The following is a 144,179-nucleotide window of genomic DNA, read 5'->3' as shown; positions in this document are numbered from 1 at the left end:
CAGTCTCAGGACCCATCTTGTTCAGTTGCCGCAAACCAAAAGTTCACTGAAAGTTCTTGAGTATTTTGAGTGAATTGGGAATGCTTTGTCATTTGATTCTTAAATTCCAGAAATGTGGAGGTTTCTTATGATTTAAAGCTTTAATGTAAAAGAACAATCACTAAGTTTCACCTGGTTGTTTTGCTTTCAAACCCACTCCAACACTAAAACTTAAAGCAAAACTTGGGTCTGTGATGAACAGGCATTGAAAACAAAGAAAATTTTCTGCAAATCCCTTGTGAAGTGAAATGGCCACATTTCCTACAGAGCTGGCTATAAACTATTGTTCACAGCCAGGTTAACTCATGCTGAAATGCATTAAATGCCACCACATTATCAGGTAATAAGAGCCCATTAACCAAGCACTCATTATTAATTCATTTTGTATTTCTTGTAGTAACACTGATCACCATGCATGTATTTAGTACAATCGTGCCAGCTGTTGGCAAATATAATATTCCATTATTTATTTTCCACATTTTTATGTTGAGGAACCCAGTTTTCTCCATAACCTTTTGAATTCATGAACCCCCATTCTCTGAATATTTTCGCCAATGGTTCCTCTTTGTCCCCAAACTCTCTATTACCTTCCATCCTTGAACATCCCATTCAAGCTGAGTATCCTGCCATGGCAAACATCTCACGCGGACAAATTCTAAATCTATGTAAACTACACAGAAGAGAGTGTTGATAACTCTTGATTTTCAACCCATACTCTCCAAATTAATAAAAAATGGGAAAATTTTTCAATGACAGTTTGAAAACTCAAAAAACATTGATGAGCTCTCATAACTAACAGCCTGGTTCTTCCACACTGACTCAGAATTATTTCAATGGAATTGCTCATGGAATAAGGCACTGCTCCCTCTGAGCCAGGGTGGTAGACCATAATCTGCTTGAGAACTAACCTATGTATCTATTTACCTATCTCATGGTACCTATCACCGCAGTATGTAAGCACCTCTTATGTAAAAAGATCAGCAATAGCGAAGTCCCTAGTGGACTTCTCTATCACAAAGCTCTAAGACTCAGAGTAGGGTTCGGGGCAGGAGCTTTGTGGGAGTGGTTGATATTACAAATGTAATTCTTATGGTTTAAAAAAAAAGCTTCATCAAAGAGGAAGGTTTTGCAATGTTTTCTAAAGATTATCACTCCTTGGACACCAAGGCAGGCAGGTGGCATTTCCACCATTGTCTTCCCCAGGTGTTCTAATAGGCTGGTATGATCCAGGTACCACATGATGGCAACAGAGATGGGGGGTGCATAGTCATACCCAAGGACTTGCCTGGAATGCCCAGGCAGGCATGTTCCTGAGATCACCATCTTCACAGTATTTCACCAAAGGGGGCCACGTGCATTCTCTGCCAAAAGCTAAGAACTCGCTGGTTGTCATGGTTATTGTGTGATGTATGCATGGAAAGTATTTTAAGAGTTATATAACCCATAGAATATTGTGTTCCAAAGCTGCTGCAGGTGAAATTGGTCACCTGCCGGGGGGAGAGGGGATGATTCTCAGAGTTAACTCAGTCGAACATGAGAAAAAAAAATATTGGAAATCCTGTCTAAAGGCCCCTCTCCCAGCCTTGTGGGAGGGACCACTGGACCCGGGAACCAGCTGAAGACAAGGGACAACTAATGAACAACAAGGTTGGAGTGAAGGTCACAGGTTCAAAACTAGGGATCCAGAGCGGGACACAGAGCAGAGAACCCCAGAGAGCACCCACTGCTCCTCAAAACTGTCTAGGGAGCCAGCAGACGACACCCAGAGGAACTCTGCCCGGATGTGAGAGACCATGGAGGAGCAGAAATAGGCCCCACAGTCACAGAGCACCTCCTCGTCTAACATCCTCCTCCTGGTGTTGAAGATGGCCACTTTGGCCAGGAGGAGGTCTCATGACTTGGTGGTGCAATGGACAGGGTGTGCAAATATAAATAGGTGTGGGGGAAAATGCAGCCAGAACCTCAGCAGGAGGTTCAGGAGGAGCTGGAATAGGGGCTACAAGCTGGTACATTTGAGATAAGCGTGCGCCAGGTTCTCCCTCACACCGCAAAAGGGGCAGGCATCGGGGATGAGGGTGAACTGTGCCAGGTACACACCCGTGCTCACGGCTCCACAAAGGAGCTGCCAGCTGATATCCCTGGCAGGCCATGGGACCAGGAAACATGAGAACAACTGACAACCCAGCCAACATTTACAGTCTAGACAAGGTGCAAGCTTGGGTCTTCTCAAAGCACAACAGTGCCCAAGAAGATGACCTTGAATATGGGGGAAACCAGCAGGGACTACCTGATGTTAACAAAATGCCATGGTTATGAAAAAGAGACAAAAGGGCTGGAATTGTATAATAGGAAAAAAATGGTTTCATTGACAGAGGCAACACTGCCAGCCTGTCTCATGAAAAGTGGATCCCAGCTCTCTGGATAGGACAAGCACTGTACCGCCTGACCATTGGCTGAGAAATACCTTATTAGCCAGAAAAGGAATTTGTTAATAAGGATAGTATCTAAACTGCATTTTAATCCTTATCTTTGTCTTAAGTATTGTCAAACTTCCATGTGATTTGACTATAGACCCAACAAAGTGCCAGATGCTAAGGGGAGTGTTTAACTGAGGTAAAGCTAGTGAACTGGGAGACACTGCTTCCATGGAGGCAGCGAATCTGTGTGCATTGTGAGTGTCCAGGAGTCAACAGACTGGACGCTTGAGTGTAACAAAGTGCGTGTACAAGTAGATTAGAGAGACCTGGTGCCCTGAGGCCAGCCTGGAATTTTGGGGACTAACTGCTCTCTAGATTTAGCCCCAGGTTCTCTCTGCTCTGCTCTCTGGGAGCCTAAGGCCTGGAACATGCATACCGCCAGCCTGCAGAGGGGAAGAGCACAGCTTGCAGAACCCAGAGTGGGGCACTTGTGTTGCCAGCAGCTGGCAGTTTGGGGCAAGTTTCCCTTAGTAGGCACAGACCACACTCCCTTGTGCTATAAGCAGGTGGCAGCAATTCACCCTATGCCCCTGGGGTAGCCCCAAATGTGTCACACTGGGCAGGTTTAAATCCAGCAAGTGCTCCACAGGACCATGAGCAAAGTTCACTGATTCAGCACATCCCTAGCCACCCTCCCTGCACACCTTGCAGAATAGTACCAGTAACTCTGTTGGTCTTTATGCCCCCCACACCTCACCACAGCAGCGGGGAGGTTGCTGACAACTTGCGCAATGGCAGCCCATCCCAGCCGACTTTATACCACAGGGGGCTCTCTCCCTTCTGCTGGTGCAGATCCTGAACAAATTTGGCTCATGGTGACCCTATGGCAATTCTTTCACAATGTGAGTGCACGTAGGGCTTTTTCCAATGGCATGCTTCGCATTCTTTGCAAACTCTTGTCACTGAAGAAAGAGTGGGCTACATTTTCTGCAGTAGTGACTTAACATCATGACCAGCCCCTTTACTTGTCATCAAACAAGCAGATGTACAGAGCAGTGATGCTACTTAGTTCAATGTACCCGACACATCCAGACTCCAACGCGTCATAGAAGTAGTATGAGGAGGCTGATCCTGCCATCTTTGAATTTGATGGCAAAACATGCATTGAATTCAGTATGAACAAGAGTGGGACTGAGATCTCTCTTTTGTAGGAGCGATGAGGAGTAGGGACACACAGTTAACATACTGGCTTTTCTAAAGAATCTAGGGTTCATCATGCTGCACAGGACATACTTTAGGTAAGAGATCAGGTGGGAATATATTATAATGCTGGGTATTTTTCCCCACTGTGTTTGGGGAAAACTGATCTTATTTTTAATCTACCTAAAAGACTAGCTCTAGGAATTTTGCTCTGAAATAACCTCCCCCGAGTCAGTGGGGTGACTACACAACACATCTGAGAGTGAGATGGATGTTATAATGGTAGAGACTTGTCAATGCCACAGTTGTCATGCCAATCCAAACCTCGCTGATAATGCGTGAAATGAAGCTCCAGCCTCTTGATTACACTCTGCATGTTGCCTTCATGCAAGGCCAGCTACTTTGCTCTCTTATCTCCACTGCTGTTTTAATTTCCATAGCTTTGATTTCATAGCAGAATCTGACTTGCAGTGAAGACCTAAAGGAGACATTTTCTCATATTTTTGTAGCTACAACAATTTATATGATTTTTTTCATTACAAGATTGTAGTTCTATTCTGTTGTAACCTATTTTGACTTTAGTGCTGACCACCCTCAGACAACGCATGGGAACACTCAGAGTCCCACCTCAGAGGCTATGTTTACACTATGAGCTAAGTATCAGGGGGGAGCCATGTTAGTCTGTATCCAAAAAAAAAAAAACACAACAAGGAGTCTGGTGCACCTTAAAGACTAACAGATTTATTTGAGCATAAGCTTTCATGGGTAAAAAACCCACTTCCTCAGATGCATGGAGTGAAAATTACAGATGCAGGCATTCTATACTGACACATGATGAGAAGGGAGTTACCTCACAAGTGGAGAACCAGTGTTAACAGGGCCAATTCAATCAGGGTGGATATAGTCCACTCCCAATAACTGATGAGGAGGTTTCAATTCCAGGAGAGGCAAAGCTGCTTTTGAAGTGAGCCAGCCACTCCCAGTCCCTATTCAAGCCCAAATTAATGGTGTTAAATTTGCAAATGAATTTTAGTTCTGCAGTTTCTCTTTGAAGTCTGTTTCTGAAGTTTTTTTGTTCAAGTATAGCTACTTTTAAATCGGTTATAGAATGTCCAGGGCGACTGAAGTGTTCTCCTACTGGCTTTTGTATGTTACCATTCCTGATGTCCAATTTGTGTCCATTTATTCTTTTATGAAGGGACTGTCCAGTTTTGCCAATGTACATGGCAGAGGGGCATTGCTGGCACATGATGGCATATATCACATTAGTAGATGTGCAGGTGAATGAGCCCCTGATGGTGTGGCTGATGTGGTTGGGTCCTCTGATGGTGTCGCTAGAGTAGATATCGGGACAGAGTAGGCCACAAGGTTTGCTACAGTGATTGCTTCCTGGATTAGCATTTCTGTGGTGTGGTATGTAGTTGCTGGTGAGTATTTGCTTCAGGTTGGGGGGCTGTCTGTAAGCGAGGACTGGCCTGCCTCTCAAGGTCTGTGAGAGTGAGGGATTGTTTTCCAGGATAGGTTGTAGATCATTGATGATGTGCTGGAGAGGTTTTAGCTGGGGGCTGAAGGTGATGGTCAGTGGTGTTCTGTTATTTTCCTTGTTGGGCCTGTCCTTTAGTAGGTGACTTCTGGGTATCTGTGTCACTCTGTTTCCTCACTTCCCCGGGTGGGTAGTGTAGTGTAGTTTTAAGAATGCTTGATAAAGATCTTATAGGTGAAAAAACTTCAGAAACAGACTTTGAAGAGAAACTGCAGAACTAAAATTCATGTAAGGGCTAGGAAAAGTGGCAGAAGAGAGAATGAAGGACAGAGAGGGGACAGGGAGGGTGTTTATTCAAAATTGTGTAATATCTTTGGGGCTGGGAACATCTTTTTGTTCTGTGTATGTACAGCATCTAGCACAATGGGACCCTGGTTCATGACCAGCATTCCCACAAGACAGACAGACAGACAGACCAATAAGCATGAGGCTTTAGCATGGGGAGAGTGGAGGTGTCAGGAAAAGGTTAGAACAGTGTCCAGAGTTCAAGTTAGGATGTTGAAGAGTCCAATGATGTCACAATGCTGTGAGGGGAGTGAAGATCTCAGTTACTACCTCCATTGCTATGGTGAGTTCACAACCATGGGGGAATGGGGCTTTTAAAGGGAAATAATTCTCCTTCCCGTTTGTAATTTCTTCCTTCCAAACATAATCACTTCAGAATTTCAGGGTGGGAAGCTTATCCACCTATCTTTTAATAAGAACACTCTGCACCTGAACAATGTGCTGAGTGCAATCCCAATCACTCTAAAGGAGAGGAGGTTTCATAGGAGCCAGCCACACTGCATTTTCAAGCTAAAAAAAGAAAAGAAAAGAAAAGGAAAGGAAAAAAAAGGGAGGGGGGGGGGGAGAAAGAGACTCACTACTTTTAAAAGTCAGGTTTGTGCCACCTCCGCTTTCTCAGCAATTTACAGTGAAGACATGATCTAAATTCCATTAGTCTGAATGGGGACTTTTACTGAAAGAAAAATTGATGCTGTAGCAGTAGTGAAAGTATAACAAAAGGGAGGATATTTTACAGCAATCACTAAGCTGCAATATTTCTCCTGCTGAAGGCATAACTGCTGCAGTAAAGGACAGGACAGCCATGCGTGTCTGTGTGTGCAGAGGGCCAGTCAGTTTCTAGATTAGGATAATTGTGCGCCAAAGTACTGACAGTATAAATAGAGAAGAAGAGACTAAGTAGACTGGGTATTACATGAAGTATGAGCAACATTCATTCCTGGCATGGCCCTACTGACATCGGTGGGATTACACCAGGAATGATTCTGGCCCTTGGTCCTCTCTAAGCTATTTCCACTCTTTTTCAATTGTTCAGCTACTGCTCCATTTTTCCCTTGCTAAATCATATACATATAGACACCAATACATGTGCCCCACAGAGTGAGGGACTTGTGTTGTCTCCATTCGTTTAACCCTCAGCTCTATTTAACCCTCAGCTGCTGCAAAGAGACTCAGTCAATGTCCCACATTTTACAGGCTCAGGAGAAGATCCCTGTTCCATATGACACCTTGCATAGTTGCTAAAACCTACCCCAATTTTCACAGGTGGCCCACTCAATTGGCACATGTGGCAATCTGCCCTTTTGGATTAATGTCAGTATCTGCCAGTATCCCAGTAGGAGAAGATCAGTGAGGTTGCAAATAACTGCTAACTAGGCCGTTAGGCCTGAATTGCTCCTAAACAAACTCAACCCATTGGGAGAAGACAAGGCTCATCAGACTGAATAGTCCCTACCCTACTGGGGACTTGAAAGACAGAAGTAGACCCCAATACCAGGCAAGCAACCCCCAAGCAACAACAGCAGGATAATTGAAAAACATGGGTTATAACTTGGGGTAGAAATGCCCCCAGCCACACGTTTCATTGACTGAGGTGGGAATGACCTATACTTAAGTGAGACTTTTTTTAAACCATAATAATAATAAAATAATAATACAGCTAGCCCCTATCCCTTCCCTGTTGCTACAGACCAGTAAACAGTGCCTCACCAGCCCTTATCTTCAGTGACTTGTACAGTCCCGTTGAGGAGATGGCAGCTGAAGGGAAGGACACACCAAGAAGAGGAGTATTTCTACACATCCTGCCTATGGAGCAGGGTTGTTTCTGCACCACTGGTATCCAGACAACATGGTTTTAGAATTTGCTTTCATTCATGGGTCTATTAAGGTATAGGCCCGTGCTTAGGCCCTAGCTCCTGGAGTTATAGGATTACATCAGAATCTCAGCTTTCATTCTCCAAAAAAAATGAAGACCTGAAGAAGAGCTGTGGATCTTAAAAGCTTCTCTCTCACACAACAGAAGTTGGTCCAATATATGATATTACCTCACTCACTCTGTCTCTCTCATTTTTAAAAAAAAAAAGTAAGGTATCAGCTCTCCTGGTAGCTAAGGAAAGCTTGAAAATGTAACCCAAGAATAACTAACACAGTAATGTCTTCCTGAGTCCGCAGAGAGCCTGAGTCAACAGTTCTGAGAAATGTGTAAAATGTCCCATTCCTCTCCATTAACACCAAGACCCATTGCTTTGGGAGCCTTACCAACCACCCTACCTCATCCGAGGACTCATGTGGTTGGAAGACAAGATAGCAGAGGGCCCGGCTTCTCACCCAAGCAGATACACCCCAACCACTGAAGTACTTGGGCACTCCCTTTCTACCTCTCCTACTTCCCCCAGGAGGTAAGGATTTCCCTTGCTGACACTCCTGCAGGGAGCATCATGCTGCTGCTTCTGCCTTTTTTGGAGGGTAGGGAAGACCCCCCCCCGCCAGTGCCACCCTAAGATGGGGGCAGGTCCTAGTGCAAGGGTGGGGTCACAGAGCACTTCAGTGTGGTGTTTCTAAGGTCCCAGACCGGCTTAACTCAGCCCTGGTCATGCCCCAGAAGGGTCACACCTCCAGTAAAAAAGAGAAGGGAATTTCCTTTCCTGGCAGCCTCAGGAAAGTAGGATGGGATGGTAAGCAATGATGATAAACAATCCATATCACTACTGTACTGCTTTAAAAATAGCATCAGTCATTAAACCTACCTTGTCAGAGGAAGAGCTGCTAGATATGTCTCTGTTTCTCCTTTGTCTGCTGATAAAGCATCCCCAGTCTCTTCTATCATTGTGCCTGAACATCAAAACAGAAGGGGAAAAAAGTTAATAAGAGCAAGACCTAAAAGGAAATAAATCCCACAAAGGGAGGAAAAGAATAAATGAGTAGGGTTCTACTGCTAGGTGGTAATTACACCTTAAAGTCCTTACAGCAAAGAGATAATGCTGCTCCGTGACTTCTGCAAATCTCTTGCTCTTCTAGGCAGTGCATTGCCACCTAGCAGCAGTTTGGGTGAGCAGCATGGTTTTGACTTTAAAAACCCAAAATCTCTTGAAGTACAGAGTGGATTGCTGTAGTAATATGCAAGGGTAGGAAACACAACAGTATGGACTTTATGCAAATACAATACAAGGCCCTGAAGCATTTGAGAAGCATGTCATTTGGAAAAGGTGTGATGGAGTTCACTCACCACTAGAGTGCCTCCTTCTGGGTAGGCATGGTGTAGCAGCTCTCACCCCATCTGGCATCCTCTGCCAACCATCACCCTGGTGGTCTCTCTTCCCATAACTCGGCCCTCCATGCAGCTCATGATTTAAGTCCAGCCTTTCTAGGTTACCAGAAAAGCGCAACAAAGTCCAAGATCTTTTATCAGATCTTTTGCCCCTAGTCTGGACCTCATAGTCCTCACACCCTTTTGTCAGCCATCTTTCTCCCTGCCCCCCTGGGGCTTCATACCACCTCCCCTAGTGACTGGAAGGGGAACTCGCACCTTCCCACTACACCAGGTTCCAGCCCAGGGATAACCAGCAGCCAAGGTCTGCTCCTTCGACTATTTGTTATGGGTTCCCTCAGCTTCTTCCTACCATGATCTCTTCTCAGGCCTTCTCCCCAGTAACCTCTCTAGGCTCACCCTTCTCTCAGGGCCAGGATATTCAGGGCACTCCCTTGGAATCCCCAACAAAGTCCCAAACTAAAATATAAGTTTAAACACCCTGCTACCCTTTTCAGGCTTTTTCCACACTCTGATCCCAAAGAGCTACAGCAAAGTTCCTGTTTCTTTTCCTACAGCCCGCAGGTTCCTGTCTTCATGCTGACTCCCAGCTCTTCCTCAGCTGGGATTCACCAACAATTGGAACTGGCCCACCCAATTGGTATGGCCAGGTACCTTAATTGAACTCTCTAGCTCTAATTACCCTTTTAATGCTAGTGTGGGGATACATACCACATCACACAGAGTAACATTCAGTTTACAATGGTTTTGGCTTAGCAAAGGAGACCCACATAGAAATAAATTAGGGGCCAGGTCTTGGAAACCTTTATTCACATGGGTACTCCTTAACTGTGTGAGCAGTCTGGCTGCAGTCAGGATTTGTAGGATGCTGCCCATTTGGCTGGTGAGATCTGCCTTGGTGCAGCTGCGCAGGTCAACTGGAGTGCCAGCTCCTCAGTCACAACTTGTTTTCATCTGGGCACCCAAAAGCTGAGACTCACAAAATTAGCGAGCCTTCTGAATAGCTGACTACTCTGAGATAAGGGGAGATTCAGTACCATTATGCAGGGTCCTTGTTTTAAACAAGAGCTCAGTTAGGAAGCAGAGCCACAGCTGTTCTCAATCCTGTGAGGAGAACAATGAATTCTAGGGGGTTAAAACAAATCTTTGCTTTTTAGGCCTTTCATTTAAGGAAATCTGAGATCTTTTTGCTGCACCCAGCAACCAAGGGTTGTAAACACGGGTGTCCAATGCATCCAGCTGCAGGGGTCAGGGCCAGAAAGTGGGCTAGCTGTTCTGAGAGATGAATGTGAGGCACTAGATAATGAGGAAAAAGAAAAGGAGGACTTGTGGCACCTTAGAGACTAACCAATTTATTTGAGCATGAACTTTCGTGAGCTACACGATGAAGTGAGCTGTAGCTCACGAAAGCTCATGCTCAAATAAATTGGTTAGTCTCTAAGGTGCCACAAGTACTCTTTTTCTTTTTGCGAATACAGACTAACACGGCTGTTACTCTGAAACCTAGATAATGAGGAAATTCATTTCTCATCAGGGATGGATCTAATGGGCAGCATATAGGCCTGCTGCTAATGGAAACGAAGGTTTGGTAGCACTTCTGGAGCTCTGGCTCCTTGATCTGAGTAACAGAGCCAGCTGATGAGCAGCTGCTAGCAACAGACCTGGCTATTGTTACTCCTTCCCCACTCCCCTTCCTCCCACTAAGTCTTTGCCAAACCTTTTCCCATCAGCTTATCAAGCCGTCACTCCATTTCTCCAGGGCCTGATCTGGCTCCCATCAGTCCCTGCATAAGGAAGGATGAATTCCCAAGTTTTTTTAGGCTGGCACAGCTGTGGATAACATGGAGGAAGAAGCTGGAACACACCTAGGATGGTTGTCCAGATAAATGAAGATGGAGGTTTGGTATAAAATCCACAAAATGAAATCCTGACAATGTCAATACCAAAAAAACTCAATACCAGAACAGCTCGGGAATCAGAGTTATAATTAGGGCTTCTGATTTTAGGTTTTAACTGATAAAATACTCCAATACAAAAATAATTAAACTGATATTTATTCAATAAACATTGAAAAAACTGGAAATGATTGTTTCTATCTAGGGCTCGTCCACATGGAGTAGTAATTTCTAAAGCACACTAATGTGTTGTGTGTTAATTGGTCCATGTAGTCCCTTCTGGTGCGCACTAAAGGTTCCCTAGAGCACTTTAGCGTAGTGCTGTTTGAAACCATAGTACATTAAAGTGCACTAGAGAATAATACAAAAAATTACTCATTACGGTATATACCTTACTCATGACAGAGTGTACCAAAAAAAAGCCCTGAAAATCCCTGATTTTTGGCCATCTGCATGTGCAACTCATCTCAGAAATTGCTAAAAGAAACATAATTAATAACCCTGACAAACAGAAGCCTTAATTTTATAACATATGAGACTTTGCAGAGAGGCCCAGAGGTGACTAGCAGAGATTTCATACCAGAATGAGACCATGGGAAGAGTTTAGAATGAAAGAAATATCATTGTTTCAAAATTATAAATAAGAAATGGTTTAAACATGAATAAGCCCTTTTTTAAAAGGTAGCATATAAAGATCTTTGAGAATAATTTTACTAATAGAAAAGAATAGCACTGTGGGATAAATCCTGAGTGTAGTACTCAGGAATATAGAATACCATCAATACTAAGCTGCAGGCCTTAGCAGTGTGGCCAAGTGGTCTAAGCTCTGGATTTGGTCTCAGGAGAGATGGGTTCTAGCTCTACCTCTGTCCCTGGCCTGCTGGGTGACTTTACCTCTCTGTACCTCTTTCCCGATTTGTAAAAGAGAAAAAAGTGATACCTCCTTAGCAGGATGCTTGGAGATCGATGGATGAGAGCTAGGTATTTTTATTATTATTGATAATAATAAAATAAATGAGTTTAAAATTAAAGGAGCATGCTACATGCTTCAGTTTTTATCCAGGGTGAGCTCTATAAAGGGACTTAGGAATTGCAATGCTGAACATCATGGCGCCTAACTTTTAGGTACCTAGAAAATCATAGGAACTACGCTGCAATCCACAAAGTGAGTTAGGAGCCCAGGCTCCCTATACAATTTAGATAGGTGCCTTAGAATGCCAGTCACAAACGCCAGCATGCTAGACTCGGAGCCACCTAAACTAGCTAATGGGAGATTCCAATGACAAGAGTGTGTCCTAAGACCTGCCCCACCCTCAGAGATAGATGCCTAAATCCAGGCTGCAAGGAGTCACCTAGTGCTGCTGAATGATCCACAAATGGGAACTAGTCACCTGCAGTGAGGGAGATCTAGAATGTGGGAGGGGAGATCGCCTCCTGCTCAGCAGTGTGCTCTAACCACTGGGCTAGAGGATATTCTGCTCTGGGGAGTCTCTCAATCTCTCCTGTTGAAGCTGTTCTACTGTGGCTAAATAATGAACAACTGATTGGAGCAGGGATACTGATCCTAGGCTATCCCAGCTCTGTGCCCTAACCATTGGGCTGCAAAAAGAAAAGGAGTACTTGTGGCACCTTAGAGACTAACAAATTTATTTGAGCATAAGCTTTCGTGGGCTAAAACCCACTTCATCAGATGCATGCAGTGGAAAATACAGTAGGAAGACATACATATACACACACAGAACATGAAACAATGGGTGTTACCATACACACTATAATGAGAGTGATCAGTTAAGGTGAGCTATTACCAGCAGGAGAGAAAAAAAAACCTGCCTCTTTGAAACCTGTCATTGGGCTAAAGTCATTCACTTACTAATGTTCTCTCTCTGGCCCAGTGACTATTTAAGTATTTATCCACAGTGGAACAGTCTTTGGGCCAGAGGCAGTGGTAGCCCATTGGGGCCCCAAACAGGAATATCTTTGGGGCCCTCCCCACACAACACACAATAAAAAGCTAATAGGGGGTGCCTTGAGCTGCTTGGGGCCCTAAGCAATTGCTTAGTCTGCTTATGCCTAGTGCCAGTTCTGGGGCCAGAGAAGAGAGAGTGAAAGTGAGAATGACCTGAGTGATAAGTACTTGGTAGACAGATAGAAAACAATATTCAGCTGTACATCCAAACATGAAAATAGAGAAGCCCTGTTCGCAGCCTTTACCCACTCCAATTGTATGAATTTCTGTTCAATAAAAAAACACATTCTAGATATTCACATGGAATGAAATTCATCCCTGTGCAGAGAGCCAACACAAGGCACATCCACCACCTAAGACCTTACCTTTTTGTTTCCTTGTGTTCCCACTGTAGTAGAAAGAGACCCTCAGACAAAAGTTCTTATATAAGAGGCCTGGTGTGAGGCCTGAGGTCTTCTGTGCCAGCTACCTGCACACAGCGGGGGCAGCACACAGAGAAAACACACATCTGACAGCATCCACGATATGTCATTTCTGATGTTACTTGTTATTTCTTGTCTTAGACTGTAAACTCTTTGCGGCAGGAACTGTCTCTTTTTCATATGCTTTTACAGTGCCGTGCCTAGCCCATCTGGACCCGGGTCTTTAAGGAGTACCACAATGCAATAATAAATAATAAACTGGAACATAAAATGTGGCTAGACCTTGCACTGACCCTCTGTACGGAGCAAATGTTACCACTAATTCTTGTAGAATGATTGGTGTATCCATCTATAAGCTGCCTTAAGCATATCATTTCTTATTATTTCTATATTGCTGGTGTTGGAATAATTAAAATACTGTGTTATTTATTACTGAATTTTATTATATCTCTTTAGCTAAAAACAAAAAGCTCTTCCTGCAAAAGTGGTCAGTAGAACAGAACTAGGCTCCCGTGTGAGTACGTTCAGTAGAGTATAAGAGATCTGCAATGTTCTGTAAGTAATTTGATACTTCATAGCTACCAGCGCCAGCCTGAGAGCAATTGCTGTCCCAAGTGAGACTAGATTACATTGCCACACATGCAGCTAGGGACAAGAGAGGATTTTACTTCAATTCAAACGATGCCAATAAAAGCACATACCCCCATGGTGCACTGGTAGCAGACATACTAGTAACATGACTGATGTGTTAGCTTAGGAAGCCAAAAAATGGGAATTCTGCCTCTGGGTGCTGAAATACCAACTCATTTTAAAAATGGCAATAGTTTTTTTACATTTTAAAGGAAACTAAAGCAAGTCCTTTTTTTCCAGTGAGACAAATGAAAGTAGACCACATCCGCACTTCTGAGTGCCCCGTGAGACCCTTGACTATCCCTGATAGCAATGGTGAATTCACTAAGAAAAATTTAACATGCGCTTCAAACTGCTTGTTGCACTTCCATGCAAAAGACTTGAGGTTTATTTTGGGGCAGTGTGGGGGCGAGTAGAGATCAGGGATGGCAAAGTTCACAGGCACTATAAGTGCAATAAGATGCTTTCATTCTCTGTGAGGAATGTACAAATTATGATGCTCCTATTTCCTTCCCACCTCTCAACCAATCCTTGGAGCCGAAACAGGCTGTCCCAAATGAAGGAAATAAACACATGGGAAGTGTGAAGCTCTTTCAAAAGAGGACGAAATCACCACTCCCAAGAAACGTAACTCTGCCGTGGGCTTTGTTTCTTGGTTTTTTTAAAAACTCCACAAACATAAGAAAGGGGGAAGTATAAAATGGTTGATTTTTTTTTATTAATTATTTTTTAATAAGTGATGGAAAATGTGCCTGCTTGAAACCACGGAGCGTTCGGACAAGCCCCTGAACCTCTCTATAGGCCCGTCAAGCGAAACCCCACAGTTTCAGATGGGAGGTGAATCGTGCAGCGATGTAACATGCAGTTACAGTGGTTCTTCTCCTTCTCTGTTCACCTTCCGAGGCCCCTTTACTCTGACAGGGGAGAGGAAGAAGGGGATCCCCTTGGTGGGAAGGACAATGAGTAGTGAAGCACAGTGATGCTCTTTAAGGCATGATGAAAGATTTAGATTAAAGAGAGTAAAAAGAAAGAGATCTCAATGAGGGTTAGGCATTTCCCACTGCTGTTGTAGCACATTGTGTAGTTACTTGATTCAAAAGCAACAGGTTATTTTGTGATACCTGTTTCCCTTATTCTCTTCCCCCAGATGGGAAAAAAAACTGAGCTGTATAAGGATGTAATGTCTCACATATACTATAAAAAGCTAATTCCTCATAATACTTGAGTCTTTAAATATAACCCTTAGCCCTTTACAAACATTAATTAAGCTTTCCAATGCTTCTGTGTGATATTATTGTACACATTCTATAGGCATCTAATTCAGACAAGGGGAACAAGTGACTTGTCTACAGCTAATCAAAATAAATGGCAGCTCCAGGTAAAGAACCCAGGAGGCCTGATTCTCAGTCCTTAGCTCTGAATGATACATAATATCCTCTCACAAAAGAGCCCATCGATTCAAATACAGAATGTCTATCATTTGAATTAAAGGAGAATCTCCATTATCATTGAGCAGTAGGGCTCGCTGTGCACTTTGTTATATTGGAGGAATCTTGCATTATGTTCCTGCAGTGACAGGTGTCTCACAGAGGGAGGAAAATTGAACCAATAGCCTCCCTGATGCCAGTAAATACTGTGACTTTCTCACAGTAAATAGGCTTTGACTAAAGTGGGGGAATGCAGTGAATCACAGAAAAGAACCTTATATGAATCAAGAGCAATGAACTTGAACCACAGAAAAGTGTAAATGTAACTCTGAGGTACAAACATAGTTTCTTTCCTCAAAGAACACTATAAAATTCAGTCTATAAAACCTGACCGTTCTAGTTAATTAGTACTCTGTGCAGTAGATTATGTGATATGTGATAGTTTGATTTTTGTGTTATGAACTATGGCCTAATAAGTCCAACCAATTAATTTGCACAGGATTTCATGATTCTTTTTCTTATGCTCTCACAGTAAATCACTGGTTGGATTCTTTTTTGGGTTTTTTTTTAATACAGAGCCATGATTGCTTTTTGTCACATTTCCAAATCTTCAGTCCTGTGTCTTAGAACATCAGGCAGTGGAACATTTCCAAAACTGCTAATGTACATAATGGCCTGATCAGACCCCAACTATTGCCTTCCAGAGGAAATGATTCATTTATTAAGGTTGTAATTACAGGCAATGAAACAGCTGGTTATGGGCTCTTTCCCCAGGCCTCAACTACTTTCTAACATCTGTTCATGTGAGCAAGAGCAGGCCACTGACTCATTACGGAGAGACTATTAGCTTCCACATATATAGTATTGCAACCACAGCTTTATTATAAGATCTGCTTTCACTCTGACCCCCTTTAAAACTCCAATACAAAAATACACATATTCAAGGTTGGGATTAACTTTTAGTCATACATGGTGAAATTCATCTGTGTACAAAAGGCTAGCACAAGGCCTAGGGGCCAGATATTTAAAGGCATTTATTTAGGTGCCTTGTGGGATTTTCAAAAGTGCGTATACAGGTTCAGTGCCTAACTCTCATTGGAATCAACGCATGTTAGGCATCTATCCTTCTTCGGCCCTTTTGACAAACCCACTAGGCACCCAAATACTTTGGAAATCTGGCCCAAAGCACCACTTACATCTCACTTAAGGTCCCAAGGAAAAGGAGCAAGTCATTCTTTTAGATGATGACAATTAAAAATTATTTCTGGTTGAACTTGGTGAAAAGTATCTATCTTTTCCTTTCCCTATGGCGGGAAAATGGAATCAAATCATACTTCATCATTCACCATGGCAATCGCTTCCATAATTATCTGGCCCCAAGATCCCCCCTAAAAAAAGTGAAAATCTTAATTAGAATTTTTTAAAACCGTGCAAGTGCAGCATTTGCTGTAGCCGATGGAGAACCAAAAAAAGCCAGCCAGCCAAAATGTGTGATGCCGACTATTTACATATATTCACTGACATAGTAGCTCCCCACGTCCCTAAGGGAGACTGAGGAAAGGGGAGCATGGTGCAACAGAGGGATAGGAGGAGAATCTCCCCTCAAGCCTCCCAAACCGTACAGCAGAGGGTGGCAGCCCACGCATATCTCCAACGTTTCATAAGGGAGGGGAGTAACTAACTTTAACTCTGATCCAAAGCACAAACCCATCTCTGTTCAGTAAAGTACTTAACCAGGTGCTTAACTTCAAGTGTGTGCTTAAGTGCCTCTGAATTGAAGGCGACTAAAGCACATGCTTAAACATGTACAGAAGTGCATTCCTGAATTGGGTCCCAAGTACATATTTTGCACAGAAGTTGTAGGCATATTAGTTGTCTATAAGATGAAAGAGTTTACATTTTGGGGAGGTGATCAAATCTGGAATAAAGCAAAAATTCAACTACACTAAATTTTTGTGCAAGATTTCACACATAAAAACAGTGATTGTCTCATGGTTCACTTACTCAGTGTCATCATTCAAGTATGTCCACAAACCAGAGATCTTGTTTTAATGTTTAAATTCACCAAATGATCTTGTGCTAGGGAATAAACAACAATTAAAAGGGGATAAAAGTACCCTTCTGTAAAAACATTACATCCTTTTCAGTACCTCTGATGTTCACTGCCCTGACTTCTGGGCTCCAGCCAGGGAAGAGTTTGAGATCATCAGATACCCGAGATAAGATACTCTAGAAAAAAATATTAGTGGCTCCTCCTACAAGGAGTGACATGAATGTGTTTGCATTGCAAAGAGGGGGAAATGTAGAAAAATCCACACTGGACTGTGATATCTGTGTAGCTGCTATGTAATAATCTGTAATAATTGTATGGGTCAGTGAGGGAAGTCACTGTATATTTGAATTTCCTGTATGACTGTAGCCACCTAACTTATGCTGGGGGCTGTGGGAAGAATAAACAGAGAAGCAACATCATAACTTCCTAGATAAGAATACACACTTGAAAGACAATGGGCCAAGCTGCTAGCTTCAAGGATCCTGTCTCTTCTGTGGCCAAAGAGTTGCAAACCTTCTTTTCCCCAAACCAGGGTTACCAGATCAAAGGGCTATAAACAGTTAAAAAGTGACTTGATTCTTGTGAAGGGGGAGCTGTCTAGGGAGATAGGCTGACACAGGCAGGCTCTGTGGAGGAGTCAGAAGGAACTGGGCTTTGCCAGGTGGAGGACAGACAGAGACATGGCACAACTCTTGCCAATTAATTGTGAAGGACACACTTTCTAAGTAGAATTAAGCCTGACTCATGGATCTTGTGATAGCACTCTCAAAGGTTAGTAGTGTTTTTTCAGATGCAGCTGAGAGTTCTATTCTGAGATCATGAGGCAGGCGTAATAATTTTACTTAGAAACCACTGTCAGCCCCAGCAGCTGAGCACAGGCAGCCAGATATGTGACCTGAGAGCACCTTAAAGGCTCAGAAACTGGAAGGGAAATAAAGCAAACCCACATTTCATTAAAAAAAAATCCCTCATGATTTTTAAGCCAATCTCATGACTTTCGGGGGTCTGACCCATGATTTTCCAGTGGCAAGGGTTGGCAACATTGAGATATGTTATGGGCCTGACTGTTCTCTGCATTCCTTCTGAGGTTGCCTCTCTTTGAGGTTCACTGGCAGGAAATAGTCTCAGGACAGCATGGATCAGTTATGTCTGGCCTTGGCAAAGCGGTACCAAGGGGTCAGGCTACTTACGCCTCACACACGGGCTCTAATCATTCAAAGTGCTTTATCAATATGAATCCTAATAATTCCCCTGGGAGGTGGATAAACATCATTTAGATAAAGAAACTAAGAGGTGAAGTGATTTTCCAAAGGTCACACAGCAAATAATCGGTAGAGCTAGGAACAGAAACTAGGAGTTCCGGACTCGCGTCCCATACTCATTCCTTCCTACCTCCCTGCCATGGGCTGCCTCTGTGTAATTAATTACAAATCTGTAATTGAATTACAAGATGTGATGGGAATAGACTTCACTAATCTGATTTCCCATGCTTTAATAAGGTACATTATTTAATAAAGAATAGGTAAACAAGAGTTTGGGCTTTTTTTTTTTTTTTAAATTGTACAGCCTCAGTCTAGTCTTTCCATGTGGCTGTTCTCATACGAAGGCTACCCCCAAAGTTGATGAAAGAAGATGCTGTGCTGTGCTAATACAGGGCCAGATTCTGCTACCTTTGCTCATAGAGAATAATATCTTAGTCTGGGAGTAGTTCCACAGAAATCAATGGGACTACATGTAGAGAAAGGTACTGTAGAACAACAGCAAGGATAGTAGAATTTTGTCTGCAAAGAAAAGAAATCACACCATCTGCCCTCCAGGTCATGTTAATAAAAACATGTAATATTCAGTACAATACCCAGCTTCTCTTAAGCATAAATATTCATCCACATCTAAAACAAAATTCTTATTCTGTTCATTCAAGGTAATTTGGAATTTGTATTGCTTCATTTATTGTATTGTTGCTCTGTGCTATGTCCTGCAATTAGCTGATATCCCACAGCCACAAAAGCTCTTTGGAAACATGACAATGTCTAACCTTTCAAAATGCATCTAATGCACATACCAGAAAAACAATCCCTGGAATTAATGAAGCTGTAATAGGTGCAATGAAAGGAATGAATTGAATTATGATAACATTGTTAGCAATAATTGAACCAATGTTAGAAAAATGAAAAGTCAGCCTGTGTTTTAATAGCGTGGAGATTTGAGGTGATTGTTTTAGAACTCTTCTTTCAGGGTTTTTGCTTTGTTGTACTGCGGCAAATTGTAAAGCAGTACATAGGATTCATGGGACTCTGCATTTCCTGATGTATCTTTGTCTTCCAGGAAAAACTAGTGGGGAGGATGAAAGAAGCAAGCAGGGAGGATGAGGTCATTAGAAACTTGCACTGTGGGTGATTGCAACAGGCTCAAATAAAGGACTTCAAGTTTTTGGGTCTCTTTCCTTTAATCATGATAAGCACTTTTAAAAGATGACCCTTTTAACAATGATAGCAGTGAGCTGCATTTCCAGAAGAGACCAACACAGAAAATGACCAATGTATATTAGTTAGCTCTTGCGCATGCATTCTGAGTACAAATCAAGATGGAGGTGGCATTCTACCACCACATTGAATGTAGTCATTGGATTCACTAAACCCCACCCTCAACAAGTCAAACTTTTGGCATCTGTACTGTCCTGGGACTAGGACAGTGAGTTGTCAAATCTGTAATACTCATTTTCTTTCTGTTAGAATTTTTATATTGACCGGAGAGGGAATGTCATTCTTGACTACATCCACAAAAGTGAAGATAATACTGGATAAATTATAGAGGCGTGTTGGTGCATTTGCAAAGGACAATGTGAGTAACTAATCCCATCCATATGGTATCCTACCTCTCAGAATGTACTAAATGCAAATGCATGCTGCTTTCATTATTTCATAGAATCATAGAATATCAGGGTTGGAAGGGACCCCAGAAGGTCATCTAGTCCAACCCCCTGCTCGAAGTAGGACCAATTCCCAGTTAAATCATCCCAGCCAGGGCTTTGTCAAGCCTGACCTTAAAAACCTCTAAGGAAGGAGATTCTACCACCTCCCTAGGTAACGCATTCCAGTGTTTCACCACCCTCTTAGTGAAAAAGTTTTTCCTAATATCCAATCTAAACCTCCCCCACTGCAACTTGAGACCATTACTCCTCGTTCTGTCATCTGCTACCATTGAGAACAGTCTAGAGCCATCCTCTTTGGAACCCCCTTCCAGGTAGTTGAAAGCAGCTATCAAATCCCCCCTCATTCTTCTCTTCTGCAGGCTAAACAATCCCAGCTCCCTCAGCCTCTCCTCATAAGTCATGTGTTCTAGACCCCTAATCATTTTTGTTGCCCTTCGCTGGACTCTCTCCAATTTATCCACATCCTTCTTGAAGTGTGGGGCCCAAAACTGGACACAGTACTCCAGATGAGGCCTCACCAATGTCGAATAGAGGGGAACTATCACGTCCCTCGATCTGCTCGCTATGCCCCTACTTATACATCCCAAAATGCCATTGGCCTTCTTGGCAACAAGGGCACACTGCTGACTCATATCCAGCTTCTCGTCCACTGTCACCCCTAGGTCCTTTTCTGCAGAACTGCTGCCTAGCCATTCGGTCCCTAGTCTGTAGCTGTGCATTGGGTTCTTCCGTCCTAAGTGCAGGATCCTGCACTTATCCTTATTGAACCTCATCAGATTTCTTTTGGCCCAATCCTCCAATTGGTCTAGGTCCTTCTGTATCCTATCCCTCCCCTCCAGCGTATCTACCACTCCTCCCAGTTTAGTATCATCTGCAAATTTGCTGAGAGTGCAATCCACACCATCCTCCAGATCATTTCCCTTCTGCAGTATTAATATTAGACTATAAGCTAAATTATACCACTTGCCATAATACTGGCTTCTTTAGAACACCACATGAGAGATTAATAGGCAGTATTATGATAGCCTAATTGTCTTTGTCTGTACTTGATAGTTACGTCCTCATTCCAGTTGATAATACAGGATCATCTCTTAATGGAGAACAAGGGATGCTTTCACATACCTGTGTATTTTTTTCTACATTTATCTTCAGTTGTTTTAAGCAGGCATGCTAGGTTTAAAGTCCCACAAATTGCTACGAGAGGATTTTTAATCTTCTAATGGAGCTACATATCAAACACTTAACAGCCTAGGAGAAGGAGTTCACATCCCAGCATACATACGTCAGGATGCTCATCTTACTGTATAGACTACCATCATGCATTCATGTCCATAAGAAAGTGGTGTTTCCCATGATGTTGTCTGGGATAATCCCTTCACACAAGAACAAAGTTTCTTCAGAATCACTGGATGCCCATGCATTCAGCTGATTTACATCACAAGAAGAAAATGACACAAACTTGTGTCTTTCTAAAATAAATAAAAACCCTTGTCTTCCACACATCTTCTGAAAATTAGATACTATATGAATCATCATGTTCTGTACCTCATTTACTAAAGACATTACTGGACTGAGAAAATATCTGCAGTTTAATTCCACATTTTTCCTAATATAAGGCCCATATTGTTAGGATTTTGTATTTTACCTAAGGTTCTACAGCCCCAAATATGGCCACAACTGCAAATTAGGGAGATCAAATAAACAGCCCTTTGCAGGTCAGTTTGCCAATTACTATACTTTGCTTTCTGTCTGATGGACAAGGAGGTTGGTGTCAGTCTTCAGATCTTTGATTTAGTTTATTTCAGGTGCCAGAGATGTCCCATTTTAAAACATCTATTTAAACTACAGAGTCCCCTGGGGATAAATGATAACGCACTTAAAATTTAATCAAAGCTAAGGAAAAATTGCCATTTGATACAGCAGCAAGGAACATCTATGACAATGGGCCCTTCATAGAGTTTTAATCCCTGCATGCCTATGGCTGCAACCCTCCACTGTTGCTTCAGTTCATTCTATGATGTTAGCATGGAGTTATTTCAAACCTCAACAATTACACGTTCCTTTTTGCAAACACTGGGAAAGTATATTGATTTTCTTGGCATACACTATAATTTTCATTGCTGCTAGAACTGGAGAAATTTTGAAGGAACCATATTCCATCAGAATATCTAATTTCACCAAAATTGAAACACTTCACAAAATTGGAGATTAGCTGGGATTTTGTTTTGGAAGAAAAATGGAAAAAAGTTCTGACAATATTGAAAACATCCCATTTTGTCATTTTCAGAATGAAACATTTCATTTTGAAATGACTTTTTCTATCAAAGTCCTTTTATTCTGTGTTATAATATAATACAAAATATAAAAAGTCAAAATCAAAATGATTTTTTTCTTATTTTGCCAAGACTAAACATTTCAATCACTTTCAAAACAATTGTTTTTCCAGAATTTTTCTTCATGGAGATTTTCTAAATTTTTGGTTTTCATTCCTAGTCATAACAAAGCCAAATTTCAAAAACTCAAAATCCTTTGCGAAATGGAGCTTCTGCCCTCCACACAGCCCTAAATGCTACCAAAGATTTGTGAGTACCTGGTTATGTGAGCACAAATATCCAGGCAAAGTGTAAAGAGAAACACAGCAGTAATAATGTTCACAACAGATTGGTCATTGTAAATATGTGAAAACTAGAAGTTCTGTGCAATGGAACTGAAACTTCTATAAAAGTGATCTTTTAATGACATTTTGATTAGTGCCAAGAATACTAAAGTATATGCATTTAAAGAGCACTATGACCGAAGTGTTTATTTCATTGGTGAAATATACACCACCCCCTACGGATATGCTGAACAATAATGAAATACAGAGGCCATGTACAATACTCTTTTATTATACTGTGCAGTACACCATTATGCTGAATATTGTCACCTGTTTTCCAGGACAGCTGGTATGCCAGGAGCTGGTCAGAGGGACAATAAAGTGTAGGTAAGAGAGTGCAAAAAGAACAATCTGAAACTATTTTACTGTATCCCCAGAGCCAGGGGAAAAGATAATCCCAAGGCAAGTCCAGGAGGATGGTTTTATGGTACTCAGGAAATCAGGATTCAGTTTCTGGCTCTGTCATAGACTTCCTGTGGGACTTTGGGCAAGTCACTTACGGCCTAATCCAAAACTCACTGAAGTCAATGGAAAGACTCCCTTTGACTTCAGTGGATTTTGGATTGGAATCATAATCTTTGTGATTCAGTTCCCCATCTGTAAAATGGTAAGCATAATATTACATGTCTTCTTTGGACTATAATCTGTATCAGAGAAGTGCTTTATTACCTTCTAAAGTACAAAATGAGAAATAAGGACTGCACAAGACTGATTCCTAAACAAAGTATATCAAAATAATTCTATTTCACAGTGCTCTTCCAAACAGCTTGGAAGAGTCTCCTAATCTTGTAAAATGAGCACAGTTCTGAATTGCTGGATGCTAGGCACTGCAGTGACACTAGCTGTATAACTTCTCTCAAGAATTCATGTCTGATATATAAAAACTATAAAAGTATGAATCAATTCCATCCATCTCCCTAATAAAAGAGACTGAACAATCCTTCTTTCCGGGCCTTGGTGCTTACGTAAGACTGCTCATTGTCCACATCCAGCATTGTTCTACAACCAGAAGCATTTCAAATTGAAGTAATACAATCTCCACCAAAAGGCTGGCTGTCATCCGTAAGAAATGTCTACTTTCCTCAGATGGGCTGCATGCTTTTTCTAGGACTCCTCTAAGTAATAAATAGAAGAGTGGTGTGTTTTAGGAATGAATACAAGTTACAACATTTGGATTTTCATACTCATGAAATGCGGCAGATCTGGATTCAGAGAAGCTTACCTTTTGTTTTATCATATTGAGTCCTTCCATCATGTGGCCAAGGAAGGTAAGTCTCTTTCTTCCTCTCTAACATGGTCAAAAGAGGCCCAGGAATTCATTTTCTTTCACTTACTTCCATCATATGAAATCATAGAATATCAGGGTTGGAAGAGACCTCAGGAGGTCATCTAGTCCAACCCCCTGCTCAAAAGCAGGACCAATCCCCAACTAAATCATCCCAGCCAGGGTTTTGTCAAGCCTGACCTTAAAAACATCTAAGGAAGGAGATTCCACCACCTCCCTAGGTAACCCATTCCAGTGCTTCACCACCCTCCTAGTGAAAAAGTTTTTCCTAATAGCCAACCTAAACCTCCCCCACTGCAACTTGAGACCATTACTCCTTGTTCTGTCATCTGCTACAACTGAGAACAGTCTAGATCCATCCTCTTTGGAACCCCCTTTCACATAGTTGAAAGCAGCTATCAAATCCCCCCTCATTCTTCTCTTCTGCAGACTAAATAATCCCAGTTCCCTCAGCCTCTCCTCATAAGTCATGTGCTCCAGACCCCTAATCATTTTTGATGCCCTCCACTGGACTCTTTCCAATTTTTCCACATCCTTCTTGTAGTGTGGGACCCAAAACTGGACACAGTACTACAGATGAGACCTCATCAATGCCGAACAGAGGGGAATGATCACGTCCCTCAATCTGCTGGCAGTGCTCCTACTTATACAGCCAAAAATGTCATTGGCCTTCTTGGCAACAAGAGCACACTGTTGACTCATATCCAGCTTCTCGTCCACTGTAACCCCTAGGTCCTTTTCTGCAGAACTGCTGCCTAGCCATTTGGTCCCCAGTCTGTAGCAGTGCATGGGATTCTTCTGTCCTAAGTGCAGGACTCTGCACTTGTCCTTGTTGAACCTCATCAGATTTCTTTTGGCCCAACCCTCTAATTTGTCTAGGTCCCTCTGTATCCTATCCCTACCCTCCAGCATATCTACCACTCCTCCCAGATGAGTGACATCTGCAAACTTGCTGAGGGTGCAATCCACGCCATCCTCCAGATCATTAATGAAGATATTAAACAAAACCAGCCCCAGACCAACCCTTGGGGCACTCCGCTTGATACCTGCTGCCAACTAGACATGGAGCCATTGATCACTACCCATTGAGCCCAATGATTTAGCCAGATTTCTATCCACCTTATTGTCCATTCATTCTCTTTGCTCCCATCCTTCATGATCTGACATAAACCCAGCAACTCAATCTCCACTCTTATTGGGTCTTTTTAACTAGGGAGTACAGTGATTGGCAGAACCATTAAATGTGTTTGAAGATCTTAACTCCCCGCACCCTCGAAGAGGATTTTCCACCAGAAAATGCTCCCAGATAGTACTGGAAAGGGGTCACACAGACATTCATGAAAACATTGCCAAAATCCAGAATGATGCTCTCAAAGAATCAAAGATGTTGCTTGAGCCCCACATACTTCAAATTTTGTAACATTCAAGCTTCAGGCCTGCACACATTCCCAGTATCTTTTAAACAGCACATTCAGTCAGAGAATTTGTGGCCAACAGTGTCTTGTGTCCTTCTGTGTCCCACTCACAGTGGGCTTCAAATATATTTCTTTACCTTGGGTATTTATAAAGCAACGGGCACCATAATGGTTTGACTAGGATTTAGGGGTAGGCGGTGCATGCATGTGTTCATGTGTACTTAGCTGTGAAAAGCCTACTGAGTGAGTTACACCATATGCCACACTACACACTTGTGTGCTTTTAATTTTAAATGGGTTCAGGTTATCAGATATGAGGCTGAAAATCACAAACAGCTGGTAGCCTACAAATGATAGCCTACCAGCTATTATTGTTGGGTGGTGGGAGGTTAAATATACAGTAAAAACATTTTACATCACTGACAATTCTAGACTCTCAGTTTCTTATAACAATATAAACAATTTCATGTGCCATTTTAAGCCTTCTGTATTTGCTCCATCCTATGTCCGCCAGGTGCTGTAATCTGTTACACATTTAGGTTTTGCTTTTTGGAAGTTTTCTGCTCTTAAACAGGAACTGTACTCACTCTGAGTAAGAGGGAAGGTACACATTCTCCTCTTCAGAAGTATATTTACCTCTGTGTTAAAATTGTAGAGAGGATAACTCTTAAATAAGATCTAGGTTTTCTGGTGCCAAGCTGCTTTAAAAAAAGCCTAGAAAAGAAGAGCAAAGGCTGCTATAGATCTTATCCATGGATTGCAGAATCCATCACAAAGAGACTGCGCTCACAACCAATTTTCAAATTCAAATCTAAAGGTGGTGGTGGGCCATTCTTTGGGAATATGATCCCCGTGAGGAATCTGAGATGAAATTCCCATCATCCAGGAATGAAAGAGGCTGAGAGAGCTGCAGAGGCAATGTGCTCCATTACTGTGGTTAGGATGCACCTTGAATCTCTCTCCGGAGACATTCTTTGGGTATGTCTACACTGCAAAAAAAAAAAAAAAAAAAAAAAGGAGAGAAGTGTTATTGGCATAATCCCAAACATTAGCTGAGTTATAGCGAGAGCTCTAAACCAAAAGGTTCCTATGCATATAAGCCATACAGAGGATCCCTGGCTAAAAGTACACTTGTGCTCTATCAATTTTATAAGCCAGTAATAATACCAATATTAATTATCCAACTGGCTGAATGGATCTTCCCTTTACATCTTTTGGATGACTGTCTGTCAAGGACAAAGAGAACTGTTTTTACCAAGTTCTTGCCGCTGTCTGGGAAGGATACAAAAAAGATCCATTAATTCATATATTATTTTATATGACTTTTTTCCCTCTTGCAATTACTAAAACAGAGAGATACTATGATTAGCTACTTGGGTGTTGCCTAGCATGACTAATACTTGGGACAAAATGCACCTCCAGTGCTTTCTTAGATGTACAGATACGCCCTTTGAAGTGCTGACATTAGCACTTGAGAGAACGCTATTACCCTCCTGCACCACAGTGGCAACAAGAGAAAAAACAACAAAAAAGAAGGTTTTGTTTTCTTGCCAGCAGTCCCCTATGTTCTTGCTAAAGTTCCTTGGAAGGTGAGATTCATTCATTTGTCAGTTTCATCAGTGTCATTATTGTTAATTATTATTATTACCGGCTTTTAAAAATGAAATATAACACTACATTTTGCAAACTCCCTAGTCTGTCTTTCATTAACACTCTTGACCACAAAGGTTACAGTGAACCTTTATTCATTATAGCAGGTTCTGGTAGTGACCACTGTAATTAAAGTTGCTAAACACTTTCCATTTTAACCTCACCCCCAACCCTCACTGTTTTTCACAAACTCTTAACTCTCCAAAACATTGACTCTTGGGAATGAAATTTTCCATGCTGGGCCTCTGCATGAAGGTTAATATTTCTGGAAAAATTGAGCATAATCCATTCAGCCATTTTGAGTTATGGAAGAGTGAAAAAAAACCCCTCTTTTCTGTTTTTTTTTTTAAATGAATCCTTACGTACTTATAATTATCCACAACCTTAAAGCAGCCTTAGCCAACCTTAAGGGCTTAGATCAGTTTCAACGATAAAACAGACACACATACAAAACAAAAAAAGGAAGAGTCTTGGAGGAGAGGTGACTAGAATGTGGGACAATTTATGCAGCCTAATCTTGCACTGAGAACTGCAGGGGCAGACTCCTGTATCTGTGAACAGCCCACTGAAGTGGGGGTCTGTGCAGGGTCCACCCAAACATATGCACTTGTAAGAACAAGGCCTTAGCCAATTATGCTAAATAATACTAGGTGCCGTTTGGTTGAATGGTGCCTCTTTTAGAACTATTTTTTTCTTTTTTCCTTTCTAGGAAATTAAGTGCAAAACTATGCATAAAGCAATTTTAAGGTTGTAGAATTAAACACTTAAAAGTCAGAAAATATGAAGATCATCTTTGAATGCACAGCCTTAACTTGGCCTCTCTGTGTGAATGTATTTAGATTACAGTAATCTGACATTTGGAATTACTGTTATGAACAGTGGCCACTAACACTTCACAACAGTATCTTGCTAAATTTGTTTTAACCCTAACCTACAGGCAGAACACTGCAATCCCTAGCACCATACTAAAGTATTGGTTCAGTGCCAGTTCACAGAGGAGAGTTCTATTTACTGAATCACCGCACACTTCCTAAAACATCTCCATATGTTATATTGTTTAACAAAAGATGGGGGTGTTGAGCACAGGAGAGATGAAAATGAGAAGGAAAGAAAAGCTAGACCGAATCATAAATCAATATCCCTAGTTACTTGTGGATCAGTATTTACAGTTTATCAAATGACAAAAACAAATACTCAGTATGTTATAAATAAAGTGAATATCAAAAGGATAACAAATGAATATTTTAGTTTTCTTTACATTTCTAGTTAAATTTATGTCTGATTCTGCAAGGTGCTAAGGACTCTTGTGAAGTATGAGCAACTTCAAATGTCAATGGGAGCTGTGGGTCTCTGGTATCTCACAGAATTGGGCCTACTGTAAGTTGTGACTCAGAGACAGACACAATCACTCTTTTTAACAAGAAGGCATCATAAGTGAAAATGACTACTTGCACCGTCTCTCTTAAGAACATAAGAAAGGCCATACTGGGTCAGACCAATTATCCATCTAGCCCAGTATCCTATCTTCTGAGAATGGCCAATGCTAGATACTTCGGAGAGAATGAACAGAACATGGCAATTATTGAGTGATACAGCCCCTGTCATCTGGGAACTGGAGAGCCCCTGTCATCTGGGAACTGGAGACTTAGGGACATTTCTTAGGGACTTCCTGCTGGCTTTCCAATTTTACAGAGATTTCATGTTACCACCACAGATTAACCCCAGATTGCAGACCAAACACATTTAACTAATTTCCCTCATATGTTTGGTCTTTGAACATGTGAAGGAGGATCACAATAATAAGGATCTATACAGTGTTATAAAGTAAACATCTCTCCACAGCCTCCAGGGGGCAGAATGGAAAACTTCACTCCACAACCATTCCCCTCCTCCCAGTCCTGACATGTTCTGGTTTTAGGAAACATGAACTAAACAGAGATGCCTTGAATCATGCCTCCAAGCTGGCAGAGGTAGCAGATTCCACCATCATGGATCCTCCACTAAGAATACTTTAGGGACTGACAGTAGCTGTATCTCAAGCTCTTCTCAGCTACCACAGTAGGCCAGGGGAAAGACAACCTTTTTAGGTAGCTGGTTCCCAGATAACTTGAGGAGAGGAGGAAGGGCCAAGCTGCTGTTGCAAAGTGGGAGTCCTGACGCCATTGCAGCTGCCTCTCTGTGGCCAGGCCAGCCTGTCCAACCCCAGGCCAGAGTATCAACTGCTGGTAGTAGGAAGGAGCTTGGAATCCTGCCACGGCCCACTCGGCCACTATCACTCAGGAGTCACCTACCCCCACCAGCTACAGGAGACCTGTAGTAAGTGTGGGGTCTGGGGGCAGGAGAGGGATTGAATAGAAATAGTGGGTGTTTTGCTGAGGGAAAAAGCATAGAATGGACAGATTTTTGAGGAGACTATTTTGTCCAAAAAATAGAATGTCATCCACTGACTGAGGCACTGTACGACTGAGGGAGGCCCTTGCTAAAATTTCAGCAGTACACTCTGTTCATACTATCTTTACACATTTCTAATGTTCCCAGCACTGTGGTGTTCAGACACAATATGCCTAATTAGGGATAACATTATTTCTGTCATAACAGCAGGCCAGTTGCTCACTCATCCCTCATCATAACCATTTTCCCTTGCGGGATTAAATTTAGAAAAGATAAACAACTTCAACTACGGCCAGAAGTGAATGGGGAAAGCGGGTGTGTACTAACATGAATGACAAGATAATGTCCACAGTGATCATATACTGTATGGAACCAGATCTATGCCCATAAAGCACTAGATACAGGTACTGTGATCCTGAACAGTGAACCTACAAGAAATGCAGAGCAATAAAGGGGTTAACAAAATAGCATTTTCCCTTTAAATACACTCAGCTCTTATCAGAGAGCAATCTTCATAAGCCAGGACTTTGGGTGCTGTAAAAGGTGGTTGTGAGAGTGTGAGTAATTACAATGAATTTCCATAAGGCTGGAAGCCTTGTATCAGAGCATTAACATGACTGAAACGTGCATATCATTTTTGGACTAGCTTCAAAGAAAATGTACGATTCAAAAGCAAAACACAGTTTGTTTTATTGTAAAATGGATGCTGGGCTTTACAGACTGAGAATTTTCAAAGAAAATAGTTTTTATGTTTTGAAAATTAATGTATTAATCTGCTTTTAAGGTTATTATAAAATAAATACTTCATGATCAAACACGTGTTTTTGATATATGGCTTAATTAAATCACAATGATTTGTAATAGAAAGATGCCAAAGAATATGAAATGAGCTCTATTTTACTTAGAAAGGTCATTCTTTTTTCTCCTGATTAAAACTCCTAATAAAATTACAGCAGCTATGGTTTTCATCAAGGAAGTAGTTAAACAACTAATCTTTATATAAATATATTCCATGCCAGTTCAATAAATTAGAAAAAACAAGAATAACCTAGTTAAAATGCAATTCAGAGGAAACACTGGGCGGATGGCTATTTACATGAGAAAGCACAGAATAAATGAGCCTCATAAATTATTCACAGCTAACCAATAGAATTTAGGGGATCAGATCTCTTCAGAAATTAAGTGAGAGCTACTGCAGAGAGACTCCATTTTTTTTCCACCACAGCTGACAGGAGAATCTACTTTGAACAGCCTAATGAATTTCAGTCCCACATCTGCTTACAAGCAAAACCAAGATCACCTTGAAAAGGAATCTGTGACAAATCACTCTGTCATTTGTTCCAGTAGTTGCTGTCCTGATACATTCCCTGCCTTCTGAGGCATAAAATACAAAGGATTCAGTGTGAGATCAAGCAGCAAAGGAAATACATGCTTTTATGATTTTTTTTTGTCTGTTCTGTGCATTGTTTTCCCTTTTTCGCACCCGAGTTAATTAAATCTTTCACTGTAAAAGCCAGATTCCATTTCTGTCAAGGGCCTCTTTTTTAAAAAATGGTTTAGTAAACTACAAAGTTGCCTTGCACATACCACAGATTTCATTCTCATCTCTCCAGCAGTTCTTTTTCTCCAAATGGGGAAAGAGAGGAAATGACACTCTCTCATTCCTGCTTTTTGCGCCCAAACAAAGGCAATTATGTAATTTTCATGTTTCACATGTAATGTCAAGACCTTATTAAGTTTAATTTAGATTAATAAAATTGCAGCCAAGGAGAGGAAAGCAACTCTCATCATAAAGGGAAACATCTCAGGAGCTACCTTCTTTTCCTCCCCCAACTTTACCACATCTTGTCCTATGCCGGTTGTTTCGAGCTGAGAAATAAGTTAAAGGGGAGGAATTAGGCCCTCTTCTATGGCTGGATTCCACAAGGCACAGAGCTCTTCAGTGCTGATCCAGCAAAGCATTTAAGCACATACTTAACTTTAAGCACAAACTACCCACATGCTTAAAGTTCAACATGTGCTTGAATGCTCAGAGATGCTGACTTTTTGGTTTTCCCGGAGGTGCTCGACCCGTGCACTGCCCTGGTCCCGCCCGCACTCCACCCCTTCCCCCAAGGCCTCACGCTGCCCCACCTCTTCCCACCCCCATTCCACCTCTTCCCTCCTCCACGCCGCCCCACCTCTTCCCGCCCCATTCTACCCCTCCCCCAAGCACGCCCCACCCTCACTCCTCCCCTTCACCCCCAATGCCTCCTGCATGCCACTGAACAGTTGATCACTGGCAGACAGATCCTTTAGCCCTGTGTACAAACTTTTTTTATTTCTCTCACCATCATAGCCATGTCTTCCATTCATTCCTGCCCCAGACCCTGTTTCTTACTTCTTCTTTATGAACGGAGAGTGGGCAGAGGAAAGGAGTTTCTGATTCTCCAGCATTTTCATACCAGGATTTTTTCATTCTGCACCCATCACCTTGGGCAACAAATTTACAGCTGTAAAAGAAATCCATAAAGTTTGAGGATATAAGGCCTGATTTTATTTGCATGCACAATTCTGGCAACTGCACATACAAATCAGGTATTTGTATGCATACATGGGTCATGATGAATTCAGTTGGTTATTTACATTTACCTGAGTGAAAAATTACAATAATTATGCATATAAATATGGCATGGAGTTCTGTGTGCAGTTTTAAAAATCAGCTCTTTGTGACCATGTTCCCTCCTCACCCTAATTTCAGAAGGTTTTTTAATATGGCTCAGCATCTGAAGTATGTCTTCATTTTAAGTTATCTCCTAGCTCTTCTGACTTCATAAAGTAAATCAATACAAGCTGTCATTTTGTTTCTGCAGAGTCTGAAATAATTATCTAGGAGCAGGTCAGAAATAAAGGAAGATACAAAGTGAGGGGTCAAATTAGCCACTGTTTTTGTTAAATAATAAAGTGAGCTAAATCAGCCAAAACTAAGCAAGGTAGGATGTCCTTGCTAAAAATGACTTAGACCATTGTGTGCTAGGTAATCTACACCACAGCAGAAACCAAAGGCACCACTCCACTGGGACCAGCATCCACTGGTGAAGTCCTACCCTGGGATGGGTTACCCTGGCAAAGATGCAGCCTGGTATATTGGGCCTTCATGCAGTCATGTCCCTCTATTTGATGCACCTTACAGATGCCAGTAGCTTGAATCCCTCAATGTGTGCACATGGCATAAATAGATCACTTTACCACATGAGGTTCTTTGGGAATTCCAGGTTTGATTGAACATAACATCAAGTGAACCGTAACAAAACTGGGTGGTTTTGTAAGGTGCCTGGCAAGTTTCACTATCCCCACCCTACCCACAAGCAGCTCCTGGCACACACCCTTTCCCTGTTGATGTTTTCTGGGTGGTGAGGCAGTGACCTGTATCCCCAATTCCCCCTACAGACTTGTCTGGTGTCAGCCATTACTTTGTATCTGACACCTGTGAGTATAGGTGTCAAGGGGGAGGGTTTGGAGACTTATAGCAGGTAGAATTTTAGCTCCCCGCCCCAAGCAGGCACCCTTGGGTGCAGTCCCACAGTCATACCTTCGTGAACAAGTTTATTGTCCTGTGGGTGTCTTCAGAGTGGGCCCTAAGGAGATAGTCATCCAAGTATGGGTAGATCATGATCCCCAGGGTGCATAAGTGTGCCGCTACTAAGGAGAGGACCTTGGAGAATACTGTGTGGGCTAACGAGAGGCCAAAAGGAAGTACTCTGTACCGGTAGTAGTCCTGACCTAGGGTAAACAGGAGGAATTGTCTGTGGGCTGGTACAATCAATATGTGGAAAATAGGCATCCTGAAAGTCAAGGGCTGAGAACCAATCTCCCTGTTCCATGGATGGAATAATCGCTGCTAATGTGACCATCTTGAATTTTTGAGGCTTCTCATATTTGTTCAGTGCTCTGAGGTCCAGTATGGGTCTCCAACCTCCCTTTTTCTTGGGGATCAGGAAATATCAGGAATAAAACCCCTTTGCCTCAGAGATATGCACGCATAGATGTGTCTATGGCTCCTAGAGATAGGAGATGATCTATTTCCTGTCGTAATAGTATCTCATGAGAGGGGTCCCTGAAGAGGGATGGGGAGGGAGGGTGTGGAAGTGGATAGAATACCCATGAGAGATAATTTCCAAAATCCATCTGTCAGATGTTATGTGTTCCCAATTCTGATGAAACAGAGCCAGACAATATCCAAAGGGATGTGAAAGGTTGGAAAGCTGCATCTGGTGTCATGGGGAGCAGTTTCTTGAGGCCTCAACCAAGGAGTCAAAATTGGAGTTTTGAGGTGGAAGGTTGTGATGTGGAAGACTGAGGGTGTGATGATTTACACCTTTGAATTTTAGACTTTTTCCATTGTGGCTCATAATAGCACTGTAATGGGTACTGGGCTGGACATGACTTTTGGGAACGCTGAGGAGTAAATTTACTTTTTTGCCTAGCCCTGGTGACCGAAGTGTGGCTCTGAAGTCTTATGGAGCTTGGCATCGGTCTTATCTGCAAAGAGTTTGAAGGGGAGATCCTTGACAGTCATCTGAACCTCCTTTGGTAGTCGCGAAAGATACAGCCATGTCACTCACCACATCATGACTACTGTGGATATTGAACAGGCTGCAGTATCCATGGCAGCTAGTGCAGTTTGGAGTTCTGTTTTTGCCACAACTGCCCCTCCTGTATGATGGCCTGAAGTTGATCTCTGTATCATCAATAAAGTTGTTAAGCTTGGCATAATTTGTGCAATCGTATTTGGCTGTTAGTGCTTGGTCATTTGCAATAAGAAATTGCAAAGTCGGGGAAGAGTAGATCTTTCTCCCAAACAAGTCCAGTCTCTCCCAATCCCTATAGTAAGGGGTGGATTTTGAATAGTGCTGGTGGCCACAGGAGTTCATTTTATCCACCACAATGGAATTAGATGGAGAGTGGGAGAAGAAGAACCCTGAGTCTTTGGTGGGGGCATAATGCATTTTGTTGGCCTGCACATCTGTGCGGCCGATGCTGTTGTTTGCCATATGAATCTTACTGGGTCCAAAAGCACCTCATTAATTGGGTGGGCGATCCTTGAGGAGGAAGTATGTAGAATGTCCAGCAGTTTATGATGGGTGTCCCTCAACTCAAGAGGGATTTGTAATAAATCTGCCATCCTCTTTGTAAGGTTCTGAAAGAGCTTAAATTGGCTGCCATAGATGGAGGAGGGGGCATTACGGCCTCATCTGAAGAGAAGGAAGAAAAATGAGTTGGTGTTGTGGTCTCCTCTTTTGGCTCAATCTCCTGCTGTTCGGAGATTTCCTCAGTAGGCTCTGAGGCTCTAGATCAGCAGTTCTTAACCCACAGCTCATGGGCCACATGCAGGCTGTGGGGCTGGGTTAGCAGCTGCTTGGCCACCCAGCGCCTTGAGGTCCAGGCTGCCTGGCCAGGCAGGGCACGGTGCAGCACAGCGAGGTCGGGGTCCAGAGTGGCAGGTTCCAGGCTGCCACCCTGCCAGCCCCATGTGGCAGAGTCCAGTGGGGTCTGGGGCTGCCTGCATGGCGGGGTCTTGGGCTGCCATTCTGGCCAGCCCCACATGGTGGGGTCCAGGGCTGCTGACCGGTCGGCCCCACAGGAAAAAATCAGTCCAAGTTAATAAGCTCTCGCTTCCTGTCTTTCTGACATATGACTGGCACCAAGACATAAAAAAAGCAAACCCAAAATGCTGGTCTTTTGACTACGTTTACTCTGTTACCGCTATTACAGCCACCAAATTAATCCCACTTGTGAATTCACAGCTGTTCTCTTGAAGTGGTTGGTGTAACCATTGCAAAACACTTGCTTTTGGTACAACAACAGAGAAAAATGACACAAGCAAATATATTTCAGTTATTGCATTTCTGTCTGCACCCATCCCAACATCCAGGCTCTTTGGAAAGTTAAATGGACCAATGGACCTTCCTATCTTACTAGTACTATGAGAAAGGAAGGAAGAACAGTAACAGAAATACAACAAAAATACTATGTCTGCAACTTCAATTTTTCTCACCAGAAAATAAAACTTTATAATCTTTAGAATTAACAAAAAAGGTGATTTAGAATAAAAATATAATATCAAATTTTAAAAACAGGAACATTACACACTCAATTCTGACTCAGTAAAGTAAGGCTCTCCAAAACCATTTGTTATCAGTAAACATTATGAACACAATTCTCTTCTCCTTGCATATGTAGTAATTTGGGGCATTCAAGAGATTTATCATTCACATGAGCTTGGGAATCTAGAGAGATTTCCTTTCAATACAGATGCCAAGTCAAAGAAGAACAAATTTATAAACATTTGTCAGATGGCTGTGGTCTGTTAAGTCCCCTATGTGCTTTTGGTAATGAAACAAAACCAAGCCTGGTGCCAGTGATTTTTTTTTTAGTCATTCTATAACCTTCACAAAGTGTAAAAACACATCTGTGATGAAACAGCACATACATCCAGCATAACATTAGTACAGTCGATGTGCTGAGTGTGTATATTACCTCTTCAAAAGCTGTTCATTCTAGTTTAACACCAGCCATCTACTTCTATCCTTCTGGTTTGCTGCATTCTAGCATGAACTAAGGACCTGATCCAAAGCCCCTGGATGGGAATTTTGTCATTGACTTCAATGAGCTTTGATCAGGCCTCCTATGAGGTTCCCAACACCATTTACAAGGTGTTGAGTTCCCTCAACCCCCCGACTTATTCTTTTCCCAACACCTAGCAAAGTTGTGCCCCTGGAGTTCATCATAACACAAAATATTACAAACTAGCTCAAACCATTTTTGAAGAAAAAGATATTAAAGATATTAAAGATAAAGTGATGGTTAATCTTGCCAAGGTGGCCTTGCAGTGGTCTTCATGCTCTTACTCCTGTGGGAGCTCTTCCCCTTTTGGTGAATGAATAACCCCTTAGAACTCTGCTGCTGCAGTTTGGATGATCAGTTGCTGGATGCTTCTGCCATCGCAGACACATGGTTGGGCAAAGGTCTCTCACTGTGTGGAGGAGGCAGGGGTGTTGAATCTGGCACTGGGTTATCTTTTGAAATCTTATCCAAGCCGCTTGCAGCTCCTCCTCCTGCACTCTCCCCCACTTCAGACTTTGTAAAATGAGGAATGGATTCTGTTTTCTTCTTTTTTCGTTCCTTTCTAAAGCTCTGAAGGTTTTCAAAGGCTAGAGCCAGTTCAGTTTGTGAAGTTTCCATTTCACTGGCTGCTTTATCCCGTTGTTCCCCACAGTCTTTGAGTGAATTCTCCAAAGAGAAGAAGAACTCTTTTCCAAACCTTGACAGGGCCTCATCACCTTAAGAGATAACAGGGCAGTGAGTTAAATTACAACAGACATTTCACATCAACAGGAATAATCAGGGAGATTTATAAGTGCCAGTACTCGCATTAAACTATAAAAGCATAAATCAGTAGTAGTTTTGACATGGCTTGGAATGTGTCAGTAAAGCTATAAATTTCTTGTCCTGTGGATCACCTGGTTCTTTGCAACATGTGGTTCATCTTTTATCTAGAAAAGCTAAGACTGACAATACAGTGTGTTAGAGAAAGGATTTCCTCCTCTACCAGAAATCAACAGTGCCTGTGTGTAGTAGTCACTAGCCCTCTGCCAAAGACACCTGAATGCTACTCCCAAATTGATCAGACAAGTTGCTTTCAAATTATGTTAGCCACGCCCTTTCTCCTTCTCAGCAGCTGTCTAAAATTCAGATCTTGTATTCCCATTAGACTGTCAGCCCATACCTTGACATTTCAACTAGAAAAACACAAGCCGAGAGTAGCCACAATGGAAGTCATCACTGATTACATAAGTTCTTGTTAATCCATAGTAGATGAAAAATGGTATAAAACAAGGTCAGGGTTATGGAATTTGTTCCCTTTATATATCCAAGTCAAGGTGCCAAAGAGAAGTAGCACTTTTCCCTTTTATGGGTTTGTCTTTTTATTGTTATATAAATAAGAAACAAGGGAAAAAACATTGTTATGCAGTAGAACTGTGCAGAACTTTTTCCTTTCCTCCTGGATTTGGTACCATGACTATGGGTTAGACACTGCAGAGTTCAAAGCTTCTAACTGATACAACAATATATGATAGCCCTGACTTTCTTTTTTAATAAGGTTATGATTGGAAGGGTACAAAAAAGAAAATATTTAGGAATCTACTCATTTTTTACCCCTATGCATAGAGTTGAAATTCTGCAAGATCTATAATTGTTTACTTCCTAGATCCTAGACAGAAACAATCCATCCCCTTCCATGTGTGGAGAAGACAAAGGAGGGAGATTATACTCGAATTAAGATCCACTTATGATCTCATCCTGCATCACCCTGTCCTATCAGGATGTGACATTTTGGGGAAGTTCTCTTCAGGTGATTTCATTGACAATGGCCTCACACCTCAGCTGAATTAAGGCAATAAAAATCTAAAAGCCAGTGTAGCTTCTCTGAGATAATACATAAACCTGATGTAGGAGCATAAAGGCTCCTATACCATCCCCTTCCTTGCAGCCAGTGTAAGATGCATAACTGGGGCTTTCCCTCACCCTGGTGATACATGACTGAGGTGTGGTCTAGAAGAATGAACAGAAGACTGGAATCTAGAGACTCAAGCCTTGCTGTGTGATGTGGGGGAGAGACCTCAATATCGATGCAAATATAATATTAATCAAATAGTTATATCTTATTTTTAAATTATTAACAACTTGTTTGCATCATTATTTAATCTTAAAAATATATCTGCAAGAATGTTCTAGCCAGAATATTTTGAAATATAAAATGTTTAATTTGTTATGTTACAAAATCTGCTTCTATATAATTCCTGATGTTATTGCTATGTAAATGGTAAAATGCTTTATGTACCACCTGGAATCTAATGACCTTGCTAAACTAGTGTAGGAAGCCATTTAAGTTCAGACTATTTATATTAATGGGAAACTAATTACGTACTGGCAGTACACAAACAAACCCTAACCAATTCTGGAAGATGAGTATCATCTCTCCGAAGTCATCAACTTTAAATTATTTAAGATAAAGACTTTGTAAGAGTTATTTAATTTTAAAAGACTATTTTGCAAACTTTCATATAAAGAACAGGAGTGTTTGGACTTTTTAAAAAGAGAATCTTTTTATATAACTCTAATAAAACTGACAGATTATTTCAAACTGGACTGAATAAAAAAGAGTTAAAACAAACTTTAAAAGTTGTCTGGATCATTCCTGCCACAAGAAAAACAAAGGCAATTAAAGAAATGTTGCATATTCATTAAACAGAACATTTAGGCATATTTAGGAACTGAAAGTGTCACCTAAGCCAACCCTAAAGACATAAAGCCAATGAAAGGGTGACAGTAACCAGTTTAGAATCTAAACAAGCCTGGAAGAGGTGTGCTTTCCTCAGGAAATCTAATAATCTCAGGAAAACAGGAAGGAGAAGGGTAAAAAAAAAACTTGTAAAGTGAGCTCCTCACACATACACACCCTATGCAATCCTGCTCAAACACACCATTCCACAAGCAAAGTACCATAAACAAATTAACAAAAACAGAGAAGACTCAAGATGAAAGCAACCCAAGGAAAACCACCCTAAGGCCTTGGCTACACTTGCGAGTTGGAACGCATTAAATCAGCCCCAGGTGCCCTAACTCCTGAGGTATCCACACTGGCAAGGCATGTAGAGTGCCCAGACTCCACAGATGGAGCGCCCTGGTAATCCATCTCCACGAGAAGCATAAAGCTTGCTGTGCCCCAGCTGGAGTGCCGCGGTGCCAGGGTAGATGCCGTGGTCTGTTAGTGCGCTCTGATCGGCCTCCAGAAGTGTCCCACAATGCCTGTTCTAGCCACTCTAGTCATCACTTTGAACTCTACTGCCCTGCCCTCAGGTGACCAACTGTCAGACCTGCCCTTTAAATTCTTTGGGAATTTTAAAATTCCCCTTCCTGTTTGCTCAGCCAGGTGTGGAGTGCTCTCAGCGAATCTTTCCAGGTGACCATGCCTTCATGCACCAGGCGATCCCCAGTATGGAGCTGGGGATCAGTGTTTCGGGGGAGGAAGCTGTCCAGTCCCAGCTGTGCTCCAGGAATTACGATATCTATGGGCAGATATCAAGGGCCATGATAGAAAGGGGCCATGACCGAGACGCAGTGGAGGGTCAAAGTGAAGGAGCTACAGAATGCCTACCACAAAGCGCGGAAGGCAAACTGCCTCTCCAGTGCTGCGCCCACGACCTACCATTTTTACAAAGAGCAGGATGGGATACTTGGGGGAGACCCCACCTCCACTCCAAAGAGCACCATGGACACTTCAGAGGCCATAGCAGCCCAGAGTTTAACAAGGCAGGAGGAGGAAAGCAGGAGTGAGGGTGCTGAGGAGCAGGGAGGCCCAGAGCTAGAGGATGGCCCAGCATCCCTAGATGCATGCAGCCAGGAGCTGTTTTCAAGCCAGGAGGAAGGTAGCCAGTCACAGCGGATGGTGCTTGTGGAAAAACAAACAGTAGCAGAGGTGCCTGGTAAGCGATTTTTATGTTGGAAAGGTAGTTGTTCGGTGTGGGCTGTTGGGGCGAGGAGGGTTGCAGAAAGAAGATTCAGGGCTGCATGCATGCCGAGATGTGGACTAGGGCATTGATATGCTCTCTCACATCACGATAATCGGCCTCAGTGATCTCATCGAAGGTTTCATGCAGAAGCTGGGCAATCCGCTTGCGCAGGTTCTTTGGCAGAGCTACTGTGCTCTTTGTCCCAGTAAGGCTAACATGTCCATGCCACTGTGCAGTGAGGCACAGGGGGACCATTGCTGCACACAGGCAAGCGGCATAAGGGCCAGGGTGGAAGCCGCATTGTAGTAGAAGACCTTCCCTTGCTTCCCAGATCACCCTCAGCAGCAAGATATCTTCCAGGATGAAGTCATCCTGTGGAAAACGTGGGGACAGTGTTCAGCTGTTGTCTCTCCCCAAGGAACAGAATCCCAGAGGACAGTATGGCCCTGAAACAATCAGTCCCCCTTGCCCCTGTGCTTATTCACCATTTCGGGGCTCTTGTGGGTTATGTGCACTCGCTTTGCGATGGGCACTTTCTGCTATTGTGTGCACTGTGTTTGTTTTTAAGTTTGGCTGAATCATTGCTTTGTCTGGTGTTAACCATGCTGCCTCTGTTAAGTGTTGCATTTTGGCTTTTCAGATGCAACCTTGAGATCCCAGCTGTCCTTGTTATCAATGGCCAAAAGGCTGCAAAGAATCAGGAAGCGTCTGCGAAGAAGCAAGGAGGACCTTCTGCATGAAGTCATGCAGCAGTACCCTACTGAAAATCCAAAAGTACAGGAGTGGCGGGAGACCGAAAGGAGGCTCCACCAGCAGAATGAGGATCACCGGCACCAAAACACAGAGCAGCTCCTAAGCTTTATGAAGCACCAACCGGACTCGATGTGGGTGCTCATAGCACTCCAGATGGAGCGGATCCACAGCCGCCCCCCCACCACAGCCCTTGTCCCACAACTCTTTCTCTTGTGCCCCCATGACACCGCCAACCCACTTTCCCCAACATCAAGTTTCTTATCACCACCAGCTGCCTCCAAAAACCTATAGCTTCACCACCCAGCCCTGGAAACTATGACCCTTACCCACTGCACTCAACCCCCATCACCATGCATTTTAGCCAGCCTGAAGTGCAGCACTCATTGCACAGCACTCCAGACAGAAAGGCTGAATATGATAACAGGGCATACACAAATCTATGATTGTCACATTCCCACCCTGCCCCCTTCCCTCCTCCCACACAGTACAGCTGTGACATGTCATGTGTGTTTCCCAAGCAGTTGGGTTTCTTTTCAATATATGAATTTTTTGGCTTTGAAAACATTCTTTATTGCATTAAATAAAAGATACCATAGCCCAGCAAAGCAACAGGTGCTGCAATTCAGTGCATCATACATAGCAAACACAGATGCCTACTAGCATTGTAACCGATGCACTTCACTCCCATGCAGGGCACCAAACATTCCAGTCACCTTTCAGCATCGAATTACTCCCTCAAGGCATCCCTAATCCTTACAGCCCCGTGCTGAGCCCCTCTAATAGCCCTAGTCTCTGGCTGTTCAAATTTAGCCTCCAGGTGTTGAACTCCATGGTCCATGTCTGAGTGAAACTTTCACCCTTCCCTTCCCAAATGTTATGGAGGGTACCTCACACAGCTATAACCGTGGGGATGTTGTCATTGGCAAGGTCCAGTTTCCCATACAGACAACACCAGCGGCCCTTTAAACAGCCAAAGCACACTCAACAGACATTCTGCACCGACTCAGCCTGTTGTTGAACCGCTCCTTGCTGCTGTCAAGGCTCCCTGTGTATGGTTTCATGAGCCATGGCATTAAAGGGTAAGTGGGGTCTCCAAGGATCACAATAGGCATTTTGACTTCCCCTATGGTGATCTTCTGCTCTGGGAAGAAAGTCCCGGCTTGCAGCTTCCTGAACAGGCCTGTGTTCTGAAAGATGCATGCATCATGCACCTTTCTGGACCAGTCTGCATTAATGTCCATGAAATGCCCACAGTGATCCACAAGCACCTGGAGAACCATTGAGAAATACCCTTTCTGATTTATGTATTCGGAGGCTAGGTGATCTGGTGCCAGAATTGGAATATGCGTCCCATCTATTGCCCCTCTGCAGGTAGGGAAACCCATTTGTGCAAAGCCAGCCACAATGTCAAGCATGTTGCCCAGAGTTATGGTTCTTCTGAGCAGGATGCGATTAATCGCCCTGCAAACTTGCATCAATATGATTCCAACGGTCGACTTCCCACTCCGAACTGGGTAGCGACCAATCAGTAGCAGTCTGGAGTAGCCAGCATCCAGATTGCAATAACCACCTACTTCTTCACCGGTAGTGCAGCTCTCAATCTCGTGTCTTTGTGTCGCAGGGTGGGGGCAAGCTCAGCACACAGTCCCATGAAAGTGGCTTTCCTCATCCGAAAGTTCTGCAGCCACTGCTTGTCATCCCAGACTTGCATGACGATGTGATCCCACCACTCAGTGCTTGTTTCCCGAGCTCAAAAGTGGCGTTCCACTGTGGTGAGCATGTCTGTGAATGCCACAAGCAATCTCATGTTGTGTGCATTATGCGAGTCAACATCATCGTCGGACTCCTCACTGTCACTCTGTAGTTTAAGGAGTAACTCAACTGCAATTTGTGACGTTCTGGCGAGACCCATCAGCATATTCCTCACTAGTTTGGGATCCATTCCCACAGACCGAAAGGGAAGACAGAGCACGCAGTACAAAAACCGTTGAAAGATGGCATCAAATGTGGATGGAAGCACAGGGATTGCTGGGATGCATCACGGGGCATTGGGACAGGACCCAGGATGCCCCGTGCCCCCCCACCCGCCCCTTCCCACAAGCCACAGCTCCAGAATGGGAAGAGATGCTCTGCGGGATAGCTACCCATAATGCACCGCTCCCAATGCCGTTGCAAGTGCCGCAAACGTGGCCACGCCACTGAGCTTGCAGCTGACAGTGTGAACACACGGCAGCGCTTTCCCTGCTGCAGTCTCCGAGGGCTGGTTTAACTCACAGCGCTCTACATCTGTAAGTGTAGCTATGCCCTAAGACTTCAACATGGATTGGTGAGAGGAAATTAAAAAAGTGCTAAGGGATTAGATTTGCAACTCTTGTAATGATTTTCCTGGAATATTAAAATGCTGTTGTAACTTAAAAGACTAACAGTTTCTCCTGAAACACCAAATGATTGGACTACATATTTGGAGAGGAGACAGGGACTAAACATTGGTAAACAGTGAAACAGTGGAATGTAAAATTCTTCACATTCATAACTGGTGTTTCTTAAAACAGCTCCTCAAATGGCTTTTTCTAAGTAAATAATTTAAATATGTTCTTCAATGTCATAGGATTTAGTTAAGATTGCTTACTTTGCCAACTATAAACTGGCTGATTAGTTATTAATAACCAACAGGTTCCCCTCCCTGGAACAAAATTATTTTGCCCATTGTGACACTATACCCCATATTCTTCATAGAATTATTGTTATAATATAATTATAGTATAACGATGATATGTTTTGTGCAAGATAAGGCATGTGAGATATCATTGGAAAGGTTATGATTTGCTGAATATGATTATTTCATTTGTATGCATGTATCATTTTTGTATCTAAAGTTAGGAATATTGACTATACATCTATGTATAGATACATACATCTGGCTCTGTGGATGAGGGGAAAGCAGTGAACGTGTTATTTCTGGACTTTAGCAAAGCTTTTGATATGGTCTCCCACAGTAATTTTGCCAGCGAGTTAAAGAAGTATGGGCTGGATGAATGGACTACAAGGTGGATAGAAAGCTAGCTAGATCATCAGGCAAAATGGGTAGTGATCAATGGCTCCATGTCTAGTTGGCAGCCGGTATCAAGCGGAGTGCCCCAAAGGTCAGTCCTGTGGCCAGTTTTGTTCAATATCTTCATTAATGATCTGGAGGATGGCATGGATTGCACCCTCAGCAAGTTTGCGGATGACACTAAACTGGGAGGAGTGGTAGATAAGCTGGAGGGTAGGGATAGGATACAGATGGACCTAGACAAATTAGAGGATTGGGCCCAAAGAAATCTGACAAGTGCAGAGTCCTGCACTTAAGACGGAAGAATCCCATACACTGCTACAGACTAGGGATCAAGTGGCTAGGCAGCAGTTCTGCAGAAAAGGAGTTGGTAGCCAGGAATCAGAGCCCAGGGTCACAGCAGGAGTCAGCACCCAGGCTCAGAACTGGAGTCAAAGGCCCGACGCCAGAGCCAAGGGTCAGAGATGAAGTCAGTGGTCAGGAATCAGAGCCGAGGGTTAGAACTGGATTATCTGGAGTGAGACAAAGCAGGGGCAAGGCTCGGTCCAAGGCAGGAGCAAGGAGGGAGCAAGGCTGGGAACAAGCAAGAGCAGGAGCTATTTCAGCCATAGGCAAATGTTTTGAGCAGCCACTGAACTGTTGTTGGGTTTAGGAGCTGATCTCCTGACTCTTCCAACCAATCAGGTAGCGTAGCCAACCAGTTAGACCAGTGGTTCTCAACCACGGGTATGTGTACCCCATGGGGTACACAGAGGTCTTGCAGGTGGTACATCGACTCATCTAGTTATTTGCCAAGTTTTACAACAGGCTACATAAAAAGCACAAGCAAAATCAGTACAAACTAAAATTTCATACAATGACTTATTTATACTGCGCTATATACTATACATTGAAATGTAAGTACAGTATTTATATTCCTACTGATTTATCTTATAATTATACTGTAAAGATGAGAAAGTAAGCACCTTTTCAGTAATAGTGTGCTGTGACACTTTTGTATTTTTATGTCTGATTTTGTAAGCAAGTAATTTTTAAGTGAGATGAAACTTGGGGGGTACGCAAGACAAATCAGGCTCCTGAAAGGGGTACAGCAGTCTGGAAAGATTGAGAGCCACTAAGTTAGACTACTACAGGCCAGCTGCGCTCATTAGGTTGCCCAGCTACTGGCTCTGCTGCAGGCCCTTCTTCCAGACTGGCTCAGTTGCTTGCCCTGATTCCTGACAGCTACTATGCTGGTGTGCAGAGAGTACTGCTAACCTATCATGCTGACCAACAGTTCCTTGTAACAAGCACCTCCCTTGATCTGTCTGTATCCATCTTTTGTCTTATGCTTGGATTGTAAACTCTTTTGGGTGGGGGACTGTCTCTTTGTTCTATTTATACAGCACCGAGCACAAGGAGGTCCTAGTGCATGAGTGGAGTTCCTAGGCACCGTGGAAGGCATAAAGATAAGAACAACTACCACCACCAATGTGGCTCAATATTATTCGGTAAAGCCAATCTCTAACAGTGAGAGGATAGTTCAGTTTCTTTGCCCATTGAGCCCTTGGCTTCTGGACTAAACTAGTCAACAAGGTACCAGATCTGATGAAGTGAGCTGTAGCTCACGAAAGCTTATGCTCTAATAAATTGGTTAGTCTCTAAGGTGCCACAAGTACTCCTTTTCTTTTTGCAGATCACTAGAGTTGATCACCAGATCAACTTCATGTGTGCCACCAGAAGTACATCAATTCACTGTTTCTAAGTAGGTCTACAAATGTTCAAGTTTATTAGAATATCAGGATTACATGAAAATTGGAGTACAATTGCTTTAGAAACATATGCAAGCCTCATTGTATTTATTTATTATGAATGCAACTACTGCTTATTTAGAGCTGTCTGATGCAGGGAACACATTTCACCTGTGATAGCACTGGCTAAGGGCAGAAACAGTGTGAGTAGGCACTCCCAAAGTTTACCCAGCACAGCAATCCTGAATATTAATATAGTCATCAAACCTCTCCTGAACAGATTGCCAGTACTGTATTGTAACAGTCACCTTAAAATCTTCACAGTTGCATTTCCTACTATAGCTAATACTGAAAATAAAGTATAGAGAAATTTAAGTAATGCCAAAACTGAGGCAACTGTATTGATCTATTGATAGCCAATCAGCAAGTTTTTAAGGTAATTATTGTAAATCATATGGGAGATTCTCGACACGAACAAACAAAAATGTGTTTTTACTGATGATTTAAACAGATTTGAGCCCAGGTATTCAAAGATTAAAGTTCAGAGTGATATTCCACTGAATCATCTTGCCCTTGAATAAAATGTATTGGCACTTAACTATTATGTTCTACACTGTAAAGTGCGTATATGAAAGTAATTAACAATAAAATATGTTTTTTAAAAACATCCTCAAAGTCATATATGATAGTTTAGTTAAATGATAAAAAGAAAAGGCTGCATTTTGCTCATGAAGGAAATAGATTGTTCTGTGCTACTAAAAAGTGTCAAGACACAGACGATTTTACACTCATTGTTTCATCATGACATCTGAAAATGTTGCCCATCCTGGTATCCAGCATCTGTAGGAAGGTTCCAGTGAAGCACTACTCTCATGAGCTGCTGGTGGCAGATGAAAGAGTAAAAAGTGTTTCTCAGAGCAGCAGTCAGGAGGGTTTTATAAAACCCCGCAGGACCAGCCTGCTCTGCTCCCTTTATGTCAGTGGGATAACTCCCACTGATTTCAAAGGGAGCCAAATTGGACCAACACTGAGCACTTTGGAAAATCCCACCAATAGTGTGCAATAATCAACAGTAGTATCCAATGGCTAAGATAGTAAAGGGTCAAAAACAGAACCAAAAGTAGTCTAAATATGAACCCTGAATTTGTGAACATTTGCTATTTACATGTAATATGCCCTGAAAGTCACAAAATTTACTCAACTGCTAGAAGGGGGCCTCATCCTCTCTGATTGAACTAACCTCGTTATCCCTAGCCTGATTCTTGCTTGCATATTTATACCTGCCTCTGGAAATTTCCACTACATGCATTCGACGAAGTAGGTATTCACCCACGAAAGCTTATGCTCCAATACATCTGTCAGTCTATAAGATGCCACAGGACTCTTTGTCGCTTTTACAAAATTTACTATTTCTCTCCCATAAATTAAAAGAAACGTGAACTTCTGTCCAAGTATTACTGTTTTAACTACTTTTTATTGCCATCAAAACTGTAACTTGTACCTTTAAGAAACATATCTAAAAAACTAGGAAATATTTAAATTTTTGCTGTCATTTGTTCTAGAAGTTCAAAGCTTAATGCTCTGTATAGTAACGGCAACCTGAAATTGTCCTTGTAGTAAATAATGGAATGTGTTCTGTCACTGAGAGAAGATTTGTTTATTACTAGTAATAAACGAATCCAAACTTCAAGGGCAATATTTGGATCTCAGTTACACTAGTGTAAATCTAGAGTAACTCTCCTGAAGTCAATGGACTGGAAGGATTTAATGTAAATGCCATTGGAATCTGGCCCCAGGTGTTTAATTATTTTAACAATAGGATTCCATTTTTCAGATTTTATTAATTCAAATTGCAGTCTCTTAAAGCAGCTGAGATTTTTTAAGGAGATTAATGCACTAATCTCCCAATGATGGGGCTCAATGCCAAATTCCAAGTATAATATATTTGGTGGTCTTAACCTACAGCCTGATCCTGCATACACTTATGCACATGAGTGATTTAACCCATGTGATAAGTCCATGGAACAACTCCTGTAGATTAATCACTCACACCCATGCATAAGTATTTGCACAATCAGGCACACAGTCCTTAGCTGATATTTACCCACAATGCAAACAGAGTTAGCAGTCTTAGCATAGACGAGGACCTCAAATGGCATGTCAGGAGTACTGTAAGTCAGAATTGAGGTACTATGGCTGAACCATGTGGAGGAAAGCTTGAATATTACAAGTACTTGCATTATACTGTCATAGATTTTAAGGTCAGAAGGGACCATTATGATAATTGAGTGTGACCTCTAGCCAATGATGAGCTGCCAAAATCTTGACAACGGGTTCCCTCCTCACCCCACGAGGGGGTCGTTGCCCACCCACACCCCCGGGACTCCTGCCCCATCCAACCCCCCCACGTTCCTTGACGCCCCCCCCCAGGAACCCTGCCCCATCCACCCCCCTCCCTGTCCCCTGATTACCCCCAGAACCGGGCAGGAGGGTCTCGTGGGCCACCGTAGTGGGTGCCCACCCACCCCTAAGAGCCAGAGGCACCTGCCGGGGTGTGAGGTGGAGAGTCCCGGTGGTGCTTACCTGGGGCAGCTCCCAGCAGGTCCCTCTGGCTTCTAGAAGGGAAGCAGGGGGGGAGCAGCTAGGAGGGGAGTGGCCACTCCCCCCACTGATCACATCAAAAGTGGCACCTTAGGCGCCGACTCCCTGGGTGCTCCGGGGCTGGAGTACCCATGGGGAAAATTGGTGAGTGCAGAGCACCCACTGGCAGCTCCCCACCCCGCGCCTGGCCCCAGCTCACCTCCGCTCCGCCTCCTCCCCTGAATGCACCGCCCCGCTCTGCTTCTCCGCCCCCCCGGCTTCCTGCGAATCAGCTGTCTGGCAGGAAGTCGGGGAGGACTGCGAAGCAGGCCACGGCTTCACACTCAGGCCGAGGGTGATGGAGGTGAGCTGGGGCAGGGAGCGGTTCCCCTGCGCGTGTTCCCCCCCCGGGTTACGTGCTGCAGCGCGGGCAGCCCTCCTTGTGCCCCACCCCCACCCCACAAGCTCACTTCCACCTCCCTGGGCCTGAGCGGGAAGCTGCCGCTTTCTTCTCAGCCTGCCCCAGCTTCCCGCACCAGCAGCTGATTCGCAGGACGCTGGGGGCGGGGGGCGGAGAAGCAGAGCGGGGCGGCGCATTCAGGGGAGGAGGCGGAGGCAGAGCGGAGGTGAGGTGAGCTGGGGCCGGGGGTGGGGCGGGGAGCTGCCGGTGGGTGCTCTGCACCCACCAAATTTTCCCCTTGGGTGGGTGCTCCAGGGTTGGAGCACTCGTGGAGTCGGTGCCTAAGGTGCCACTTTTGGCCAGTTAAATTTAGAAGCCCTTTTAGAACCGGTTGTCCCTCGCGGAACAACCGGTTCTAAAAGGGCTTCTAAATTTAACAACCAGTTCTAGCAAACCGGTGCGAACCAGCTCCAGCTCACCACTGCCTCTAGCGTAACACAGGCCAAAGAACTGCACGCAATAATTCCTACATCAAGTCCATAACTTCTGTTGGAGTTAAAGCATCTCTTTTAGAAAGCTATCCAGTCTTGATTTAATGATGGCAAGTGATGGAGAATCTATTACATCCCTAAATACTTGGGCCTTCATCCAGTGTTATCAGTCTCTTAATTTCATGGTCATTGAAATGCACTACAAATATACACACAATGAAAAAGAAAACATTCAATCCTTCAGAGTTTTAGTACAATATTAATAAAGCTATAACCAATAGGGAAAACTAAACAGTAAAGCAATGGAGAGCTAAATACTGCTCACATTTGCACCACTGTAAATCTGGAATAACTCCACTGAAATTACTGCAGCTACTCTGGATTTTATCTAGTGTAACTGAGATCAGAATATACTATGATTTTAGTCTGTAAGAAAGCACAGATGAATTACTTTCCTTCCAAGACCTGTGACTTGTTTTTACAGACTCAGGAATACTGAAAACAGCTATTTTTTTTCATTTCTTGCTGTCTTAAATTGAACAAATAAAAATTATTACCTTTGTGCTGCTGATTCTTTGATGGAGTCAAAGTGTCAACTGCATCTTGGATCTGTTTGGCATTGTTTTTAAAAGCAGTGAGAAAGTCCCTTAAAGCAACCTCTGAAGCTTCCGCTTTAAGGTTTATGTAAGAAGAAAGAACATCCGTAAAGAAAGTGGGGTGGGGGAGAGACAGACAGAGGGACAGACATGTTATCTAGTGTACTCTGGAGAGCAAGCCCAGTTCTGACAGCTGAAATACAACAACAGTACAGGGGGGGAAAATGTTCAGCACTTCCTACAAGGAAGTCCAGACATATAGTACACTTATGTGTCTATGTATTGTGATACAGCAGGCCAGAAGGCAGCAGGAGAGTGATATAGGAGAGATATATGGATATGTAAGCCATAGGATGAGGTGAAGCCTTATTCCCTGTAGAGGGAAGAAAGGTTTCTATAGATTAATTAAAAGCACCTGAAGCCAATTAGAGCATCTGAAGCCAGTCACCTGATAAAAACCCCCTGCTTCAATCAGCTAGGGGAAGGACTTGAAGTGGAGAAGAGTTTGAAGAAGTGCCGTGGCTGGCTAGAAGACCAAGACCCTAGGTAAAGAGACACTGGCTTGTGCAGAGAGAGGGCAGGAAGCCCACAAGCTGAAGAGCAGGAGAGGGAAGTAGTACGGGGAAGGAAGCACTAGTTCAAGTGGTTTGCCACTATCCCTAGGGTCCCTGGGCTGGGACCCGGAGTAGAGGGCGGGCCTGGGTCTCTCCCTCTCCACTACCCTTCTCTGGGTTACTCGTGGGACAGTAGATACCCTAGTTCAGGGGCAGAAAACTGTGCCCTGACCCCCACGCCCAGAAGAGGAAGCGCAGGACCCATCATAATTGTGCCAGCAATTTGCCACAGTATGTACATATGAACACAGAATGACTGCAAAATGATGAAAAAGTTTATCCCATAAGCATGGTGAGTATCACTTAGGATTGAAAATTCCACCTTGATTCATTAGCACAAACTATGCCAATTTACATGGGATGAGGTGCTGAATTTTTGCATAAAAGTTGCTGAATTTTTTTTTTAAAGAGACACCTTTAGAGAGTGAATAGTATTTGCAGTATTGTATTTTTATTTTTTTATTATCTAAAGTAGAAATCAGTTTGTCGATGCTCCATTTTAAATTTGTCTCTTTACATTTCATATTGAGTTAGTAATGTCATTACCTACAACACTCTATTACTCTCTAAGTACCTTTACCAGATGTGAAGAAGAGCTCTGTGTGGCTCGAAAGCGTGTCTCTTTCACCAACAGTAGTTGGTCCAATAAAATATATTACCTCCTCCACCTTGTCTCTCTAAATTATTTACTACCTTTTTTTTTTAAGATCACATTTGTAACTAGTATAAAATGACCATATGTTTGTGGACTTTTCTGTGCTAAAATTGAAAGGAAAAAGAAAATAGAACAGACTTGTATATTTGCCTTCCTTTGTTGTGATATGGGTTGTAATGATTTTTTATTAATTTAAATGTCTTCATCATTGCATGAGATTTTAGTTTGTTTTGTACTCTTCTTGAAAATGTAATAAAGAAAATATGAAAAAACCCACACTAGAGTTCATACTGCATATTAAGGATGAATTTTTACACATTTATTTCCCAATATATTTTTTTAATAAAAAGTAATAAACACATTTTTATTTTCCTTATGGATGCCATATAATACTGTTATACCATATATTATGTATTTTATGTAAGGAATTTTGAATTTTTGAGTCTACAAATGTGCATAGAAAATCCAGTATACAGATGAAGGGATTATTTATAATACAGGGAAGAAAAACCAGTGCTAGGTGGGATTGGTGCTGATTGTAAATTACAGCTTTGCAGATCTTTTATTTAATGTTTATCGATATTTTCCAACTGGTTTTAGTTTGTGCTGCTGGAAATATCACAAAAATACACACTAACCTTGTAGTGGTGAACATAGAACTGACACAACGTTCTCTTGAAAAGTGTGGTAGGCTTGCTTTATCCCCTCAAAAACAGCTTCAGTGTACTTAACTTGGAGGTTGTATAGGCTTTTATGGAAATTGAGTTCAGCTTGCAGCGCATGTATCTAGAAGACAAAATACATATAAAACATAATGATGGTTAGCTACAATAATTACCATTATTCACATCCTATGCGGAGGTCACATTCAAAATTTTCTTCTGTTTTGAGAGACATTGCCAGTCCCAGAACAATTCCCCATTTTAAGCATAGGCAATCTCTCTCAGAATGGCAGAATCTTTTAAAGTGTGAATAGACTGGGAATTGGAATTTCCAGCCTGTGGGAAATTTCACATTTCTGACTTGTTTGGTTGTTTGTTCTGATTTGGAAGAAGCTGGAAATTCAGATTTTTTCCAGGGAACAGACATTTTTGAAAAGTTCAATTTCAGAATAACCAAAACAGATTTTTTTTAAACTTCTGCACTAGCAAACTAAGCAGCCCAGAGAGCATATTTGAAGCTTAAATACACCATTAATATAGTGAATTACAAGCAGTGTAGTTCAGCACAGAAATCTTTTAGGACCTGATCCAGTGTGCCATTGAAGTCAACAGGGAATCTTTCCATTGATTTAAATGGGCTATGGCTCAGGCCCTTTAAAGAATTATTATAAATGTAACTCTAGCACAGGGGAAGGTAAACTACAGCCTGGGGGCTGCATCCGGCCCTACAGACATTTTAATCCAGCCCTCAAGCTCCAACCGGGGAGCAGGGTCCAGGGCATGCCCTGCTCTGGCACTCCAACTGAGGAGCAGGGTCAGGGGCTTGCCCCACTCCACGCAGCTCCGGGAAGCAGCAACTTGTCCCCCCTCCAGCTCCTACACATAGGGGCAGCCAGGGGGCTCCACATGCTGCCCCCGCCCCAAGCGCCACCCCCGCAGCTCCCATTGGCCAGGAACCACGGCCAATGGGAGCTGCAGGGAGCTGCTTGAGGTAAGCACCACCCAGAGCCTGCACCCCTGCCACCTTTCTGCACCCCAATTCCCTGCCCCAGCCCTGATTCCCCTCCTCCCTCAAACCCCTCGGTCCCAGCCCAGAGGACCCTCCTGTACCCACAACCCCAGAGCCCGTACCTCCAGCTGGAGTCCTCACCTCCTCCCGCACCCCAACCCCCAATTTTGTGAGCATTCGTGGTCCACCATACAATTTCCATACCCAGATGTGGCCCTTGGGCCAAAAAGTTTGCCCACCCCTGCTCTAGCAAAATCTCTGTGAGCATTGAGAAACAGATGGTTTCTAGTGACCAAATATTTTTTTTCTTTCAACACCATAATTTTTTTAAGTGTTGTGAGGGAAAAAAAAATATGTTAACACAAAGCTTATATAAAACACTACAAATATTTTCCATTATTTCAATGTGTTAAAAATAATAAAATCCATAAAATACGGATGGGTCTTTGTTTCTGCATATCAGTATTGCTGTGGATGAATCCATATTTCCATTCTCAGAAACTGTTTTCTAAGCCCAGCTGGAGAGTTCCCCCTGAAGTGAGCAGAAAATTGGATGTGGAAATATTCCAATCTCCACTTGGTATTTCAGAGGGAGAAGTTATAGCTGAAAGCCACAGTAAGGAATCAGATTCTCATAAAGAAAAGGTGGTTTGGCATTATTAATTACTATTGTCATGACTTATTTATTAAGCACCAAGATGTACATGGTGCTGTACAAATCAGTCCCTTCCCCCAAAGATCTGATGATCCAAAAAAGAGAAACAGAGAAGATTAAGAAGGATGGAAAATTCAGAGGCAGGAATGGCGCTTTTTTTAAAAAAAAATACTGTTAATTAATTTGGATTAGTGCTGTAAATGCATGCAGTAACAGTTAACAATCAGGAAAAAGGGTGGCAATATTACCACAGGGGAAAAAATGAGCTCTCTTTCATTGCTAACTCAGTGAGTCTGGATAGCCCACAGGGATTGAAACAAAAACCGATGGCCTCTAGAAAACACAATACTTTGCCTACATCTCTGTTCATTTGAAGCGTGTAGAAAAGAACAAACCTCCAAATTAGTCGAGTCTTAGGCTTTTCCAGACCTTAGATCAAACATTCAAAGACTAGTAAGCTGTACTGGAAGAAAAACGCAGAGCAGAATTACAAGAAACCCAAGGAAGTTGTCATCTACATAATGTAACAACCGTCATATCCAAATGTTAGTCAGGTAACAGAGTAGTGCCTATAAATGCAATGAGTAATATCCTGTACCCACTGAAGTCAATAGTAAAACTCCCATTGACTTCAATGAAGCTTTTATATTTCTAGTAACTGAAATGACAGTCTGCAAGATGCTTCCTCAACACAATGGCCTTTCTGTGGGCTCTTCTTCATGAATGATATGGCTGTCTGAACAGTTATGAAGACTTACATTAACTTTATTTTTGATGAAGAGGCAAAAACCTATAACTAGTAATGTCCTAATTGGTCCCTTTGGCAGTCCTGATAATATGAAACTCTCATTAATGAGAGTAACCCTCTTATCCATCCTGATAGCATTAGACCTCTGTGGATTAGAGAATCCAACAAAACAAAAACCCAAAACTGAACTATATTCCAGGCTAGGAGAACCTGAAGTCCATCTTTCAAAATGTACCATATGAACTGATATTGCCAGTGAGCCTGGGTAGAGATGAGGAGACAGGAAAAACTACATACACTTAGTTGTCAAATGCTTCTCATCACACCTAATTAAAATATGAACAGACAGCTCTTGCGGAGCACTTTGCACTGAGCAATGGTAAAGTAGAGAAGGACCTGATATAGCATACCTTTCCCAACAGGATTACCTGAGTGAGAGAGAGAGAGATAAATTTAGCCTTTGCCCCCATTCTTTGGTTCTGACATTCTTACAGTGACTACAGTTCTATGCCATATGGAGACCAGGCCTATCATGACAACATGATCAGTGGATGATGCTTAAAAGAAAGTGACGCTTAAAGGAGTAAGACCTATGAACAATTGGACTCTCATTCTCAGACTCCAAATAAAGGTCTAAAATCACTTTGCTGTGGTGATGCTCAAGAAAGGACTGAGTGCTTTCAGGGAACCTTGTTTTGAAAACTGGACCGTTGTTGATGTTCCTTGATTTTTTCATTGTTTTCATGGTCTTTGAAACAGACAAGATTGTATGAACAAAGGAAATTATTGGAAGAACCTAGTAAAGATCTTCTATGGACAACCTACATTCCCCATGACCTGATTGTAGACTGAATTTGGATGCGGGACAGTGTCATTCATTCATTCATTCATTCATCTTAGCACTGTATACAATGAGAATGTGCATAATTTCTTTTTTTAAGTAATTTTTATTTTATTTTCTATGTTATGGGCCTAACCAGTTAATACAGCCTTCATACTCTCGGGTTTGGCATTCCTTGAGGTGTAATAAGTTATTCTCATTGGTCAATAGTCTAGAGCCTGACATTTTCTTTGCTCATTTCCACCCCTGGAAGAAAGTGAAAACTTCATCCAACAACTAGATCTCATCTCCTGCTCTGCTCCAGTCTTCCAGCCTGACTTCTACCAAGATGATAGGTCTTTATCCACCAGAGCAAACTCCTATCTCAAAAGACAGCAACCACAGCCACCATCAACCGCTTAACTGTAAAGAAGCACTCTTTCCTTTTCCTTCTCCTTCACCTGTCTTTCTCTAGTGTTTGTCTGTGTTACTCTGTCTGATTTAGGGAAACTAAATTTTCTGAAAAAAACTTTTGGCTTTGTTATAACCCAATTAATATTGTCCATCATAAAGAGCTGAATTTGATTTTGTGACTTGCAATTTGCTTTGCTTTATGAAATTAAAATCAGAATATTTTGTACACCGTGTTTTAATACTGAGATAAACCTCAGACCATCCAAAAGAATGTTATCTTCTTTGCACTAGCTATGAAGTGCTTTAAATAACACCCATCTAATCAATGAACCATGAATATTTAGTGTCAGAGAAGCTGCACACAATGTTTTATTCCTTTTTGATTGGTTGGGTTGAGCTTTTTAATAAACACCTGCACTGTGGTTTTGATCAGCCTTTTACTAGTGAGAGACTAGAACAGCTGTGCTGAGAAAGCAGAGCACACAACTGTTTTCGCCTTATCATTATTTGACTTACAGTTTTTGTGGCTATTGCATTCCGCATTTCTATTACAATATTCTGCCAATAAAATTCTTCATTAAAGCACCTGGAGGAACTCCCTCACTCCCACTCCCCTCCACTTAAATATAGGAAGTTTACATAAAGTAACCCCAACCAATATTTCCATTAAATTTGAAAAAGTAGTTGATTTTAGGAGCACATTGTGAGTGTGTAAGCACTGCCCATTACCTTACCTACGTCATCTTCCCACCTCCAAACAGTTTGCTGCTTCCCTTTTCCCCATTAGCAGGACATAAGAATGGCCATACTGGGTCAGAACAAAGGTCCATCAGGCCCACTATCCTGTCTTCTGATAGCCGCCAATGCCCCAGAGGGAATGAACAGAACACGTAATCATCAAATGATCCATCCCGTCACCCATTCCCAGCTTTTGGCAAACAGAGGCTAGGGACACCATACCTGCCCATCCTGGCTAATAGCCACTGATGGACCTATCCACCATGAATGTATCTAGTTCTTTTTTTAACCCTACTATAGTCTTGGCCTTCACAACATCCTCTGGCAAAGAGTTCCACAGGTTGACTGTGCATTGCATGAAGAAATACTTCCTTTTGTTTTAAACCTGTTGCCTATTAACTATCTGCTTCCCCAAGCTAGATCTTTAGGAGGTAATGTATAAGATGGGAATGGTGTGAAAATATCCTTGATGTTAGGTTCAAGAGTGACCTAAAGATGCTGCATACCTATCCCAAATTAACTCCAGTTTAGAACACTGATGTTGAGGAAGGAATCTTTGTGACATGGTAAGTAGCATTACAAAGCCCTGAGAAGACCATATTTTATTTGTTCTGCAAGTTCCATTTTACTGAAAAGTTTTATCCATTTTTGTTTTTTTAAGACTGGCCTGGTCTGAAAGGTTGAATAAACTGTTATTATGGATGCCAGCTTGGTTACTGAAATTACAACTAAAACTGCAAGAGGAGAGATGTGGGGACATAATCTAAATTTACTTGTATTCAGTTAATATGTAAATGTCCTCTTGTTTCTTCATCTTTAGCTTATTGTCAACATTTAAATTTGGTTGGCCCTACCTCTGCATGGAAAACTGCGTTAGTGGAAGATCTGAATGACGTGCACTTTGAAAACTTATGTTGATTACTAAGGAGCTATATCTTGAAAGAAAACATTTGTCTTTAATCAAGAAAAAATATTTATCTTTTGGAACAACTTCAGTTTCCAGCCCTGAAGAATCCCGATTCTACACTTCAGGGAGGCCAGATTGAGAGACTGTTGCATACAAGAGAGATCTAGTAAACCTGCCAAACATCTGGCAAAGAGACCCAGAGGAATACTAGGCCAGATCAAGAAATGTCCTGCTAGTGAGCTGATGAGACAGAGATAACTTAAACAACTGATTGAGAGACAAAGCTGTAAGAAGACAAGACCATAACCAGAGACCAACTACTTAGGAATAGGGAGACGCCAGCTCCACTTGGAACAACAGCATCCACAAATCTATTTCCAAAACATACCTGAATGTATTATGGGAGAAAATGGCTCCTTTATTAAAATCCTTTGCAAAAGGATGTTGGTGTTTTCTAATGAAGGATTTACAAATGAATTACTGGGCATATTCTTAATAATCCTTGTTAAGACAATTTCATGGGTTATTTTAATTTGCCAAAGAAAAATCCCTGCAAACATGATAGAGCCAATAGAAATTTTCCAAATTTTGATTTTTCTGATAAAAAACAGATGAAAAATCCATCCTGTTATTTTGACATACTACAGAGCCAGCCAGAATTTTTCAAAATTCAAAATTCTGACAAAAAGAGACTTTTTTGCATAAACGTTCTTCTTTTCTGACCACCGCTAAAATCTGATGTACAAAATGAAAACTTTGTCTCACTGTTTTATAAAGTATGTTTTGTAACGTCTACACATACTAAGCTGAATACTTATTACTACTACGACGACTACTGATTTCTTGTGTTTATATTGAACAGAACATAAAAGGGCCCTTGTTTGTACTCATTGTGTCTTAGCTAAAAAACATTGGTTCAGGCACTTTTTTTTTTAAGAGTAAAATAGCAACTGATGCTGAAATGGGAATGTGCATTTGAAATTTCAGATGTTTTTCTGATTAACCTTTCCGCCTTTCTTTCTTTTGCATAGTAACCAATACATATGATCCCTCTGTAACATTTTTGTTACCATATGTGCCTGATTTATGATTAATGGGCTTCCCTCTGTTCTATGCTGTACAGGAGAGAAAAGGAGAAGAACAAGGGATGGAAAGGCCTCTGAAGCCATGGAAGGCAGGGTAGCAAAACTAATTAGAGATACTTCCCTCTTCCCCAGGACTCAGTATAAGCTCCTCCTTAAGATCATTAAACAGATGCTGAATCCACAGACTAGGGTGGACTTAAACCTGCTATGTTCAGTGTTCTGTGCTCAATAGTAACTAATTTCCAAACAGAAATTTATTCATTTGTTAGTACAGCATTAAATCACTTTTGTTGCTTTCCCCCACCTTAGAGAGGGAGCTAATCTGCAGACATAAGGAGATGAGGGATGGGTGGGGTGAGGGTAGACAGTGATATCCCAGCTCCTAAAAGATTGCTGCCATGAAGAAAAAGGTCTGGCACTGTCACGGAGGAACCAGTCTTCTTTATACATTTATCTACACAGCTAAAGGGTCATTTTCTCTGTCTCTTCTATAATGCCAAAAACCCCTCTCCATGATGAGGAAAATGTGTCAGTTCTCTCATAGGGTTGCCACCCTTCCAAGTTTTCCCAGGAAGATGCCTTTTTGAGGTAGTTGTCCTGGGAAATCCATAAGGGTGCTCAGTAGATACTGCCAACTCTCCAGTTTTGTGGGCTGAGGTTCATCTGGGATATCCCTTTGGGGGGGCGGGGGGAGGGCAGGGAGGGGAAGGTACCTCACAGGTGGAAACCCTACTCAAATGCCACTGAGACTCCAGATTTTATTTTCCAACCTCAGGTTTCTGGCGAGTGAACAAACCTAAGTGATTCCCTGTGGGGTTACCTAGAGAATAAGTTAATAAAACCCAAGAGCCACATTATTGAACTTTTAGGAGGTATAGCAGAAATTTTATATCTTATATTCACCACAGAGAATTCTTCCAACCCAAGACAGTGACCCCACTTGACCTCCTCTGGGATGCTCCTCTGCACCATGTCATCAGAGTAGGACTCAACCCCTGCCTGCAACCTTTCCCTAATACCGCACCAGTGCCCAGCATTTCCCCCATGCACCTTCTTAGGCCTTCCCAGCCTCCTACAATGCCCACTCCATACATTATCTCCTCCTGCCTTTCCCAGAGCCCTTCCTCTTACTTCCATTCCAAGACTGGAAAGCATGACTCTGTGCCACAGAGTTTCCTCCCAGTTTCCTACCCTGTCTTTGCCTCTCCCCCTTTATGCACATACAACTCTGCCCAGAGTGCCTCTATGCTGTGGAACGAAATATGGCGAGTCAGGACTGAGGCATTTCTCAGCGTGGTCCAAAATCAGGCAAAACAGTAAAGAATGGCTTTCATCTACCTGAAAACCAAACACTTCTTTACTAACAAAGCCTCTGTACCTCTTATAAGCAGTATAGCAACTGGCTTTTTCTGGGAAGGCAAGATGTTCAATTTCCCAGTTCTTCCTGGGCCCTTCCTGATCCTATTTTTCCCCGAGATTATGAGGGGAGAGAGAGAGAGCTCTTTTGCTGCCTCCTCTTTATATCTCTGTTCTAATGAAATACATTGTTAGCGCCATCCCTGACTACCTTAAAGTCTAAACTATGTACATCCCCATCAGAAGCTCTGACTAACCCACTCTCTCTCACAAAACATGACAACAAATTAAGCTGCACTCCTCCCTTGTAAAGTCAACAGCCCAAATGTGAAATTTTGGAGTGTGTAGTCTAAAACATTTTGGAAGTTAGAGGAGCCAAAAATATTTAGAGGGTTTTTTTATAGACAATCACAGAGATTTTTTTTAAAATAACATTAAGACTTTAAGAAGTTACATCTTGATTTTTTCCAAATGTCAGATAAATTCTGCTGTGGGATGCAATGTGACATGGGAAGTTTCAGGGGGGGCTTATTTGTTTTGGGGGAAGATGACTGGGAGAGTGGGCTGCTTAATAATTAGGCCTACAACAAAAAGCTGGCTTCGTCCTTTGCTCTGGAGTGGCTACCACTCTCTAACTCTAAAACTGCTTTCCCAAGAGTGTAGTATTAAGTGAATATACATGAACCACCCAAAGGTATTTTATATGCAATAAATTTTCAGTTTGAGAGACACTGTTCAAAACATCAAACCCAAGTGTTTCTGGAGAGTTGTACATCTGGATTGTTATTTTTTTCTACTGTTTCTTGTTAGTAATAGAGCATTCTGTTACATAATTCAATGTCAAAATATTGAATATTTTAGTATTATTTACATAGCATCATAAATAATAAAGGCAATAATGGAGGTTGTGGAATCTCCATCATTGGAGATTCTTAAGGGCAGGTTAGACAAACACCTGTAAGGAATGGTCTAGATAATTAATTCTGTCTCAGGTGCAGGGGTGCTGCCAAGGACCCGGAGTGCCGCCAGGTGAGTAAAAAGGGATTCTCAAGAGGAGCCTCCCCAGCCGGGAGCTCAGGCGGGCCGGATAGGATGGTCCTGCAGGCCAGATGTGGCCCGCAGGCTGCAGTTTGCCCAGCCCTTAACAACCAGTTCTAAACCGGCTTCTGAATTTAACAACCGGTTCACATGAACCGGTGCGAACCAGCTCCAGATCACCACTGATTATACCACATCCCCATATAACACCAGTCCAAGGACAAGGATTTAAAGGATTTGATCAGGTGTTTTGGCATTCAGAAATATCGATCAGATGCACTCATGAGAAAGTGTATGTAGTTTTCTTCTTACAGTAAAATCATTCTTGTAACAAATGATTTCAGCAAAACACATTTTGCAATGACTGGTTTAAGAACAACGAATATGAAATAATTTTTTAAAATGTTTTGAATTACATATTTAGACCTCCGGTCAGGACAGCATGCCCATTTAGGAAAGGTGCCTAATTTTAAGCACATGCAAATGTTAAGCATGTTGAACTGGAACCTAAATCAATACAACTGACTGTTCTGAAGCCAAGAAAAGGTGGGTGAGGTAATGTCTTTTATTGGACTAACTTCTGTGGGTCAGAGAGACAAGCTTTAGAAAGCAACAGAAGTTGGTTGAATAACAGATACCATCTCACCCACCGTGTCTCTCTAATATCCTGGGGCCAGATACACAGATACAACATTGCATACAACAATGTGCTGAGGCTGTACAGTTTCATGAGAAATTTAGTTTAAAAAATTCTCTTAATGGAGACCAAAGGATTGGAATTGGCTACAGTTAGCAACCAAAAGAAAGATGTTTTTCTCCCAAGTTAAAAATGTAAATGGCATTGAAGCAATACCAAATTCAGACTTTAGCCCCTGTTGAATCTCAGACTCAGGACCGGCTCGAAGCATCAGCAAAGCAAGCACATGCTTGGGGCGGCACAATTTCAGGGGCAGCATTCCAGCCATCGATTTTTTTTTTTTTTTTTTTGTCTTGGGCAGTTGCGCTCTCGGAGCTTGGGGTGGCAAATATACTAGAGCCGACACTGCTCAGACTTCTAATCCTTTCATGGGAGTGCTTCTCTGAACTACCTAATTTCTTTACGTATCTATTTTATTATAGCCCCTTCATGATTATCCACTTACTGAGGTCCAAGGAAAACATGAAATTAACATACAAACTGATTCCATTGCTTTTCTTGCAGACTAACTGACCAATATCTATTGCTGTGATTATATTCTTGGCCAATCTATAGACTCCACCGCAAGGCCCCAATTCCACAAACACTTAAGTGCTAATTTTAAGCATGTAAGTAGTCCCAATGAGCACACATGTTAAGTGTTTGCAGGATCAGGGCCTGAGTTTATTACAGTTCTGTCCTCCAGACCTTGACTTGCTCCTTTCGGACTAATTGTTTTGTTTATACTTAGCAGATCACACAGTAGTATTCTGAGTTTTACTGCTACTAAACACATCATAAACTGACCATCAGTTTCTCAATTCTTTTTCACCACCTTCTTCATCTGAGGCTGATACCATATTTAGGGGAGTCGTAACAAATTTACAGTATTAGGAACAGCAGACAAAGCATGGTAATAGCAGACAAGAGTGAATGGTAAGTGTCAGTGTTGGACAAGGAGATACTTCAAAGACTTGAGAAGAATTCTCTGGGAATCAATAATGGATAGTTCTGGAGATGCCACTGTATTGGCAAGGGCACAGCTGGCTCCCAGCAAGGTCACTAGGCAACCCCGCAAGCACAGCTGGGTCCAGTGAGCCCCCTCAAACCGTTGTGCTTCCTGATTGGGCACGAGAGTCAGTAGTCTGCTACTTGAGTCTTGCAGCTGCTCAGTGTGTACCATGCCTGCAGCTGTGCTTACCCTGCTCTCACTTCTGCTGCCTTGCTCAAGTCCTACTCCTCCTCCTGCCCCAGCCTCCCTATCCATTCTGATTTCTGACTCCTAGCTTTGGCTACATCCGTGACTCTGACTCCAGCTTATTCTTCAGTTTAGACTTCAACTTCTGACTCCAGTTCTGAACTTGACTTGGCCCCTTGCCTCTGGCTTTACCCTTGGTGCCTGATCCCTGGATCTTGACTTGTTGTTACCCAAACTGCCACCACAACCACCAGGCGAGGTCCTGCTCCACTCACTAGATAGGCTGCCCAGGCCCCAGCAGCTTACATGTATGCTCCAAAATATTAAGAAACAAGAAGAGCTTCAACATTGTGCTACTCGGTTATATGATCCATGACATAAATAATGTACGGAAAGAGCACCACTAGGGTGGATTATCAGAGATAAGTCATTCATGCTATCTAGATACTGACCCATCCATAATGGTATAAATATAATAAGTACTAATACTAATTATATAAGAAAGCTTCTGCTATTAAAGATGAATATATTGATATAATTTTCATTATATTCCCTGGTAGGTTTCAAAATAACTTGATTGCTCTCACAAAAGAGCTACTGGGGAAAAAAAGACTAGATTTAAAGTTTAAAGCTAGGGAAACTGGAAAACATTTATGCGTTTGCATCTTCCTCCTAAATCAAAACATTATGCAATTTTCTATACTTTGCTATAATACTGTGCCACAGTAAATGTCTTTTGTTGTAATTTTGAAGTTATAAATAAATTCTTTGGTTTTTTCAACCAATTCCTATTGTGCAGCAATTCTTTGAAATCTACAAGCATTAAACATCAGAGATAAGTTAAGGCGCACATTGTCTTTTTCTATACTGTTTCTGCATCCATGTACGTAGAAGAATTAAACCTTTTAATAACAACCTTTTTAATCACACAGCAATCATGAATAAGATTACAAGCAATTCAGATTAAATGAATGCATACATAAAAGCTTAAAGATCAAGTTTCTCAGGCTGTTTTTAACTGCTATGGTGTAAATACAAGTATTATAACCCTCCTCAAATATCGTTTTACACATTTCCTGTTCAATCTGTGCTCAAACATAGATAACTTGTTTCTTTAATATTAAGTAGAACGGGAACTTACTAGCCGTAAAATCTGATTATTGTAGCCTATAGTGTGGAACTTCCACAGATCATACACATAAAAGTCCAGACAGAAGCAGGGCTGTTTCTTCCTATGAGTTTATACAGGACCTACAATAATGGGCTCTGATTATGACTTGGAACCTCTAAACTCTACTATATTATTATGAGAAAATAATATTGAAGACTAATAGTGCTTACTGTTTAAACACTGCCTCATCAAACTCATGCTTCAGTTTTTGAATCCAGACCAAAACAGACTGTATATTATTCCAATCATAATATTAACAAGTCACAAGTTTAATTACTTAAAGCACTCTTAATGCTTCTCACAGAACCGCCATGAAATCTAATTAATTAGACAGGATCTACTTTGATAAATCCATAAATTGACTGTGTAAATAACAGAGTGTCTCATTAATACCAGCTCTCAACAGATGTGAGGTTAAAAAGCTTTGGCAGACCAGGAAGACTGACATTCTGATGGTCTTAATTCTGAACTTGCTAATGTCTCATATTGTTAATTTCAGCTTTGCAAACATTAGACAATATGAAAAAAATGGAAACAATTTTAGTTATCTTTTCCCTCTTGTTACAGAGAGTTGGAGTCAATCTTTTTCAAATATTTGAATTTACTGTTTGTTGATATATTTTAATGTTAAACAGACTCAGTGCAATGATCCTGAATGGATCCTTTTTATGCATATCCAACAATACCTATAAATCTACAAGAGGCTAAAAAATAAACATGCTCCACACGTGGTAACATTTATTTATGGGAGAGCATTTTACTTCCCTTGATCAATGCAAAATAAAGCTTGGTATTAAAAATACTTGGTTCTATAGCTATTTATAATTTTGAAATACTTTTCTTTATCAGACAAGCTGTAAAAATGTTTTGAAAAAGTATATTGACAATTCAATGTAAAATAATTGACATTATACTGAAACATTATCTAGTATATATAAAAATACAGAAAGTACAAATGGGCCACATGTGGAAAAACAAAACTAAGAATCAGATTTTGGCTGGCCTAGAGCTAGGAGCCTTTTCTGAAATGTTGCACCCCTGTCCCAGTGCCTGTATTCTCTCTGCTTTACCACCACCCACTGCTACACCACCAGCCAGTGGAACAAAGTCAACACAACAGGAGCTTCAGTGGAGTCAAAAGCAATTTAAAAAAAACTACACATGCAGAAAAAAAATTAAAACTTCAGTAAACCCAGCAATATTCCCTCACCTGTTGTATTGCCATTAGTCTGGAATAATTAGAAGCTTTCACCAGGGCTTCTGCAGCCCTTTTGGCCCGTTGCTGAGGGGCACCCTTGGGAAATGCAGGCAATATTGCAAGCACATTCTCCACCGTGAATTCTTGGCTCAAGGAGTACTCCAGTTTTACCTGTAAAACATTTGCAAATTCCAATTATACAAACCACCACTTTAATTAACAGTGTTTTTAGAATTCATTAAAGTTTCAACAAAACATGTGGAAAGAGAGTACATGCTGCAGGACTAAATAATTCAGTAACATGCAAGGCACCTCCTGTACACACGGAATGAGTTTTAACCGCTGAGCTCCTTATACTATCTGCAGGAGACACCACTAATCCAAACATCCCTATTTAAACATTTCAGAGTGTAACACACTTTTAAAACATGGACGGCAATAACCTTTCAATATAAAAGACAAATAAAACAGAAAGCAACTGCTCATTGGTTTGAAACCAGTCTGTCTGCATCTGATATATCAGCACAAGGTTGAAGGTTAAAAGCCTCTTTTGTTGTTGTCTTGTGGTACTGTTAATATATGATTTACAAGATTATACACAATTTGGTGTTAACACATAAATGTACATTTCTCTGCTACAGCAGAAGGGAACTTAAGCCTAATTCTGCTAGTGATTCATGACAGAAATAGCATTTGTAAGCAAATACTGTTGGACTAAAACTTAGCCCACAAACGCTCTACTAGGTTACAGACTAACTTACATCTCTTACAGTGACAGTTAATGGGATACTTGGCTGACAGGGAATATGCGTGAGCAGACCTGGAAGCCTTATTCTGCTTAGTGCAGAATGAGGAATAATCTATGAAGTGCATTCAAGCAGTGGGCACTTACTACACCTGTACAAAAGGCACTCTCCCTGTCCCAGCACTAATCTCCAGGTACTAACCAGTGTGTTTGGGGGGGAAGGAAAGCTATGGCTTGCCTATGTCCCCAACCCATTTCCTTAGTACAGCAAGCAGGGCTTCATCTCCCCTATCTGCCCTTGCACTCACAGCTGCATTATTATTATGATCTGTTCTAAAATACCTCCAGTCTCCAGACACTATTTGCCATTGCAGCGCACCCTTGCAGTGGTAACCATAATTTGGCCCTAAGCATTTTGTGGGATGTGTGAAATTTGTGGTATTTATAATAATTTGTATCAATCTATAACCATGTGTAGGTTTACTTTTACACAGAACTATAGGTAAATTATGCAGTGATGAAGACACATATCACCACATGATAGTGTTTGTTTTTAGTCCCTTTTCTAATCCTTCCTTTATTTATATAATTTTTAAAATGAAGCTCTACAGCAACTTGTGGAAGAGTACAAAAAGCTTCTTTTTTAATTTTTTAACCAAGGTTCACAAATCTTCAGAATATTTCACCACAGTAATTTTCAATGATCATATGGTTGGTTACTTCTTTGTAAAGAGATAATCAAAAACCGTCAGCATGTTAATACTCCAATGGAACTTGTGCTAAATTGCATGCCCTTTTTTTTGCAGACATTCCCACCACTCCATTCCTAGTTATGTATGTGTCTGTGCTCCATGGAGCATTATTTGGTCTAATTAAATATGGTTAAAAGAGCACTTAAAGAATTTCAGAAAACAGACCCAAAAACAAACAAATGATGTTCAGAAGTGGAAAGCACTACCTAATCTAGACAAATTGTTCTTTCAGCATCATCATTATCCTGATGTAACAGACCCACACACAATTATAAAGTCCAAACAGTCTACTATAAGAAAAAAATGGTTGTTTGGAACTAAATTTATTTTTTAAAAAGAGCACAAAATATGCACCAGGACCCCACTGTGCTAGGCACTTTACAAACACAGAACGAAAAGATAGCCCCTTCCCCAAAGAGCTTCCAGTCAGTATTACAAATGTGACCCATATGCCCACATTGTCACACACTCACTCTTACTAGCTGAAACATCACTCATAGCAGGGTTGCAGCCAGTGAACAAGGTTCCCCCTTCTCACTTCCTTCTCCCAGCTACCAAACGCTACTCATGGGCATTACCCCCAAAGATTCACTTTTCCCTCTGTTGGCTCCCTCATCCCCCACTCTGCATCTCAATGCAGCACACTGGAACAGGAAGCAATAGATGACCAGCAGAGCTGCTTCCTGCTCCTAAGCAGCAGCATTCCATCCTTGGAGGCACCTATGGCATGAGGAAGATAGGGCTACAGGGAATGCAATAAAGTTCAGGGAGAGAAAGGATGGAGGCAAAGTGAGAAGAGGGAGACTGGTCCATTGCAGGAAATAGGCCAACAAATAAAGTGGCAGAGAAAGGGCCAAGGCTGGGATCTACATACGGGGCTTAGGCATTGCAACACCTAACTTTTAGGCACCAAGAAAATCACTGGAACTACACTGGAATCCACAAAATCTGAGTTAGGCACCTAGGCTCTCATACAATGAATGGGGAGAGAGAGGTGCCTAGGAGTGAAATCCACAAAAGCCAGCCTGCCAGGGGTGGGAGTAGCTGCCTAAACTAGCCAATGGGAAATGCCAACAACAGGGGTGTGACCTAAGCCTCACTCCTCTCATGGAATGAGGTGCTTAAGTCTGGCTGCAGGGAGTCACTTGTGACCCATAGCTGGAAATCCCTCTCCTGGAGCTTAGGTGCCTAAGCAGTTTCTTGTGGGAATTAGTTAAGTGCCTGCTTCACTCCACACAACAGCTGGAGAAGGAAGTGGCAGCACTCACCTTATAAATTTTTATAAGGTGGTTAGAGTACTCAACTGGGATGTGGGAGACCCAGGATCCATTCCCCCCTGCCTGACAGGGAGAAAAGATGTAAACACGAGGTCTCCTACCTCTCAGGAGAGCGCTATGGGATATTCTGATGTGGGGGTTCTCCCTCAATCTCTTCCGTGGAATCTGATTTACTTTAATTATTTATCCAAAGAATCACTTTAGCTGGGGGACTGGACCCTGGGACTCTCACCTCCTAGGTGGGTGCTCTAGCCACCAGGTTACAGAGTCATTTTCACTGTTCTCTCTCAGGCACAATGACTAAGGAAGGCTATGTCTACACAATGACTTATGTCGGCAAAACTTACGTCACTCAGGAGTCTGAATATTCCATCCCCCTGAGCGACATAAGTTACGCTGTCATCAGCACTAGTGTGCACAGCGCTATGTTGGCAGGAGAGCTTCTCCCACCAACATAGCTACCACCACTCATTGGTTGTGGATTAATCATGTTGACTGGAGAGCTCTCTCCTGTCAGCACAAAGGGGCTACATGAGAGATCTTACAGTGGTGCAGGTGCATCGGTACAGCTGTGGCACCATAAACTCTCTAGTGTAGACATAGCCTAAGTACTTATCCAAACTGGAATAGCTTCAACAGGAGAGACTGAAGGAGACTCCCCTCTCCCTCCCCCCCTCCCCCCCCACCCCCCTAACAGACTACGCCATAGCTCAATGAGAAGTGGGAGACCTCTGTTCAAATCCCTTCTCCCAATCAGGCAGAGGCAGGAAATGAATCTGGGTCTCCTACATCTCTAGCCATTGAGCTAAAAGAAGTTATAAGGTCATCTCCTCCTCTAGCCAGATTTTAATGGGACACAATCCAGTAGACAACCTCTGAGCTCACCTTCCAGTTCAGACCCCACAAAGAAGACAGGCATTCACCTGCTTATCTTCGCCTGGCCTCTGGATTATGCTGAGGCTTAGGCAAGAGATAGGCATCCTGACACTTGCAGTGCATGTGCCCAGAGACAGAAACATAGGCATCTACGGGGACTTTCCCAGCACAAATTTAGGCACTGAGTGAGATTAGGCCACAGCTGAGCTGGGGATTTGTGGATCACAGTGGCACCTAAAACTGTGATTTAGGCACCTAAATCTGATCCCAAGTGCAAGACAGCACAGACAATGATGACCAAATAAAAAGAGATGTGGAGAGACAGGGACCATAAGAAGGAAAGAGAGGAATTAAATGGAGGAGGATGTTATTGTAGTTAACACACCGGATTGGGTGTCAGGACTTTCAAATCCTCTTCACAGCTGAGTCACTATATGACCATAGGAAGTCATGCGAGTTTTTGGTGCCTTACCCATTTGCAAAACATGAATAACAACACTAGCCCCTAGGTGACAGCACTTTATGGTCTTAGGGTAGAAGCATTATAATTTATTTATTACTGTTAGATGGGGGAAGGAAGGCTGACTTGTAAAAAGAGTTTCATTCAAACACTTTCATCCCCCAAAATGTCACTTGAGGAGGGACAATATGTGACGGCTATGCTGGGTGTGAACCTGAGCAGTAGGAATACAGCAATATCTTTTTCTATTTTGCCTTCAGTGGAGTAAACAATGCTACTTAGAAGATTAATTAGGCTGAGATATTGTAGGCAATTAATTAATCAAACAGTCCTAACTGCACGTAATGAACAAATTCTGGAGTGGAGGTGTGAATATGGGTTCTCTCTCAAAATGAAAGATTTCTTAGGAAAATGTATGAAAAGCCTCAACAGAAACATAAAACCAGTTTTTCTAGTTTACCTTGATCATTCATCAATAGCCCCGTATCTATTGCAGATGAACAACTTTTCCAAGATTTAAGCCTGATATTACCATAGTATTCTAATTATTTTTTCCCTGCTACAGAAATAGCACCCGAGGATTTTTTCTCTCTCCACTTCCATGAACACTTGTTCCAATTTCCTCAACACCCAGAAGAAAATTAGATTTTAATTACTTTGTCCCTCAAATATATAGTATTAACATCTGAAGCTCTAATGGTATAAGACAAATTAACAAATGTTAAATTCTTCATGGAGGATCACACTGTAAAAGGTATATATATATATATATATATAACTTTATTCGGGGATTTTTCTAGAGAAGTTATTCCAATTTAGTTTTAGAACAAATACAATATTTATAAAGTGTTTTCTTTTCTGAATAACTATACTGCTTAACAATCATCTTATTTCTGAGGTACCTACCATCATAGAAGTTCTGTGCATCTTCAACAAGAAACACTGAAACAGACAATGTAAAAGACATAGGTAGTCTGCTTTGTTTAAGAGTTCTGAAATAAAGTTTTTTAAACCTGATTTATAAAAGGTTGGTTCCATGGTCATTTTAAAGGTGAAGAAGAAGGCTACTCCAGTGATCCAGTACTACAGAAGCAAACATATCAAGCCTTCTGGCTCTAAGGTTTCATTCTCTGAGATTGTAGAGAATGAGTTGGTACTTTACATACAAAAAACTACATTACCAGAACATTATGGTTGCAAATTCAAGTACTCAAAAGTTAGAAAATGCAAGAATTATGTTTGCCTGTGCAACCTTAATTCAGTTATCTTGTGCATATGCATTATGATACAGTCTTTAATTACATGATCACATATTATTTTTTCCATTTAGCACTTACCATTTTATATGTTCAGCACAGAGCTCAATTTGACTTCAGTTGCAGCTATGCAGTGCTCAGCACTTCTGCAAATCCAATCCCAGAGTTTCAAGATGGGCATCCAGAAAATGGGGACCACACAATTAGTGACCAACTGTGAACATACTGGTTTAAGTGACTTGCTCAGCATTAAATAGTAGCTTTTCTCCAGGGCAGTATTCAGCTGTCTTATTAAGACCATCCCTTGTTTCTCTGCAGTCCACTAGCTCCTCATTTCCCTGCATTCTGGTCAGATAGCTATCCCTTCTTTGCTGCTTGGGTCATTGGCAGGGGGAGCACTGAGAGCACAGGAAAGATTTTCTGCTCTCAGTTCCTTTGCCTGGCACCATAGCAGCTTGTGGCAGCATGGAGGAGCAACTGCAGGGAATCTCCTACAGATGGAATCTTTGTGGAATTTAGCTGCCAAACTCTAACAAGTTTCTACCAAGCAGGTGCTAATTGAGATTTTCAAATGCTCATAACTTAGACAAATTTGGGTTGAGATTTTCACATGGACAGCCAAAGATACATCCTTGACACCAGAGCAAACATCCCCCTCCCCCCCCCATCCCTCCACCCCCATCACCTTTCTCCCACTCAGCCAAATGTAAAGCTCCTGCTGTTTGGTAAAGTTATAAGAAATTGAAAACAGGGTCTTTTTATGGAAAGTGTCATGCAAGCTTAACTATAGGCATCACTACTACCTATGTTTCCTGTAATGTATTTACATTGGAAGCCAAAACCCAGTAAACTTTCTGGGACTCTACCTTATTTCCTAATTGAGTTTCAATGAGAGGTAGTTCTATTTCTAAAATGGCTTACATAATGCCTAAAAATTATTATTACACAGAATTTATGCAAAATAACTGCTCCATACCACTTAAACAAAAACAGTAATATTTAGCATTGATTAAGATTAATAACCCTGAAATAGATATTACACACTGGGGAAGATATAGGCACTTAATAATTTCACAGTCACAGGAACTTTACTGTTTAGTATTGGAGCATTTTTCTTTCTTAAAGGAGATTAGTTTATTCCATGAACAGTGCACACCAAGTAAATATCCATTGTTCAATAGTAAAAACAGCTAATTACCCCAGAGCAGTACTGGCATGCTAGTATTGTACTGTACAGTGGGATTTGATAATAAAATTTTCACAGCCCAAAGTATAAAACAGAAAAAGAAAAAAATTTCAAAGTCCTAACAGAACAGTTTATGATTAAACAGTATTCAGACTTAGGGGTTTTTGTATTTAGAGTCTGAGGTTGTCATTTGTAAATTGGGAAACTATTACTCTATCTTGAAATTATTTTATACTATATTGAAATTGATAATTAGATGCACTTTCTCTTCATCTTGTAATCATTCTATTGTCAGCTGGTAATACTCCTGCCACACAAAACTACTAAGTATCTGAAATTGTGCTGAATCCTTTTCAATATTAAGTGTGGTATAGTGTACGAGACTATATTTTAAATATGACGTCAAGGCATTAGAAATAATGTAATTAACTGTTAGGTTCCTTATACAGTGCAAGACTCTTTCTGAAATCATATGGAAAATAACACAGAGATTGCAGTAAGCTGAAAGGAAATAATTCCATCAAAAGGGCTCTGATGTCATGACCCACAAAGGCCAAAACTTCTTGAAGTAATTAGTATCATGTAAATCACTGAAGCCATTGTATTTTTTAATTATATGGGTGAAAACATTAATCTGTTATAACATTTGTTCATGATATAATTGCAATATTTTATGAGTGATTAAAACGATTAACATAGTAGTTATATGAATAAAAGCAAAGCAAAAGCAAATCTATGCTGTAAACTCTTTGGTTCAGGGCCCATAGCATCTTGTGTGTTTGTATGGTGTCTAGCATAATGGGATGCTGATTCTCATAGGGGCTTCGGGGAGTTGATTTAAAGAATTATAAAGAATAATCAGTTCTCAACCAGTATTTAACAGATGCTTGAACTACAATTCCCAGGATACACCTTACGAATCAATAAAGCCAAAATAGCCATCAGATGGACAATAGATTATGAATTTCAGATGCAAAAATGATGTTTAAGGCTTTTAAAAATAAGTACACTATCGTTGTTATATTAAACAATGTCATTATATTGCCATGGGACAATCATGAGGATCTGTGATTTATCTAACTTGATTTCTCAGTCAACAAAGATACCATTTCAAGGCAATTCCAATCCAGTTTTATAATTCCCAAGGTAAACTGAGCCCACATTCATCATGCTCCTCCATGAAAGCAGAGGGCCCTGAAGGCAGCAGAACTGATGAGCAGTAGAACAGCAATGGAGGGTGAGGCTGAGGGTACAGACTTTTACATGCTTCGGAGCAGAGACTCTTGGAGTCTCCATGCATCTCACTGTGCTTTCATGGGTGCTGAAGACAGGGAAAGCCATTGCACGTGTAACACTGACAGACCCTGGTCATCAGCAGGCAGGATTGAACCTGGGACCTCTGGAGCTAAATGCATGAGACTCTACTCTATGAGCTAAAAGCCAGCTGGCTCTTACCTAAGGCTGTAGAGCAGACTCATTAATCTCTCTCTCTAAGTGGTCTCGATGGGACAGAACACCAAACCCAGAAGGTGTGTGGGTTACACATGTATCACCTGGTAATCCCCCCTGTAAGGGGTGCACTGAAGCCACAAAGGATTCTGCAGCCATGAGCTTTTGGACTAGCTAAAATTACTTCTCTGACTGCCTCCTCAGTGAAATAAGGTTTCCATGAGCATATCACCTCTGTGCTCCTATCTCTTCACTGTTTTGGCCATTCGTTTCCATTGGCAATTCCAGACCTTAGCACTGATCTTCAGCCATCAATGGACCTACACCAGCAACTGTATCCCCATGTCAGAAAGATGCACTCCTCTGAGTCAATGCAGTTTACAAGTATCAGAATGAAACAACTGAAAGCAGAAAACAAATTATTCTTGGTTCAAAATTTTAAGTGTGGCTACATTAAACCAGACTCTGACCAGATTCATATCATAGAATTATAGGCCTCGAGAGGTCATCTAGTCCAGTCCCCTTCACTCATGGCAGGACTAAGTATTATCTAGACCAGAGGTTCTCAAACTGTGGTCCGTGAGCTCGATTCAGGTGATCCATGGATAGTTCCATCTAAGGTGCGCACCTGGGCAGCCACGCATGAGAGAATGAAGGTCCACTAGCGGAACTGCTCAGGCAAGCCTCCACTAATTAGGTGCCTGGACCGTGGAGAAGACGCACATGTAAGGTGAGGTGGTGGCCCTGGGGGGATTAGGGGGTAGGTGGGAGGGAGCAGTGGGGTGAGAAGATGGGGTGGGGGAATTTGAGATGTGCAGGGCTGCGGCAGCCAGAGAAAGAGGCAACTTTCCCCAGCTCTAGGGCTGCGGCTGTCAGAGAGAGACAGCCCTCCTTCCCAGTCTCATCTCTGTGGCTGCTGTGGCAGGGGAGATACCCCTCTCCTTCCCAGTCTCAACTCGGGGGCTGCCGCAGCAGGGGAGAAAGGGGGAGACCCCCCTCCTTCTCAGCCCCAGTTCAGGGGCTGCCACAGCGGGGGAGAGAGGGGAAAATTCATCACATTAGAAAAGTAAGACTACTGATATTAAAATATGAGTTGTGTGCTTTTATCTGTACAACAAAAAGTGTTTATTATTATTAATTTTTTTATACAGCGCTTTTATCCAAAGCACTTTATGACAGTTAGCTAATGGTACAAACAAGATTTGGAAAGATCATTAACTGGTCCACCAAGACCCTCAGCAATTTCCAAGTGGTTCGCAAAAAAAAAAAAGGTTGAGAACCTCCGAACTAGACCATCCCTGACAGGTGCTTGTCTAACCTGCTCTTAAAAATCTCCCATGATGGAGACTCTACAACCTCCCTTGGCAATTTATTCCAGTGCTTAACCACCCTGATAGTTAGGAAGTTTTTCCTAATGTCCAACCTAAACCTCCTTTGCTGCAATTTAAGCCCATTGCTTCCTGTCCTATCCACAGACATTAAGAAGAGAAATTTTTCTCCCTCCTCCTTGTAACAACCTTTTATGTACTTGAAAACTGTTCTCATGTCCCCTCTCAGTCTTCTCTTCTCCAGACTAAACAATCCCAATGTTTTCAATCTTCCCTTATAGGTCATGTTTTCTAGATCTTTAATCATTTTTGTTGCTCTTCTCTGGACTTTCTCCAATTTGAAAGATCATCTTGCAAATCTCTGCTCTTTGACAAAGCTTACCCACTGTGACCAGATTAATAGAGAAGGAAAAGAAGAGAAAGAATTAAATTTAAAAAAAATCCCAAGAAAAGCCTCCATTCCAGGGAGCAAAGGGGAGGGGAGAGAAGGGGGGCAGCAACTCAATGAAGTTAAGCAGGCATATTGTCATGCAGTCCTGATTTACCTGGGAAGGTCTTAAATGCTATAATGATGGATGCTATAGAAAACTCAAAAGTAGAGGGAAAGAAATCTAATGTAATCGAATGAATTGCATTTTGAATAATTACTTTTGAAATTCACTAAGAGGGTGGTGAAACACTGGAATGCATTACCTAGGGAGGTGGTAGAATCTCCTTCCTTAGAGGTTTTTAAGGTCAGGATTGACAAAGCCCTGGCTGGGATGATTTAACTGGGAATTGGTCCTGCTTCGAGCAGGGGGTTGGACTAGATGACCTTCAGGGGTCCCTTCCAACCCTGATATTCTATGATTCTATGATCTGCCTATTGCCTAAATTTCCCCCACTCAAGACAAACAGGAGCCAGAAGCCCCTTGTTATATAGTTATTCATTGTAGTGCAGAGGGTTTGGACTGAGTGTGGCTTAAAGATAAGAGAAAGTCAAAGCTAACCTTTTCTCATAAAGCAACTAAGGCCATGTGTACACAACCACTTTTGTCAACAAAACTTGTGTTGCTCAGGGGTATGAAAAAACATACCCCGGAGTGACATAAGTTTCACCAGTGTAAGTGGTAGTGTGCACAGCGCTATGTTGGCAGGAGAGCTTCTCCCACTGACATAATTACCACCACTCCTTGGGGATGGTTTAATTATGTCCACAGGACAGCTCTCTCCCATCAGCATAGAGCAGCTATGCGAGAGAACTTACAGTGGCACACCTGGATTGGTACAGCTGTGTTGCTGTAAGCTTTCTAATCTAGACATAAAACATGAGCATCTCCGCCAATCATAAAAAATAATCAGCTCCACACTCTTTATCCTCTTCCCTTCAAGCCATCTGTTCCCTCCATCCTTGGTTAAGTGATTCCCAACTCACCATGGTTTCCCACTCCTACACCTCGTGAACATTCCTCACAGCAAGGTGGCTATATGTAGCCTCAAACTGACTGATTGGGTGTGGAGTAGGTCTCTTCTATTGCTTCACTGGGTGGTCAAGTTGAAGAATGGATTTTCTTAGTTCTTGAATGGTGTGTGTCCCCTGACTGCTGGCAACCTCATTTAGGTAGGAGAATGGGTCATATTGGGGAGCAGGTTTTTTATGGCTATGATTTAGGGACTAAGTGATGTGACCCATGGACACTAGTGCAGGAGCTCCTCTTGCAACAGCTACCATAACTACACCAGGCATTGAGAAGAATGTTTTTTTAGTTAAGCCACTGGTTCGGCAGTCTATTACAGTGTCTATTACAGACACTACAGACTTCCTGTGTGCCCCAGGGCAAGTCACTTAACCTTTCTGTTCCTCATCTGTAAAATGGAAATAAAAGTACTTCCTTACCTCACAGGGATGTTTTGAAGATAAATTAGTTAAGTGACTGTAAGACTGTCAGATACCGTGGTTATGACTATAATAGCAAAGCTTATAAATATTCAAACCTATAAATGAGTATGCACTCTTGCTGCAGCACATGCCTGAGTGAAAAGCCCTGGCTCACTCATAGCTTCAAAAGAGGATGAAAATGAAAAATTTAATAAGCAGAGCTAGCTGCTTATTATTAGTGGCCTGCAATTTTTTTATTTTTTTTTTTGACCACTGAACTGCATATTAACATTATTCCACAACTATACATGGGCACAACCTCATGTTTTTGGAGAAGATAAGTTTCTTTGGGCTATAACCCAAAATGACTTGTTCGGGGGGGGGGCGGCAGAAAGAGAAGTGGGGCTGAACTTTCGGTTTCCTTCCCAACCTCCTGCTGTAGAAGTAAAACCTGCTGTAGAAGTTTACCTGCTCTGCAACTGTTGTTCTTCCAGATGTGGGTTCAGACGTGCATTTCACTCAGATGGCGACCGGAGTCAGAGACGTCTTTTCCTCAGCAGTACCTGTTGCGGGCTATGCTCATGCCCTACTCCTTCTCTTGGACCCTCCAGAGGCAATATAAGAGTGGCACCACTTCGACCGCCCCCCTTCAGTTCTTATGCACTGGAGCAGATGGCTTGAGTCTCTGACCGAGAGGAGACTGAGGGTAGGGTAATGGAATACATGTCTGCACCCACATCTCAAAGAACACCAGTTACAGAACAGGTAAGTAATTGTTTTTGTTTCAAGTGGTTGTGGACCACGTGTATTCCACTCAGGCAACTGTCAAGCAGTACTGTGTAGCCAAGAATTGAAGATAAAGTACATTTAGGATATAGAGGTGAAGTATAAAGTACATTTAGGATATAGAGATGAAATATAAGTATTAATTAATATTGTGACACAAGGCCTTCAGGCCTCAGGCCTGTAAGATATTCAGCGAGTTCACCTGAGCAATGACCCTATATCTGTAAATTGCAAGGTTACAATAAAAGATGTGTTAATTGCTGATGTTTTGGAAAATACGTTGCAATGTATCAGTTCATATTGAAAGATGACCAATAGTAACACCTTGGGTAATTTTAGCTTGACCACAAGTTGCTAAGATAACTATTTGACATAAATGTTAATGAATAAAAAAAGGAATTAATGAAAAATGAGGCACTCTTATATTAGTGGGTTACTGAAGTATAAATAAGCAAAAAGGAGCTGGAATACTTATGTATATGTATGAGCATTAAGAGGCGTAAGCATAACGCATGATAAAAGGTGTTGCCCAGCCTGTGTGCTGGGGAGTATGCCTGGACAACGATAGGATGACAACCCTGGTGATGAAGATGATGAAGAGGCAGAAAATAGGTAACACTCCAGGGTCCCCCAGCAGGAGAAGATAGATGAGAATGATGTTAGACATAAGGCTAACCACTTTGCACTCTCTTTCTATATTTCAGTGTGTGTGAGATTGTTTATCTGATTAGTGAATTTGTTAATAAAGGGACTTTTGATAAATAGCTATTGTGTCTTATATGCTTCTAAGATCTCTCATTCTAATGATATTGATAATTATATTCCGGATCAGCTTCAGGCTGTTTTTAGAGCTTTTCATTTGTCCCCCTAAAACATCTCCCAAATACATCTCTTCTTTTTCATTCTTGCTGCTTTGCACGCTTCAGTGTAAATTGTTAAATGCAGCCTTGAGAACAGGAAACACTCTACTCCATAGGCCATATCCAGACTGTATCTTTGTTTTTCTCAGTCTCCATTCCCTCCCACATCTACTGCCAAATAATGAGGTTCAGCAGCAGGAGGCCTGGTCTGATGAGATTTATGAAGCAAACCTCTCTGGCTACCTGTAGCACTGTAATTTCACCAAATACAACATACGTCTCCACTGTGCAGGTGGAAGCTAGGTTTGTCAGCCAAAGTTGCCTAAAAGTCTTCACATCTCTATCTGCCCTTCCCACCATCTTGAAGCTCCTTATAGCAACAGGGCACTGATGGGGCAGGCTGAAATGGAGACTGGGGGGGGAATATAGCTGGCAAGCACAGCTTGGACATGCACAGAGGTATATCCACATCTGAGAAAAATTTTGTAACTCTCTAGAGAGAAGTGCTGCTCTGTCGAACCTTAACAAATCTGTCAGAGGAACTTGAAGCTGTGTTTATCATTTTAATTAGACTGACCCTTTGCCTCGGCTTTGATGCGTGTCCCAGCCCGAACAGTCACAGGAAGCAATAAGTGGCCTGCCAGAGAGGTAGACTTGCAGCCCCATTGATCTGAAAGCTAAAGGGTGCAACTCCAAAGCAAAGGTAAATTCTATATCTGACAAGCCTTCTAGAGCACGTCTAAATTGCTTTTGGAAGCGTGCCTCGAAGCCCAGGTCGACAGACTCGTGCTAGCTCTGCTCAAGCTAATACAGTATAAATAGCAGTGAGGACACTGCAACAGGTGCAGTGGATTAGCCTAACCACTTGAGAGTCCAAGCCTACCCAAGCCCCTGGATCCACACTTAACTGGTTAGCCCGAGCCACCACCTGTGCTACAAAACTGACACTGATATTTTTAGCATGTTAGTTCAAACAGCTGCTGTGTAGACATACCCCTATAGTTTTCCAGAAAAGAGCACTCCTCTAAAGGAAAAGACTGGGATTCCTACTGCCAAACCTTACCTGTTGGGAGGAGCCATGAGGAAGTACAAATTAAACAGAGGGGATGGGTATTTGGAACAATGCGCTCATGATGTGACTTTGGCTATGGCTAGGGTTGCCAATGTTGGTCCGATATATTCCTGGAGGTTTCATCACATGACACACTCTTTAATTAAATATTAATCTTTAATTCCTGGAGACGCCAGGGCAATCCTGGAGGGTTGGCAACTCTAGCTATGGCCCTGATTCATAAGAACTAAATAATCAAGATACTCAGTGAATTTCAGTGAGGCTATTCATATTTTTAAAGTTACACAGGTGCCTAAGCACCTTGCTGAATCAGGTTTTATATGAGCACTCTGCATTCAGAATAGCTAGTCAGCAAAATGGATGCAAACACTGGTTCAGTGTTAGAGCTGAGATGGGTTAAATGCAGGTTAGTGAGTGATGACTTACATGGGTTGGGGACCAGGGCTCCTTTCTGTCTAACCTGACTGTCCAAGGGAAGATGCTGCTGCTGTAAGAGTGGGAGTGGGGACTTGGAGAAGGGGGGCAAGCTGAGCAGCATCAGAAAACATAAGTAAATGTTAAATCATGGCACTTCAGTCTGCTTGTCATTATGGTTTTGACAAATCAGGAGAATGACGGGTTTTGCATTTAACTGAACATTTTCAAAAGTGGCCTATGTCTGAGATGTTATGAAGGTGAGTATATAAAAACCCATGAGGACTCTCAGGAAAAATGTTCACAGAGGCATCATTTTTAAAATGTTTCTGCTGGAAAAGTTAGCAAATATTTTACTAAAACAAATAACATTGAAAATTAAATTGCACTCTGAAGAGTCAGTGTGCTAAATTATGGAACTAAATTCAGTGACTGAAGTGTGAAAGACAGACTCCAATGCTGTTTTAAATGCAAATCTCAGTGCAACTTTAACTAAGCAGCGGCTAATTTTGCCTCTATAACAAACAAAGATTAAAAAGAGAACATTAATATGATGGGGAGACAATGTGGCAATGTGTTCATATTTATTTTGGTTTACTGGAAAATGTTCAATTCCAAGATGTTTTATTTGTTGCTGAAAATAAAATGATCTGTCTTTGTTCTCATTTTTCACAGAAGGATTACATAAACTGAAGACAAAAAATTTGCAGACAGGAAAATATGAAATAGCGGTGTTGAAAATGAACCACCTATAGCACATCATCTGTCCCATAGTTAATTAGTTTTCATGAGAATTATTCTGTACATATAAAAATAGTCTGACCACAACTATTATAATCTATTGCCTAAACAGAGAAAGAATAAAGTAGTAAGAAAATTAATTTAGACTTATTTTTCAGCAAAGCTATTTTACATCAGATCCCTGTTCAGTCAAGCAAACCCTGTTACAAAGTAGAGGATTAAAAGCATTTATCCCCTTCTTCATTGTCATTTAAAATATAGGAATTTTTCATTATGTCATTTCAATATGTCATTAAAAAGGCAATTTGTATTCAGATGTTGTATATCATATATACAAAATTCAAAAAGGCAATTTGTATTCAGATGTCATATATCATGTTCATGTCCTTTATACGATTAACTGTTCATGTTTAGGATGATTAGCATGTTTCAATGCTGGTTAAAAATAGAGAAATAATTAGCAAAAAAACCAAAGCTCAATCTTAATTCATAGTCTAACTTTAGATCTCTTTTCCATCAGAATGTTGTGCCCCTTATTTTTCCACTAGTCTCCTACAGATAACAATGTACACATGAGTCAAATCTGAAGACAACACCATGCAAGTGAAAAAAGTAATGAAATGGTAAAACAAAATAGATTGTTTCATAATCCTTTCAGATGTAAACAGTTACAATTTGATATGGTGCAAATGTTAAACCCATATTTTTTCAAAGGAGAAGAGCAAAGCAGAAGATTGCCTTTGCCAAGAGTATTTTTCTCAATGACAATCCATAACTTCTAGAGATGCAGCTGTTGAAAGTGCTCTCTTAATTTAGTGATACATACAAGTTTTATAGACACAACACCATTCTTTCAGTGGCCTTTCAGGAGGAGCACAAATTGCTTGAGATGCTTTTTAAAAACTTTTATACAGCAAATTACTGAAAAATTCTGTTTTCTGTCACAATGGTCTAAAAATTTCAATATTGTTTCCTGGATTATTCATTTCAAATGTAACAATTAAATTGAATATTGTATATATTTTGATAATGTTAGGAGGTTTCACGTAACTGTCTAAACACTAAAATTCAAATAGGTTCACTCATCCACACCATCTGAGTATTGCATGAATCTCAAAACAGTGGGTGATCTTACAGAGTACACAGGCTATTACACTGTATTTAGGCACAAAGCTTTTGTCTTAGATGCTTGTACCCTTACACTACCACTGGTGCAACTTCACCGGTTGGATCAATGATGGGAGTGCTAGAATAGACAGAGAACTAGCCCTTTTTACCACCAGGTTGTGCAATGGTGAAATAATTTAAGAAAAGTCTAGGGTAGATGCAGATATAGTGGTCCATCATCTGTGAAGTGGCAACTGTAGACTGAAGTTAGTTCCTTTTAGCAGTTTATATCAAACATTTAATGATGCTTTACTTATTTTGCATTTTTATTAACAACTTCATATAAATATCTCACTGAACTCTGTCAGTACAAGAGTATAATTTTCATAAAAATGTAATATATCACTGGATCCAATGTAAAGAGTAACCCCATGGTAAATCCCTAGCAGCAGAAGTTATATTATGTTCAACTTCTCCCATACACACTTTCTTTTAATCCTGTCTTCTGTGGTCATCATTCAAGGTATAATTCTCATATTAAATACTAATAGTAATTGATATAAATAGGACTTAGTAGCCAATGAGTGGCAATACTGGCCAATGAAGATATATTAGGCACATATTTGGTATTTTGTGGGATGCAATCATCCGTTTATTTCCTCTTTGAAGGGTTGTGTGTGTTTTGTCCTACAGCACTTCATAGACTCGTATTTATTTCAAAACTAACAGAATATTACCAGAAACTCATTACTGCTGCTTCTTTTCAGAAGGATTTATGTTATATACTGCACCGGAAGACAGGAAGATTTTGAAAGCAATAAATATCTCAAATCTATTCAAACATTCATAGATAAAAAAATTGCTAGAGGTTCCCGTGCTAATTCAAAATGCATGTGCCACCTGAATTTCAAAGGAGACTATGAAAATTAATCTCTTTTTCAAATTTGGTGCTGGATATTAGAATTAATCAACTATAAAACTGAGTCTCGACATAGTATTTCAAATTCAAAACATATATTCAGAATATTTAAATTATATATACAAATATTTGGGATAGGAATCACAATATTCAAATTCATTTATTCAGCATATAATTAAAATGCTAATTAAGAGTAACAATAGACAGAACATGTATTATATGCACACACATTCAATATTAAAAATATTGCCATATTCGCTTTATGTTATGGACTGGCAAAATAAGGCTATAAGGGTTGTTATCTGGGTTTTAAAAAATTCCATAAAACAAATAAGTTTTCCAGGGTACTGTGTGCCATACTATGGCTATTGCTTTCCTGAACTGTATACTACAGGGGCTTGATTCTGATCACTCATTTATTAGTTCTGCACTGGAGTCATTCTTTTGGAGTAACATCAGATTTACTGCAGTTTCAAGGGGAGTGAAATTTGACCCCATGTGAACACAGTACTTAGGTATGGATTGGATTGAATTTCTCCTGCGTTCTCATCTCATTCTTTATTAAAAAATGTTGCCTTACTACTTAGCTTTCAGAGCAGTTTATCTCGTTCTCCATCAATTGATCATTAGTGCAGTATGCACCTGGCCAATTTTTGCTCATTGGACAGCTGCAGTTGGGAGCAGGGTGAGTGTGTAACAACAGGTTTCAGAGTAACAGCCGTGTTAGTCTGTATTTGCAAAAAGAAAAGGAGTACTTGTGGCACCTTAGAGACTAACCAATTTATTTGAACATAAGCTTTCGTGAGCTACAGCTCACTTCATCGGATGCATACTTGTGTAACAACACAAACCCTTCATAGGGTAGCTGGTAAATTTGGGTTTGTGGTGTTTTTTTCAACATAGCCAGATACATAACTGGATTCTATCAAATAGTTTTGGCCAGTTGCAAAAGCCCTTCCAATAGAGTGATCTTAGAATTAGAAGGCGCTCCTAGGATATCAAAGTTGGGATTAGAGGTCTGTTCTACATGGACTGATGGTATATTCAAAATGGAAGCCATTCTAGAGAACGGTTCATGGAACTATATGGCATCTTTGGATAGTGAAGATGCTGCAGCAGTTCCCACATGACCATCCAGAAATGTTTGTTCTTTATACTAGAGATACAAGGTGGGTGAGGTAATATCTTTTAATGGGCTAACTTCTGTTGATGAGAGAAACAAAGCTTTCAGAGAGCTTTCCTTCAGTGTCCTGAAACTCTACATGGCCCATCAGTACTACTATTGAAAAGTATCTGGGACAACTGCTGGGAGTGCTTTATATTCCTCAGTGATGTAGACAGATCTGGGGCCACCAGATCTGAGGAATGGGCTTTCCCCGAGGTCTCTGAGGAGATGACTCCCTGTATGAATGCATATATTTAGCCATAGTATCTAGAAGATGGCCAGTAGGACCATCCAGCCCAAGGAGGAAACTGTCAGTCTCACTCACAATCAGAATCTGGTTCTCTATTATTGAATTATGCCAATAAGGGGGAATTGATAGCATGTCTTTTGTCAGGGAATGTAAGCAAGGTGAAAAGGTAACCTGCTTGTCCATATCTGACTCAACACTGGACTGTACCCCTTCCAGTCAGATGATCAGTTCTCCCTTTTGGATTCTAAACTATTTTCATTTGCTAGTGATTTTCCAAAGCTTGAATCTCACACCTAAGGTTGGAACCCCAAGAATGTGGATATGCTGTAACTCATGTACATTTCAAGATTTTAATGGTCCATTTAGACTTCAGAACAACAAACGTTATTTATTCTTGGTTGAAATATATTCATGTCTTTAAAACAGCCTGAAGGTGCAAAGCCAATGCAAACTTAGCATCAGCCCCTACTCCAGTAGAAAGAGAGGTGTACACATTCCTTTATGAACTAGAAGCATCCGGTATTTGGGTCAATCATAGATTTTATAGATACATGTTGCACACAATCAGAGTCCAGATTTTTCTTTTTTAATCAAGATCAGATTTGAACTGGGCCAAGCAAAACAAAGAATAGTTTGGTGCTACATAACAGCGAGGGCAGTAATAACATGGAACTAATTATCCTAACAAGATCACTATGTTATGACTAAATTATATATTTATACAAACATTCTATAAATCCTATATGTGGAGGTGGTATCCATGTGATAAACTGGAAAGGCAAATGACAAATTTATAACATGCTTTTGCAATTTGTCAAATGCCTATGAGCACGTCAATTTATCTTTAATTCATCTCCCTCAAGATTTGTCTGAACATATCAAACCCTTCAACAGCTTCAAAAAGCTACAATTTTAAAAATAAAAACAACCTTCCAGAGAAAAGTTTCTTCCAGCTCCCCAACAAAGTTGCTGCTGCCTAAGGCGCAGGAGGGACAAAATTCAGTCGTGTACTAATGACAGCTTTTCTAGACATCAAAATATCACAGCTTTAAAATCTGATTAATCTATTGGTGGCTCTGCAATGCTAAAAGCTGGAGCTTTATACTATGGGAAAAGGAGAATTCTGCCTTTCCAGTTATACAGTACACTAATCATTTGTGATTTCACCAAATTGTTAACAATACAACACTCCCAATCTCATGTTTATATCACTCCATTATGTATATTCTTCTCTAAGCTATATTTTTAAAGGCAGAGGGACAAAATTGTCCTATTAAGCAGCTAATGAGAATGACTGCTACAGTAGTAAGAAAGTAACTGTGGTGATAGAACCAATAATCTCTTTTATAACCTCACACCAACACCCTGCCTAGGCCAGGAAAATGAAGTGGGTTTAGAAAACATTTTAATTAACATTCATTTTAAAATTGTTAATTCTCACCATTTAGCATGTTCCATAGATAAAGACAGAGATGTTGAAAAATGTGTTTGCTGGTTGTGGTCAACCCTAATCTTCAGATCTTCAGTAGCACATGTATATGGTCCAACAATCATAGATTTTTAGATGGTTCCTGGGCCTGTAGTTCACTTTAATGAACTTTCATGCACATGAAAAATGTCAGATTGACAGCTTTGGAGATTGATATGTACCCACAAATTAAATATTGCAGGTGCGAACAAAGTGCAAACTTTCCCAAAATGTCCTGCCAGTATTCCTAAAACCCTTTTTTCTGGGTATAAGAGTAGATCAATATCCATGGCACATTAAAACCTTGCCTTCTTTACAAGATGCCCCACAAGCATGCCAAATGTCAGTGTTTATGATATCTACCAGGAATTATCCTGAGACCACCAACTTATTTCATATGGATGACCATAGCAAAACAGCCGAGAGATAGTCCTGGTTGGTCATTTCTAAGTGGGTCTGGCTTTGCATCAGTGACCTAGAGATGATAAACTCCATACTCCATTATTAATCTTGTGGATCAGTAATGTTCCAAGAATGATCTTTCTTTTTTTCTACATTCCTCCACTAAACACATTCAGGCATGCTTGTTTATCAGCAAAATTACTTTGGTATAGCTCAGTATGGACAAATAATTGCACAGTATTTTATGTTGATAAAGAACTTAAATTACAATCAACCTTTGCTCAACTTAATTATCTGAAATGCACAGAAACACAACTCTCTGCCCCCATGGATGCATGCAGGACATACACACCTGAAAGTAATAAACATAACACCGAACCATGAAAAATGCTGCGGAAACCTTCTAAAATAGCAAGTTTTTATGAGTGAATTTAAAAATATTAAGCCTTGACTTGTAACTCACCCAAGGTGCAGATGGTACAATAAGTGTCAAAACAAGCAAGTCACTGCAGCATTCCTCCAGAGATTGATGACATCTAGTCACATGATTTAGCAATCTAGCATAAAAAGCAGTTGGTAGTATCCGATGAGCTTTCTCACAGGACTCTTGTCCTGGGGCAAGTATGAAGCTCAGTGTTTGCCTCATGGCAAGCAGGTGTTTGAACAACTTGCTGAGTTTTCCTTCAAGAGCACTCTGTAAAAACAAAAAGGTTAAGGAAAGAAATTGTAAACATTGTTAAATAAAAGGAAGTTAATTATGCTAGGTGAAAGGCCACAAGTCCTGTGTAAGCACCTGCATGAACAACCACAAGTATGCTGACATTTATAAAACAGTCTCCTGGGAATTTATTGGAGACGTCAAACTCTAGGCACTCTGCCTTTTCTTTTTCTCCCCTCCAAACCATCTGTGGATAACATGTGTTGAGGGGGTAAGATCTGACAAAGCATGAAATACAATAAATTGCCAGACTTTTAGCCTCTTACAACAAATATGAAAACAAAGATCAAAGCCGTCATATAGACTGGGCTAATTGTTTGGTTTTTCTAAAGAACAGCCGAAAGCTAGTATAAAAAAATATTCAAACTTCTAAACAATCAGAATATCAACAAAGCATAAACAAGAGCATGTTTATCTTATACCTACCACAGAATCTTCTTATGTCCTTTTCCTGTTTAAACCTTTAGCCAGCTGGACACTCAATTTATTGACAGCATGTTTTCTTTTACTAACAAGAGATCATTTTAAAGATCGAGAACTTATTCTGAAGCAAACTCCATGAAAGGAACACATACTTTAAATGGATATATACCGAGGTAAATGAGAAACAATCATATAACATCACTACCAGACACACCAAAACAACTATAGCATGCTTCCCAAATTTAAAACAGAAACCATTTACAATAACCCACAATACAAACACATTCTGATTCAACACTTTATGTATATTTTATCTTAAAATATGAGCATTTGCTTATAAATTTATTTCATCTCCTTAATAAAATTTTATTCATATCTGTATTTCTTGGTTGTAAGTACTCATTTATTGTGTCCCATGATTGCATATAATTCAGTATTTTAATCTACTAAGATACTGCTCTTCCATTTCATTAACAGACAGACAGCAGTGATCACCAACAGAAAATTAGCTTACTTTTGGATTTTTTCCACAAAGCAAAAAAGTTTGTAAGAGAGAGTTGTGCAACTAGATTCACAATCAAAACAAAGCCATATTGTTCAGATTCTATTTTGGTGCAAAATTTTCTAGCATGTTGCTAGAGATTGCTTGGCATTTTCTACGTGCCTTATGAGGTCAAAACCACTTGCCATGAACACTAATGGTTAGCTCTGACTGAAAGGAAAGTTACATGAGGCCCAATGAAAGTTAACTACTTTTCTGAGGAAGCTCCACACTTGGATCCTGCCTAGTTGCTCAAGTATTGCTCAGTTCCCAGATGGGTTAGTGAACTTTTTGATGGTGCTTCGCCAGTTAGTCACCTGCCCCAGAGGGAACTCAGTGACAGTCCCATGCCTAGTGTAGAAGCAAGGGACCTGTGTAGTCTGTGGCACAGTGAACCTACATTAGGTGTCAAGCCCACCTGCTTTCAGCAATGCACTAGAGCTACATTACACAGAAAAATGAAGGATCTGGGGAAGTGTTAACTGGTTGAAAAATCGTTACCAAACTTATGAATTTAGTGATATAATTCTAAATTTCACCATGGATGACAATACACGTGGGGCTATATTCAGTGCTGTGGCTGCTTTGCACTCCCCTATGCTTGGCACAAAACAGCTCTAATGCTGGTGTAGCTGATTGCGAGAGTGAGGCTATGTCTACACTACACGCACTACAGCAGCCCAGTTTCCTCACTGCAGCTATGCCCCTGTAGCGTGATAGTATAGGCACTTGCTACAGCAGTTGAAAGGGGTTTTCCGCTGCGCCAAGAGGCAGAAGGTAGGTCAATGGCAGAACTCTTCTCTCGACCTAGCAGTGCTATACCAGGGCTTAGAGCGGCTTAATTTTTCACACCCTTGAGCGATGTAGCTTGGTCAACTTATCTTTCAGGAATAGACCAGGCCTCTAAGGGTATGTCTACATTGCAATTAGACACCCACAGCTGGCCCACACCAACTGACTCAGACTAAGGGGCTCAGCCTAAGGGGCTGTTTAATTGTAGACATTTGGGCTCAGGCTTCAGCCTGAGCTCTGGGATCTCCCACCTCGCAGGATCCCAGAACTCTGGGCTCCAGCCTGAGCCCAAATGTCTTCACCTCAATTAAACAGCCCTGTAGCCCGAGCCCCATGAACCCAAGTCAGCTGGCACAGGGCAGCCACAGGTTTTTAACTGCAGTGTTGATATACCCTGAGAATACAGTGACCAGATGTCCTGATCTATTCGGGGCTTTATCTTATAAAGGCGCCTATTAGCTCCCCACCCCCTGTCCTGATGTTTCTCACTTGCTATCTGGTCACCCTACTTGAAGATCACTCCAGCACAGGGAAATGTGCCAGTGGCATAAAGCAAGTCTAGTGACTCCTGACCAGGGAGAAGGGGGCAAAGGCAGGTCTTCCAATACCCAGCTGAGCCACTGTTGCATATCAGCTCCTTAAGCCTGGTGGCAGCTGTCACTAGTTAGAACCACTTCAGCTTATACTGGAAGTGCATCACCAGTACAGGATCGGGGTGCACAAAAAGTAGCTTACAGTCATCATTTCTTAGCAACAGCGGGGATTCTTTGCCATTCTATTTACACATATTGGGTTAGATCCTCAACTGGTGTAAATGAACATTGCTTCATGAAAGTTGCAGATTTATACAAGCTGAAGATCTTATCTACTGAAAACAAGATTTTAAAATGAGCTTTCTGGGGATCTTCTTTGGTAGTTTTCTAACTGGTTTTGACTCTCTAGCCCAATGGATTTATTAGACATCTGATTTTAATTCCTTCCTTCCCAACAAGTTTTCAACAGGTTTGCATAGAAATTTTCCCACCACTCCAGAAGACTCTCCACTCCTATGTACTTTACAGCATAAAATTTCCTTCATAAAATCATAACAAAATGAAAAAAAATCTCTTCTGAAACACTGGAATAATGAGAATTGGATCTCATGTGTCTAAAGGTATTTGCTTCATGCTCTCCAGAAAAAGTTATTGAGCTTTACAATTTTGTATGAAACACACGTAACTATTTAACAAATCATCAGATTTAACAATAAATCTGTTAGATATTCTTAACCAACAGTACTCCACTACTTAAAGTTCCACACCAAATAGATCAACTTTGCAGTCTTAATTAAAAGGCCACCGAGGTGGCGGCAGGGAATTCGGGGCACGGGGAGGAAGGAGTGAGGGAAGCCTATGCTCTACTTCGATATGAGAAGAAACAGTGTTTCACAGGAACATAAAAACATAGTATATCTCCTGTCATAAAAATTGAACATTAGAGATCATGGCTTATTTTCAGCACACATAGGTCAGAATAAGTGAAAAACAGAAGCTTCACTGTGTGTATTTTTGTTGCTATATTGTATATTGATGAGTTTACCATTTATACAGTAAATGTAAATTTTGGCACATTGCAGGATAGCCGTTACATTCCTAAGGGCTTGTCTATACTGCCCTTTAATTCAGGCTACAGGGGTGTGACTAGCTGTGCACACCACAGCTCCCCTGTGTGGAATCTGCTGGTGCAAACTAGAAGGTTTCCACTTCCTGTTAACACAGTCCTCTTCAAACAGGACTATATTAATCCACACTAGGAACCTTATCATTTGAGCCCGCAGTGCTTCCATGGGAAAGTTAGAGCACAGCACTTTGGTGCACATTCACACACCTCCACCTCACATAGGGTATGTCTACACTACGAAATTAGGTCAAATTTATAGAAGTCGTTTTTTTAGAAATCATTTTTATATATTCGAGTGTGTGTGTCCCCACAGAAAATGCTCTAAGTGCATTAAGTGCATTAACTCGGCGGAGTGCTTCCACAGTACCGAGGCAAGCGTCGACGTCCGGAGTGTTGCACTGTGGGTAGCTATCCCACAGTTCCCACAGTCTCCGCTGCCCATTGGAATTCTGGGTTGAGATCCCAATGCCTGATGGGGCTAAAACATTGTCGCGGGTGGTTCTGAGTACATATCGTCAGGTCCCCGTTCCCTCCCTCTCTCCGTGAAAGCAGCAGCAGACAATCGTTTCGCACCTTTTTACTTGAGTTACCTGTGCAGACGCCATACCACTGCAAGCATGGAGCCCGCTCAGGTAACCGTCACCGTATGTCTCCTGGGTGCTGGCAGACGTGGTACTGCATTGCTACACAGCAGCAGCAACCCCTTGCCTTGTGGCAGCAGACGGTACAATAAGACTGGTAGCTGTCATCATCATGTCCCAGGTGGTCCTGGCCATGTCAGCCACGAGCGCCTGGGCAGACATGGGTGCAGGGACTAAATTTGGAGTGACTTGACCAGGTCATTCTCTTTAGTCCTGCAGTCAGTCCTATTGAACCATCTTATGGTGATCAGGCAGGCAATACAGATTGCTAGCAGTCCTATTGTTCCATCTTCTGCCGGGCAGGCAAGAGATGCGGATGGCTAGCAGGCCTATTGTACCATCTTCTGCCAAGCAGCCATGAGATGTGGATGGCTTGCAGGCCTTCTGCACCGTCTGCTGCCAGCCAAAGATGTAAAAGATAGATGGAGTGGATCAAAACAAGAAATAGACCAGATTTGTTTTGTACTCATTTGCTTCCCCCCCCCATCTAGGGGACTCATTCCTCTAGGTCACACTGCAGTCACTCACAGAGAAGGTGCAGCAAGGTAAATCTAGCCATGTATCAATCAGAGGCCAGACCAACCTGCTTGTTCCAATAAGAACAATTACTTAGGTGCACCATTTCTTATTGGAACCCTCCGTGAAGTCCCGCCTGAAATACTCCTTGATGTAAAGCCACCCCCTTTGTTGATTTTAATTCCCTGTAAGACGACCCTGTAAGCCATGTTGTCAGTCGCCCCTCCCTCTGTCAGAGCAACGGCAGACAATCGTTCCGCGCCTTTTTTCTGTGCAGATGCCATACCAAGGCAAGCATGGAGGCTGCTCAGCTCACTTTGGCAATTAGGAGCACATTAAACACCACACGCATTATCCAGCAGTATATGCAGCATCAGAACCTGGCAGAGTGATACCGGGTGAGGAGGCAATGTCAGCGTGGTCACATGAGTGATCAGTACATGGACACAGATTTCTCTGAAAGCATGGGCCCTGCCAATGCATGCATCATGGTGCTAATGGGGCAGGTTCATGCGGTGGAACGCTGATTCTGGGCTCGGGAAAGAAGCACAGACTGGTGGGACTGCATAGTGTTGCAGGTCTGAGACGATTCCCAGTGGCTGTGAAACTATCGCATGCATAAGGACACTTTAATGGAACTTTGTGACTTGCTTTCCCCTGCCCTGAAGCGCATGAATACCAAGATGAGAGCAGCCCTCACAGTTGAGAAGCGAGTGGCGATAGCCCTGTGGAAGCTTGTAATTCCAGACAGCTACTGGTCAGTTGGGAATCAATTTGGAGTGGGGAAATCTACTGTGGGGGCTGCTGTGATGCAAGTAGCCAACGCAATCAAAGATCTGCTGATTCAAGGGTAGTGACCCTGGGAAATGTGCAGGTCATAGTGGATGGCTTTGCTGCAATGGGATTCTCTAACTGTGGTGGGGCCATAGACGGAACCCATATCCCTATCTTGGCACTGGAGCACCAAGCCAGCGAGTACGTAAACCGCAAGGGGTACTTTTCAAGAGTGCTGCAAGCTCTGGTGTATCACAAGGGACATTTCACCAACATCAACGTGGGATGGCCAGGAAAGGTACATGACGCTCACATCTTCAGGAACTCTGGTCTGTTTCAAAAGCTGCAAGAAGGGACTTTATTCCCAGACCAGAAAATAACTGTTGGGGATGTTGAAATGCCTATAGTTATCCTTGGGGACCCAGCCTACCCCTTAATGCCATGGCTCATGAAACCATACACAGGCAGCCTGGACAGTAGTCAGGAGCTGTTCAACTACAGGCTGAGCAAGTGCAGAATGGTGGTAGAATGTGCATTTGGACGTTTAAAGGCACGCTGGCGCAGTTTACTGACTCGCTTAGACCTCAGCGAAACCAATATTCCCACTGTTATTACTGCTTGCTGTGCGCTCCACAATATCTGTGAGAGTAAGGAGGAGATGTTTATGGCGGTGTGGGAGGTTGAGGCAAATCGCCTGGCTGCTGGTTATGCACAGCCAGACACCAGGGCGGTTAGAAGAGCACAGGAGGGCGCGGTACGCATCAGAGAAGCTTTGAAAACCAGTTTTATGACTAGACAGGCTACGGTGTGAAAGTTCTGTTTGTTTCTCCTTGATGAAACCCCCAGCCCCTTGGTTCACTCTACTTCCCTGAAAGCTAACCACCCTCCCCTCCTCCCTTCAATCACCGCTTGCAGAGGCAATAAAGTCATTGTTGCTTCACATTCATGAATTCTTTATTCATTCATCACACAAATAGGGGGATGACTACCAAGGTAGCCCAGGAGGGGTGGTGGAGGAGGGAAGGAAAATGCTACACAGCACTTAAAAGTTTACAACTTTAAAATTTATTGAATGCCAGCCTTCTGTTTTTTGGGCAATCCTCTGTGGTGGAGTGGCTGGTTGGCTGGAGGCCCCCCCCCACCGTGTCCTTGGGCATCTGGGTGAGGAGGCTATGGAACTTGGGGAGGAGTGTGGTTGGTTACACAAGTGCCGTAGCGGCAGTCTGTGCTCCAGCTGCCATTGCTGCAGCTCAACCATACACTGGAGCATACTGGTTTGATCCTCCAGCAGCCTCAGCATTGAATCCTGCCTCCTCTCATCACGCTGCCGCCACATCACGCTGCCCTGTCTTCAGCCCTCCACTTACTCTCTTCAGCCCGCCACCTCTCCTCCCGGTCATTTTGTGCTTTCCTGCACTCTGACATTATTTGCTTCCACGCATTCATCTGTGCTCTGTCAGTGTGGGAGGACAGCATGAGCTCAGAGAACATTTCATCATGAGTGCGTTTTTTTTTTCTTTCTAATCTTCACTAGCCTCTGGGAAGGAGAAAATCCTGTGATCATTGAAACACATGCAGCTGGTGGAGAAAAAAAAAGGGACAGCAGTATTTAAAAAGACACATTTTATAAAACAATGGCTACACTCTTTCAGGGTAAACCTTGCTGTTAACATTACATATGTAGCACATGTGCTTTCGTTACAAGGTCGCATTTTGCCTCCCCCCACCACGTGGCTACCCTCTCAACCCTCCCCCCTCCCCATGGCTAACAGCGGGGAACATTTCTGTTCAGCCACAGGCAAACAGCCCAGCAGGAACGGGCACCTCTGAGTGTCCCCTGAAGAAAAGCACCCTATTTCAACCAGGTGACCATGAATGATATCTCACTCTCCTGAGGATAACAAAGAGAGATAAAGAACAGATGTTGTTTGAATGCCAGCAAACATACACTGCAATGCTTTGTTCTACAATGATTCCCGAGTACGTGCTACTGGCCTGGAGTGGTAAAGTGTCCTGCCATGGAGGACACAATAAGGCTGCCCTCCCCAGAAGCCTTTTGCAAAGGCTTTGGGAGTACATCCAGGAGAGCTGCGAATGCCAGGGCAAATTAATCCTTTCACATGCTTGCTTTTAAACTATGTATAGTATTTTAAAAGGTACACTCACCGGAGGTCCCTTCTCCACCTGCCAGGTCCAGGAGGCAGCCTTGGGTGGCTTCGGGGGGTATTGGCTCCAGGTCCAGGGTGAGAAACAGTTCGTGGCTGTCGGGAAAAGCGGTTTCTCCGCTTGCTTGCTGTGAGCTATCTACAACCTCCTCATCATCATCATCTTCTTCTTCTTCATCCCCAAAACCTGCTTCCGTGTTGCGTCCATCTCCATTGAAGGAGTCAAACAACATGGCTGGGGTAGTGGTGGCTGAACCCCCTAAAATAGCATGCAGCTCATCATAGAAGCAGCAAGTTTGGGGCTCTGACCCGGAGTGGCCGTTCGCCTCTCTGGTTTTCTGGTAGGCTTGCCTCAGCTCCTTAAATTTCACGCAGCACTGCTTCGGGTCCCTGTTATGGCCTCTGTCCTTCATGCCCTGGGAGATTTTGACAAAGGTTTTGGCATTTCGAAAACTGGAACGGAGTTCTGATAGCACAGATTCCTCTCCCCATACAGCGATCAGATCCCGTACCTCCTGTTCAATCCATGCTGGAGCTCTTTTGCGATTCTGGGACTCCATCATGGTCACCTGTGCTGATGAGCTCTGCATGGTCACCTGCAGCTTGCCACGCTGGCCAAACAGGAAATGAGATTCAAAAGTTTGCGGTTCTTTTCCTGTCTAGCTGGCCAGTGCATCTGAGTTGAGAGTGCTGTCCAGAGCGGTCACAATGGAGCACTCTGGGATAGCTCCCGGAGGCCAATACCATCGAATTGTGTCCACAGTACCCCAAATTCGACCCGGCAAGGCCAATTTCAGCACTAATCCACTTGTCAGGGGTGGAGTAAGGAAATCGATTTTAAGAGCTCTTTAAGTCGAAAAAAAGGGCTTCATCGTGTGGACGGGTGCAGGTTTACATCGATTTAACGCTGCTAAATTCGATCTAAAGTCCTAGTGTAGACCAGGGCATAGTCTGAACTGCAGAGTATAGCCTAAGTCTCATTTGTACCATGTATTTGAAAATTTTGCCATACAAGTTAACCAACTGTTAAGTTTGTAGCACATTTGCTGACCATTTTTGTAAACACTAGGCTTTTTTATTTTAGTTTAAAAAAATTTGTTTTGAAGACAGTATATTCTGGACAGTTATGAGAAAGTCACATTAAAGGATCTCTTTTTAGCATGGTTCATTTTTGCATCTAATACAATGTCAGATTTGATAATTGTTTACTCCTGAGTTAGCAGCTCCTTTATACACAAAAGAGCATTAAAGACTATAACTGTTAACATTTAAAAGACTAAGAACAATGTATGCAATAAAGAAAAACAAAGATTCTATATTGCTACATAAACGTATTATCCACCCAATGCATTCACTTCTGATTACCAAACCAGCAGGAAAAGGTTGGCTAATTCAAACCTGCTTTGATTAGTGTCACAGAAGAATTTTCAAGAGGCCTTTGAAGTGACATCAGTCAGTGTTAGTTCAGATACTTGGCCTCATCTAACAAAAAGACAGACATCTACTGTAATATGAAACCATCAGAAATTAAAAAGAAAGTGCAAGAAAGTAATGAAGCCACTAGCTGGCACTACAATCAGAGCCAAGTAGCTCCTACTTTTTAAAGACGACTTCTTAGACTTGCTGAACCACAAGGGAGTCATTTGTTTGCACAGTTGATGCCCACACACTTTAGTGAGATTTTTTTAATGTATATTTCACCACATTACTTCAAATGCTGTTAATTGCTGATCAATGAAATACTTACATCTCTGACAAGTAATCATTCTGTGCAGTTGTTATAAATATACCTTGAACTTAATTTGACATTCTCTACTTATCTTTAAACTAAGCACAGAGACTGCTTGGCCTTTTACAACTGAGATGCAAGTGTGCATTTGCAATTTACATATTAATGATGTTATGCTTAAAGAAAGCATTACGAGCAATATTTAATAACACATAGAGAAAAATAATTACTATTCACCAACAATGTGCAAGGTGCTTTACAGGCAAGTATGCCCCAAACAACTTATAATTTAAATAAACAATGTATGAATGAAGCATAGGGATGAACAATAAGATATTATGAGAAACTATGATCCAACTTTACCTGTATATTTTTCCCTTTAGGGAAGGAGGAAAGAACTTGAGTCATCTAATTGTTAATTCTTCTCTGTGGAGAGGACTAATGATTATAGCATTTTGGAGAAAGAGCGTTTTCAGGTGGGAAAAGAGAGAAAATTAGATAAGAGAAAATTGAGGCATAACAATGGGGTCCTGGTCCATGACTAGGGCTCCTCAGCACAAAAGAAAGAAAGAAAGAAAGAAAGAAAGAAAGAAAGAAAGAAAGAAAGAAAGAAAGAAAGAAAGAAAGAAAGAAAGAAAGAAAGAAAGAAAGAAAGAAAGAAAGAAAGAAAGAAAGAAAGAAAGAAAGAAAGAAAGAAAGAAAGAAAGAAAGAAAGAAAGAAAGAAAGAAAGAAAGAAAGAAAGAAAGAAAGATTCAGGGATGGGGATTGTTTGGAAGAAAGCAAGAAGACAAGAGTGGGAGAAAGACACAAAAGGAGAGCGATAAAACACACTTTGATGCTAAACAGTTCTCAGTTATTAAAAAGCATCTAACAATGATGGAGTTACCAACCTCCGGATCAAAGACTTATTTGACATTGACTAGAGCTAAGAGAATACTGCAAGCAAGTATTCAAGACTATTTGTACAGATAACATCATTAATTCACATGGATGATATTAGAGATCCTTTTTATTCACATTGCATTTAAATGAATGAACTGTCAGGACACAACAGGTATATCAGAAAGCAGAGGATGCACATTTCTGCTGGATACAGAGTGGTATCAACACCAGTCAACAGAGTCACTCTCCTTTATAAACTTCAAAGTACAGTTTTCTAAATCGAAAGTATGTGCTGAACAATCAATACAATGGTGAGATATAAATTAAAGAACTAATCAAAATAAAGGGAAAAAGTTACTATTATTTAGACCTTTCGCAAATGGCTCGCAGTAACTATCCATAAGATCCTGGGATGTGACCTTTTCAAGCATTAATTAAAAATGTTTAAAATTCCAAGAATGCAAATACATATTTGTCATTGCCCTTAGCATGGTGCATTATAAACTGATTATCTAAGCAAAGTACATTTTCATATTGAAGGTTTAATTGCAGGACATGTTGCATATACATTAATATGCAATGTAAAACCTTCTCCACAGGTGCTCTACGTGATGAAGTGATTTTCATGAATAATTCATCAGGAAAAGCACTTCTACTGAGATACAATTTGCAATAATGTTTTTCAAGTGAGATCAGTGAAAATCAGAAGCTGTCATTGCCAATTTGTTTCAGTTCAGATTCAAAAGGTCACACCCTTGACACACAATGGAAGTTAGAAATGCCCTTTACTTCTTTTACATGTCAGCATCATATAATCTGTATTTTTTCGACACTTTCCATTCCAACACTCAGAGGGCAGTTATTTCAGGACTTAATAAAAAAGTGACTTTGGAAACAAGATTTTTATATCAGGTTTCAGTAAATACATTTTCCATATCTGTCAATCACTCAGGTTTCCTGCAACAGGCAAGATAACAGTGTGCTATAATTATATGGATATAAATATTTATATATCCCACTCCAAAACATTTAAATAGGTAAGCTATATCACCTCAACTCTACAAAGCAACAAATTAGATGAGAAAAGATTCTTTATGCAGTATTTTAAAATTCTCATACAAAATGGGGTTTGTTTCTTCACATTTCAGCTGATTGTAAATATTAATGCAGCACATCAATTATAGATATTTATTTATTTTGCAAATTACATGTGTAAATCAATTTAATGAATTTGAACCATTTGAATTTTAAAGTTTTTATGTGTTCCTTACATCATTTTAGTTTCTTGGGGAAAAAACTCATTACAAGACTACAACATGGTCTCATTTCATCTAGAGTTGCTCATCCATAATTCTGCAGTTTTAAAATACATGCTGGGATGTTTTCTCAACATCTTTATTTAAGCTACTTTGTATATGTATACTCAACTTCATGTTGCCAACACATCTGGAAATATATTGTTTTAAACATTTCAAAGCACAAGAATTCTACTATAATGTACTTTGTATGTTAATTATTAGAATCCTGCTAACACATATTTATATGCTGATATGATGTAAAGTTTAAATACTTTCAATGTGCAATGATTTTTTCCTGAAACTTTTATGTCAAAACTGTTCTGACTTGTGTGTTTTCTTACAATGAAATATTCACTGTCCAGCAATACTAATGAGAGTTGCAAAAAGTCAGGCAAAACTGCAATAATTTTATGCATCCAAATTAGGTATTTGCACATATAAATGACAAGCTGTGCAACTAAGTGGTTGCTGCTCATGAAAAACCCGACTTTCAGACACATTCACAGAAACTACATATGTAAATTAGGCACATAATTACACTAATTTTTGTAAGCATTGCCGTGAAAACCAATCGCTAAAACCTCCTAATAAAACAGCCTGCAGTGTCACAACCCATAAATGAAACATTTAAAAATAACAAACATTAAAATATCAACTCAATTGCATAAACACAGCAGTCAGTAGAAGAGAAAGAAAAGGCTCTCTGCACTAATAGATATTCCAGTATGTGAAGACTAATAAAATACTCTCATATTCTGTGTGTGAAATTCTGGCCCCATGATAATCAATAGAAGTTTATCAATGACTTCCATGGGCCAGGATTTCATTCTTAATCTCTCAGTTCAGAGGTACTAAAGAAAGGTAGCACACAGAAGGAAAACCTGGAAAAGTGTAGGAAAGAAGGAACAAAATGCTAGCTTGTTGATGTGGTCTTTCTGTTCGATGTTGTTGCTGGGTTTTTTGTTGCTTTTGGTGTTTTGAGAAGTATGGAGTTGGTAGAGTAGACAGGGGTAGTCTCGGTGGAAAATCTGGGCCTTTTATCTTTTGGAATATTACATCATTTTAAGCATAATTCGATCTATTTTCTTAATTTTCATAATTTAATCTGATATTAATTTAACTGATTTTATTTTCTCCTGAGCCAGTCATTCTGGGCAAATTGTAGTATAGCTATTGAAGGAATTAATTCCAAGGGCTCCAGGATGGAGGAAGCCAGCTCAGTTCTCACCACTGTAGGGGGCTTTAATTTTAAGAGGATTCTTATTTGGGCATGTCTGAGGATTGTGATTTCAGGGTTCTGAAATCACTGTCACTATATAGAATGAGTCTGTCCAGTTTGTTTGGGTTAACGGACTCTCTCAGGATACAGAAAGGAATCAGATTACGAAATTTCCCCTCCCCCCAGTGGAGATAAGATTTAAAAGAATGCTAGTTTTTTCATTATTCTCAAATGCTTTTTGTCTTCCTCTTCCCTTGAGGAGGAAACCAAGGAAGACGGAGATATGCTAGAATAGCCCTAATAGTATCCTCAGGCTGTGTCTAGGGTCACATACAGCACCCATCATTGTGGTGTCTAAGCACTCCCTCAAAATGGTTTCTTAAGTGAAACAAGATGAAGAGATGGTCTAAGAAAGAGGCTTTGACATACTCCTCCTTGCCATATCAGTTCCCCCTATTGCTGATGAAAAGAGCTTTACAATGAAAGAAAACACTGCCTGTATGTCTCTGGTTTAATAGATGTTTCTTGAAAAGTAGAGGAAGTGGGAGAAGCAAAGTTGAAAGAGGAAGTGAAATGGAGGAACCAAAAGTTAGGAAACTATGTAAATGGGAAAGGCAGCAGCACTGATGTGTTCGATTAGCTGTCTGAGAATCTGCTGTGGGGGAGGAGATCATAACTGTGCCACAGATGAACACCACTATGCATGATGCCAATAGACGGAAGCCATCTCCATGCCTTGCTAGGCCTATGTTTTTCTGTCCCCTCAGCCATCATGCTCCAAGAGCATGGCTGGTTTCCTGCGAGACAAAGATGTCTGGCTGCTTCTGTTTAAAAACAAGGCCAGTACTGCTGAAGGCTCATGACTAGACTACAGCTGGAAGTGTCACTTCCACCATTGCTAGTAGTTCAAAGAAAGTCTTCAGTTTTGGTTGCTCTCTGCAGGAAAACCCATGGAAAGAGACTGAAAAAAGCAGAGATACAGGAGAGAGTTTCTCTAGGGAACTGTCTCCGTTACAAAACTACACTAGATTTCGCCTCCTTCCTGAGGCTATAAATCCTAAAGTGAAGTAAAGGGAAAGCTTCCCTTCTAGGAGCCAGTGCCAGAGAGCTGCCTCTGCAACAAACAGAAGAATAATACTGGGACTACAATGGGAAAAGGATTTAAAAGGTTGTATTAAGAAGAGTTGCCTTTGTGGATGTAGTCTAATCTTACTAGACTCTCTGGGCGGTTGGGTACAATGCATGAGAAAGTATCTATATCTCAACATCATGAGTCTAATGATTTTCAAATTACAAGAACAAAGTGAACATCCTGAAGTAATTAAAGCATGCCCATAAAACAAGTTGTACTCTTACAGAATAAAGAAATGAAATAGGACACTTGTTATAGTTGCATTTTACAGCACTTGTAGAAATAATTTATAGTGTCTTCCTCCAATCCTTAGCACATGTGCGAGAATATTTCTTCAGAGATTTGACAAAAATGTAGACTTATGTAAAATGACAAACACAATTAGTTCAGACTTTATTGTTGCATATATATGTCACTATTATTAGCACTGAATGGAACTTTTTTTTGTTCTTTCTTGTAGGTACATAATATGATAAATGATGTAAGAATATCTACAGTACACAATGAGGTCCTTCATTCAAGCAACTGAATGCTGCGTGAAATGGAGAGTCAGGCAACAGCTCAGGGACAGATTTATTACCCCTCTGTTTGATCTTTTGTCTCTCTAGTCTTGACTTTCATCCGCTTGTCAAGGAAATATGCTAAACACTGAACTTCTTTTTCTCTAAAATTCTCTCCTCTTCCCTACATTAGCACTTCTATTCTATTTCCCACAATCTGTGCTTTTAAATTCTTTTCACACAATACCAAGCTCTTAGGAAATCCATCTCTCTGTGTCCATTGTTAAAAGCCTGATTCATGCCTTGGCTCTCTTACACCTCATCACTAAATTCTTCGTCTCTGGCTCCATTCTTGCCACTTCATCTCTGTTCAGTCTATCCACAGTACTGCTGCTACCATGTTCTTCTCTCCCTGGTGCTCCAGTCATGTAACTGCCCCCTCAAACTGCCCACCTCAAAACTCTTAATAGGAAATGGCCTCTGCATCAAGTTCAAATAGCTCATCCTCTCCCTTCAAGGCTACCCACAGATCAACTCTAGTTTTCACTACTTCCCACTCATGTCATGCACTCTACTCAGTTTTCCCCTTAGTTTTCCCTCGGCTTCTTTCTATCACTTGTGTCTTCATGCCCCCACACCCCTTCATTCCCAGAATACCCTTCTACTTCAAGTGAGCCAACCAATCTCACTCTCCTCTTCCAACCACATTTCTGTCACTAATCTCAGCTCCAGTGTTATCTGCTCCCTCTATTTTCCCTTATCCTTCTGTGCTCCCTCTCATTAAAAAATAGGGGACAGAAACAAACTAAATTATTTCAGTACTTTGCAAGCAACATTTTCTTAACAACAAAACCACCTATCTCTTGAAAAGCAATGTCCTTTCCTCCTTATTTCCCTTGTCTCTCTTCCTTCCATCCCACCCCCATTGTGTGTTATGATCTTTCATTATCTATCTAACTCATATGATAAGCATGTTGGATCACAGTGTCTCGATACTTGTTTGGAAAGTGCCATACATGTCTACACTGCAGTATACAAATTAGCAATGAGATAATATCGCAGGGGCCTCTAGGCAGGCACTTAAGGTCTAAAAGTGGCTTTAAAAACTGCAGGTTGTCTGAATGTGGAAGCAAGAGCAATCTCTCTGGTGGAGCAATACAACTCCCTAAAGAGTGGAAACAGGTGCAGGATGAAGTAGGAAAATAATGCAGATTCACTAGCCGGTCTAGTCTATGTTACTTAGATTTTTGCACAGAGTTGATCTGGGAGCCACAACTTCCATATGAGAAACAGCAGTAGATTATAGCTGTAATAGAAACTAAAGGACAGCTGCAGTCACACCCCATCCATTAGGGTCTGAGAATCTTCTTTCTAAGCCCTTGTACTCATGTTTTTCCATTTCTCAGATTTTGTCCCAATCATAATGAGACATAAAACATCAAGACAAATGCTTAACAATTCAACATTTGCTAGAAATTTAAGAAACAATGAGTGAAGAAGCTCATGTAGTAAAATTAAAGCTTGAGCAATAGAAATGCAGTCTCAATATTTCCGGTTTAAAGTTCTTACCAGATAGCGTAGGTTTACGTTTTCTATCTTCCCATAGCAAAGGTCTATGAGGGTCATAGGTTGTTTTTCTAGGTTTCTTCTTGATATCATCCACGATAATGCAAGATTATCCATACCAGTTGCCTAAGAAAAGGGACAGAAAATGAAAAAAATAATCTATGTCACTGTTTATTTTAACCAATTAAAATCATGCGTAGGTAGCTAAAAGCTAATTATGTCTGTAATCCCAAAATTAAGGAATGGAGTGATGGTTTGGATAAAATTATGATATACTGTACCACCAGAAAAGCCATACTTCTTGCTTAATTAGTTATTCAACACACAGAACAAAAAAGCAAAAGCAGCTGACAACAACAAAAAAACCTCACTTTAATGGTGAACTTGAATGCTCAAATCTGTGCCATTTATTTTGAGGGAACATTTCAGAAGATGGAAAATCAGTGAAAAGTATTAGTAACCATGGCATCCCAAATAAATCTGTGCTAAAAATATGAAGAATCAACCAAAACTCAGAGTTGGTCTGGGCTTTTTTCACTATCAGGAATATCAGCCAGGACTATGAAACTTTAACAGACCTTACTCTGGGTTAATTAATAAACAAAATGATTTTATTAAGTATAAAAAGTAGGATTTAAGTGGTTTCAAGTAATAACAGACAGAACAAAGTAAGTTACCAATCAAAATAAAACAAAACACACTCTCGCTCTCCAATCACATACCCAACACCATATACAAGAAAAAACAACTCGACTCGATGAATTCAATCAGCAAATTGGACTGAAAATCAAGTGCAATAAGACTGATATCATTACCTTTAATATTACCTCACCATCACCAGTACGGATAGAGGATTATGTTCTGACCAATGTAGAAACATTCACATATTTAGGTAGCACCATCAGCCAGGACGGTGGAACAAGCCAGGACATCTGGAACAAAATCAGTAAAGCCAAGAACACCTTCAGGAGCTTAAATACTGTCTGGAAATCATCAAAATATAACACCAAAACCAAACTCAAAATTTATCAGAGCTGTAGACTTTCAACATTACTTTATAGTGCAGAATGCTGGGAAATGAGAAAGTGTGACGTGTTCAAACTGTCTTCTTTCCATACAACCTGCCTTAGAAAAATCCTCCGTATCTTTTGGCCCAGAACAATCTCAAACCAAGATCTATTCACGCAGTGTAGCCAAGAAGAATGAGCACTATCATTGCCAGGAGGCGTTGGAGATGGATTGGCCATGTTCTTCAGATGGAAACTGATTCCATCATCAGAGTAGCAATAAGATGGACACATAAAGGCAAGCAAAAACGAGGCTGTCCAAAAATAACACGGTGAAGAGCGGTGGAAGCCAAGCTGAAAAACCTGGGGCACAGCTGGGGAACCATTGAAAGACTTGCCAGAAACAGACAGGAGTGGAGGAGCTTCATCACTGCCCTAAACACTAGAGGCGTAATGGGAACATGATCATGATGATAATCGAGTTCAGACTCACTCAATAAACTGGGTCCCAGTCAGAAAGGGATCTCATGGAGAGTTTCATTAAGTGTCTGTGGAGTCTTAACACCCAAAACTGCCTAGTACAAGGGGGGAATGAGTGGCAGATAACACACTTTGAGGGAATGTGTAATTCCCTGAGGCAGTACAGGCAACTCTCATGCAGATCACTCACAGAGAAGACCCCAGGAAAGGCCAGCCTTAACTAAGCTAAATACCTAAGATAAAAACTATTTACAAGTTATTTACAGTTGAAATTCAAGCAGAACACTAGAAGGTCAGTGACACAGAAAGGTTCCATCCCAAACCACAAGTGGCAGAAAGGAACTGGAGAGACAGTCTGCACTGTCCCTTATGGCATTGCTTTAGAGCATGACAAGGTGAAGGATGCAGGCATGGACCAATGGACACTGCTGTTGAACAGATTCCAGCCTTGGGCTCATGGAGTCTATTTCTATTTAAATGAAAATAAAAAAAGAATAAAGCCAGAAAGAATTCTAGAAAAAAATTCAATGCAAACTGTTGGAACTGGAGCAATATTTCTGCTGACAGACTTTTGAGCTGTACCTGCCTTGTGGATGCAGTCTGTTCAAAAAAGCAAATCTGGAATAAGTCCAAGGCAATACATTGCAATGACTCAAAATTTAGGTTTTCATTAAAGCTGCTGTAGAGTACTGCAGTTTTCATAAAATTATGTTGTTTTCTCTTTTGAAAAATGTACATGGACTATAATTATTATAAATGAAAATAAAAATGTCCACACCAAAATATTCATAATTGAACCCAAAAAACATTTTATGAAAAACAATTGACAGAGGAGATTTTTACAGCAAAGGTGATGACCCATGATTTTGTCACAATTACAAGCATTATGCACATTATTATTATGCCAAGTTCTCAAAGCACATAGACTTATTAAGGATGATGGGATTACTACAATTCTAACACTCTAATACTTGCACCTGACCCCCCTCATTAACCTACTGCCTGCATTTAAAAAAAAAAACTGATATATGAGCACCGTGTGTACCTCTCCATTTCTGAATATACATCAAATTGATTCTGAATGGACAGTTTTAAAATAGGACACATGGTGCAATTGTGGCTCTTGATGAGAAACCAATTTTTCTCTCATATGTACAGTTGAGCTACAGAATTAACTTTAAGCACACGTGACATGCTATATGTCCAAATACTTAGGGAAAACAAGCCTTGAAGCCATATGTACAAATTTTCACCCTCTAGAAGTCGTAAAGGGATGTTTTTAGAACAATACAGGTTTAATTTCATTCTTCCGGGCTCAATACCAATGCTATCTCTGAAATGAATTTCATCATTAATTTATATTGTTTCCTTTAGGCTGTATTCCTGTGAGAACTGAAAAAGCATACAAAGTATCTAAAATGGTTCTAAATTTTAGGCTAGTCTCTTTCATTATTGCCCATTTTTAAATTCAGAAGATAAATAAAAATGGTCCAGTAAAATAAGACATTTCTTTTATTATCTTGAACATAAAGCTTTATTTTCATATCTATTTCTAATGGGCACAATTTTCAGAAGTGCTGACCCCACAAAGCTGCCACTGACAAGGTAGTTTTCATTTTATATTGCAATACACAGTTTAGGGAGTGTGTCTTGCAGTTTCTCATTAGGGTAAAGATTCATAAATGGTGAAGTTGCTCTAGTGCTTTGGAAACTGTAGTGGCCAACCACCACTTTACCATTGATGTCTACAGTGAACATGCAGAAAGACCTTTCTGAAATCAAATCTAATGGATTTGAACAGAATTATGACCTAATTCTGTTAAGCTTCATATACATAATTTGTACTATATGACTATGGGGTATACACTACTGAACATTACATGGGAAAGGTGAAATGTGCCTAAGGCAACGACCAACTGGAAAAGGGCAAATATAGTGCCAATCTATAAAAACGGGAATAAGGACAACCCAGGGAATTACAGACCAGTCAGCTTAACTTCAGTATGTGGAAAGATAATAGAGCAAATAAGCAATCAATTTGCAAACACCTAGAAGATAATAAGGCGATAAATAACTGTCAGCATAGACTTGTCAATAACAAAACGGTGTCAAACCAATCTAATAGCTTTCTCTGACAGGGTAAAACCCTTGTGGATGGAGGAAAGCAGTAGATTTGGTGTATCTTGACTTTAATAAGGTTTTTGATACTGTCTTGCATGACCTTTTCATAAACAAACTAGGGAAATACAACTAGATGGAGCTACTATAAGGTGGTTGCATAACAGTTGGAAAACCGTTCTCACAGAGTAATCAGCAGTTCACAATCAAGTGGGGTTCTGGACTGCAAGGACCAGTTCTGGGTCTGGTTCTGTTCAGTATCTTCATAAATTATTTAGATAATAGCATAGAAAGTACACTTATAAAGTTTGCGGATGATACCAAGATTGGCAGGATTGCAAGTGCTTTGGAGGATAGGATTGAACTTCAAAATAATCTGGACAAACTGGAGAAATGGTCTAAAGTAAATAGGATGAAATTCAATAAAGGACAAATTCGTAGTACAGTACTCCACTTAGGAAGGAACAATCAATTGCATACATACTAAATGGGAAATGACTGCTTAGGAAGGAGCACTGTGCAAAGTGACCTGCTAAGTCCTAGTGAATCACAAGCTAAATGTGAGTCAACAGAGTAACACTTGCCAAAAAAGCAAATCTCATTCTGGGATGCATTAGCAGAATGTTATAAGCAAGACATAAGAAGTAATTCTTCCGCTCTACTCCATGCTTAGTAGGTCTGAACTGAAGTACTGTGTCCACATTTCAGGAAAGATATGGATAAATTGGAGAAAATTCAGAGAAGAGCAACAAAAATGGTTAAAGGTCTAGAAAACATGACTTATGAAGGAAGATTGAAAAAATTGACTGAGGGGGTACATGATAACAGTTTTCAAGTACATAAAAGGTTGTTACAAGGAAGAGGAAGAGAAATTGTTCTTCTTAACCTCTGAGGATAGGACAAGAAGCAATGGGCTTAAATTGCAGCAAGGGCAGTTTAAGTTGGACATTAGGAAAAACTTTCTAACAGTCAGGGTAGTTAAGCAGTGGAATAAATTGTTGCTATATCCTTTTTGAGATAGGGCAACCAGACTTGAACACAGCGCTTCAGGTACAGGAATACCATTAATTTATATAACAGCACTATGTTATTTTCAGTATTATTTTCTGTCATATTCATTATACATCTTAATGCTTTCTTTGCTTTTTTGACTGCATCATTCGCTCCAGAATGAAATCTATAGGGGAAATCCTGGCCGCACTGAAGTCAGGGACAAAACTCCCATTGACTTGAAGGGGGCCAGGATTTTATCCCAAGCCTTTTTCCTGAGTGGCTTCAGAATGCAATGGTATATGTAATGGGTTTACATTATTCCTTACAGGATGCATTACCTTGCATTTGCCAACAATGCTGCCCATTCACCTACTTTTGCTGAGTCCCTCTGAAGTTGCTCAGAGTCTTTGCTAGTCTTAATTAGCACATAATTGTGCGTCATCTGCAAGTTTTGCCACTTCACTGCTCACCCCCTTTTTCAGAATGTAACATAATGCATAGGCACAAGCAGAGAGTTAATGTTGGCATTTTATGACTTGTGAGAGCTCCGCTTTACAACCTGCATATTAGTATAATATAGCTTTTTGTATGGATGTGACAAATAATGTATTTTCTTAACAGTTATGCAAATTTCACTTAGTTACTATGGTGATGAGCAATGTGTGCAATAAATTAACATATTCAACAGCACCCAAGTCATTTCTGTTACTTCTTGGAAAAGCTGATTACTTTGAACCTAGGACAACATAAATATATAGCAACATGTATGTTTAAAAACCTAAAACACTACCAAAACAAGACACTCCACTGCACACACTTCTCCCCCTAGGGAAAGGATCAAAGAACAAACATGTGACTGATGTTAGTCACTGTTATATATCCACAGGATCGGTGCTATGCCCCCAGATTTGAAACAGTCTCTTGGAGAAACCCCTTTGATGTGCCAGACTGCAAGGGGTCTCACTCTTCCTTCAGGGTAGGCCATGCGGCCTCACCGCCGCCTAAGACTGAATCTCTGGGGCTTCAGCACTCCTGCTTCACACTGTGAGATCTATTCAGCAAGTCCAACTGAAGTACACTCTGGGTAGAGGCGTGCACACTCAAGGGATTAATGCACCTCCCTTAATTATTTATAGTGACAGTGACTCAAGCAGCATTTTCAAAACAGTAGCGTTTATTATTCAGCTGGAACACAGCATAGTAAGTCTTAAAATTAGCAAAGAGAGGCAGAAGTTAAGCCATAGTCCATCCTGGCCAAGCCAGTGCCATGATGAGCCAGCCAGCCAGCCATCTCTGGCTCTCCTTCTCATTTCCTTCCTTAGTCAGTTCCCAGGTCAGAGAGCTACCAGAGCTCAAATTTATTCCCCCCTACCTCACACCTCTCAGTCCTTTGTTCTCAAGCTGAGGTGTCTGCTCTGATTCCCTGCTAAGAGCCTGGGAAATCTTCCTCCCTTTGGATCACTGGTTGCTAGGTGTTGATGTCCTGGTGATCGGGTTTTCCATTGTCTTCTAGGATTTTTCACTGAGATGGATCAGCTTAGGCCAGTCCTTTTAAATGACCTATTCAGTCCACTCAGAGAGCTAAGCAACACACACACCTGCCTATGCCCAGGTCTACACTACAGACCTACATCAGTATAACTCCGTCACTCAGGGGTGTGAAAAATCCACACGTCTGAGTGAAGTTATACTGAGCTAACCCGCAGATAGCCAGCACTATGTCAAGGAAAGAGCTTCTCCCACTGACATAGCTACTGCCTCTCAGGGAGTTGGATTAACTATACTGTTAGGAGAAGCTCTTCCATCAGCGTAAGGAGCATCTTCATTGAAGTGCTGCAGCTGTGTTGCTGTAGCACTGTATGTGAATACAAGCCCTGTCTCTTAGCCTGTCCTGAGAGCAAACTTAATCCTGTTTCCCTCACTGGGTAGCAATGCAATATAAAGGGGAATCTGAGGCATGTATAGGCTTCATAAAAATATTACCAAAAATGTCCACTGTGTCACAGTCACATTTCTTAATGCAGTACAGAAAGGTGCTCAGATACTATGGTGATAAGCATGATATGAGAACATATATAGAATTGGATATCAAAAGTTAACTATTAGAAATTGATTTTTAATATCAAGATGATAGGATGGGACACATCTAACTGGCTTTCTTGGAAAAATATGGCAGAGACATTTATTAATCAGTTGCTGCTGAGTAAGGATTAGTTGATTATGTTGTTGTGGAACTGGTTAATCACGATAAATTGTCCAACGCTTGGGCAATATTTATTAGGAACAAGGCAGACCCACTTGTCACCTAAAACCAGATTTGAATTTAAAGTGTCCAGAGAAGACGGGGTACTGCATTAGTCCAAAGGACTTGCTTTTCTTTCTTTCCTTCCATCCAAGTTGTATGGGAGTTCCACAGGAAAACAATGTGTTTGATACCCTACCACTTTTCTGACTTAAACCATCTCATGGAAAACTAGTAATTTACCTTAGAAATCCCTCTTCATTTAAATGTATCTAGTAGGTTGCAAGGCTTTTGTTTTCCTTTTTAAATCCCTAAGGCCTTGTCTATACTTAAAAGCTTTGCCAGCACAGCTACACAGGCAAACCCTCCTAATGTATGACAGGTTTCAGAGTAGTTTATAATGTAATGTAGTTTATACCAGTTTTGCCAATATAGTTTATACCATTTTTGTGTGTAAAATAAGCTACCCCAGCAAAACAATATTTTTGTCAGCATAATTGCATCTATAGTAGGCCTTTTGCCAGTAGAGCTCTACTGAGGGTCAGAAGGATGATTTTACATCTTACATCTGTGAAAAATATACTTACAGAAGAGTAGTAATGTGCTGCTTACAATGTGACACAGAAAACAGTGTAAGATTCATTTCCCTACCCACCCTAATTTCCTCTTTTAGAGCCAGATTTGAAGAGGTGGGGGATGGGGGGGGGGAGATAGTGAGGTCTAAAGAAGCTTTGACTTTAAGCCCTCTGGCCACTGGTGCTTTGTTTCTTGCATATATAGCTATTATTAAAAAAAATATTTTGGTCCCCCATCAAATGTTTCAATTATTGCAAGGAGAACCAAACTATGATAAAAAACAGATGGGATCCTAAGCTCTATAGCATTCTAATACAAAAGGTCTTAATAGGCATAGCCTTTACCTTTATTTCTAATTAAGGAACATAGGTGGATCAATATGACTTTCATTGATTCTGTTACATTCAATACTCTGCAACAGAATAACTTTATATTTGTTTTTTTAAACATTAAAGTCTCACTTTCAAATCATTTTTAGCAAAGCATTAAAGATAATATAATTTTCTGAATTTAAAATCACTCAAATTGATCTTCACAGACATTCTATATTATTCTTGTATAGAACAAATGCCATGAATGTTATGAGTCTCTCTATTCAAACATTTAATTACAAGATCCAATCATACTGAAATTTGTCAAAAGCACTTATCCCAACTCAGAAAAAAAAATACCATTTATATATGATGGAGTGGAATAGTTCAAATATATAAAATACATTGCTTTCTTACACTGTTTCCATTTAGGTCATAAACTGTTACTATACATTATTAGCAATGGAAAATTGGGGTGTATTTCTTCTTCACCCAGTGAAGTACTGTTTATTTGGAAACAAAAAGTCATTCCAAAGCCATCACCTGAACCCTACTACATTCTCAATCATAGTAGCCACCCAGTGGAAAATTTTTGTAATGCTCATGTATATTAAGGGTTTGGATTTCGGAGGAGCAGAGGACCTACAGTTTCCTCTGATATCAGTTGAAAATGAATGCTCAGCACCACTGAAAATGAGACTCTAAAAACACTAGCATTTACTTTTTGAAAATAATCTTTATCTGAAATGAATAATACTGCACCCAAGAACTAGAAATTCAAAAGACTATACATTTTAAACTAAATTTGTAAAATGAAGCCTTCTAAAAAGAAAATAGAGAGACTAGTTCTCAACTTGAGTTTCTCTAACCTTTCAGAATAAACCACCGAACAAAAGTACTGTATAAAAATCACTAAAAGAATGAATAGAAAACATTTAAATGTAGGATTTAAATTTTATATAAGTATTCAGTTATAAATGCCATCTAAAACATAGGAATCCTTAGCAAATTAGCATTATAGAAGAAAATGTCTTTGCAAACCTGGAGAGAGGAACAGACCTAAATGATCTTACTAGTACTAGTGAAACTGACCTACATATAAAGGTAGATGGGGAATATGTCACATTGTGGGATCAAAGCTTCTGAGGTAACCCAATCCTTTAAACATAATCAAGGATAACATGTCTAAAGCTATTCCAGCTGAATAACCTTGACCTGGTCCTCCAACATATATAATGGGTTTGTAATATATTGATAACATTCCAAATGGAGTACAGAATAAAAAACGGACAAAAGTTTTGTTTGAAATACAATCATGTATTGTTTTAGTGCTTTTGCTACTGTTCATATCATCACTAGAAAGTAACAGTAAGAACAGAAAATTCATTTTTTATCATCCAACTATCCATATCCAATTAATCCTTAGACTGGGATTTTTCCTCCTTCCCGTCTCTCTATTGTGACTTGGAGCAAATCTTTGTACCATCTGCTGGGATTTAAAATTGATTCTGGAAGAAAACTCTTCCCAGATTTCATTACTTCAGAAGCTGTAAATGTAGATTATACATGAGTTGCATCTTTTGCATAACGCTTTCTTTTGGGTAACAATGAACATTTTCTTCTCCAGAGGGAAAGGTCAGGTAGCTGGAGATGGAAAGCTGAAGAATGAAAAATTGTCTACTGATAAGTAGAGGTGGTCTAACTATTCATAGAAAAACAATATATTCAATAAATTCAGCTCTCAATTTTGTTTGCAAATTATCCATGCGTTGACTCATTTTTACAAATTTGTTCAGTCACAATTATTTGACAAACCTTTAATGGGAACAAATTTCAATCTATAAATTGCTTGCAAACTTTTTTTTTTTAGTCTTTTCTGTATCTACAATAGATTCTGCTTAATAGCAACCTGCATATTAACAACTTCCAGTTAATAGCAACCTATTGCCAAGAACCAATGCCATCCCATTGACTTTAAAGTTAATGGGATTTGGATATTTGCAATGGCATGTTGCTTATTAAGAACATTTTTTGGAGAACGGCCCTAGCTACAGGCAGGTTTTCAAGGCTGCAGCCACAGAAGGAAGAGCTTAGACATGCCTTCTTGGCTGCAGCCCCACAAACCTTCCAGTGGCAGGTACTCAGCACGTCCCAGTGCTTCCTTGTGGGGCTGCAGCCTTGAAAACCTGCTTGCTCACAAGGACCAGGAGGTAAGGGGCTGCAGGCTCCCTGCTGTCTTCAGGCTGCACCCTGTCAGGGGGCTGCACCCAGGGAAGAAAGCACTGGGACATGCTGAGCTCTGACACCTGGAGAGCACAGGGAGAAGTATTGTATACTTCTGTGGGCACTCAGCATCCTGGCTCCCCATAGAAAGCCCCAGCATCCAGGCAGCAGCCCTCCTCCCTACAGTTGCCCTGCCCACAGGAAGGTTTGCAGGACTGCAACCAGGGAAGGCACATCTCAGCACTTCCTTCCTGGCTATAGCCCCACAAACCTACCTTCCGCTCATTTGCAACTGCCGGACAAAGACAACTTTTTGCTGGCAATTAAGGGGCTGCTAATAAGCTGAATCTACTTTATTTGCCTTGTGTGATCATTAACCTAAGTTGTATGCTATGGTTCCTACTCCATAATTAGATAACTACAACTTCTGTTAAAGGCAGAGGGCTTGAATTGGTCATTTGTGGCATGAAGGTTTATGCTAACACATATATGAGTATTCCAGCCACCTTTCCTTCCAGTGAACATTTTTGCAAACAAAACAAAGCCCTCATACTAATATTCATGGAAAGGAGGTGTTAAAGGGATCACAAATGCTAAAGTGATTTTGCACAAATAATCATAAATATCTTTTCCAGCTCTGTGGGAACAAATGTTTCCTTTCTTCATCTCATTTACATTCAACAGTCATCAGTTTGGTGTTTTACCAGATGTAATTAATCAATTAGGGAGAGATATGTTTAATTTATGGACTATATACAAATGTGCAGGTTTAGACTTAATAGATTCAGACTTATTATAACATCCTCCAGGCTCAGGAAGTCATGCTTATACTTAGATATCCAGCTATCCAATGAAATTATGTAAAGAGAACCACGTACTTAATTTAAAACACGTGGGCAGTTCCACTGAAAAAAGTGAAAATACTCACATGCTTAAAATTAAGCATGTGCATAAATGTTTGCAATGTTTGGATATTTCTCAATCCACAAATGAAAGGTGATTTCTCGTATGCAATGTGCTGCGATGCTTATATCTGTCTTGATATGAATACTTTATGTTTTGTTCTCCCTAACTGTTGGGTAGGATAGACTACAAGGAAGATTGTGTTTCCATTAACAATTTACACATGCCATTGCTCTTGGGTTGTCCACCATAGTCAATATCTTTGGCAATCTCTATAATGATTATGCAAAGATACACAAAAGAACTAGATAAGTTCATGAAGGATAGGTCCATCAATGGCTATTAGCCAGGATGGGCCGGGACGGTGTCCCTAGCTTTTGTTTGCCAGAAGCTGGGAATGGGTAACAGGGGTGGATCACTTGATGATTACATGTTCTGTTCATTACCTCTAGGGCACTTGGCATTGGCCACTGTGGGAAGACAGGATACTGGGCTAGATGGACCTTTGGTCTGACCTAGTATTGCCATTCTCATGTTCTTATGTTCATATTACATGCCTACCTTTTTAAAAGCCAAGCGTCTTAACAAAAGTACCATTATTACTTGGTGATGTAAAGATACAAAATGAAAACCTCTGTTTGATTTCTGGAAGGGGAAATCAACTTTCTGTGGGGAAAAAAGAGAACTGTTTCCTTATACATCATCAAAATGTTGCTGAAACTAGAAATCAACTCAGAAGGCAAGGAAATTTTGTGTTAAACTTTTTATTATGGCAATAAGTATTTAAAAGTACAATCCAAATTATGATAACTACAAACAACCCACAACCTAAACTTTAAAACAATAAGTGAACAAAACAAGAGAAGTTAACATAAAATCCTGATATAGTAACAACTTACTTGATGGTTTCTTTGCAGCCTGTTTCTCAGGGCCTGACATATTTCAATCATTTGTGTAAGTTCAGCTCGGGCAACTGGTACTTCAGAGGAATGGTTTTCAAAGTCAAGTAAAGACCTGTGTTTTAAAAAAATATGTGTACATATATGTTCATATATATAGTAAAGCTATATTATGTACAGTTTCATATTTGTGCACAAAACAATATTTGCAACCACAACTCATTTAGAATAGATTCAAAAGCTAAGCATCTGAAGCAAAATCTATTTTGAAGTTTTAAAGAAATCAAGCTTTTTTTTCCAGTTGTGTTATGTCAATGCAGATTTTGTAGAGACTAAAGCAAGCCTCTTTATAAATCAGAGATGCGTTTATATTTAGACATACTAGACAGATAAACTGAATACAGATTTTAAAAGTATGTTTGGAAAGCACAGTTTAGGCTAGATAACAATGTGCTATATAAGTTCTTTGATCCTTTGAAATATTTAAGAAACCCTAGTGTTCCCCAATCTAATTGTCTGCTAGCTCTTATTTTTAATTATCACATGTTTACTAACAGGCATCCAGGATCCCCGACTGTTCCTAAGAAATATAAGACTTTGCCTACACTTTAAAGTTGGATTGACATAGCTAGGTCAGTCAGGGGTATGGATATAAAACAGTGCTGATCTAAACCCCAGTGTCAATGCAGCTATGTCGAAGGAAGAATGTTTCCATCCATATAGCTAACTTCAGGGAAGTTGTGTTCCTCCTCGGTCAGAAACACCCCTTCCATTGGTGTAGGCTGCGCCTATACTACAGGTTTATGCCAGCATAACTACACTGACATAGTTATGCCAGTATAATTATCGTAGTGTAGCCATACCCTTAGTAAAATATTAATCAATCTTATTAATCTCTTATAATATTTCAGAATCCTGATTGGCTAAGAGGGGTGGAATACTGCAGCAGAAGTAAGACATCTCACATTTACATTTATTTTAACACTTGAAAATCCAAAGACTGCTTACATTACAACATATAACAGAATGCTTTATAATACATTTCTGTTGAGGTATCTCTTAGGTTGCAATCAAGTACTAAATTTGCATTAGGGACACTGGAATTCTTTGACTAGGTAGTTTCACTCATACCATTTTATTATTTTTATTATAGTTTTCAGCAAGTATTTGTTTGGTGTATGGGTGCCTTATAAGGTTTAAATTGAAATAATCAACATATTCAATATAGACCAAACACCATGCTGTCCTGCTGCATGTAACTTAGTTCCATAAGAGGTTTATAACAGCATTTTAGGCACTAAGAGATGGTTGAAAGAAAACCAAAAAATGAAACATTTTTGTAATTCTTTAATTTCAGCTGTAAATAGAGGACCTCAGCAAATCTGAACAGAAAGATTTTTACAGATTTTTACTCTAAATAAATACCCTGTCTCATCAGTGACAGATTGTGAAGACATCATTGCAACTTCCTCAGAGCATCCGTCTTTGTCCTCTCAGCTAACAGCCTGTCCCTTTATTAAAATCTATTCTATGGCCCCAGTTCTGCTATTAGATATGCGTGAGTGTAGACCTCCATCTGAGCAAACCTTATAGAGAGTACCAGGGCCTATTATTATAATATTTAACCTGTTTTAATAGTTTATACTAATGAAAATTTTAAGCACATAATTAAAAAAAAACCTTTCAATTTTTTTCATTTGCATATGATATAACATCTCTAAAATGTAATATATTTTCATTAATGAATTTTACTGAACAATAATACTATACTCAGGGGTGAAAGTATGCCGATACGGTCCGGTACGGCATACTGGTAAGAAGTGGCCACCAGTACCAGCCCCTATGCAGCCGACATTCATCGCTGCCCCTTTTAAACACACCCCACCCCGTCAGCAGCCCTGCCAGTAGGGACCCTGCTAGCAGGGCCACTGACGGCAGGTGCCCCAGGGCCTGGTGATTTAAAAGGGCCCAGGGCTCCCAGCTGCCATCGCCACTGCTACCACAGCAACAGCCGGAGCCCCAGGCCCTTTTAAATCTCCACCAGAGCCCCAGGCAACATGGGCCAGGCAGCACAGATGAGTTGGCTGGGGAAGGCTGACCCCAGCCCCGCCCCTTCCACCCTTGGCCCCACCCCTTCTGGGGGCCCAGAGCCAGGCCCCCGTACTGGTAAGTCTTGTTACTTTCACCCCTCACTATACTGCTATACTCCTAAACAAACAATAAGAGTACAGCAGCAGGAAACCCTGACTAGGATAGCAATGGTGATTGTGAAATGCTCAGTTAGATGAGACAGGCTACAAAGGCATAATAATAATGGGAGATTTCAAATATCCTCTTATTGAGTAGGTATGTGTTATGTTAGGAAGGGATGCAGAGAAAAAATTTCTAGACACCATGAATGATTGCTTCTTGAAGCAGCTTGTACTGGAACCCACAGGACGAGAAGTGGAGCACAGGATCTGGTTTAAGAGGTGAATATAGCTGAATTGCTCAGTAATAGCGACCATAATGTAATTAAATTTAACATCCTTGCAGGGTGGAAAATGCTAAAGAAACCCACCACAGCAGCATTTAACTTCATAAAGGGAACTACACAAAAATGAGAAAGCTAGATAAATGGCAATTAAAAGAAACAGTCACAAGGGTGAAATGCCTGAAAATGGCATGGAGACTATTTAAAAACACTGTAATAGGAGCTCAAATTAAACATATGCCCCAAATAAAAAAAAGAAGAGAGAACCAAAAAATGCCACCAACATAGCAAAAGAGGCAGTTAGAGGCAAAACGGCATCCTTTAGAAATCGGAAATCAAATCCTAATGCGGAAAATAGAAAGGAGCATAAACTCTGGCAAGTTAAGTGCAAAAATACGATATGGCAGAGCGAGACAGAATTTCAAGAACCTAACAGCATTTTTTTTAAGTAGACCAGAAGCAAGAAGCCTGCAAAGCACTCACTGGGGCATCTGGACAATTGAAGTGCTAAAGGAGCACTCAGAGAAGACAAGGTTGTTGCTGAGAAGCTAAATGAATTCTTTGCATTGGTCTTCACTGTAGAGGATGTGGGGAAGATCGCCACGCCAAAGCCATTCTTTTTAGGTGACAAATCTGAGGAACTGTCCCAGATTGGAGTGTCAATGGAGAAGTTTTTTGGAACAAACTGATAATTTAAACAGTAATAAGTCACCAGGATCAGATGGTACTCACCCAAGAGAACTGAGGGAACTCAAATATGAAATTGCAGAATTACTAACTATGGAAGGAATATTATCACTGAAATCAACCTGGAGGGTAGCTAACATCATCTCGATTTTTTAAAAAGGCTCCATAGGCAACCCTGGCAATTACAGGCCAGTAAGCCTAACCTCAGTACCAGGCAAATTGTTTGAAACTATAGTAAAAAACAGAATTATCAGACACACAGATAAATATGGTATATTGGGGAAGAGTCAAAATGGCTTTTGGAAAGGGAAACCATGTCTTACAATCTATTAGAATTCTTTGAGGGAGTCAACAAGCATGAGGACAAGGAGATCCAGTTGATACAACGTATTTGGACTTTCATAAAGCCTTTGACAAGGGCCCTCACCAAAGGCTCTTAAGCAAATTAGGCATTCCTGGGATAAGAGGGAAGGTCCTCATGGATCAGCAACTGCTTAAAAGATAGGAAACAAAGTATAGCAAAAATGGTCAGTTTTCACAATAGAGTGAGGAAATTAGTGGGGTTCTCTGGATCTGTAATGAGACCAGTTGTGTTCAACATATTCATAAATGATCTGGAAAGGAGGTGAACAGTGAGATGGCAAAATCTGCAGATTATGAAATTATTCAAGATATTAAATCCAAAATTGACTGCAAAGAGTTACAAAGGGATCTCACAAAACTGGGTAACTGGACAAAACAGTGGCAGATGAAATTCAGTGTCGGTAAGTGCAAAGTAATGCATATTGGAAAACATAGTCCCAACTATACATACAAAGTGATGGGGTCTAAATTAGCTGTTACCACTCAAGAAAGAGATGTTGGACTCATTGTGGACAGTTTTCTGAAAATATCTGCTCGTTGTGCAGCAGCAATCAAAAAAGTTAACAGAACATTAGGAACCATTACGAAAGGGATAGGCAACAAAACAGAAAATATTATATGCCCACACCTTGAATACTGCAGTTCTGGTCACCCCATCTCAAAACGGATGTATTAGAACTGGAAATGGTGCAGCGAAAGGCAATGAAAATTATTAGGCATATAGAACAGCTTCCATATAGGAGAGATTAAAAAGACTGGGACTGTTCATCTTAGAAAAGAAATGACTAAGGATATGATAGAGGTCTATAAAATCATGAATAGTGTGGAGAAAGTGAATAGGGAAGTGCTATTTACCCCTTCACATAAAACAAGAACTAAATCCAATTAAATTAATAGCCAGCAGGATTTAAACAAACAGAAGAAAGTACTTCTCCCATAACACACAGTCATCCTGTGGAATTCATTGTCAAGGGATGTTGTGAAGGCCAAAAGTATAACTGGATTCAAAATAAAACTAGATAAATTCACAGAGGATTGGTCCATCAATGGCTAATAATAAGGGATGCAACCCCATGTTCATGGTGTCCCTAAACCTCCTTCTGCCACAAGCTGGGGATGGATCACTGGTATTTGCCCTGTTCTGTTCATCCCCTTGGAATTATCTGGCACTGGCCACTGTCAGAAGGGAGGATACCGGACTAGATGGACCATTGGTCTGACCCAGTATGGCTGTTCTTATTTCTATAAAGTAGAAGGAAGAGATGGATTTCAAAACGGTAGGAAAGTCTTTAATATTTTCTGATGAATTACCTCTGCTCTGGAACACATTCCCTCTTGTCCAGCAGTAGTACCACATTTAGATTACATTTAGGTCATAGAATCATGGAATCATAGAATATCAGGGTTGGAAGGGACCTCAGGAGGTCATCTAGTCCAACCCTCTGCTCAAAGCAGGACCAATCCCCAACTAAATCATCCCCGCCAGGGCTTTGTCAAGCCTGATCTCAAAAAAAAAAAAAACCTCAAAGGAAGGAGATTCCACCACCTCCCTAGGTAACGCATTCCAGTGCTTCACCACCCTCCTAGTGAAAAAGTTTTTCCTTATTTCCAACCTAAACCTCCCCACTGCAACTTGAGACCATTACTCCTTGTTCTGTCATCTGCTACCACTGAGAACAGTCTAGAGCCATCCTCTTTGGAACCCCCTTTCAGGTAGTTGAAAGCAGCTATCAAATCCCCCCTCATTCTTCTCTTCCGCAGACTAAACAATCCCAGTTTCTTCAACCTCTCCTCATAAATCATATGTTCCAGTCCCCTAATCATTTTTGTTGCCATGCTGTGAAGCTCAGCATATTCATTCAGGATTTCTTAATTTTTTTGAGGATATGGCCAAATGGAGAGGGTTTTTCTTGTGGTGGGGAATGAGAGAGAGAAATTTGTGTAAGGGTTAATATCCATATTTGTCAAGTCAGGTATATTTTTATATGTATTTTTTAAAATATTTATGTAAGTGCACCCTGAGGTTTCAAATGGTACACGAGAAGAGTTATAGGAACAAATACATACCTGACAGACCAGATTTCAAAGGGGGCTAAATTTGCCCTCTATTTGTGCAGCTATTGTGTGCACTCTCTTTTGTGTACTATAGCCTTCAAATGCAAATGAAATCTGTATACGTCAATTCTATAATTTCTGCACAAAAATTATACCATGCAAGCACATATGTGAAAGAGACCATCTACAAAAAGCTGCATGTAGAAAAGGAGAGACCACACTAAAAATCTGACTCAGTACACTTCAACTTGAGTAAGGCATTGAATATTGTTCCACAGCCCCTCCCCATAGTTAGTGAAATGCAGATTGAGCATAAGATGAATACGCAACTGACTACACAGAAAATATATTTTTTAAAAAATAAGAGCAACTACTGATTACTTGTCAAGTTCAGAAGAAGAATCAAGTGAGATCCCAAAGGACTCTGTTTTGGGCCCAATACCATTCTATTTTTTCTGTAACAAATTCTTGTAGGATAAAAAGTAAATGGGGAGAGCAAATGCTATGGGAAATAAGGTTTAAAAGACAGTTTAATCTTCAAAGTTCAGACAGACAATTTCTACTATTCTAATTTACATAGGGCATAAATCCCACTCTGAATAAGGCCATGATGCACATATTAGTAAGAGTAAAAGGTGACATTTATACCTATGTAGAGGGCCCGCACAAGCCCCTATATCATATTTAAAGCCCTTAACATTGGATTTACAGTGTCCACGAAGGCCCTGGTGTAGGACATCAGCATTAGGGCAAATTTCGTCAAATAAAATGGCAAAACATACAAATGTTCCCTCTATTTCCTTACCTGAGTTTGTCACTAAGAGACTCTAGGGAATTCTTTAATTCCAGCATAAGGACTGCTGGAGAACTTAATCCTTCTGTAAGTAGGACCACCTATTGGAAAATTATTAATAAAATTATTTCTAAATGCATATTCAGAGTGTTTATTTTTCTTCTGCAAATACATTTTATGAAGCATTCTGCTCAGATATTATTTATTATCTTGCTGCTTATTATCCTTATAGTTTGTCATTTTCCCCCCTCAAGAACTATTTTTTTATGCTTTTAATTCATTCATTCATTCATTGAGTAGCTTTATCTCATCTAATAAAATAGAGAGCTCAGTTATCATGGGAAAATAGTACATGAACAAGTATACCAAAGTACAGAAAAAGTAATACAATGAGTGCCTGAAGCAGCTTTTTATTTTTAAGTGGTTAGTTCTGTTTATTGCAAATAACCTTCAAAAAGGCAAATGGATCTTTGGCTTTATAAGTCTGTCAATGTGAGTCTTCCTAAAAATTACAGAACCAATCAGTGTATTTTAGAGAAAATCCCTGTACCCCTCTCACCTATCCATTCCACCAGTGAGTGGGCATCAAATTCTCTAAGTCAAATTTTTGTTTTAATTCAGTTTCAAACAATTGGCATCTTCATCCCACCTACAACCAGAACTGGCCAAAAATATTTTGGCCTAATACTTTATTTTCAAAAAAAATGGAGTTTTGGGCAACCCAAAACAATTCATGAATTTGACATGAATTTGCTGACTTGTTTCAGACCCCAAATTTTTCAGGGAGTGGGACTAAGATACCGAGCAGTGTTGGTGTGTGTGGCCCCCCTTATAATCTTTAACCCAGTGATTGGAGCAATCACCAGGAATGAGGGAGATCCAGGTTCAACTTCCCCCTTGATATGGAAAAAAGGTTTGAACTGGGGTCTCCCACATTTTAGGAGAGTGCCTTAGCCTATGGGATATTCTGGAGTAGGTTTCTTTCAATTTCTCCAGCTGAAACTGTAACCATTTTTTATTAAAAAAAAACAACTGATAATCACTTCCAGCAGGTACTTGAACTTTGGTCTCCTACATTCTAGGTAAGTTCCCTAACCACCAGGTTTCTCTGTCTTCTCCTCATGCCAGGACTATTCTTTGTCATTATGAATGACTGTGAATTACAGCTTCCCCAGCAGTACCACCTAGAGGGGACTGCAGGTTCAGTGGCTGTTCTCCCAACACTCCCTTTCAAGTAGACTTTTCTGAAGTTGTGGCAGAATCTACCACTGCAATATACAGGGCAGACACCCCTATGCTGCACTTTTCATGTTCAGTGTTACTGTGTGGGTTCCAGGTGCAAGCCCTCCACAACGTAATGAATTTTAATAACATTACAAAATGTGATCATATCAAAATGCTAGGAAAGTGATGCAGAATAGAACTTCCTACAATACAGACCAGAATCATCTGTGCATGAGACAGAGATTTTCTGGGAGTCAGCCCAAAACAGTGGAATGAATTCCCCCAGGAACCAAAACCTCACCACTTTCTGCTCTAAGTGTAAGGTCCACGTCCAGGCCCTGGCAATCTGTAAGATAGACATATAGCCAATGTGTGTGTGTGTGCGTAAATTTCAAAACAAAACACTCCACTGCATAAACTTCTTCCCTTGGGAATCAGATAAGAGAACAAGTTTGTGACAGATATTATTATTCACTATTTGTATTACAGCACTGCCTAAGAGGGGGACCAGGACTCCATTGTGCTAAGTGTGGTACACACACAGAAAAATGTTAGTCACGGTGCTCAATGCACTACTGGAAGGCTCTCAGATGCTACAGTGATGAACATGGTGTAAGAACCTATACAGAACAGACACAAACTGCCATATACAAAAATTCAAAATAAATATCACTGTTTGTAGCTATTCTTGGTTCTCATATACTCAACTAGGACTTGGTAGGTAACTGAAATACCAAGGAGTAAATTTTCAGTGATGGGATTTAGACATTAGGTGCCATTAATGTTAACGCATCTAAATCCCTGAGCATCATGCTAAAAATTTCCATCTCACTGTTCAATTATCCTTCTTATCCACTTACAAGGCCCTTTTATGTAGGTTACAAATACAGTTTCATAGCCTTAAGCTCTCAATTTCTTTTCTCTTGGTGAAGACATATTGAAAGGGCTTTCAAACTTTTCACATTTATATAAGGTGTAGAAAGTAGCTGTCAGATAGCTTGAGCTCAACATTCAACCTCTTAAAGCGTGTTCCACTCTAAAGTATTACGTAAAAATGGCATCTTCTTGTTCAAAAAGGACATGTTTAGTATATCAGGCTTATTTTAGTGACAAAATTAAAGTTTTTATTCTTCAGCTCTGTGTAGCTCGAAAGCTTGTCTCTTTCGCCAACAGAAGTTGGTCTGATAAAAGAGCTGACCTCTCACAACTTGTCTTACTAATATCCTGAAACCAACATGGCTACAACACTGCAAACGATATATGTCTATCTAATTAGAAATTGGGACTACTTTAATTATAAAAATTTGTTCATTTGTTCAATATTTTGGAGGTCTACAGAACCCTTGTGGGGTTTGCAGATTAATTGAAATCCTAAGGAAAATCTCAGGAAAATTCCAAATGTATCAGCTTCAGACAGCTTTTTCTGAATGATAGAGCAGCAGTGCGAGCTCTGTTATTACAAATGAAAAAAGAACAGCCAGATAATAGACAGGCAACACTATATCTCCTTAGTGTTAATGGATTGCTGCTGGGTGTGAAGGAAGAACTGTCCTGTCCTATAAATCTAGAGAGAGTCAAGGTGGGTGAGGACCAACTTCTATTGGTGAGAGACAAGATTTCAAGCCACATTTGAAAGCTTTTAGAGTAGCAGCCGTGTTAGTCTGTATCTGCAAAAAGAAAAGGAGTACTTGTGGCACCTTAGAGACTAACAAATTTATTTGAGCAGAAGCATCCGATGAAGTGAGCTGCAGCTCACGAAAGCTTATGCTCAAATAAATTTGTTAGTTTCTAAGGTGCCACAAGTACTCCTTTTATATGAAAGCTTGTCTCTCTAACTAACAGAAGTTGGTCCAATAGAAGATATTGCCTCACTCACTTTGTCTCTAATATCCTGGGACCAACACGGCTACAACTACACTGCATACCGTAAGTCTATACTCATGGAGTTCTTTCCAGCCTTGTGCTAGAAGCATGGACCACAATGCTGGGGATCTACTATTGTACACCTACCTGTGAACAAAAATTCTATTTCCACATTAGAGCAAGCAGTTTCAGAAGAAAAAAAGATTATCTGAAATACAAACTAGTTCTTATTTCCTAGTGTCACATTATTACCTGCCTCTCCAGCTGCATTACTTGTGCCTTCAAAAGACGGACACGTCTTTCATCAAAACATTCACTCTTCCTTTCTTCTATAAGCTGGGCATACTGACTTCTAGGAAACAAAATATTACACCACATATTATGAAGCCAAGTATAATAAAAAATCCCACAAGATGACATTTACCTAAAACATTTTGATGCAATGCTAGAAATTATTCTGAAGCACAGATCACACTTGCAGCCTCAATTTGCAAAACTGCACATACAGTCAGGAAATGTAAGGTAAAGGGTGAATGTTCATTGTTTGGACTGCTGTGCCCCTGACATGAAACTGTATGGCCCATATTATGCACCTATCCATGAATCAAACTGAGACAGAGGTCTGGACTGAATTCCCTGGGCAGTGTTCCCTGATTCTCTTGATTCTTTTTTGTAGCAGTGGGCACTGTTAAGAGTTATCTACTCAGTGTTTTCCCTTCTGCATCCCTTTTTTGAACCTGTGATCCCACTCCTGTTACTGGTTTTTTTCATTATTTGTCCCATTGTTTAGGTGAGAGAGAGATTGAGTGGCCCTCCTTCTGTTGAGGGCTGACCATGTTTCTTTCTTTGAGATGGAGCCCTTGCCCATCCCAACCTCTGCAAAAAGGATCAAATAGACCAAGATAGAGACCTGAATGAAATCTAGCTGGACATACAAGGCCCTTTTATGTATTGACATGTTATGAAATAATATAAAAATGTAAATACATAAAAATATAAAAGTGAAAAAACACATTTCTAAAGAAACATTTCATTTTGAAACAAATTTGAATTTTTTTTAAACAAAATTTCCTAAAATGAAAAATTTTTCATTGTGGAAATATTTGTTTTCATGGGAAATTTCATCAAAATCAATAAGATTTTGCAAAAAAAAATCAGTTTAATTGAAATGGAATTTTCTAGTAAAACACTTGAGAAAATTTTCCAACCAGTTCTAATTAAGAAACAGCTCTTACGAGGCTTCCTCCTGTCCCTTTAACTGGGAAGCAAGCACAAGTAGTTCTTCAGACACATACCCTCATTTTATCTGCAATAGCTCATGTGATTTTCAAGTTACAACTCTGTTTTCCTCTGAAATGAGCATGCACAGTGACTACACGCTAGTCTTTAATTCTGCATTTAGACCGGTGTTAATGTCCCCTGCTAGAATCTTAAACCACTTGGAAGAGAGATTAAATCAGAATCAATAACATAACTGACTCTGAAATACATATATATAAAAACTTTACCTTATAGAAGTTATCAGTTAACATGTAAATGGTACTGCTGCTTTCTTTAGAGACAGAAAAGCAGGGGGAGGGGAGTTTCAGTTGTAAATTTCTTTCTTGCTCTCTCTTCCCCCGCCCCATAGCAATGTGAGCTCCTTCTTGTAGCCGTTTACTACCAGCCATAAACTACTGAATATTAATACCTTAAATCTTCTAGTTCATGCTTTAATTTAGTATTTTCCTCCTGAAGTTTCTGGAACCAAAACAAAAAGAGTTTATAAATACAAATAATACATCAGATATAAAATTTGGTCTTTAAAATATACAGAAACATTTCAATATTATTTAATAACTAACTATAAGTTTTACAAGTAATATCCACCATATAAGAAATATAAACATTTAATTGATGCAGTATTTTAGATTAAATAATTGTAACTAACAAAAGAGCATTTTAGATTATTTGAAATCCTACACTCTTTGCTTTAAAACCAGGGTGGGGGAGGATTATAAAAATAATATTTGCATTTAAAATTATTTTCATCCAAACATATTATTTATTTGTTGTTTTCAAATCTGCATTTCCCCTAAGAACCAATCATTTCAAAAAATTATTTGAAGACAAATGGGGCTAAATTTTCATAATATGCATTACTCACAAAAACCTGCATATATGCATGCAAACAGGCAGAAGGATAGTAAAGTGCATGACTATTCAAACAAGTTAGCTAGTCTGCATATACAAGCATGGGGTTTTGCAGGTACTTTGTATGCTTCCTTTAAATCTTGACCCAATGAGAGACAAACATTTTTTTGAAAACTTAGGTGCCAGGTAGGACATGTGAAATAAAATCCTAAGTATCTTAGCTTTTATGCTTAAAATAATAATATTAATACATATAATAAACTAGAAATTGTGCTAATTTCTACAGCACTTGTTGCCAGGGTAACTAGACGTTTCCAGTGTAGAGATTAAAACAAAAATAAAAACACAAGAGAAACAAGATAAATGCATATTGCATTATGCCCTGAAGATTGCTAGACCTAGGCTCTCCAAGGAGAGAGAACTGCAAAGGTCAGAGGGGTTAACTGAGAAAGCTTGTTTATTACTATTCTAATTTAAAAACACATGTATATCATTAATGTACATAGTTTTTACAAAACAGAGCAAACATTCATACCCCAAAGAAATTGTACTCTAATTAACGCAAACATAAGGCAAGACAAAGGGCAATAGCTCTGAGGAGGAAGGGTGTGGGGATTATTTGCGATGAGAAGAAGGGAGAAGCAACTAAGCTAAGAAAAATTGGTGGAATGGTAAAGAATGATGGGTACAGGTCAATTATATAGAATGACGTGCATCACTTAAGAAAGTGGGCTCTTTTTAAAAAAACATTCATTTTAACACAGCCAAATGGAAAGTCATATATCTAAAAACAAAGAATGTGGGTCACACAAGATGTGCCCTGCAATGCAGTGACAATGAGAAAGACTTAAACGTCATCGAAGGAAACCACTTGATCATAAGTTCCCAGTAGCTAAGAGAGCTAATGTAATTCTTGAATGTATAAGCAGGTGAATATCAAGCAGAAACAGGGATGTTGTATTACCTCTATCTATGGCCTTAGCAAGACCATTACTGGAATACTGTGTCCAGTTCTGGTGTACATACTGCAATTAGGATGTTGAAAAACTGCAAAGGGTTCAGAAAAGTGCTACAAGAACGATCTGTGGTCTGGAAAATATGTCTAATGGTCAGATACTTAAGCAGTTCAAGCTATTTAGTTTATCCAAGAAAACATTACAAAGTGACTTGATCATAGTCTGCATGTACCTACATGGGGAAGAAATACCTGATAGTAGGACTCTCTAATTTAGTAGATAAAGGCAGAATAAGATTTGAGAGCTGAAGCTAGACAAATTCAGACTAGAAATAAAGCACAAATCCTTAACAGCGAGGGCAATTGGCATCACTTACCTAGGGATATGGAGGATTAGGGTTACCATACGTCCAGGTTTTCCTGGACATGACCTCTTTTTTGTCCTCTTTGCTGGTGGCAGCACTGCCTTCAGAGTTGGCTCCAGCCACCCAGCTCTGAAGGCAGCACCTAAGGGTGGCACGGTATGGTATTGCCACCCTTACTTCTGTGCTGTTGCTGGCAGTGGCGCTGCCTTCAGAGCTGGGCGGCTGGACAGTGTTGGCCGCTGCCAGCAGTAGCACAGAAGTAAGGGTGGCATGGTATTGTATCGCAATAGAAAGTCTAACCTTCCTTTTCCTCTAGCTCCCATTTCCCCTAGCAGTGTCTTCTATTTGAGAACTTGAAATATGGTAATCCTATCGGGATTCTCCATCACAGTAAGTCTTTAAGTTGAGACTAGACATCTTTCTAAAAGATACTCTATAGCAGCTATGGGACTGATAAGGAAATTACTAGGTGAAGTTCTGTGGCCTGTGTTATGCAGGGGGTCAGATCAGATGATCATTATTACAGACCCTGCTAAGTCCCTCTTGCAGGTAGTCACCCTTGGCCCTGAAACCATTGCTGAACCTCTCAAGATTTCCCAGCTGCTTATGCACACACCCACAGAACTGCACCTTCATGGGCGCGTTGGTTAATAATTTAACTGTTTGGGGACACGTGGCAGATAAAGTAAGGGGAAAAGGCTTTGCAAAAGAATTTCACATATTCTCTCTCTCTCATACACACACACACACACACACACACACACACACACTTACTTTACTCTTAAAAAGCACAGGAGTGTTACAAATCTATGGAAAACATACTCCTGAATGCAATCTCCCTTACTCTGGTCTCACTTCCTTTTACCAGCAGGACAGTGGGGTGGGAATAGGTATTGTTTCATATTCTCTGTGTATATATAAAGCCTGCTGCAGTTTCCACGATATGCATCTGAGGAAGTGAGCTGTAGCTCACGAAAGCTTATGCTCTAATAAATTGGTTAGTCTCTAAGGTGCCACAAGTACTCCTTTTCTTTTTGCGAATACAGACTAACACGGCTGTTACTCTAAAACTTCCTTTTGTGAGTCTCCAGGTTTGGTCTAAGTTCTCAGGGAAGGCAGAATCCCTCCTTCCTCCTCTCCTCTCATTAAGCCTTCTCGTTCTGGCAATGGGAATGAACCCCTTTTAAAATAGTCTCTGTTCCTCTTTTGTTAGATGGTCAGCTGGAGAAAATCTGCAATTCTTCCAGTCATATGCTCAGGCCAAGGAGAATTTCAGCCTCGCCACCCAAAAAACAGGTTTCTGTGAACTGGAGGGGCAAAACTGAGACCAGAGACTGAAGAAATTACTTCTAAAAAGTATAAAATTTAAGTCCAAATTTTGATGCATTAATAATAGTATGTGATTGTTCATCACAGAGATAAATAGATTAATTAATGACCTCCATATCTGATGCCTTGATGTGAAAGTAAACTATTTAAAAAACACTCATACTAGACATTTTTTAATAAACTCCTGTGTCTAGACAGTATGCCAAAGAGATTATTTCAGAAAGATCATCACCATACTTGTCTAATAAGTGAGAGCACACATTTTTAGAACTTAAAATTTTAAGAAATTGCAGCCATTCCTGTCTACCTTTTGGTTATATCCTGAGAAGTTACTATTCAGAGGAGGAGTATGAAGTTCATGGTTTTGTTCATCCCTTTTTAGCAGTGAATTATCTTGATATTCTGGACTCATGGAGAGGTGGCTGACTGCAGGGTGCTTGGGTAAGTGCCTTCCAACCTTTAAAACAAAAACACAGCCACAACTGTAAAAACAAGAATTTTAAACACAGACAGAAGAAAAACCTGCCAACTTCTGACAAATCTTTGTTGGCAGCAGCTAAGCTGACAAAACTAAAAAATGATGACTATTTAATGTGGTTAAATCAACCAACCAACATGTAACTAATAGTGCAGATAACTTGATATGAATGTATCCAGCTCCACATTTTAACTTTAATTAGCTGAGCAGAACATATTAAAAATATAAGGGAGAGTGTGCTTATTCCAACAGTGGACATCAAGAAATAATAAACTTTCACATCTAATCTGATAGCATTCGTTTACATTTTCTAGGAGAGTTACAGTCAGTTACATATTTACAGCTACAGAAGAAGTCTGGAAAATATCCATCTATAATGCCAGTGCATGTTAAAGCCACTTCCATCATATTTAACTGATTTTCTTTACAGGCCACTTGAAAAAGAATATGCCATATTCTATTCTGCATACATCCACATTTCAGCCATCAGCATATACTGAGCTAAATTTAGCCCAATAGCTAATCACCTTATAAAAATCATGTAATTGTGTTATCTATTGTTGTGGTTAATTCATATGTAATTAATATGTGATTAATAGATTTAAGTTGTAGGTATAGGTATAAGTAGGATAGTATTGTAGGGGTATAAGGTTGCCTAAGTATTTATGAGTGATGAATGTATATTAGGTATATAAGCAAAGTAACGATGTAATGCAAGACCTGCAGACTGAGACTTGTAAGAGTTTAGCTTAGCCACATTAGGTCTTAGGCCTTAAGAAGGGTTGACATGAGGAGCTTACCCAGGAGTAACCCTGTACCACTAGACATACAAGATTAGTGTAAAACATGCTAATAGATGATGTTTGGGAAAATATGCCATAATGCACCTGTCAATATCACAAGATACCTGATTGTAAAATTCTGCAACAACCACAGATCACCATGGCGACTTGATGATGTAAATGCTAATGAAAATAAGAGGAACTAAGAGGATAGTGTATAAGAAGTGGGTCACTCCAGATTTCATGGGGTGTAGAAGTCCCAATAAGGGAAAAGGGATTGGAACCGTCATACATATGCATACAGGTTACAGGCATGAGTGTAACACAGCATAAAAGGGGTTCCCCAGCATGAATAGGGAAAAAGAATACATCAGGAAATACTCCACAGATGACCACCTGTTGAGAGAGCCACCCATCTTTATGGTACCTTTGTGGATGTCAGTATGAAAACACTGATGCTGGACATCTTATGGCGTTGCTCCACCTTATCTATGTATCTATAACTCTGGCATTGAATATCTATGTAGTAAGGTTTTTAATAAAGAGAAGACTGATAACTTGTGAATGCCGTTGAGGTCACTGCTATCATTCCTTGTGTGTTCCTAGAGTCTCCAGACCTAATGACATTTCTAATGGTGGTTCTTGCCCTGCTAATTCTAATACTATAGTCCTTAGGGAGTGCAAACCTTTGGCACAGGTTACTATGGTTTAAGATACCATTGGTAATATCAATCCATCAATAATATAAATGCTACAGCCCTCTACATATTCTCTTTGACTTCAGTGGAAATTACACGTTTACTCCAGAAACTTAATTTGTTTTATAAAGTCTAAGAAATTTTTCTTGCTGTTCTAAACATTATGATTTGTCAGCAGCATAAGCAAAAAGGAATGCTTACAGTTCTTTCAATGCTTTAATTGATCAGTAAAAAAAGTTGTGCTATAAATCCTCTACAAAAATTTACAATATTCCATTCGATTTCCGTCTCAACTTCTCCTATTACTTTTCTTCCATGAAGTTTTGGAGATTTACACCAGTTAAATTAAGATCAGATTTTGACATGTAATCTTTATTTTTACTAGTTGAGATACCTCCAGTTCTTTGCCAGGAATTTTTCAGATTGTTTATATTTATTTGATTTTCCAAAAAAGATTGCTTTAGGCAAACCAAGTACTAAACCAAAAACCATACAGTTAACTTATAAATCTTATACAGTAATGTAAGGAACTGAATTCTATGAGTAGCATGGGCAGAATTCAGGAAGGTATAATAACAGCAAAAAAACCTCCTACCAATCTGACAGAATTGTATTGCCGCAGACACATAAGAGACCAATTTTTTTTTAAGGGTCTCTTTTTGTGCATGGAAATAGAACTCATTTAACTCAAGGGGGAATTAGTAACCATCTACCTAAGTGGTGCAGGTGGCATGCACAAAACAGGAAAGCCCTTTAGAGGTTTGGTCTACTAGAATATACACTTAGATAGCATTCAAGTTTTAATAGGTCTGGGATCTGATGTTAATTACTGCAAACTCAAAGGATGGTTAGCAACTTGTTGCTGTACTGTTTTAAGTCACGAGCCTCTAGCATTGAATAGGGATTGTTATTTATTAATAACATACAGTTTAGAATAAAATAATAATCTTGCTTATCAGGTTGTTTGAAATTCTTTCAATACTCTGTTATTATTATTATTATTATTTGTATTGCAGTAGTGCATAGAAGCCAAGGGCCCCATTGTGCTACTCACTGTACAAACATGTAACAGAGAGACACTCCCTGCTCAAAGAGCTTAAAATATAAAGACAAGACACAACATGTGGATACAACAGACAAACACAGTGAGACTAAAACTCAGTCCATTTGGGAGATTTTTTATTTGTTTCCCTTTAAGGATGTGTTTGCTATTTAGGACTGTTGTTGATTAACATTAAAAGTTAAATATTCAGACTGGATCATGAGTTTAATTAAAAACCCACTCCCTGTTATGTGTAGGGTTCTCAACTCGCATTGAATTCAGTGGGATTTAAAACTGCTGAGGGACATGAGCACGTTGCATGAATCAGTCTTGAAGTGGACAGCTTACATTAGCAATAAACAAAAGCTGAACAAGAGTTCCAGCTACAACCACAAAAATTTACCTCAATGTGTTTTATTTTAGAGGAAAGAATTAAGTCAAATTATATTAGGTTATATTAAAGAATGGTTATTTTACAAAAATTATACTTTCAAATTTCCAGCATGTTATTTTATATTAATATAATGTTTCTGCAGAAACAAAAGTACATTTTCATAGAAAGACAGTGATGGCAAGTCTCGTGAGATGTTTTAGAAGAAATATATCCAAATAATCTAGACAAGATGGAAAATTGGTTTCCCATCACCAGCGGTGAAAGTAAGCCGGTACGCCCCGGTACGGCATACCCGCAAGAGCCAGTGCACCGTATTGGGGCAGCCTGGCTTCCCCAAGGGGCAATTTAAAGGGTCTGGGGCTCCCAGCAGTGGCTCCAGAGCCTCCGCTGCTGGAGCCCTGGGGTAGCGGCAGCGGGGCTCCAGCAGCTATTTAAAGGGCCCAGGGCTCCCCTGCTTGTACCACCCCAGCCCTTTAAATAGCTGCCGGAGCCCCACCACTGCTATTGCAGGGCTCCGGGAGCTATTTAAAGGCCCGGGGTAGCAAGGCACCTGGAGCCCCCGCTACCCCAGGGCTCTGGGAGCTATTTAAAGGGCCTGCAGCTCCCCTGCTTCTACCACCCCAGTCCTTTAAATAGCCGCTGGAACCCCGCCGCTTCCCCAGGGCTCCGGCGGCTAATTAAAGGACTGGGGCAGTAGAAGCAGGGGAGTCCCGGGCCCTTTAAATAGACCCCGGAGCCCCGATTGCTGCTGCTACTCTGGTGGAGGAGGGGGGAAGGAGGAGGAGAAGGAGGGGCAAAGCACTTACCTTACAGGGTGGGTGGGGGCTGGCTCTGACCCCCTCAAGCCCACCCCTTCCGCCCTAGGCCCTCCCCCCGCCCTTTCAGGGGCCAGAGCTGGCCCCAGCGTACCGGTAAGTCACTCGACTTACTTTCACCCCTGCCCATCAGTGAAGATTTAATGTCAAATAGGTGCTGGTTGTTTACAGTTGTAAATTATTAATTTGAAATAGTATCGCAATTTTGAGTCTTGTCAGATAATCCTATCTCTGTGTACCTAAAAGAATATTAGAACCTGTTCATCTGATGGAATTATATTATTTTCTATTGAATAATTAGTTGATATTAATGTGAAACCTTAGTCTTTACATTCAGTCACTGAGGAGCAGAAGCAACTACTTGTTATTGTACTGCAGTATAACCCTTTAAAAAACAATTTCTATTAATTTGAGACTATTTTTGGCTCACCTTAAAGACAGTAAAATCTAGTGAGAAATATCCCCTGGATTTGAAATATAATAGATAATACTTTGAACTTCTAGAGCAGGGGTGGGCAAACTTTTTGGCCTGCGGGCCACATAGGGCTATGGAAATTGTATGACGGGCCATGAATGCTCATGAAATTGGGAGTTGGGTTGTGAGAGGGCTCTGGCTAGGGGTGCGAGCGTCTAGGTGTACATGTGGCATCTTTTCAAGCCAAGAGATATAACTGAAGGTGGCACCACAAATGACCCATCGCCCCGCTGCCTCTATTACTGCACGCGCGCACACACCCACACACACACATAATGGATTCAAATTCACACACACACAAAAAAGGAAAAGTTAAGCCACCCACAGGCCGACACTGTCCCATTACAATAACTACCATACACCACAGACATCATACAGCAAAATTAACTTTGCCTCCCCCAGCCTTCCCCTCTTTACATCCCTTTAACAAACTACCTCTCCTAATACAATTAGTTGTGAATTTTTGGTGAAGTAATGTGTATACTGAGAGGAGACAGTTTGGCCCAGGGGGTGCTGGAAGACTGGCAACCCCAGGGAGGAAGGGTTAAGGTTATAATGTGTGTTCTGCTGTATATGATAGCTATTGTAACAGTAAGGCCTGAGTGTGAGGGAGAAAAGGGTATGTACTGTTGCGTGGCTTTACCTTAACATTGATATATAATTTATATAAAAAATACAAAATCTGAAATTTCATACTGAAAGCCTTTCTACACACCATTTTAACCCCAATTTGGAAGACAACCCCCAACTATGGAGTTGCTACCGGGGTACCGCCATTGTTTCTGTTCTGAGATAAAAAACTAATAACCCCTATTCACAGAGCTATGCTGACAACAAGGAAGAACAGAAGCCAAACATTAAGTTGGTTTATGCCCAAAACAAAGTGTTACTGGCCTAATCCTATATTCCTATGGCCTTCCATGGGAGATTTGCCTAAGATAACAATGCAGGATTTAGGGAAAACATATACGTTCAATATAATAATAAAAATCATACAAAATATGAAAAGGAAATAATTATTTTCCAGTACCTAGGAAGAATATACAAACATAACAGGAAAAAATTTAAAAGAATAAAATATTACTTAGCAGTGTCCTTTTAACTTTGCTAAATATTAAAAAAGTAACCTACATATCAATAATAAAAATGTGAAAACTTTAAAAAACAAAACAAAACCCATAGGCATTCAAACTAAGCTTAGATTTTATTTTAAAATTATGTTATAGCAGAAAACATGTATACGAGTTTGAATTTGTAATATAAACTTCCTAATCTTTTTCTTGCATTTTTCTGTCCCAATGAAATTTCAAAATTACTACTCTTAGCCAACATGTATATGTTATATAAACATACACACCATATTAATTGGTATTATGTGCATGGAAATAATATTGTATACATTATATTAAATGTGAATGCTAGGTAGTTATACTAACTGGCTGGTATCATGTGCTTCCCATAACTATTCACTCATGCCAAGTATTCCACAACACTGCAAAGTTGAAGTCAGATACAGAACTGGAAAATAGGAAACCTGTCAAAAGCAAGATATGTTCGTTCTCTGTCCTAATACAAGTTGGGTAATTGGTTTGGAATGGGCAACTGGTTTGGAATGTAATATCCAAAACAGAGATAAAGAAAGGTACGCCATTAGACCAGAAAAATAAAATAAAAAGCTATTTGGTAAATTTTAGTCTTGAGTGATATAGACAGTGCTCTCTATCCTGAAAATAAGTCTATATGTATGTAGTCTCATATTTGTAGTCTCAGATGCATATCTCAGGAGCACACCTTCTGTGTAAAGTGAACCAAATGCTGTAAGAACTGCATTGCGGAATTGTAACATATTAACTCTTTCTCTTCTGTATTGTACTGCTTTGTTTTCAGACACTAAATTTGGCTAAGCTTGGTTAGTTGGTGCAATAAATGAAGGGATGGGGGCTAACTCCTTTTTATAGACAGCCAGCTAGCCAGTTAGCAATAAAGTCCTTCTTGGTGGCTGTTCTCTTCTTGCTTTACCTGTAAAGGATTAAAAAATCTCCCCGGTAAAGGAAAGGGAGTGGACACCTGACCAAAAGAGCCAATGGGAAGGCTAGAACTTTTTAAAATGGGGAAAAAAACTTCCCCTTTCTCTCTGGTGTTTTTCTCTGGGAAAGAGGGGAACAGGGAGCAGTTATGCTGTGAGAAGCTTTAAGCCAGATATGATCATAGATCATCACATCATACCTAGAACTACTTATTTGGAACTCCCAGATGTGTAAATAGATTAGGAATGTTTAGAAAGACACAATTAGGTTATTTCTTATTGGCTTGTGGACTCCTTTGTGCTAACCCCAGATGCTTTTGTTTGCTTGCTCGTAACCTTTAAGCTAAACCCCTAAGAAAGCTATTTTGGGTACTTAATTTTTGGAATTGCTCTTTTAAAATCTAGCAAAAACCTAAGTTCCAGTTGTATTTTCTTTCTTTTTGTTTTTAATAAAATTTACCTTTTTTAAGAACAGGATTGGATTTTTGGTGTCCTAAGAGGGTTTGGGCATGTTGTTTAATTAGCTCAGGGCAAAAACTAATTTCCTTTGTTTTCTTTCTCAGCTCTTCCCCTGGGGAGGGGCGGGGGGTGAAAGGGCTTGAGGGTACCCCACTGGAGGGAATTCCCAAGTGCACCTTCCTGGGTCCCAAGGGGTTTGCATTTGGGTGGTGGCAGCATCTACCCATCCAAGGTCAGAGAGAAGCTGGGAGTTTAATACAAGCCTGGAGTGGCAAGTATTATTTTTTGTAATCCTTGCAGGCTCCTACCTTCTGCACTCAAAGTGTAGAGAATCAGCCTTGATAGTTGGTCTCTTAAATATTCTCAATAATGAACTGTAAGTGTAATCAAGCAATTGACTATACATTTAGCTATTTTACTGCATTGTAACAAAAGTACTATATCAATGGTGGGCAACCTGCAGTCTGCGGGCCACATGAGGCCCATCAGGGTAATTTGACTGCAGGCCATGAGACATTTTGCTGACATTGACTGTCCTCAGGCATGGCCCCCCGCAGCTCCCAGTGGCCACGGTTCACGAACAAAGGAAAATTCTTTAATTGCCTATACGCTAATGCTAGGAACACAAGAAAAAGTCTATGGCTAGCAAAGTTAAGGACAATAAGGACTGTTTTTAAGTATACTAGGAACAAAAAGAATCCAACAATGGTATTGGTTCATTACTAGCTAGAAATGGTAGAATTATCAGCAATAATGTAAAAAATGCAGAAGTGTTGAATTAATATTTCTGTTCTGTATTTGGGGGGGAACAGATAATGTAGTCATATCATATGACAATGATGACAGCACTACTCTTTCCATTCCAATATCAACTCAGCTAAACAGCAGCTACTAAACTAGGACATTTTTAAAATCAGCAGGGCTATATAATTGGCATCCAGAAGTTTTAAAGGAGCAGGCTAAGGACCTTGTTGATTTTCAATAAACCTTGGAACACTGGGGAAGTTCCAGAATCATAGAGTATCAGGGTTGGAAGGGACCTCAGGAGGTCATCTAGTCCAACCCCCTGCTCAAAAGCAGGACCCATCCCCAATTAAATCATCCCAGCCAGGGCTTTGTCAAGAAGACTGAAAGAAAACTAATGTTGTGCCAATATTTAAAAAGGATAAACAGGATGACTAACATAATTATAGGGCTGTCAATCTGACACTGATCCCAGGCAAGGTAATGAAGCAGCTGACATGGGACTCGATAAATTAATGCTAATCAACAATGGTTTATGCAAAAGAGATCCTATTAAACTAACTTGATTTTTTAAAAGGAGATTATAAATTTGGTTGATACAAGTAATTGTGTTGATGTAATATACGTGGACTTCTAAAAGGCATTTGATTAGGTACTGCATGACATGTTGATTAAAAATCTAGAACAATACAAAATTCATATGGCATATATTAAACAGATAAAAACTGTGTAAAGAAATGTTATTTACCTGTATAGTGACTGGAGTTCTGAGATGTGTGGTCCCTATCTGTATTCCACAGTGAGTGCTCATATATTCCACACACCTGAGACTGGATGATTCTTTCTAGCAGCGTCCATTGGCCCATGCCTGTACTCTTCTTCGCCTCAGACTCTGAATGAAGGCTGTAAGGGGTGGGATGGACTGGTCACCTCTCCAGTTCCTTCTCTACTGCAAATTGGATGTTACAATCCAAAGCAGAGGGGAAGGAGGGTGAGTAGTGGAATACAGATAGAAACCACACATCTCAAAGAACTCCAGTCACTGTACAGGTAAGTAACATTTCTTTCTTCTTTAAGTGTTGGCCTCTGGGTTTGCCTACACTCCAGCTGGGAGTGAACCTATAAGCCTGGGTTAGACAGACTTGCACTAGCAGATATCAAACTAGCTTACTAGCAATAGCAGTGTGCACACCACAGCGCTGGTGGAGGCTCAAACTAACTACCCAAGTTCAGATCATAGACTGAGCCTCCACCGGTGCCAGAACATCCAGACCGCTATTTGCGGAGCACAAACTGAAGCCTGCTTGCACAAGTCTGTCTAACTAGGGCTAGGAGGCTCACTCTCAGCTGCAGAGTAGTCATACCTAGGTGTATTCCACTGTGGTTGACTGATAAGCAGGAGGGGATTCGAGGATCTCTGTAGTATTGATGGCTGCAGGACTGCTGACTCCAATGATGCATTAATTGTAGAGGCTTGCACCAGGGCACAGCATCTCGAAAAGGTATGAATAGAGCTCCATGTGGCTGCTTTACATATGTCAACAAGTGGTACTTCCTGAAGCAAGGCTACCGAGGCTGCCTGTGCTCTGGTGGAGTGGCCCTTACCCTTTGTGGCATAGGTGTATCAGATAACTGATAACATAGCAAGACACAGCCTGAAATCCACTTTGACGGTGTCTGAGGATAGATCACTTGCCCTTTCATCCAGTCAGCCAGAGAATTGAATAGCCACAGTGACTTCCTAAACAGTTTCCTTCTCTGAAGGTAAATGCTAACATCCAGCAATCGTCCAGGAAATGAAGTCTTTTATCCTCATCAATGGTATGAGGCTTTGGAAAAATAGAAGTATGTGTACTGTCTGATTTTGGTGACAGTCCACATTACTCTGAGAATGAATTTAGGGTGTAGTCTCAAACAACCCTTATCAATACGAGATAAGATGGACTGACCATAAGGGCTCCCAGTTCACCTATCCTTCTGGCTGATGTAATGGCCAATAGACAGATGACCTTCATCAATAAATGGGACAGCAAACATGTAGCTAACGATTCGAATGGTGGGTTAGTTAACACTGAAAGGACCAGGTTGTGATCCCATGTCAGAGCAGGTTTAATCACTGGAGAGAAGGTTCTGATGAGACTTTCCAGAAATCATATAGTCACTAGATGAGTGAAGAGGAAGTAATCGTCAATTGGAGGGTGGCAGATATGAATTGCTGCTAAAAATGTACCTGCAGAGAGCTAAGGGACAGACCAGAGGTTTTCAAGGCTAGGACGTAATCTAAGATAGCAGGGATGCCAAATTCATCTGGCGACATCTAATGACATTGAGCTCAAATAGAGTACCTCTGCCACTTAGCTTCTGGTGGATTCTTTCCTGCAGTTATTAAGATTAGCTTGAACATCTACTGAACGTTTTCATTCTAGGTTTGATACCCTATCTCACAACTTGCTGTTTGGATGGGTAACTCTGATTAGGACACCTGATTCTGCTCTTGTCTTGCATCAGGAAGTCTGGGAAAGACTGGATGCCGATAGGTGGACAGGCTGACAGTTGGAAAAGGATGGGACACCAAAACTGTCTTGGCCACTTGAGAGCAATGAGGATGATCACTGCTTCTTTCTGCTGGATTTTCATGTGAACTTGAGGTAAAAGCAGGATTGGGGAGGGGGGAGATAGGCATATTCAAGCTCCCCACCTACAGGATTAGAAGGGCATCTCTCTGGGAGTCCTGACTATGTGCCCCTAAGGAGCAGTACATTTTACACTGTCTATTGTCTAGTAATGCAAAGAGGTCCAAAGATGGCAATTCCCCATTGTCCAAATATGTCTGTTACTCCTGAGTCATGAATCTCCCACTCATGTTCTACTGAGAAGTATCTGCTGAGGCAGTTGACTTAGAGTATTGTGTACATCGGGAGAGCTACTGCTGATGCATTCATCACCAGATTACTGTACCAGGTCCATAGATGAACCACCTCTGTCTGAAGAAGGGTATATCTTGCACCCCTTGCTTGTTCATGTAGAACATTGCTGTTATGTTGTCAGACATTACCTGAATATCACTCTATATCAGATCCCTCAGTCCTCATCCTCAAAAGAAACCTGCACAAGACCTTCAAAAGACAAGCCTGGGAAAAGACCGTTACCTTTTTCCGTAATTGGTGTTCTTTGAGATGTGTTGCTCACGTCCATTCTATATTAGGTGTGTGTGTGTGTGCTCACCACATGCACCAGTGCTGGAAGCTTTTCCCTCAGTGGTATTCGTAAGGAACCATCTCTGGCACCCCCTGGAGCTGCGCGCACATGCCACAGTATAAGGGGCACTGCCGGCTCCCCCCACCCTCAGTTCCTTCTTGCTGGAAACTCAGACTGTGGGGAAGGAGGGCAGGTCATGGAATGGACATGAGCAACACATCTTGAAGAACACCAGTTATGGAAAAAGGTAACTGTCTTTTCTTCAAGTGTTTGCTGATGTCCATTCCATTATAGGTGACTCCCAAGTAGTGCCAACAGAGGTGGGTAGGAGTTCACAGATGTGTAGATTGCAACACAGCACTGCCGAACCCAGCGTCGTCTCTGGCCTGCTGAGTGCTGGCGTAGTGCGCTGTGAACGTGTGAACTGAAGACCACATCGCGGTCTGCAAATGTCCTGAATGGGGATGTGCACCAGGAAGGCCATCAAGGACACCTGATCTCTGGTTGAGTGGGCCCTCACAATCAGCAGTGGTGGGACTTGTGCCAGCTTGTAACAGGTCCAGATGCAGGAGATGATCCTCTGTGAGGACCCCAGAAGGCCCTTCATCCTGTCCGCTGTCATGATTAAGAGCTGGTTCAACTTGTGGTAGGGCTTGGTACGCTCCAGGTAAAACTCCAGGGCATGTCTGACATCCAGAGCGTGCAGCTTCCTTTCCTCACTAGTGGTGTGCGGCTTAGGACAAAACACCGGGAGGAAGATGTCCAGATTAACATGGAAGGAAGACACCACCTTCAGCAGAAAGGCCAGATGTGGTCACAGTTGAACTTTGTCCTTGTAGAACACCATATAAGAACACCTGTTCCAATGTCAGAGCTTTAAGCTCCGACACTCGTCTCGCAGATGTTATGGCCACAAGGAAAGTGACCTTCCATGACAGGTGGAAGAGAAAGCAGGTTCAAAGGGCAGGCCTGTAAGCCTAGAAAGAACCAAGTTAAGGTCCCACTGTGGGACAGGGGCTTAGGCCGATGGGAAGTGTCTCTCGAGGCCTCTCAGGAAGTGGACCGACATGTCGTGCAAGAACACCATCTGATCTTGGATCGGCGGGTGGAAAGCAGAGATAGCAGCAAGGTATACTCTGATAGAAGAGTGGGCCAGCCCCTGGTTCTTAAAATGGAACAGGTAATCTAAAATAGATTACAAGGAGGAGCGTGTTGGAGAGATGCTATGCTCAGACTCCCAGTGGGAGAACCTCCTCCACTTGGCCAGGTAGGTTACTCTAGTGGAAGGCTTCCTTCTTTCCAGTAGGATTTGCAGGACTTTGTTAGAGCAGGCCCGCTCTTCTGAGTTCAGCCAAGCAGCATCAACGCTGTGAGGTGGAGGGAGGTGAAGTTGGGGTGTAAGAGACGCCTGTGATCCTGCGAGAGCAGATCCGGTTGGTCGAGAAAGGGCCAGGGAGTGGTCACCATCAGGTCCATCAGTGTGCCGAACCAATGTTGGTGCAGCCACGCTGGGATGATCATGATGACTTGGGACTTGTCTCTCTTGATCTTTGACAGGACTCTGCTGATGAGCGGGATTGGCAGGAACACATACATCAGGCCCCCCGACCATGACAGAAGGAAGGCATCAGAGAGGGAGTCCTTGCCCAGACCCTGTAGGGAACAGAAGTGATGGCATTTCCTGTTCTGCCTGGTGGCGAACAGGTCCCCTTGGGGAGTTCCTCACCTCTGGAAGAGTGTCTGGGCTACCTCCAGATGAAGCAAGAGAAAAAGGATCTATTGAGGTGATCTGCCTCCAGGTGGATTGTGTGCTCGATGCAGAAATCCCACAATCGGAGAGCCTCTTGACAGAGAGCTGATGAACATGCTCCCCCTTGCCTGTTGATGTAGAACATCGAGGCCACATTGTCTGTCAACTCTCTCACCACCTTGCCCACCAGGTGCGGTAGAAAGACCCTGCAGGCCAAACATACCTCTCTGAGCTCTTTGACGTTTATGTGCAATGTCATCTCCTCCAGAGACCACATGCCCTGGGTCTGGAGGTCGCCGAGATGCGCACCCCAGCCTAGGTCCGAAGCATCCGATATCAACTTGAGTTGTAAGCAGTGCAATATGATTGATTGAGTGACAAGGGCTGTTGAATGGAACTCCTTCCACTATTGGCGGGAAAGTAACGACCTTTTCCAGGTGATCTCCAAACTGGGAATAGACTGTCAGCAGCCACTGCTCTAAGGGCTGATTCAGAGCCTGGCATGGTGGACGACAAACAAACATGCTGCCGTGTGGCCCAGCAGGCGCAGACAAACCCTGGCCGTGGTTGGGAGAATGCGGACACTCTAGTGATGAGTTCCACCAATGGGGTCAAGCACCGCTCCGATGAACTCTATTCTCTGCACCGGAACTAACATCAACTTTTTGTCATTTACCAGCAAGCCCAGGGATTGGCATGTGGCCTGCAGCACCGCAACATCCCTTTGGACCTGGGACCTGGATCGACCTTTGACCAGCCAGACATTGAGGTACTGGTAGATCTGGATACCCCAACACCTGAGGTAAGCTGCTACTACTGACATACACTTGATAAAGATCCTTAATGCTGTCACCAGGCCAAAAGGGAGGACCACAAACTGGTCGTGGTCCCATCCCACCGTGAAGCATAGGAAGCGCCTGTGTCTTTGGAAGATAGCTATATGAAAGTATGCGTCCTTCAAGTTGAGGGTGGCATACCAGTCTCCCGAATCCAGGGAGAGGATAATGGAGGCCAGGGAGACCCTGCAGAACTTCAATTTCTTTAGGTATTTGTTGAGGTCTCACAGGTCCAGGATGGGCTGTAGACCGCCCTTGGCCTTTGGGATTAAAAAGTACCTGGAACAGAACCCTTTGTTCCTGTACTCATGAGGAACCTCTTCCACTGCACCCAGCTGTAGCAACTCTTCTACCTCCTGTGTGAGGAGACTCTCATGAAAGGGGTCCCTGAAGAGAGATGGAGAAGGGAAGCGGTGGGGGGTGGGAGAAAGAAACTGGAGGGTATAACCCAGTGCCACTGTATTGAGGACCCAACGGTCCGAAATTATGGTGGTCCATGCCGGGAGGAAAAAAGAAAGGTGGTTGGAGAAAGGCGGGAAACATGGATCCACGGTATAGTCTGGTAGAGTGCCTTTGGGTGCATCCTCAAAATGCCCACTTGCTCCCCCTGCTTAGTACGGGTCGAGCCTGATTGGGCAGAGGGTGGAGGCAGGTGGTTCGGGCAGCGCTTATAGCCCCTGCTCTTTTTGTGGGGTGGCTCCTGCTAGGGTTGGCTCCCTTGGCCCTGGAATGGCTGCGGTTTGCACTGCTTACAGACTGGACTGGGGACATACAATCCTAGAGCTTTTAGGATAGTGCAGGAGTCTTTTAGCCCATGCAGCTTACTGTCCATCTGCTCCACAGACAGGGCCTGGCTGTCGAAGGGTAGGTCCTGCATCGACTGCTGAGCCTCAGTTGACAGGCCAGAGATGAGCAGCCAGGATGCCCACTGCATGGAGATGGCCAAGGCCATGGTGCGAGCCGCAGAGCTGCGTCTGAAGCTGCCTGAAGGATCGCCCGGAATTCCTTCCTGGACCCTTTGGGAAGCGAAACCTCGAGCTTGGTCATGGCCCGTCACATGTTGTAATCGTCGTGGCTAAGAAGGGCTTGGTGGTTGGCCACTCTCAACTGAAGGCTGGAAGACAAATAAATTTTCCATCCAAACAGATCCAGTCTCTTTGCGTCTTTATTTTTGGGCATAGGCCCGGGTTGCCCCTGCCTCTCCCTTTGATTAACAGCCTCAACTACGAGAGAGTTTGGGGCCAGGTGGGTGTAAAGATACTCGTGGCCTTTAGCTGGCACAAAGTATTTACATTCAGCCCTTTTTGAAATGGGGGGCAGGGAGGAGGGGGTTTGCCACAGGGCATTAATAATTTTTGATACACCTTCGTGTAGGGGTAAAGCCACCCTAGCAGGTGCCATGGAGCAGAGATCATCAAATGGAGTCCGATGCCTCCTCTAGCTCCTCTGCCTGGAGCCCCAGGTTGGAAGTCACCCTCTTCAATAGTTCCTGATGAGCCTTAGCATCATCTTGTGGAACTGGGTGAGGGGGACCCGTGATGGCTTTGTCTGGCGATGATGAGGATGAAGCCGGTGCCATTGGAGCTACCACATCCCCTAATGGTCCAGCAGGCTTCTCCCGTCTCCTCATGGGCCTGTGGGGAAGGCGGGTCTTCCCAACTGGGGACTCCACCTCTGCAGGATGTCAGGATGCTGAGGTCAATGGCCTATCCAAGGCCCCCACTACCGACCAGGCAGCCTGTGAAGGATAGGTAAACCACCAAGGGTTCCAAGGGGACCATGCCACCGGCCACTGGCCTTGGGGCCATGGGGGTGGGAGGGGGGTGTTTGCGATTCCGATGATGTAGATGGTACCACTGGTGCCAGGGCTTGACCCACTGTCAAGGACTCCTGCTCAGTGCCTGACCCGGAAGCGTAGTGGCCGCTGTTAGGCAACCTTGATCGGGTGGACCAGTGGCTCCTCTCTGTGCAGTGCTGATTGCTATGTCTCGAAATAGGCCTGTCCGATCAAGACAAATCTCTTGCACAGGACCTCGGGGACTGTCAACGTTCAACGGATTGCCATTGGTAATCCAGCGATCTATGCCTCACATTGCTCAACTGGTACTGGGATCCAGAGCATGACCGGGAGCTGGAGCGGGCCGGACACCGGGAGGATCTCCCCGACCACGAGGATCTGTGTCTTGGCAACAGGTAACGGCGCGTCGATGACCGGTGTCTCCACCCCAACGAGTCATGTGATTGGTGCCAAGGCCTTGGAGACATGAAGGGTCGGTTTCGATGCTCTTGACACAGGGTGTGTGCTTCTGCAGGTCTATGCCATGTTACTGGTGAGCTGCGCCTCGAGCCCTGCTGTCAGTGCCCAGGGTCCAGAAACCAAAAAGGGCTTCACTGAGCCTGCCTCCCAACTTCAGAGGCATGACGGTTCTGTGCGGGCGAGTGCTGGTGGGATGTCCCCTGCAATGGGGAGCAGTGCCGCTGAGGCGGGGACACGCGGAATAGTCCCCAGGCAGGTTTACCCTGGGCCATGGTACCACCATAGCTGGTGTGGGTGGCACTGATAGCGTCAGGATCTCCTGCACTACCTGCAGGGCCTCAGGTGTCGAAGGGACCTCCAGTTGACCTAGGCCCTCTTCACTGTCCAGCGTAGCAGGCATATTACGGGATGGGCTAGACCGCTCGACTTGAGCTGGGGCCCTACTCCATGACTGAGGTGATGAGCCGCCCAGCACTGGTCTTTGCTCTCCTCTGGTCCTCTCCTTTCTCTTATGGGAAGTGGGAGATCTTCCACTTGCAGTCCTCTTAGGCTTCTTGTCCAGAGCTGAGGAAGGGGAATCAGTGCTGGCTTGAAGATGGCACCGGCAGGGCGCTCCACACCGATGCTACGGTGCTCGGGGCCAGGTCAGACCTCTTCTCCAGTCCCAGCGCCGATTTCATTAGGAGCACCCTGAGATGGAGGTCTCTCTCCTTTTTGTTCAGAGTTTGAAGGA

General features: G+C 41.3%; 2 protein-coding genes across 2 annotated transcripts; both read right to left on the bottom strand.

Moving 5' to 3' along the window:
* Nucleotides 1–36,431: 36,431 nt before the first annotated feature.
* Nucleotides 36,432–101,593, bottom strand: LOC144930576 (uncharacterized). The gene is made up of 5 exons (XM_078853004.1): nt 101,504–101,593; nt 85,408–85,638; nt 64,586–64,744; nt 51,537–51,684; nt 36,432–36,793 (listed from the first exon to the last, which is right to left on the bottom strand). Exons 1-5 carry the CDS (start codon nt 101,591–101,593, stop codon nt 36,432–36,434), a joined length of 990 nt encoding a protein of 329 aa, XP_078709130.1.
* Nucleotides 101,594–102,322: 729 nt separating this feature from the next.
* Nucleotides 102,323–127,937, bottom strand: LOC140911472 (uncharacterized). The gene is made up of 6 exons (XM_073344576.2): nt 127,800–127,937; nt 124,401–124,450; nt 122,963–123,062; nt 119,636–119,724; nt 113,253–113,367; nt 102,323–102,432 (listed from the first exon to the last, which is right to left on the bottom strand). The coding sequence occupies exons 1-6, from the start codon at nt 127,902–127,904 to the stop codon at nt 102,355–102,357; spliced, it is 537 nt and encodes a 178-aa protein (XP_073200677.2). The 5' UTR covers nt 127,905–127,937; the 3' UTR covers nt 102,323–102,354.
* Between the last annotated feature and the right edge of the window lie 16,242 nt (nt 127,938–144,179).

This window comes from Lepidochelys kempii, chromosome 5, assembly GCF_965140285.1.
Source record: "Lepidochelys kempii isolate rLepKem1 chromosome 5, rLepKem1.hap1, whole genome shotgun sequence".
In the NCBI taxonomy this organism is placed as follows: domain Eukaryota; kingdom Metazoa; phylum Chordata; order Testudines; family Cheloniidae; genus Lepidochelys; species Lepidochelys kempii.
Note: the sequence above shows the minus strand (reverse complement) of the source record. Positions and strands in the feature narration are given on the sequence as shown.

What these genes read in the sequence shown, in the direction of transcription:
- LOC144930576 (XM_078853004.1), bottom strand. Translation starts at nt 101,593, where the DNA reads ATGATATCAAGAAGAAACCTAGAAAAACAACCTATGACCCTCATAGAC. An exon ending in GACTAATGGCAATACAACAG is followed by an intron (nt 51,685 to 64,585) that starts GTGAGGGAATAT and finishes TTTGTCTTCTAG; the next exon opens with ATACATGCGCTGCAAGCTGA. An exon ending in TCTATGTTCACCACTACAAG is followed by an intron (nt 36,794 to 51,536) that starts GTTAGTGTGTAT and finishes TTATCTCTTAAG; the next exon opens with GTGATGAGGCCCTGTCAAGG.
- LOC140911472 (XM_073344576.2), bottom strand. Translation starts at nt 127,904, where the DNA reads ATGAGTCCAGAATATCAAGATAATTCACTGCTAAAAAGGGATGAACAA. An exon ending in TCTCAGGATATAACCAAAAG is followed by an intron (nt 124,451 to 127,799) that starts GTAGACAGGAAT and finishes TTTTGGTTCCAG; the next exon opens with AAACTTCAGGAGGAAAATAC. An exon ending in TAATGCAGCTGGAGAGGCAG is followed by an intron (nt 119,725 to 122,962) that starts GTAATAATGTGA and finishes ATTTTCCAATAG; the next exon opens with GTGGTCCTACTTACAGAAGG.